The sequence below is a fragment of the Microcebus murinus genome, chromosome 20 (assembly GCF_040939455.1).
Source record: "Microcebus murinus isolate Inina chromosome 20, M.murinus_Inina_mat1.0, whole genome shotgun sequence".
Classification (NCBI taxonomy): Eukaryota; Metazoa; Chordata; class Mammalia; order Primates; family Cheirogaleidae; genus Microcebus; species Microcebus murinus.
In genome coordinates this window covers 40,715,442-40,837,337 of record NC_134123.1, presented here as the reverse complement: position 1 = coordinate 40,837,337, position 121,896 = coordinate 40,715,442, and the positions used below count along the sequence as shown (strand labels likewise).

Here is a 121,896-nt window from a genome sequence, read left to right as displayed (position 1 = left end):
AGGACACAGAGCAGGGTCCGGCCCCCACGGTAGCGGTGCCCGCAGTTCTCCAAGGGCTTGGGGGTTTTCCAGAGGGAGGAGACAGAGGGGATTGATTTCTTCAGAGCCCCCCAAACCACCCCACCCCACCCCACCCCACCCCACCCCACCCCACCCATGGGACACATCCCGAGAGACGCCCCTACACTCGCTCCCCTCCCCCATGCGCTGTGCCCCAGCCCTGGCCCTGGGGAATAGGCGGCAGCCCACGCACAGGGCGGGGGGCACAGCTGAAAGGGTTTGTGGGGGAGGGCGGCCCCTGGCTGGGGGCAAAGGTCGAGCGCCCCGCGCGCGCGTGCGCAGTCAGCAGCGGCGGCGCGCTGGGGGTGGGGGGCGGGTAGGTGAAGGAGGCGAGGCGAGGAGAGGAGGGGGGCTGGAAGGTCTCCACCTTGGCGGGTCCACCCGTGGAGGCCCATCTCGCGCGCGCGCGCACGCGTGTGTGTGTGTGTGTGTGTGTGTGTGTGTGTGTGTGTGTGTGTACAGCCCCCCACGCCGCCCCGCCCCTCTCCCCAGTCCCGCGGAGCCCGCCGGACCCGGCCGGCGAGGGGAAGCGCAGAGAGGCTCGGCTTCTTGAGCGGGGCAGGGGCGCCCTCCACCGTCTCCGGCCAAGCCGGCCTGAACGCGCCCGGTCTCGTCTGATCTCCGAAGCTAAGCAGGGTCGGGCCTGGTTAGTACTTGGATGGGAGACCGCCCGGGAATACCGGGTGCCGTAGGCTTTTGTTTTTTTTGTTTTTTGCCTCTTGTTCTGTCCCCTTTCTGGGAGCGCGGCGGCGGTCCGGGGGATCACCCCCACCCTCAGCGCCCGTCGCGGTGCCTGGCGCCCCAGCCCGCACCGTGGGGCCTCCTCTTGTCCCGAGCCGTGACACCGCCGCCACGCGGCAGCATGCGTGGCATCTGGACTGTCAGGTGTCAGACCAAAGGTCTGGTCTGTGGGAACCGACACGCTGGAGGAAACCTTGAGAGGCTGAGAGGGGAGGGAGTTCCAGGAGAATTCCAGGACGTCATTTTGAGCGAGTATGTGACCAGAACTCGTCCCGTTGCTTTTGGGGTTCTACGGGCTACACGTAGGAATCTTTGGTGGTGGCACTGGATGTTGGGGGATCCGGAGTCACACGCAGACCTGCTCCACAGGCCTCATTTTACTTTTCTTTTCGGATTCATTTTCTGAAAAGGTGTCTCTTATCTCTATGATTACATTTCCTTTTCTCTCTCTCTCCGAGCAGATCATGGGAGTCCACGTATTGAGGTGACATGTATTGCCCGTGCCCCCCTCCCCCCCGTTTTCTGATTCATTTATTTCTCATTTTCTCCCAGCGTATGGTGGGGGTACCAATGTTAAGGTCAGCTGCATCGCCCTGTCCCCGCCTCCCCCCTCGGGTCAGAGCTTCAAGTGCGCCCATGCCCCGGTTGGTGCGCACCCACCCCATTCCTAATGGATGTGCACGCCCATCCCCTCCCCACGCCCGCCCGACACCCACCCGATGAAGGCGATTCCTCTGTGTCCACTTAGGTGTCCATCGGTTCCTACCAATCTGCCGGCGAGCGCGCGCACGTGGCGCTCTTGTGTCCGTTCTTGGGACACTTGGCTTACTGGAACGGGTTCCAGCTCTGGCCGGGAGAACACGAGAGGTGCCCTCTCACCGCTGTTCCTCATAGCTGAACGGCACTCCGTGGTGTCCACGCGCCACATTTCATTAATGCACCCGTGGATCGATGGGCACTCGGGGCGCTTCCACATCTTTGCGATTGTGAATGGCGCCCTAACTGTAACCCTGACCCCTACCCAGCCCAGTCTCCTCTGCCCCAGCCTGAGGCGCTCCTCCCCCGCCAGGCCCGTCACTGTCCTGGTCCCCTGCCTGACCGGCTCCTTCCCGCCCGGCCTGTCACCGTCCTCTGCCCCTGCGTGACACGCTCCTCCCCGCCCGGCCCATCACCTTGGCCCCTGCCTGACTCGCTCCTCCCCACCTCGGGCTCCTCCGTCGCCTGGGCCTTCCAAGGGCTTGGTGTGGACGCTGCTTCCAGGAAGCCCTCCAGGAACCCGGCAGCAGGGCGGCCGCAGCAGTCTCGCGCGGGGCACGTGCCCCCACTGTGCCGCGGGGGCCCAGCCTGGTGTCTTCTCTGAGGCCCTGCGGCTGCCGCTCCCCGCGAGGGGAGAGCCGTGGAGGTGGGGACCGCCTCCTGGTGGGGACGTACACCCAGCTCTCCGCCGCGTCGGATTCCGGGGCTCTCTGTCCTGCCTGCCCGGAGGCCCAGCTGGCCTGCGGGTCCTTAGAGTGGCAGAAACGTCCTCAAGCTGATATTGCCAGTCAGGTGGGTGTCTGCACTTTTGTGCCGGGCACCCCGGGGAGGCCCAGGGGCTGGCTGGACAACGCGGCCTGCTGGGGGTCGGGGGTGCGCTTTGGAGGAGCAACCGATGCCCTTTGGACTTTGCTAGCAGCGTCTGAGGTGTCTCTGAGCCCTGCTCCATGTCGGGGAGAGGAGGAGGAGCAGGAGGAGGAGGAGGAGGAGGAGGAGGTGGCAGGGGCCGTGACCTACAGTCGTGTTCCCGGGGTGGCACGGCATGTGGCTTCTTCCACAGGCTGCTTGGCCTGGGCTCCCTGCACCTGGGCCTTTGGAGGACTGGCCCTGTTCTTGCCGACACTTCCTGCAGGGACCCAGAGCTGGGAGGTTGCATCTCCCAGACCTGGGTCGGGCAGAGCCCCAGCGGGCCATGCCCACAACCTCTCTCAGCACGGGTCCCCCAGAAGGCTTCTTTGGGACCAGGATTCTCTTGCGGGTGACTGTTTAAGGTCTGGCCCCTGGGTGGAGGGGCACCAGGAGTAGAGGAGCAGGAAGGGGAAGGGGGTGGCCAGGCGAGGGGACACTTTGAGGCCAAGTCCAAGCTTCAGCCTGATCCTCCTGGGAACCCCGGGGTGTACATCACACCTCCTGGTTGTCCTGCTCTGAGACCGGGACCCGGGCTTCGCATTTTCACAGCAGCCAGTCGTGGGCTGAGGACACCTGGGGCGTTGGGAACTCCCTGGCTTCTCCTTGGTTTAACATCTGAGCTGCTTGTGAATCGTGCCGCCACACACGCCCGAGTGCAGGTGTCTTCTGCACAGACTGCGGGCCTCGCTCTTCTGAATGCCGCTAGCTCGCCACCCACCCACGGGTGAACCTGGTCAGGGTACTTTCTCTAAGGAGCAGACTCTGACCCCGGCGGGCTACCGGTGTTTTCATTTGCTCCTTTCTTTCTTCCATTTCGGGAAAGGCTTCCTTACTGGGTTTGGAAATCTCCTGTGCCTTTCCTCGCCTATTCTGTCAGCTTTAAATTTCTCTTTCAGTTGCCACCCTCACAGATGTATTAGGAAACTCTTTTCGGAGCATTCATTAGTGAAATGACCCAGATGAAGCTCGAATCCAATAGCTCATCGCCGATTTTTAGCAAGTCCACACCCCGGGGTGGTTGGGGTCCAATCCACCCCGGGCCAGGCCCAGGCCCCTTGGACCGGGCCAGAGAAGGACACAGAGCAGGGTCCGGCCCCCACGGTAGCGGTGCCCGCAGTTCTCCAAGGGCTTGGGGGTTTTCCAGAGGGAGGAGACAGAGGGGATTGATTTCTTCAGAGCCCCCCAAACCACCCCACCCCACCCCACCCCACCCCACCCCACCCCACCCATGGGACACATCCCGAGAGACGCCCCTACACTCGCTCCCCTCCCCCATGCGCTGTGCCCCAGCCCTGGCCCTGGGGAATAGGCGGCAGCCCACGCACAGGGCGGGGGGCACAGCTGAAAGGGTTTGTGGGGGAGGGCGGCCCCTGGCTGGGGGCAAAGGTCGAGCGCCCCGCGCGCGCGTGCGCAGTCAGCAGCGGCGGCGCGCTGGGGGTGGGGGGCGGGTAGGTGAAGGAGGCGAGGCGAGGAGAGGAGGGGGGCTGGAAGGTCTCCACCTTGGCGGGTCCACCCGTGGAGGCCCATCTCGCGCGCGCGCGCACGCGTGTGTGTGTGTGTGTGTGTGTGTGTGTGTGTGTGTGTGTGTGTACAGCCCCCCACGCCGCCCCGCCCCTCTCCCCAGTCCCGCGGAGCCCGCCGGACCCGGCCGGCGAGGGGAAGCGCAGAGAGGCTCGGCTTCTTGAGCGGGGCAGGGGCGCCCTCCACCGTCTCCGGCCAAGCCGGCCTGAACGCGCCCGGTCTCGTCTGATCTCCGAAGCTAAGCAGGGTCGGGCCTGGTTAGTACTTGGATGGGAGACCGCCCGGGAATACCGGGTGCCGTAGGCTTTTGTTTTTTTTGTTTTTTGCCTCTTGTTCTGTCCCCTTTCTGGGAGCGCGGCGGCGGTCCGGGGGATCACCCCCACCCTCAGCGCCCGTCGCGGTGCCTGGCGCCCCAGCCCGCACCGTGGGGCCTCCTCTTGTCCCGAGCCGTGACACCGCCGCCACGCGGCAGCATGCGTGGCATCTGGACTGTCAGGTGTCAGACCAAAGGTCTGGTCTGTGGGAACCGACACGCTGGAGGAAACCTTGAGAGGCTGAGAGGGGAGGGAGTTCCAGGAGAATTCCAGGACGTCATTTTGAGCGAGTATGTGACCAGAACTCGTCCCGTTGCTTTTGGGGTTCTACGGGCTACACGTAGGAATCTTTGGTGGTGGCACTGGATGTTGGGGGATCCGGAGTCACACGCAGACCTGCTCCACAGGCCTCATTTTACTTTTCTTTTCGGATTCATTTTCTGAAAAGGTGTCTCTTATCTCTATGATTACATTTCCTTTTCTCTCTCTCTCCGAGCAGATCATGGGAGTCCACGTATTGAGGTGACATGTATTGCCCGTGCCCCCCTCCCCCCCGTTTTCTGATTCATTTATTTCTCATTTTCTCCCAGCGTATGGTGGGGGTACCAATGTTAAGGTCAGCTGCATCGCCCTGTCCCCGCCTCCCCCCTCGGGTCAGAGCTTCAAGTGCGCCCATGCCCCGGTTGGTGCGCACCCACCCCATTCCTAATGGATGTGCACGCCCATCCCCTCCCCACGCCCGCCCGACACCCACCCGATGAAGGCGATTCCTCTGTGTCCACTTAGGTGTCCATCGGTTCCTACCAATCTGCCGGCGAGCGCGCGCACGTGGCGCTCTTGTGTCCGTTCTTGGGACACTTGGCTTACTGGAACGGGTTCCAGCTCTGGCCGGGAGAACACGAGAGGTGCCCTCTCACCGCTGTTCCTCATAGCTGAACGGCACTCCGTGGTGTCCACGCGCCACATTTCATTAATGCACCCGTGGATCGATGGGCACTCGGGGCGCTTCCACATCTTTGCGATTGTGAATGGCGCCCTAACTGTAACCCTGACCCCTACCCAGCCCAGTCTCCTCTGCCCCAGCCTGAGGCGCTCCTCCCCCGCCAGGCCCGTCACTGTCCTGGTCCCCTGCCTGACCGGCTCCTTCCCGCCCGGCCTGTCACCGTCCTCTGCCCCTGCGTGACACGCTCCTCCCCGCCCGGCCCATCACCTTGGCCCCTGCCTGACTCGCTCCTCCCCACCTCGGGCTCCTCCGTCGCCTGGGCCTTCCAAGGGCTTGGTGTGGACGCTGCTTCCAGGAAGCCCTCCAGGAACCCGGCAGCAGGGCGGCCGCAGCAGTCTCGCGCGGGGCACGTGCCCCCACTGTGCCGCGGGGGCCCAGCCTGGTGTCTTCTCTGAGGCCCTGCGGCTGCCGCTCCCCGCGAGGGGAGAGCCGTGGAGGTGGGGACCGCCTCCTGGTGGGGACGTACACCCAGCTCTCCGCCGCGTCGGATTCCGGGGCTCTCTGTCCTGCCTGCCCGGAGGCCCAGCTGGCCTGCGGGTCCTTAGAGTGGCAGAAACGTCCTCAAGCTGATATTGCCAGTCAGGTGGGTGTCTGCACTTTTGTGCCGGGCACCCCGGGGAGGCCCAGGGGCTGGCTGGACAACGCGGCCTGCTGGGGGTCGGGGGTGCGCTTTGGAGGAGCAACCGATGCCCTTTGGACTTTGCTAGCAGCGTCTGAGGTGTCTCTGAGCCCTGCTCCATGTCGGGGAGAGGAGGAGGAGCAGGAGGAGGAGGAGGAGGAGGAGGAGGTGGCAGGGGCCGTGACCTACAGTCGTGTTCCCGGGGTGGCACGGCATGTGGCTTCTTCCACAGGCTGCTTGGCCTGGGCTCCCTGCACCTGGGCCTTTGGAGGACTGGCCCTGTTCTTGCCGACACTTCCTGCAGGGACCCAGAGCTGGGAGGTTGCATCTCCCAGACCTGGGTCGGGCAGAGCCCCAGCGGGCCATGCCCACAACCTCTCTCAGCACGGGTCCCCCAGAAGGCTTCTTTGGGACCAGGATTCTCTTGCGGGTGACTGTTTAAGGTCTGGCCCCTGGGTGGAGGGGCACCAGGAGTAGAGGAGCAGGAAGGGGAAGGGGGTGGCCAGGCGAGGGGACACTTTGAGGCCAAGTCCAAGCTTCAGCCTGATCCTCCTGGGAACCCCGGGGTGTACATCACACCTCCTGGTTGTCCTGCTCTGAGACCGGGACCCGGGCTTCGCATTTTCACAGCAGCCAGTCGTGGGCTGAGGACACCTGGGGCGTTGGGAACTCCCTGGCTTCTCCTTGGTTTAACATCTGAGCTGCTTGTGAATCGTGCCGCCACACACGCCCGAGTGCAGGTGTCTTCTGCACAGACTGCGGGCCTCGCTCTTCTGAATGCCGCTAGCTCGCCACCCACCCACGGGTGAACCTGGTCAGGGTACTTTCTCTAAGGAGCAGACTCTGACCCCGGCGGGCTACCGGTGTTTTCATTTGCTCCTTTCTTTCTTCCATTTCGGGAAAGGCTTCCTTACTGGGTTTGGAAATCTCCTGTGCCTTTCCTCGCCTATTCTGTCAGCTTTAAATTTCTCTTTCAGTTGCCACCCTCACAGATGTATTAGGAAACTCTTTTCGGAGCATTCATTAGTGAAATGACCCAGATGAAGCTCGAATCCAATAGCTCATCGCCGATTTTTAGCAAGTCCACACCCCGGGGTGGTTGGGGTCCAATCCACCCCGGGCCAGGCCCAGGCCCCTTGGACCGGGCCAGAGAAGGACACAGAGCAGGGTCCGGCCCCCACGGTAGCGGTGCCCGCAGTTCTCCAAGGGCTTGGGGGTTTTCCAGAGGGAGGAGACAGAGGGGATTGATTTCTTCAGAGCCCCCCAAACCACCCCACCCCACCCCACCCCACCCCACCCCACCCCACCCATGGGACACATCCCGAGAGACGCCCCTACACTCGCTCCCCTCCCCCATGCGCTGTGCCCCAGCCCTGGCCCTGGGGAATAGGCGGCAGCCCACGCACAGGGCGGGGGGCACAGCTGAAAGGGTTTGTGGGGGAGGGCGGCCCCTGGCTGGGGGCAAAGGTCGAGCGCCCCGCGCGCGCGTGCGCAGTCAGCAGCGGCGGCGCGCTGGGGGTGGGGGGCGGGTAGGTGAAGGAGGCGAGGCGAGGAGAGGAGGGGGGCTGGAAGGTCTCCACCTTGGCGGGTCCACCCGTGGAGGCCCATCTCGCGCGCGCGCGCACGCGTGTGTGTGTGTGTGTGTGTGTGTGTGTGTGTGTGTGTGTGTGTGTACAGCCCCCCACGCCGCCCCGCCCCTCTCCCCAGTCCCGCGGAGCCCGCCGGACCCGGCCGGCGAGGGGAAGCGCAGAGAGGCTCGGCTTCTTGAGCGGGGCAGGGGCGCCCTCCACCGTCTCCGGCCAAGCCGGCCTGAACGCGCCCGGTCTCGTCTGATCTCCGAAGCTAAGCAGGGTCGGGCCTGGTTAGTACTTGGATGGGAGACCGCCCGGGAATACCGGGTGCCGTAGGCTTTTGTTTTTTTTGTTTTTTGCCTCTTGTTCTGTCCCCTTTCTGGGAGCGCGGCGGCGGTCCGGGGGATCACCCCCACCCTCAGCGCCCGTCGCGGTGCCTGGCGCCCCAGCCCGCACCGTGGGGCCTCCTCTTGTCCCGAGCCGTGACACCGCCGCCACGCGGCAGCATGCGTGGCATCTGGACTGTCAGGTGTCAGACCAAAGGTCTGGTCTGTGGGAACCGACACGCTGGAGGAAACCTTGAGAGGCTGAGAGGGGAGGGAGTTCCAGGAGAATTCCAGGACGTCATTTTGAGCGAGTATGTGACCAGAACTCGTCCCGTTGCTTTTGGGGTTCTACGGGCTACACGTAGGAATCTTTGGTGGTGGCACTGGATGTTGGGGGATCCGGAGTCACACGCAGACCTGCTCCACAGGCCTCATTTTACTTTTCTTTTCGGATTCATTTTCTGAAAAGGTGTCTCTTATCTCTATGATTACATTTCCTTTTCTCTCTCTCTCCGAGCAGATCATGGGAGTCCACGTATTGAGGTGACATGTATTGCCCGTGCCCCCCTCCCCCCCGTTTTCTGATTCATTTATTTCTCATTTTCTCCCAGCGTATGGTGGGGGTACCAATGTTAAGGTCAGCTGCATCGCCCTGTCCCCGCCTCCCCCCTCGGGTCAGAGCTTCAAGTGCGCCCATGCCCCGGTTGGTGCGCACCCACCCCATTCCTAATGGATGTGCACGCCCATCCCCTCCCCACGCCCGCCCGACACCCACCCGATGAAGGCGATTCCTCTGTGTCCACTTAGGTGTCCATCGGTTCCTACCAATCTGCCGGCGAGCGCGCGCACGTGGCGCTCTTGTGTCCGTTCTTGGGACACTTGGCTTACTGGAACGGGTTCCAGCTCTGGCCGGGAGAACACGAGAGGTGCCCTCTCACCGCTGTTCCTCATAGCTGAACGGCACTCCGTGGTGTCCACGCGCCACATTTCATTAATGCACCCGTGGATCGATGGGCACTCGGGGCGCTTCCACATCTTTGCGATTGTGAATGGCGCCCTAACTGTAACCCTGACCCCTACCCAGCCCAGTCTCCTCTGCCCCAGCCTGAGGCGCTCCTCCCCCGCCAGGCCCGTCACTGTCCTGGTCCCCTGCCTGACCGGCTCCTTCCCGCCCGGCCTGTCACCGTCCTCTGCCCCTGCGTGACACGCTCCTCCCCGCCCGGCCCATCACCTTGGCCCCTGCCTGACTCGCTCCTCCCCACCTCGGGCTCCTCCGTCGCCTGGGCCTTCCAAGGGCTTGGTGTGGACGCTGCTTCCAGGAAGCCCTCCAGGAACCCGGCAGCAGGGCGGCCGCAGCAGTCTCGCGCGGGGCACGTGCCCCCACTGTGCCGCGGGGGCCCAGCCTGGTGTCTTCTCTGAGGCCCTGCGGCTGCCGCTCCCCGCGAGGGGAGAGCCGTGGAGGTGGGGACCGCCTCCTGGTGGGGACGTACACCCAGCTCTCCGCCGCGTCGGATTCCGGGGCTCTCTGTCCTGCCTGCCCGGAGGCCCAGCTGGCCTGCGGGTCCTTAGAGTGGCAGAAACGTCCTCAAGCTGATATTGCCAGTCAGGTGGGTGTCTGCACTTTTGTGCCGGGCACCCCGGGGAGGCCCAGGGGCTGGCTGGACAACGCGGCCTGCTGGGGGTCGGGGGTGCGCTTTGGAGGAGCAACCGATGCCCTTTGGACTTTGCTAGCAGCGTCTGAGGTGTCTCTGAGCCCTGCTCCATGTCGGGGAGAGGAGGAGGAGCAGGAGGAGGAGGAGGAGGAGGAGGAGGTGGCAGGGGCCGTGACCTACAGTCGTGTTCCCGGGGTGGCACGGCATGTGGCTTCTTCCACAGGCTGCTTGGCCTGGGCTCCCTGCACCTGGGCCTTTGGAGGACTGGCCCTGTTCTTGCCGACACTTCCTGCAGGGACCCAGAGCTGGGAGGTTGCATCTCCCAGACCTGGGTCGGGCAGAGCCCCAGCGGGCCATGCCCACAACCTCTCTCAGCACGGGTCCCCCAGAAGGCTTCTTTGGGACCAGGATTCTCTTGCGGGTGACTGTTTAAGGTCTGGCCCCTGGGTGGAGGGGCACCAGGAGTAGAGGAGCAGGAAGGGGAAGGGGGTGGCCAGGCGAGGGGACACTTTGAGGCCAAGTCCAAGCTTCAGCCTGATCCTCCTGGGAACCCCGGGGTGTACATCACACCTCCTGGTTGTCCTGCTCTGAGACCGGGACCCGGGCTTCGCATTTTCACAGCAGCCAGTCGTGGGCTGAGGACACCTGGGGCGTTGGGAACTCCCTGGCTTCTCCTTGGTTTAACATCTGAGCTGCTTGTGAATCGTGCCGCCACACACGCCCGAGTGCAGGTGTCTTCTGCACAGACTGCGGGCCTCGCTCTTCTGAATGCCGCTAGCTCGCCACCCACCCACGGGTGAACCTGGTCAGGGTACTTTCTCTAAGGAGCAGACTCTGACCCCGGCGGGCTACCGGTGTTTTCATTTGCTCCTTTCTTTCTTCCATTTCGGGAAAGGCTTCCTTACTGGGTTTGGAAATCTCCTGTGCCTTTCCTCGCCTATTCTGTCAGCTTTAAATTTCTCTTTCAGTTGCCACCCTCACAGATGTATTAGGAAACTCTTTTCGGAGCATTCATTAGTGAAATGACCCAGATGAAGCTCGAATCCAATAGCTCATCGCCGATTTTTAGCAAGTCCACACCCCGGGGTGGTTGGGGTCCAATCCACCCCGGGCCAGGCCCAGGCCCCTTGGACCGGGCCAGAGAAGGACACAGAGCAGGGTCCGGCCCCCACGGTAGCGGTGCCCGCAGTTCTCCAAGGGCTTGGGGGTTTTCCAGAGGGAGGAGACAGAGGGGATTGATTTCTTCAGAGCCCCCCAAACCACCCCACCCCACCCCACCCCACCCCACCCCACCCCACCCATGGGACACATCCCGAGAGACGCCCCTACACTCGCTCCCCTCCCCCATGCGCTGTGCCCCAGCCCTGGCCCTGGGGAATAGGCGGCAGCCCACGCACAGGGCGGGGGGCACAGCTGAAAGGGTTTGTGGGGGAGGGCGGCCCCTGGCTGGGGGCAAAGGTCGAGCGCCCCGCGCGCGCGTGCGCAGTCAGCAGCGGCGGCGCGCTGGGGGTGGGGGGCGGGTAGGTGAAGGAGGCGAGGCGAGGAGAGGAGGGGGGCTGGAAGGTCTCCACCTTGGCGGGTCCACCCGTGGAGGCCCATCTCGCGCGCGCGCGCACGCGTGTGTGTGTGTGTGTGTGTGGACAGCCCCCCACGCCGCCCCGCCCCTCTCCCCAGTCCCGCGGAGCCCGCCGGACCCGGCCGGCGAGGGGAAGCGCAGAGAGGCTCGGCTTCTTGAGCGGGGCAGGGGCGCCCTCCACCGTCTCCGGCCAAGCCGGCCTGAACGCGCCCGGTCTCGTCTGATCTCCGAAGCTAAGCAGGGTCGGGCCTGGTTAGTACTTGGATGGGAGACCGCCCGGGAATACCGGGTGCCGTAGGCTTTTGTTTTTTTTGTTTTTTGCCTCTTGTTCTGTCCCCTTTCTGGGAGCGCGGCGGCGGTCCGGGGGATCACCCCCACCCTCAGCGCCCGTCGCGGTGCCTGGCGCCCCAGCCCGCACCGTGGGGCCTCCTCTTGTCCCGAGCCGTGACACCGCCGCCACGCGGCAGCATGCGTGGCATCTGGACTGTCAGGTGTCAGACCAAAGGTCTGGTCTGTGGGAACCGACACGCTGGAGGAAACCTTGAGAGGCTGAGAGGGGAGGGAGTTCCAGGAGAATTCCAGGACGTCATTTTGAGCGAGTATGTGACCAGAACTCGTCCCGTTGCTTTTGGGGTTCTACGGGCTACACGTAGGAATCTTTGGTGGTGGCACTGGATGTTGGGGGATCCGGAGTCACACGCAGACCTGCTCCACAGGCCTCATTTTACTTTTCTTTTCGGATTCATTTTCTGAAAAGGTGTCTCTTATCTCTATGATTACATTTCCTTTTCTCTCTCTCTCCGAGCAGATCATGGGAGTCCACGTATTGAGGTGACATGTATTGCCCGTGCCCCCCTCCCCCCCGTTTTCTGATTCATTTATTTCTCATTTTCTCCCAGCGTATGGTGGGGGTACCAATGTTAAGGTCAGCTGCATCGCCCTGTCCCCGCCTCCCCCCTCGGGTCAGAGCTTCAAGTGCGCCCATGCCCCGGTTGGTGCGCACCCACCCCATTCCTAATGGATGTGCACGCCCATCCCCTCCCCACGCCCGCCCGACACCCACCCGATGAAGGCGATTCCTCTGTGTCCACTTAGGTGTCCATCGGTTCCTACCAATCTGCCGGCGAGCGCGCGCACGTGGCGCTCTTGTGTCCGTTCTTGGGACACTTGGCTTACTGGAACGGGTTCCAGCTCTGGCCGGGAGAACACGAGAGGTGCCCTCTCACCGCTGTTCCTCATAGCTGAACGGCACTCCGTGGTGTCCACGCGCCACATTTCATTAATGCACCCGTGGATCGATGGGCACTCGGGGCGCTTCCACATCTTTGCGATTGTGAATGGCGCCCTAACTGTAACCCTGACCCCTACCCAGCCCAGTCTCCTCTGCCCCAGCCTGAGGCGCTCCTCCCCCGCCAGGCCCGTCACTGTCCTGGTCCCCTGCCTGACCGGCTCCTTCCCGCCCGGCCTGTCACCGTCCTCTGCCCCTGCGTGACACGCTCCTCCCCGCCCGGCCCATCACCTTGGCCCCTGCCTGACTCGCTCCTCCCCACCTCGGGCTCCTCCGTCGCCTGGGCCTTCCAAGGGCTTGGTGTGGACGCTGCTTCCAGGAAGCCCTCCAGGAACCCGGCAGCAGGGCGGCCGCAGCAGTCTCGCGCGGGGCACGTGCCCCCACTGTGCCGCGGGGGCCCAGCCTGGTGTCTTCTCTGAGGCCCTGCGGCTGCCGCTCCCCGCGAGGGGAGAGCCGTGGAGGTGGGGACCGCCTCCTGGTGGGGACGTACACCCAGCTCTCCGCCGCGTCGGATTCCGGGGCTCTCTGTCCTGCCTGCCCGGAGGCCCAGCTGGCCTGCGGGTCCTTAGAGTGGCAGAAACGTCCTCAAGCTGATATTGCCAGTCAGGTGGGTGTCTGCACTTTTGTGCCGGGCACCCCGGGGAGGCCCAGGGGCTGGCTGGACAACGCGGCCTGCTGGGGGTCGGGGGTGCGCTTTGGAGGAGCAACCGATGCCCTTTGGACTTTGCTAGCAGCGTCTGAGGTGTCTCTGAGCCCTGCTCCATGTCGGGGAGAGGAGGAGGAGCAGGAGGAGGAGGAGGAGGAGGAGGAGGTGGCAGGGGCCGTGACCTACAGTCGTGTTCCCGGGGTGGCACGGCATGTGGCTTCTTCCACAGGCTGCTTGGCCTGGGCTCCCTGCACCTGGGCCTTTGGAGGACTGGCCCTGTTCTTGCCGACACTTCCTGCAGGGACCCAGAGCTGGGAGGTTGCATCTCCCAGACCTGGGTCGGGCAGAGCCCCAGCGGGCCATGCCCACAACCTCTCTCAGCACGGGTCCCCCAGAAGGCTTCTTTGGGACCAGGATTCTCTTGCGGGTGACTGTTTAAGGTCTGGCCCCTGGGTGGAGGGGCACCAGGAGTAGAGGAGCAGGAAGGGGAAGGGGGTGGCCAGGCGAGGGGACACTTTGAGGCCAAGTCCAAGCTTCAGCCTGATCCTCCTGGGAACCCCGGGGTGTACATCACACCTCCTGGTTGTCCTGCTCTGAGACCGGGACCCGGGCTTCGCATTTTCACAGCAGCCAGTCGTGGGCTGAGGACACCTGGGGCGTTGGGAACTCCCTGGCTTCTCCTTGGTTTAACATCTGAGCTGCTTGTGAATCGAGCCGCCACACACGCCCGAGTGCAGGTGTCTTCTGCACAGACTGTGGGCCTCGCTCTTCTGAATGCCGCTAGCTCGCCACCCACCCACGGGTGAACCTGGTCAGGGTACTTTCTCTAATGAGCAGACTCTGACCCCGGCGGGCTACCGGTGTTTTCATTTGCTCCTTTCTTTCTTCCATTTCGGGAAAGGCTTCCTTACTGGGTTTGGAAATCTCCTGTGCCTTTCCTCGCCTATTCTGTCAGCTTTAAATTTCTCTTTCAGTTGCCACCCTCACAGATGTATTAGGAAACTCTTTTCGGTGCATTCATTAGTGAAATGACCCACATGAAGCTCGAATCCAATAGCTAATCGCCGATTTTTAGCAAGTCCACACCCCGGGGTGGTTGGGGTCCAATCCACCCCGGGCCAGGCCCAGGCCCCTTGGACCGGGCCAGAGAAGGACACAGAGCAGGGTCCGGCCCCCACGGTAGCGGTGCCCGCAGTTCTCCAAGGGCTTGGGGGTTTTCCAGAGGGAGGAGACAGAGGGGATTGATTTCTTCAGAGCCCCCCAAACCACCCCACCCCACCCCACCCCACCCCACCCCACCCATGGGACACATCCCGAGAGACGCCCCTACACTCGCTCCCCTCCCCCATGCGCTGTGCCCCAGCCCTGGCCCTGGGGAATAGGCGGCAGCCCACGCACAGGGCGGGGGGCACAGCTGAAAGGGTTTGTGGGGGAGGGCGGCCCCTGGCTGGGGGCAAAGGTCGAGCGCCCCGCGCGCGCGCGCGCGCGCGCGCGCGTGCGCAGTCAGCAGCGGCGGCGCGCTGGGGGTGGGGGGCGGGTAGGTGAAGGAGGCGAGGCGAGGAGAGGAGGGGGGCTGGAAGGTCTCCACCTTGGCGGGTCCACCCGTGGAGGCCCATCTCGCGCGCGCGCGCACGCGTGTGTGTGTGTGTGTGTGTGTGTGTGTGTGGACAGCCCCCCACGCCGCCCCGCCCCTCTCCCCAGTCCCGCGTTGCCCGCCGGACCCGGCCGGCGAGGGGAAGCGCAGAGAGGCTCGGCTTCTTGAGCGGGGCAGGGGCGCCCTCCACCGTCTCCGGCCAAGCCGGCCTGAACGCGCCCGGTCTCGTCTGATCTCCGAAGCTAAGCAGGGTCGGGCCTGGTTAGTACTTGGATGGGAGCCCGCCCGGGAATACCGGGTGCCGTAGGCTTTTGTTTTTTTTGTTTTTTGCCTCTTGTTCTGTCCCCTTTCTGGGAGCGCGGCGGCGGTCCGGGGGATCACCCCCACCCTCAGCGCCCGTCGCGGTGCCTGGCGCCCCAGCCCGCACCGTGGGGCCTCCTCTTGTCCCGAGCCGTGACACCGCCGCCACGCGGCAGCATGCGTGGCATCTGGACTGTCAGGTGTCAGACCAAAGGTCTGGTCTGTGGGAACCGACACGCTGGAGGAAACCTTGAGAGGCTGAGAGGGGAGGGAGTTCCAGGAGAATTCCAGGACGTCATTTTGAGCGAGTATGTGACCAGAACTCGTCCCGTTGCTTTTGGGGTTCTACGGGCTACACGTAGGAATCTTTGGTGGTGGCACTGGATGTTGGGGGATCCGGAGTCACACGCAGACCTGCTCCACAGGCCTCATTTTACTTTTCTTTTCGGATTCATTTTCTGAAAAGGTGTCTCTTATCTCTATGATTACATTTCCTTTTCTCTCTCTCTCCGAGCAGATCATGGGAGTCCACGTATTGAGGTGACATGTATTGCCCGTGCCCCCCTCCCCCCCGTTTTCTGATTCATTTATTTCTCATTTTCTCCCAGCGTATGGTGGGGGTACCAATGTTAAGGTCAGCTGCATCGCCCTGTCCCCGCCTCCCCCCTCGGGTCAGAGCTTCAAGTGCGCCCATGCCCCGGTTGGTGCGCACCCACCCCATTCCTAATGGATGTGCACGCCCATCCCCTCCCCACGCCCGCCCGACACCCACCCGATGAAGGCGATTCCTCTGTGTCCACTTAGGTGTCCATCGGTTCCTACCAATCTGCCGGCGAGCGCGCGCACGTGGCGCTCTTGTGTCCGTTCTTGGGACACTTGGCTTACTGGAACGGGTTCCAGCTCTGGCCGGGAGAACACGAGAGGTGCCCTCTCACCGCTGTTCCTCATAGCTGAACGGCACTCCGTGGTGTCCACGCGCCACATTTCATTAATGCACCCGTGGATCGATGGGCACTCGGGGCGCTTCCACATCTTTGCGATTGTGAATGGCGCCCTAACTGTAACCCTGACCCCTACCCAGCCCAGTCTCCTCTGCCCCAGCCTGAGGCGCTCCTCCCCCGCCAGGCCCGTCACTGTCCTGGTCCCCTGCCTGACCGGCTCCTTCCCGCCCGGCCTGTCACCGTCCTCTGCCCCTGCGTGACACGCTCCTCCCCGCCCGGCCCATCACCTTGGCCCCTGCCTGACTCGCTCCTCCCCACCTCGGGCTCCTCCGTCGCCTGGGCCTTCCAAGGGCTTGGTGTGGACGCTGCTTCCAGGAAGCCCTCCAGGAACCCGGCAGCAGGGCGGCCGCAGCAGTCTCGCGCGGGGCACGTGCCCCCACTGTGCCGCGGGGGCCCAGCCTGGTGTCTTCTCTGAGGCCCTGCGGCTGCCGCTCCCCGCGAGGGGAGAGCCGTGGAGGTGGGGACCGCCTCCTGGTGGGGACGTACACCCAGCTCTCCGCCGCGTCGGATTCCGGGGCTCTCTGTCCTGCCTGCCCGGAGGCCCAGCTGGCCTGCGGGTCCTTAGAGTGGCAGAAACGTCCTCAAGCTGATATTGCCAGTCAGGTGGGTGTCTGCACTTTTGTGCCGGGCACCCCGGGGAGGCCCAGGGGCTGGCTGGACAACGCGGCCTGCTGGGGGTCGGGGGTGCGCTTTGGAGGAGCAACCGATGCCCTTTGGACTTTGCTAGCAGCGTCTGAGGTGTCTCTGAGCCCTGCTCCATGTCGGGGAGAGGAGGAGGAGCAGGAGGAGGAGGAGGAGGAGGAGGAGGTGGCAGGGGCCGTGACCTACAGTCGTGTTCCCGGGGTGGCACGGCATGTGGCTTCTTCCACAGGCTGCTTGGCCTGGGCTCCCTGCACCTGGGCCTTTGGAGGACTGGCCCTGTTCTTGCCGACACTTCCTGCAGGGACCCAGAGCTGGGAGGTTGCATCTCCCAGACCTGGGTCGGGCAGAGCCCCAGCGGGCCATGCCCACAACCTCTCTCAGCACGGGTCCCCCAGAAGGCTTCTTTGGGACCAGGATTCTCTTGCGGGTGACTGTTTAAGGTCTGGCCCCTGGGTGGAGGGGCACCAGGAGTAGAGGAGCAGGAAGGGGAAGGGGGTGGCCAGGCGAGGGGACACTTTGAGGCCAAGTCCAAGCTTCAGCCTGATCCTCCTGGGAACCCCGGGGTGTACATCACACCTCCTGGTTGTCCTGCTCTGAGACCGGGACCCGGGCTTCGCATTTTCACAGCAGCCAGTCGTGGGCTGAGGACACCTGGGGCGTTGGGAACTCCCTGGCTTCTCCTTGGTTTAACATCTGAGCTGCTTGTGAATCGAGCCGCCACACACGCCCGAGTGCAGGTGTCTTCTGCACAGACTGTGGGCCTCGCTCTTCTGAATGCCGCTAGCTCGCCACCCACCCACGGGTGAACCTGGTCAGGGTACTTTCTCTAATGAGCAGACTCTGACCCCGGCGGGCTACCGGTGTTTTCATTTGCTCCTTTCTTTCTTCCATTTCGGGAAAGGCTTCCTTACTGGGTTTGGAAATCTCCTGTGCCTTTCCTCGCCTATTCTGTCAGCTTTAAATTTCTCTTTCAGTTGCCACCCTCACAGATGTATTAGGAAACTCTTTTCGGTGCATTCATTAGTGAAATGACCCAGATGAAGCTCGAATCCAATAGCTAATCGCCGATTTTTAGCAAGTCCACACCCCGGGGTGGTTGGGGTCCAATCCACCCCGGGCCAGGCCCAGGCCCCTTGGACCGGGCCAGAGAAGGACACAGAGCAGGGTCCGGCCCCCACGGTAGCGGTGCCCGCAGTTCTCCAAGGGCTTGGGGGTTTTCCAGAGGGAGGAGACAGAGGGGATTGATTTCTTCAGAGCCCCCCAAACCACCCCACCCCACCCCACCCCACCCCACCCCACCCCACCCATGGGACACATCCCGAGAGACGCCCCTACACTCGCTCCCCTCCCCCATGCGCTGTGCCCCAGCCCTGGCCCTGGGGAATAGGCGGCAGCCCACGCACAGGGCGGGGGGCACAGCTGAAAGGGTTTGTGGGGGAGGGCGGCCCCTGGCTGGGGGCAAAGGTCGAGCGCCCCGCGCGCGCGTGCGCAGTCAGCAGCGGCGGCGCGCTGGGGGTGGGGGGCGGGTAGGTGAAGGAGGCGAGGCGAGGAGAGGAGGGGGGCTGGAAGGTCTCCACCTTGGCGGGTCCACCCGTGGAGGCCCATCTCGCGCGCGCGCGCACGCGTGTGTGTGTGTGTGTGTGTGGACAGCCCCCCACGCCGCCCCGCCCCTCTCCCCAGTCCCGCGGAGCCCGCCGGACCCGGCCGGCGAGGGGAAGCGCAGAGAGGCTCGGCTTCTTGAGCGGGGCAGGGGCGCCCTCCACCGTCTCCGGCCAAGCCGGCCTGAACGCGCCCGGTCTCGTCTGATCTCCGAAGCTAAGCAGGGTCGGGCCTGGTTAGTACTTGGATGGGAGACCGCCCGGGAATACCGGGTGCCGTAGGCTTTTGTTTTTTTTGTTTTTTGCCTCTTGTTCTGTCCCCTTTCTGGGAGCGCGGCGGCGGTCCGGGGGATCACCCCCACCCTCAGCGCCCGTCGCGGTGCCTGGCGCCCCAGCCCGCACCGTGGGGCCTCCTCTTGTCCCGAGCCGTGACACCGCCGCCACGCGGCAGCATGCGTGGCATCTGGACTGTCAGGTGTCAGACCAAAGGTCTGGTCTGTGGGAACCGACACGCTGGAGGAAACCTTGAGAGGCTGAGAGGGGAGGGAGTTCCAGGAGAATTCCAGGACGTCATTTTGAGCGAGTATGTGACCAGAACTCGTCCCGTTGCTTTTGGGGTTCTACGGGCTACACGTAGGAATCTTTGGTGGTGGCACTGGATGTTGGGGGATCCGGAGTCACACGCAGACCTGCTCCACAGGCCTCATTTTACTTTTCTTTTCGGATTCATTTTCTGAAAAGGTGTCTCTTATCTCTATGATTACATTTCCTTTTCTCTCTCTCTCCGAGCAGATCATGGGAGTCCACGTATTGAGGTGACATGTATTGCCCGTGCCCCCCTCCCCCCCGTTTTCTGATTCATTTATTTCTCATTTTCTCCCAGCGTATGGTGGGGGTACCAATGTTAAGGTCAGCTGCATCGCCCTGTCCCCGCCTCCCCCCTCGGGTCAGAGCTTCAAGTGCGCCCATGCCCCGGTTGGTGCGCACCCACCCCATTCCTAATGGATGTGCACGCCCATCCCCTCCCCACGCCCGCCCGACACCCACCCGATGAAGGCGATTCCTCTGTGTCCACTTAGGTGTCCATCGGTTCCTACCAATCTGCCGGCGAGCGCGCGCACGTGGCGCTCTTGTGTCCGTTCTTGGGACACTTGGCTTACTGGAACGGGTTCCAGCTCTGGCCGGGAGAACACGAGAGGTGCCCTCTCACCGCTGTTCCTCATAGCTGAACGGCACTCCGTGGTGTCCACGCGCCACATTTCATTAATGCACCCGTGGATCGATGGGCACTCGGGGCGCTTCCACATCTTTGCGATTGTGAATGGCGCCCTAACTGTAACCCTGACCCCTACCCAGCCCAGTCTCCTCTGCCCCAGCCTGAGGCGCTCCTCCCCCGCCAGGCCCGTCACTGTCCTGGTCCCCTGCCTGACCGGCTCCTTCCCGCCCGGCCTGTCACCGTCCTCTGCCCCTGCGTGACACGCTCCTCCCCGCCCGGCCCATCACCTTGGCCCCTGCCTGACTCGCTCCTCCCCACCTCGGGCTCCTCCGTCGCCTGGGCCTTCCAAGGGCTTGGTGTGGACGCTGCTTCCAGGAAGCCCTCCAGGAACCCGGCAGCAGGGCGGCCGCAGCAGTCTCGCGCGGGGCACGTGCCCCCACTGTGCCGCGGGGGCCCAGCCTGGTGTCTTCTCTGAGGCCCTGCGGCTGCCGCTCCCCGCGAGGGGAGAGCCGTGGAGGTGGGGACCGCCTCCTGGTGGGGACGTACACCCAGCTCTCCGCCGCGTCGGATTCCGGGGCTCTCTGTCCTGCCTGCCCGGAGGCCCAGCTGGCCTGCGGGTCCTTAGAGTGGCAGAAACGTCCTCAAGCTGATATTGCCAGTCAGGTGGGTGTCTGCACTTTTGTGCCGGGCACCCCGGGGAGGCCCAGGGGCTGGCTGGACAACGCGGCCTGCTGGGGGTCGGGGGTGCGCTTTGGAGGAGCAACCGATGCCCTTTGGACTTTGCTAGCAGCGTCTGAGGTGTCTCTGAGCCCTGCTCCATGTCGGGGAGAGGAGGAGGAGCAGGAGGAGGAGGAGGAGGAGGAGGAGGTGGCAGGGGCCGTGACCTACAGTCGTGTTCCCGGGGTGGCACGGCATGTGGCTTCTTCCACAGGCTGCTTGGCCTGGGCTCCCTGCACCTGGGCCTTTGGAGGACTGGCCCTGTTCTTGCCGACACTTCCTGCAGGGACCCAGAGCTGGGAGGTTGCATCTCCCAGACCTGGGTCGGGCAGAGCCCCAGCGGGCCATGCCCACAACCTCTCTCAGCACGGGTCCCCCAGAAGGCTTCTTTGGGACCAGGATTCTCTTGCGGGTGACTGTTTAAGGTCTGGCCCCTGGGTGGAGGGGCACCAGGAGTAGAGGAGCAGGAAGGGGAAGGGGGTGGCCAGGCGAGGGGACACTTTGAGGCCAAGTCCAAGCTTCAGCCTGATCCTCCTGGGAACCCCGGGGTGTACATCACACCTCCTGGTTGTCCTGCTCTGAGACCGGGACCCGGGCTTCGCATTTTCACAGCAGCCAGTCGTGGGCTGAGGACACCTGGGGCGTTGGGAACTCCCTGGCTTCTCCTTGGTTTAACATCTGAGCTGCTTGTGAATCGAGCCGCCACACACGCCCGAGTGCAGGTGTCTTCTGCACAGACTGTGGGCCTCGCTCTTCTGAATGCCGCTAGCTCGCCACCCACCCACGGGTGAACCTGGTCAGGGTACTTTCTCTAATGAGCAGACTCTGACCCCGGCGGGCTACCGGTGTTTTCATTTGCTCCTTTCTTTCTTCCATTTCGGGAAAGGCTTCCTTACTGGGTTTGGAAATCTCCTGTGCCTTTCCTCGCCTATTCTGTCAGCTTTAAATTTCTCTTTCAGTTGCCACCCTCACAGATGTATTAGGAAACTCTTTTCGGTGCATTCATTAGTGAAATGACCCACATGAAGCTCGAATCCAATAGCTAATCGCCGATTTTTAGCAAGTCCACACCCCGGGGTGGTTGGGGTCCAATCCACCCCGGGCCAGGCCCAGGCCCCTTGGACCGGGCCAGAGAAGGACACAGAGCAGGGTCCGGCCCCCACGGTAGCGGTGCCCGCAGTTCTCCAAGGGCTTGGGGGTTTTCCAGAGGGAGGAGACAGAGGGGATTGATTTCTTCAGAGCCCCCCAAACCACCCCACCCCACCCCACCCCACCCCACCCCACCCATGGGACACATCCCGAGAGACGCCCCTACACTCGCTCCCCTCCCCCATGCGCTGTGCCCCAGCCCTGGCCCTGGGGAATAGGCGGCAGCCCACGCACAGGGCGGGGGGCACAGCTGAAAGGGTTTGTGGGGGAGGGCGGCCCCTGGCTGGGGGCAAAGGTCGAGCGCCCCGCGCGCGCGCGCGCGCGCGCGCGCGTGCGCAGTCAGCAGCGGCGGCGCGCTGGGGGTGGGGGGCGGGTAGGTGAAGGAGGCGAGGCGAGGAGAGGAGGGGGGCTGGAAGGTCTCCACCTTGGCGGGTCCACCCGTGGAGGCCCATCTCGCGCGCGCGCGCACGCGTGTGTGTGTGTGTGTGTGTGTGTGTGTGTGGACAGCCCCCCACGCCGCCCCGCCCCTCTCCCCAGTCCCGCGTTGCCCGCCGGACCCGGCCGGCGAGGGGAAGCGCAGAGAGGCTCGGCTTCTTGAGCGGGGCAGGGGCGCCCTCCACCGTCTCCGGCCAAGCCGGCCTGAACGCGCCCGGTCTCGTCTGATCTCCGAAGCTAAGCAGGGTCGGGCCTGGTTAGTACTTGGATGGGAGCCCGCCCGGGAATACCGGGTGCCGTAGGCTTTTGTTTTTTTTGTTTTTTGCCTCTTGTTCTGTCCCCTTTCTGGGAGCGCGGCGGCGGTCCGGGGGATCACCCCCACCCTCAGCGCCCGTCGCGGTGCCTGGCGCCCCAGCCCGCACCGTGGGGCCTCCTCTTGTCCCGAGCCGTGACACCGCCGCCACGCGGCAGCATGCGTGGCATCTGGACTGTCAGGTGTCAGACCAAAGGTCTGGTCTGTGGGAACCGACACGCTGGAGGAAACCTTGAGAGGCTGAGAGGGGAGGGAGTTCCAGGAGAATTCCAGGACGTCATTTTGAGCGAGTATGTGACCAGAACTCGTCCCGTTGCTTTTGGGGTTCTACGGGCTACACGTAGGAATCTTTGGTGGTGGCACTGGATGTTGGGGGATCCGGAGTCACACGCAGACCTGCTCCACAGGCCTCATTTTACTTTTCTTTTCGGATTCATTTTCTGAAAAGGTGTCTCTTATCTCTATGATTACATTTCCTTTTCTCTCTCTCTCCGAGCAGATCATGGGAGTCCACGTATTGAGGTGACATGTATTGCCCGTGCCCCCCTCCCCCCCGTTTTCTGATTCATTTATTTCTCATTTTCTCCCAGCGTATGGTGGGGGTACCAATGTTAAGGTCAGCTGCATCGCCCTGTCCCCGCCTCCCCCCTCGGGTCAGAGCTTCAAGTGCGCCCATGCCCCGGTTGGTGCGCACCCACCCCATTCCTAATGGATGTGCACGCCCATCCCCTCCCCACGCCCGCCCGACACCCACCCGATGAAGGCGATTCCTCTGTGTCCACTTAGGTGTCCATCGGTTCCTACCAATCTGCCGGCGAGCGCGCGCACGTGGCGCTCTTGTGTCCGTTCTTGGGACACTTGGCTTACTGGAACGGGTTCCAGCTCTGGCCGGGAGAACACGAGAGGTGCCCTCTCACCGCTGTTCCTCATAGCTGAACGGCACTCCGTGGTGTCCACGCGCCACATTTCATTAATGCACCCGTGGATCGATGGGCACTCGGGGCGCTTCCACATCTTTGCGATTGTGAATGGCGCCCTAACTGTAACCCTGACCCCTACCCAGCCCAGTCTCCTCTGCCCCAGCCTGAGGCGCTCCTCCCCCGCCAGGCCCGTCACTGTCCTGGTCCCCTGCCTGACCGGCTCCTTCCCGCCCGGCCTGTCACCGTCCTCTGCCCCTGCGTGACACGCTCCTCCCCGCCCGGCCCATCACCTTGGCCCCTGCCTGACTCGCTCCTCCCCACCTCGGGCTCCTCCGTCGCCTGGGCCTTCCAAGGGCTTGGTGTGGACGCTGCTTCCAGGAAGCCCTCCAGGAACCCGGCAGCAGGGCGGCCGCAGCAGTCTCGCGCGGGGCACGTGCCCCCACTGTGCCGCGGGGGCCCAGCCTGGTGTCTTCTCTGAGGCCCTGCGGCTGCCGCTCCCCGCGAGGGGAGAGCCGTGGAGGTGGGGACCGCCTCCTGGTGGGGACGTACACCCAGCTCTCCGCCGCGTCGGATTCCGGGGCTCTCTGTCCTGCCTGCCCGGAGGCCCAGCTGGCCTGCGGGTCCTTAGAGTGGCAGAAACGTCCTCAAGCTGATATTGCCAGTCAGGTGGGTGTCTGCACTTTTGTGCCGGGCACCCCGGGGAGGCCCAGGGGCTGGCTGGACAACGCGGCCTGCTGGGGGTCGGGGGTGCGCTTTGGAGGAGCAACCGATGCCCTTTGGACTTTGCTAGCAGCGTCTGAGGTGTCTCTGAGCCCTGCTCCATGTCGGGGAGAGGAGGAGGAGCAGGAGGAGGAGGAGGAGGAGGAGGAGGTGGCAGGGGCCGTGACCTACAGTCGTGTTCCCGGGGTGGCACGGCATGTGGCTTCTTCCACAGGCTGCTTGGCCTGGGCTCCCTGCACCTGGGCCTTTGGAGGACTGGCCCTGTTCTTGCCGACACTTCCTGCAGGGACCCAGAGCTGGGAGGTTGCATCTCCCAGACCTGGGTCGGGCAGAGCCCCAGCGGGCCATGCCCACAACCTCTCTCAGCACGGGTCCCCCAGAAGGCTTCTTTGGGACCAGGATTCTCTTGCGGGTGACTGTTTAAGGTCTGGCCCCTGGGTGGAGGGGCACCAGGAGTAGAGGAGCAGGAAGGGGAAGGGGGTGGCCAGGCGAGGGGACACTTTGAGGCCAAGTCCAAGCTTCAGCCTGATCCTCCTGGGAACCCCGGGGTGTACATCACACCTCCTGGTTGTCCTGCTCTGAGACCGGGACCCGGGCTTCGCATTTTCACAGCAGCCAGTCGTGGGCTGAGGACACCTGGGGCGTTGGGAACTCCCTGGCTTCTCCTTGGTTTAACATCTGAGCTGCTTGTGAATCGAGCCGCCACACACGCCCGAGTGCAGGTGTCTTCTGCACAGACTGTGGGCCTCGCTCTTCTGAATGCCGCTAGCTCGCCACCCACCCACGGGTGAACCTGGTCAGGGTACTTTCTCTAATGAGCAGACTCTGACCCCGGCGGGCTACCGGTGTTTTCATTTGCTCCTTTCTTTCTTCCATTTCGGGAAAGGCTTCCTTACTGGGTTTGGAAATCTCCTGTGCCTTTCCTCGCCTATTCTGTCAGCTTTAAATTTCTCTTTCAGTTGCCACCCTCACAGATGTATTAGGAAACTCTTTTCGGTGCATTCATTAGTGAAATGACCCAGATGAAGCTCGAATCCAATAGCTAATCGCCGATTTTTAGCAAGTCCACACCCCGGGGTGGTTGGGGTCCAATCCACCCCGGGCCAGGCCCAGGCCCCTTGGACCGGGCCAGAGAAGGACACAGAGCAGGGTCCGGCCCCCACGGTAGCGGTGCCCGCAGTTCTCCAAGGGCTTGGGGGTTTTCCAGAGGGAGGAGACAGAGGGGATTGATTTCTTCAGAGCCCCCCAAACCACCCCACCCCACCCCACCCCACCCCACCCCACCCCACCCATGGGACACATCCCGAGAGACGCCCCTACACTCGCTCCCCTCCCCCATGCGCTGTGCCCCAGCCCTGGCCCTGGGGAATAGGCGGCAGCCCACGCACAGGGCGGGGGGCACAGCTGAAAGGGTTTGTGGGGGAGGGCGGCCCCTGGCTGGGGGCAAAGGTCGAGCGCCCCGCGCGCGCGCGCGTGCGCAGTCAGCAGCGGCGGCGCGCTGGGGGTGGGGGGCGGGTAGGTGAAGGAGGCGAGGCGAGGAGAGGAGGGGGGCTGGAAGGTCTCCACCTTGGCGGGTCCACCCGTGGAGGCCCATCTCGCGCGCGCGCGCACGCGTGTGTGTGTGTGTGTGTGTGGACAGCCCCCCACGCCGCCCCGCCCCTCTCCCCAGTCCCGCGGAGCCCGCCGGACCCGGCCGGCGAGGGGAAGCGCAGAGAGGCTCGGCTTCTTGAGCGGGGCAGGGGCGCCCTCCACCGTCTCCGGCCAAGCCGGCCTGAACGCGCCCGGTCTCGTCTGATCTCCGAAGCTAAGCAGGGTCGGGCCTGGTTAGTACTTGGATGGGAGACCGCCCGGGAATACCGGGTGCCGTAGGCTTTTGTTTTTTTTGTTTTTTGCCTCTTGTTCTGTCCCCTTTCTGGGAGCGCGGCGGCGGCGGTCCGGGGGATCACCCCCACCCTCAGCGCCCGTCGCGGTGCCTGGCGCCCCAGCCCGCACCGTGGGGCCTCCTCTTGTCCCGAGCCGTGACACCGCCGCCACGCGGCAGCATGCGTGGCATCTGGACTGTCAGGTGTCAGACCAAAGGTCTGGTCTGTGGGAACCGACACGCTGGAGGAAACCTTGAGAGGCTGAGAGGGGAGGGAGTTCCAGGAGAATTCCAGGACGTCATTTTGAGCGAGTATGTGACCAGAACTCGTCCCGTTGCTTTTGGGGTTCTACGGGCTACACGTAGGAATCTTTGGTGGTGGCACTGGATGTTGGGGGATCCGGAGTCACACGCAGACCTGCTCCACAGGCCTCATTTTACTTTTCTTTTCGGATTCATTTTCTGAAAAGGTGTCTCTTATCTCTATGATTACATTTCCTTTTCTCTCTCTCTCCGAGCAGATCATGGGAGTCCACGTATTGAGGTGACATGTATTGCCCGTGCCCCCCTCCCCCCCGTTTTCTGATTCATTTATTTCTCATTTTCTCCCAGCGTATGGTGGGGGTACCAATGTTAAGGTCAGCTGCATCGCCCTGTCCCCGCCTCCCCCCTCGGGTCAGAGCTTCAAGTGCGCCCATGCCCCGGTTGGTGCGCACCCACCCCATTCCTAATGGATGTGCACGCCCATCCCCTCCCCACGCCCGCCCGACACCCACCCGATGAAGGCGATTCCTCTGTGTCCACTTAGGTGTCCATCGGTTCCTACCAATCTGCCGGCGAGCGCGCGCACGTGGCGCTCTTGTGTCCGTTCTTGGGACACTTGGCTTACTGGAACGGGTTCCAGCTCTGGCCGGGAGAACACGAGAGGTGCCCTCTCACCGCTGTTCCTCATAGCTGAACGGCACTCCGTGGTGTCCACGCGCCACATTTCATTAATGCACCCGTGGATCGATGGGCACTCGGGGCGCTTCCACATCTTTGCGATTGTGAATGGCGCCCTAACTGTAACCCTGACCCCTACCCAGCCCAGTCTCCTCTGCCCCAGCCTGAGGCGCTCCTCCCCCGCCAGGCCCGTCACTGTCCTGGTCCCCTGCCTGACCGGCTCCTTCCCGCCCGGCCTGTCACCGTCCTCTGCCCCTGCGTGACACGCTCCTCCCCGCCCGGCCCATCACCTTGGCCCCTGCCTGACTCGCTCCTCCCCACCTCGGGCTCCTCCGTCGCCTGGGCCTTCCAAGGGCTTGGTGTGGACGCTGCTTCCAGGAAGCCCTCCAGGAACCCGGCAGCAGGGCGGCCGCAGCAGTCTCGCGCGGGGCACGTGCCCCCACTGTGCCGCGGGGGCCCAGCCTGGTGTCTTCTCTGAGGCCCTGCGGCTGCCGCTCCCCGCGAGGGGAGAGCCGTGGAGGTGGGGACCGCCTCCTGGTGGGGACGTACACCCAGCTCTCCGCCGCGTCGGATTCCGGGGCTCTCTGTCCTGCCTGCCCGGAGGCCCAGCTGGCCTGCGGGTCCTTAGAGTGGCAGAAACGTCCTCAAGCTGATATTGCCAGTCAGGTGGGTGTCTGCACTTTTGTGCCGGGCACCCCGGGGAGGCCCAGGGGCTGGCTGGACAACGCGGCCTGCTGGGGGTCGGGGGTGCGCTTTGGAGGAGCAACCGATGCCCTTTGGACTTTGCTAGCAGCGTCTGAGGTGTCTCTGAGCCCTGCTCCATGTCGGGGAGAGGAGGAGGAGCAGGAGGAGGAGGAGGAGGAGGAGGAGGTGGCAGGGGCCGTGACCTACAGTCGTGTTCCCGGGGTGGCACGGCATGTGGCTTCTTCCACAGGCTGCTTGGCCTGGGCTCCCTGCACCTGGGCCTTTGGAGGACTGGCCCTGTTCTTGCCGACACTTCCTGCAGGGACCCAGAGCTGGGAGGTTGCATCTCCCAGACCTGGGTCGGGCAGAGCCCCAGCGGGCCATGCCCACAACCTCTCTCAGCACGGGTCCCCCAGAAGGCTTCTTTGGGACCAGGATTCTCTTGCGGGTGACTGTTTAAGGTCTGGCCCCTGGGTGGAGGGGCACCAGGAGTAGAGGAGCAGGAAGGGGAAGGGGGTGGCCAGGCGAGGGGACACTTTGAGGCCAAGTCCAAGCTTCAGCCTGATCCTCCTGGGAACCCCGGGGTGTACATCACACCTCCTGGTTGTCCTGCTCTGAGACCGGGACCCGGGCTTCGCATTTTCACAGCAGCCAGTCGTGGGCTGAGGACACCTGGGGCGTTGGGAACTCCCTGGCTTCTCCTTGGTTTAACATCTGAGCTGCTTGTGAATCGAGCCGCCACACACGCCCGAGTGCAGGTGTCTTCTGCACAGACTGTGGGCCTCGCTCTTCTGAATGCCGCTAGCTCGCCACCCACCCACGGGTGAACCTGGTCAGGGTACTTTCTCTAATGAGCAGACTCTGACCCCGGCGGGCTACCGGTGTTTTCATTTGCTCCTTTCTTTCTTCCATTTCGGGAAAGGCTTCCTTACTGGGTTTGGAAATCTCCTGTGCCTTTCCTCGCCTATTCTGTCAGCTTTAAATTTCTCTTTCAGTTGCCACCCTCACAGATGTATTAGGAAACTCTTTTCGGTGCATTCATTAGTGAAATGACCCAGATGAAGCTCGAATCCAATAGCTAATCGCCGATTTTTAGCAAGTCCACACCCCGGGGTGGTTGGGGTCCAATCCACCCCGGGCCAGGCCCAGGCCCCTTGGACCGGGCCAGAGAAGGACACAGAGCAGGGTCCGGCCCCCACGGTAGCGGTGCCCGCAGTTCTCCAAGGGCTTGGGGGTTTTCCAGAGGGAGGAGACAGAGGGGATTGATTTCTTCAGAGCCCCCCAAACCACCCCACCCCACCCCACCCCACCCCACCCCACCCCACCCATGGGACACATCCCGAGAGACGCCCCTACACTCGCTCCCCTCCCCCATGCGCTGTGCCCCAGCCCTGGCCCTGGGGAATAGGCGGCAGCCCACGCACAGGGCGGGGGGCACAGCTGAAAGGGTTTGTGGGGGAGGGCGGCCCCTGGCTGGGGGCAAAGGTCGAGCGCCCCGCGCGCGCGCGCGTGCGCAGTCAGCAGCGGCGGCGCGCTGGGGGTGGGGGGCGGGTAGGTGAAGGAGGCGAGGCGAGGAGAGGAGGGGGGCTGGAAGGTCTCCACCTTGGCGGGTCCACCCGTGGAGGCCCATCTCGCGCGCGCGCGCACGCGTGTGTGTGTGTGTGTGTGTGGACAGCCCCCCACGCCGCCCCGCCCCTCTCCCCAGTCCCGCGGAGCCCGCCGGACCCGGCCGGCGAGGGGAAGCGCAGAGAGGCTCGGCTTCTTGAGCGGGGCAGGGGCGCCCTCCACCGTCTCCGGCCAAGCCGGCCTGAACGCGCCCGGTCTCGTCTGATCTCCGAAGCTAAGCAGGGTCGGGCCTGGTTAGTACTTGGATGGGAGACCGCCCGGGAATACCGGGTGCCGTAGGCTTTTGTTTTTTTTGTTTTTTGCCTCTTGTTCTGTCCCCTTTCTGGGAGCGCGGCGGCGGCGGTCCGGGGGATCACCCCCACCCTCAGCGCCCGTCGCGGTGCCTGGCGCCCCAGCCCGCACCGTGGGGCCTCCTCTTGTCCCGAGCCGTGACACCGCCGCCACGCGGCAGCATGCGTGGCATCTGGACTGTCAGGTGTCAGACCAAAGGTCTGGTCTGTGGGAACCGACACGCTGGAGGAAACCTTGAGAGGCTGAGAGGGGAGGGAGTTCCAGGAGAATTCCAGGACGTCATTTTGAGCGAGTATGTGACCAGAACTCGTCCCGTTGCTTTTGGGGTTCTACGGGCTACACGTAGGAATCTTTGGTGGTGGCACTGGATGTTGGGGGATCCGGAGTCACACGCAGACCTGCTCCACAGGCCTCATTTTACTTTTCTTTTCGGATTCATTTTCTGAAAAGGTGTCTCTTATCTCTATGATTACATTTCCTTTTCTCTCTCTCTCCGAGCAGATCATGGGAGTCCACGTATTGAGGTGACATGTATTGCCCGTGCCCCCCTCCCCCCCGTTTTCTGATTCATTTATTTCTCATTTTCTCCCAGCGTATGGTGGGGGTACCAATGTTAAGGTCAGCTGCATCGCCCTGTCCCCGCCTCCCCCCTCGGGTCAGAGCTTCAAGTGCGCCCATGCCCCGGTTGGTGCGCACCCACCCCATTCCTAATGGATGTGCACGCCCATCCCCTCCCCACGCCCGCCCGACACCCACCCGATGAAGGCGATTCCTCTGTGTCCACTTAGGTGTCCATCGGTTCCTACCAATCTGCCGGCGAGCGCGCGCACGTGGCGCTCTTGTGTCCGTTCTTGGGACACTTGGCTTACTGGAACGGGTTCCAGCTCTGGCCGGGAGAACACGAGAGGTGCCCTCTCACCGCTGTTCCTCATAGCTGAACGGCACTCCGTGGTGTCCACGCGCCACATTTCATTAATGCACCCGTGGATCGATGGGCACTCGGGGCGCTTCCACATCTTTGCGATTGTGAATGGCGCCCTAACTGTAACCCTGACCCCTACCCAGCCCAGTCTCCTCTGCCCCAGCCTGAGGCGCTCCTCCCCCGCCAGGCCCGTCACTGTCCTGGTCCCCTGCCTGACCGGCTCCTTCCCGCCCGGCCTGTCACCGTCCTCTGCCCCTGCGTGACACGCTCCTCCCCGCCCGGCCCATCACCTTGGCCCCTGCCTGACTCGCTCCTCCCCACCTCGGGCTCCTCCGTCGCCTGGGCCTTCCAAGGGCTTGGTGTGGACGCTGCTTCCAGGAAGCCCTCCAGGAACCCGGCAGCAGGGCGGCCGCAGCAGTCTCGCGCGGGGCACGTGCCCCCACTGTGCCGCGGGGGCCCAGCCTGGTGTCTTCTCTGAGGCCCTGCGGCTGCCGCTCCCCGCGAGGGGAGAGCCGTGGAGGTGGGGACCGCCTCCTGGTGGGGACGTACACCCAGCTCTCCGCCGCGTCGGATTCCGGGGCTCTCTGTCCTGCCTGCCCGGAGGCCCAGCTGGCCTGCGGGTCCTTAGAGTGGCAGAAACGTCCTCAAGCTGATATTGCCAGTCAGGTGGGTGTCTGCACTTTTGTGCCGGGCACCCCGGGGAGGCCCAGGGGCTGGCTGGACAACGCGGCCTGCTGGGGGTCGGGGGTGCGCTTTGGAGGAGCAACCGATGCCCTTTGGACTTTGCTAGCAGCGTCTGAGGTGTCTCTGAGCCCTGCTCCATGTCGGGGAGAGGAGGAGGAGCAGGAGGAGGAGGAGGAGGAGGAGGAGGTGGCAGGGGCCGTGACCTACAGTCGTGTTCCCGGGGTGGCACGGCATGTGGCTTCTTCCACAGGCTGCTTGGCCTGGGCTCCCTGCACCTGGGCCTTTGGAGGACTGGCCCTGTTCTTGCCGACACTTCCTGCAGGGACCCAGAGCTGGGAGGTTGCATCTCCCAGACCTGGGTCGGGCAGAGCCCCAGCGGGCCATGCCCACAACCTCTCTCAGCACGGGTCCCCCAGAAGGCTTCTTTGGGACCAGGATTCTCTTGCGGGTGACTGTTTAAGGTCTGGCCCCTGGGTGGAGGGGCACCAGGAGTAGAGGAGCAGGAAGGGGAAGGGGGTGGCCAGGCGAGGGGACACTTTGAGGCCAAGTCCAAGCTTCAGCCTGATCCTCCTGGGAACCCCGGGGTGTACATCACACCTCCTGGTTGTCCTGCTCTGAGACCGGGACCCGGGCTTCGCATTTTCACAGCAGCCAGTCGTGGGCTGAGGACACCTGGGGCGTTGGGAACTCCCTGGCTTCTCCTTGGTTTAACATCTGAGCTGCTTGTGAATCGAGCCGCCACACACGCCCGAGTGCAGGTGTCTTCTGCACAGACTGTGGGCCTCGCTCTTCTGAATGCCGCTAGCTCGCCACCCACCCACGGGTGAACCTGGTCAGGGTACTTTCTCTAATGAGCAGACTCTGACCCCGGCGGGCTACCGGTGTTTTCATTTGCTCCTTTCTTTCTTCCATTTCGGGAAAGGCTTCCTTACTGGGTTTGGAAATCTCCTGTGCCTTTCCTCGCCTATTCTGTCAGCTTTAAATTTCTCTTTCAGTTGCCACCCTCACAGATGTATTAGGAAACTCTTTTCGGTGCATTCATTAGTGAAATGACCCAGATGAAGCTCGAATCCAATAGCTAATCGCCGATTTTTAGCAAGTCCACACCCCGGGGTGGTTGGGGTCCAATCCACCCCGGGCCAGGCCCAGGCCCCTTGGACCGGGCCAGAGAAGGACACAGAGCAGGGTCCGGCCCCCACGGTAGCGGTGCCCGCAGTTCTCCAAGGGCTTGGGGGTTTTCCAGAGGGAGGAGACAGAGGGGATTGATTTCTTCAGAGCCCCCCAAACCACCCCACCCCACCCCACCCCACCCCACCCCACCCCACCCATGGGACACATCCCGAGAGACGCCCCTACACTCGCTCCCCTCCCCCATGCGCTGTGCCCCAGCCCTGGCCCTGGGGAATAGGCGGCAGCCCACGCACAGGGCGGGGGGCACAGCTGAAAGGGTTTGTGGGGGAGGGCGGCCCCTGGCTGGGGGCAAAGGTCGAGCGCCCCGCGCGCGCGTGCGCAGTCAGCAGCGGCGGCGCGCTGGGGGTGGGGGGCGGGTAGGTGAAGGAGGCGAGGCGAGGAGAGGAGGGGGGCTGGAAGGTCTCCACCTTGGCGGGTCCACCCGTGGAGGCCCATCTCGCGCGCGCGCGCACGCGTGTGTGTGTGTGTGTGTGTGGACAGCCCCCCACGCCGCCCCGCCCCTCTCCCCAGTCCCGCGGAGCCCGCCGGACCCGGCCGGCGAGGGGAAGCGCAGAGAGGCTCGGCTTCTTGAGCGGGGCAGGGGCGCCCTCCACCGTCTCCGGCCAAGCCGGCCTGAACGCGCCCGGTCTCGTCTGATCTCCGAAGCTAAGCAGGGTCGGGCCTGGTTAGTACTTGGATGGGAGACCGCCCGGGAATACCGGGTGCCGTAGGCTTTTGTTTTTTTTGTTTTTTGCCTCTTGTTCTGTCCCCTTTCTGGGAGCGCGGCGGCGGCGGTCCGGGGGATCACCCCCACCCTCAGCGCCCGTCGCGGTGCCTGGCGCCCCAGCCCGCACCGTGGGGCCTCCTCTTGTCCCGAGCCGTGACACCGCCGCCACGCGGCAGCATGCGTGGCATCTGGACTGTCAGGTGTCAGACCAAAGGTCTGGTCTGTGGGAACCGACACGCTGGAGGAAACCTTGAGAGGCTGAGAGGGGAGGGAGTTCCAGGAGAATTCCAGGACGTCATTTTGAGCGAGTATGTGACCAGAACTCGTCCCGTTGCTTTTGGGGTTCTACGGGCTACACGTAGGAATCTTTGGTGGTGGCACTGGATGTTGGGGGATCCGGAGTCACACGCAGACCTGCTCCACAGGCCTCATTTTACTTTTCTTTTCGGATTCATTTTCTGAAAAGGTGTCTCTTATCTCTATGATTACATTTCCTTTTCTCTCTCTCTCCGAGCAGATCATGGGAGTCCACGTATTGAGGTGACATGTATTGCCCGTGCCCCCCTCCCCCCCGTTTTCTGATTCATTTATTTCTCATTTTCTCCCAGCGTATGGTGGGGGTACCAATGTTAAGGTCAGCTGCATCGCCCTGTCCCCGCCTCCCCCCTCGGGTCAGAGCTTCAAGTGCGCCCATGCCCCGGTTGGTGCGCACCCACCCCATTCCTAATGGATGTGCACGCCCATCCCCTCCCCACGCCCGCCCGACACCCACCCGATGAAGGCGATTCCTCTGTGTCCACTTAGGTGTCCATCGGTTCCTACCAATCTGCCGGCGAGCGCGCGCACGTGGCGCTCTTGTGTCCGTTCTTGGGACACTTGGCTTACTGGAACGGGTTCCAGCTCTGGCCGGGAGAACACGAGAGGTGCCCTCTCACCGCTGTTCCTCATAGCTGAACGGCACTCCGTGGTGTCCACGCGCCACATTTCATTAATGCACCCGTGGATCGATGGGCACTCGGGGCGCTTCCACATCTTTGCGATTGTGAATGGCGCCCTAACTGTAACCCTGACCCCTACCCAGCCCAGTCTCCTCTGCCCCAGCCTGAGGCGCTCCTCCCCCGCCAGGCCCGTCACTGTCCTGGTCCCCTGCCTGACCGGCTCCTTCCCGCCCGGCCTGTCACCGTCCTCTGCCCCTGCGTGACACGCTCCTCCCCGCCCGGCCCATCACCTTGGCCCCTGCCTGACTCGCTCCTCCCCACCTCGGGCTCCTCCGTCGCCTGGGCCTTCCAAGGGCTTGGTGTGGACGCTGCTTCCAGGAAGCCCTCCAGGAACCCGGCAGCAGGGCGGCCGCAGCAGTCTCGCGCGGGGCACGTGCCCCCACTGTGCCGCGGGGGCCCAGCCTGGTGTCTTCTCTGAGGCCCTGCGGCTGCCGCTCCCCGCGAGGGGAGAGCCGTGGAGGTGGGGACCGCCTCCTGGTGGGGACGTACACCCAGCTCTCCGCCGCGTCGGATTCCGGGGCTCTCTGTCCTGCCTGCCCGGAGGCCCAGCTGGCCTGCGGGTCCTTAGAGTGGCAGAAACGTCCTCAAGCTGATATTGCCAGTCAGGTGGGTGTCTGCACTTTTGTGCCGGGCACCCCGGGGAGGCCCAGGGGCTGGCTGGACAACGCGGCCTGCTGGGGGTCGGGGGTGCGCTTTGGAGGAGCAACCGATGCCCTTTGGACTTTGCTAGCAGCGTCTGAGGTGTCTCTGAGCCCTGCTCCATGTCGGGGAGAGGAGGAGGAGCAGGAGGAGGAGGAGGAGGAGGAGGAGGTGGCAGGGGCCGTGACCTACAGTCGTGTTCCCGGGGTGGCACGGCATGTGGCTTCTTCCACAGGCTGCTTGGCCTGGGCTCCCTGCACCTGGGCCTTTGGAGGACTGGCCCTGTTCTTGCCGACACTTCCTGCAGGGACCCAGAGCTGGGAGGTTGCATCTCCCAGACCTGGGTCGGGCAGAGCCCCAGCGGGCCATGCCCACAACCTCTCTCAGCACGGGTCCCCCAGAAGGCTTCTTTGGGACCAGGATTCTCTTGCGGGTGACTGTTTAAGGTCTGGCCCCTGGGTGGAGGGGCACCAGGAGTAGAGGAGCAGGAAGGGGAAGGGGGTGGCCAGGCGAGGGGACACTTTGAGGCCAAGTCCAAGCTTCAGCCTGATCCTCCTGGGAACCCCGGGGTGTACATCACACCTCCTGGTTGTCCTGCTCTGAGACCGGGACCCGGGCTTCGCATTTTCACAGCAGCCAGTCGTGGGCTGAGGACACCTGGGGCGTTGGGAACTCCCTGGCTTCTCCTTGGTTTAACATCTGAGCTGCTTGTGAATCGAGCCGCCACACACGCCCGAGTGCAGGTGTCTTCTGCACAGACTGTGGGCCTCGCTCTTCTGAATGCCGCTAGCTCGCCACCCACCCACGGGTGAACCTGGTCAGGGTACTTTCTCTAATGAGCAGACTCTGACCCCGGCGGGCTACCGGTGTTTTCATTTGCTCCTTTCTTTCTTCCATTTCGGGAAAGGCTTCCTTACTGGGTTTGGAAATCTCCTGTGCCTTTCCTCGCCTATTCTGTCAGCTTTAAATTTCTCTTTCAGTTGCCACCCTCACAGATGTATTAGGAAACTCTTTTCGGTGCATTCATTAGTGAAATGACCCAGATGAAGCTCGAATCCAATAGCTAATCGCCGATTTTTAGCAAGTCCACACCCCGGGGTGGTTGGGGTCCAATCCACCCCGGGCCAGGCCCAGGCCCCTTGGACCGGGCCAGAGAAGGACACAGAGCAGGGTCCGGCCCCCACGGTAGCGGTGCCCGCAGTTCTCCAAGGGCTTGGGGGTTTTCCAGAGGGAGGAGACAGAGGGGATTGATTTCTTCAGAGCCCCCCAAACCACCCCACCCCACCCCACCCCACCCCACCCCACCCATGGGACACATCCCGAGAGACGCCCCTACACTCGCTCCCCTCCCCCATGCGCTGTGCCCCAGCCCTGGCCCTGGGGAATAGGCGGCAGCCCACGCACAGGGCGGGGGGCACAGCTGAAAGGGTTTGTGGGGGAGGGCGGCCCCTGGCTGGGGGCAAAGGTCGAGCGCCCCGCGCGCGCGCGCGTGCGCAGTCAGCAGCGGCGGCGCGCTGGGGGTGGGGGGCGGGTAGGTGAAGGAGGCGAGGCGAGGAGAGGAGGGGGGCTGGAAGGTCTCCACCTTGGCGGGTCCACCCGTGGAGGCCCATCTCGCGCGCGCGCGCACGCGTGTGTGTGTGTGTGTGTGTGGACAGCCCCCCACGCCGCCCCGCCCCTCTCCCCAGTCCCGCGGAGCCCGCCGGACCCGGCCGGCGAGGGGAAGCGCAGAGAGGCTCGGCTTCTTGAGCGGGGCAGGGGCGCCCTCCACCGTCTCCGGCCAAGCCGGCCTGAACGCGCCCGGTCTCGTCTGATCTCCGAAGCTAAGCAGGGTCGGGCCTGGTTAGTACTTGGATGGGAGACCGCCCGGGAATACCGGGTGCCGTAGGCTTTTGTTTTTTTTGTTTTTTGCCTCTTGTTCTGTCCCCTTTCTGGGAGCGCGGCGGCGGTCCGGGGGATCACCCCCACCCTCAGCGCCCGTCGCGGTGCCTGGCGCCCCAGCCCGCACCGTGGGGCCTCCTCTTGTCCCGAGCCGTGACACCGCCGCCACGCGGCAGCATGCGTGGCATCTGGACTGTCAGGTGTCAGACCAAAGGTCTGGTCTGTGGGAACCGACACGCTGGAGGAAACCTTGAGAGGCTGAGAGGGGAGGGAGTTCCAGGAGAATTCCAGGACGTCATTTTGAGCGAGTATGTGACCAGAACTCGTCCCGTTGCTTTTGGGGTTCTACGGGCTACACGTAGGAATCTTTGGTGGTGGCACTGGATGTTGGGGGATCCGGAGTCACACGCAGACCTGCTCCACAGGCCTCATTTTACTTTTCTTTTCGGATTCATTTTCTGAAAAGGTGTCTCTTATCTCTATGATTACATTTCCTTTTCTCTCTCTCTCCGAGCAGATCATGGGAGTCCACGTATTGAGGTGACATGTATTGCCCGTGCCCCCCTCCCCCCCGTTTTCTGATTCATTTATTTCTCATTTTCTCCCAGCGTATGGTGGGGGTACCAATGTTAAGGTCAGCTGCATCGCCCTGTCCCCGCCTCCCCCCTCGGGTCAGAGCTTCAAGTGCGCCCATGCCCCGGTTGGTGCGCACCCACCCCATTCCTAATGGATGTGCACGCCCATCCCCTCCCCACGCCCGCCCGACACCCACCCGATGAAGGCGATTCCTCTGTGTCCACTTAGGTGTCCATCGGTTCCTACCAATCTGCCGGCGAGCGCGCGCACGTGGCGCTCTTGTGTCCGTTCTTGGGACACTTGGCTTACTGGAACGGGTTCCAGCTCTGGCCGGGAGAACACGAGAGGTGCCCTCTCACCGCTGTTCCTCATAGCTGAACGGCACTCCGTGGTGTCCACGCGCCACATTTCATTAATGCACCCGTGGATCGATGGGCACTCGGGGCGCTTCCACATCTTTGCGATTGTGAATGGCGCCCTAACTGTAACCCTGACCCCTACCCAGCCCAGTCTCCTCTGCCCCAGCCTGAGGCGCTCCTCCCCCGCCAGGCCCGTCACTGTCCTGGTCCCCTGCCTGACCGGCTCCTTCCCGCCCGGCCTGTCACCGTCCTCTGCCCCTGCGTGACACGCTCCTCCCCGCCCGGCCCATCACCTTGGCCCCTGCCTGACTCGCTCCTCCCCACCTCGGGCTCCTCCGTCGCCTGGGCCTTCCAAGGGCTTGGTGTGGACGCTGCTTCCAGGAAGCCCTCCAGGAACCCGGCAGCAGGGCGGCCGCAGCAGTCTCGCGCGGGGCACGTGCCCCCACTGTGCCGCGGGGGCCCAGCCTGGTGTCTTCTCTGAGGCCCTGCGGCTGCCGCTCCCCGCGAGGGGAGAGCCGTGGAGGTGGGGACCGCCTCCTGGTGGGGACGTACACCCAGCTCTCCGCCGCGTCGGATTCCGGGGCTCTCTGTCCTGCCTGCCCGGAGGCCCAGCTGGCCTGCGGGTCCTTAGAGTGGCAGAAACGTCCTCAAGCTGATATTGCCAGTCAGGTGGGTGTCTGCACTTTTGTGCCGGGCACCCCGGGGAGGCCCAGGGGCTGGCTGGACAACGCGGCCTGCTGGGGGTCGGGGGTGCGCTTTGGAGGAGCAACCGATGCCCTTTGGACTTTGCTAGCAGCGTCTGAGGTGTCTCTGAGCCCTGCTCCATGTCGGGGAGAGGAGGAGGAGCAGGAGGAGGAGGAGGAGGAGGAGGAGGTGGCAGGGGCCGTGACCTACAGTCGTGTTCCCGGGGTGGCACGGCATGTGGCTTCTTCCACAGGCTGCTTGGCCTGGGCTCCCTGCACCTGGGCCTTTGGAGGACTGGCCCTGTTCTTGCCGACACTTCCTGCAGGGACCCAGAGCTGGGAGGTTGCATCTCCCAGACCTGCGTCGGGCAGAGCCCCAGCGGGCCATGCCCACAACCTCTCTCAGCACGGGTCCCCCAGAAGGCTTCTTTGGGACCAGGATTCTCTTGCGGGTGACTGTTTAAGGTCTGGCCCCTGGGTGGAGGGGCACCAGGAGTAGAGGAGCAGGAAGGGGAAGGGGGTGGCCAGGCGAGGGGACACTTTGAGGCCAAGTCCAAGCTTCAGCCTGATCCTCCTGGGAACCCCGGGGTGTACATCACACCTCCTGGTTGTCCTGCTCTGAGACCGGGACCCGGGCTTCGCATTTTCACAGCAGCCAGTCGTGGGCTGAGGACACCTGGGGCGTTGGGAACTCCCTGGCTTCTCCTTGGTTTAACATCTGAGCTGCTTGTGAATCGAGCCGCCACACACGCCCGAGTGCAGGTGTCTTCTGCACAGACTGTGGGCCTCGCTCTTCTGAATGCCGCTAGCTCGCCACCCACCCACGGGTGAACCTGGTCAGGGTACTTTCTCTAATGAGCAGACTCTGACCCCGGCGGGCTACCGGTGTTTTCATTTGCTCCTTTCTTTCTTCCATTTCGGGAAAGGCTTCCTTACTGGGTTTGGAAATCTCCTGTGCCTTTCCTCGCCTATTCTGTCAGCTTTAAATTTCTCTTTCAGTTGCCACCCTCACAGATGTATTAGGAAACTCTTTTCGGTGCATTCATTAGTGAAATGACCCAGATGAAGCTCGAATCCAATAGCTAATCGCCGATTTTTAGCAAGTCCACACCCCGGGGTGGTTGGGGTCCAATCCACCCCGGGCCAGGCCCAGGCCCCTTGGACCGGGCCAGAGAAGGACACAGAGCAGGGTCCGGCCCCCACGGTAGCGGTGCCCGCAGTTCTCCAAGGGCTTGGGGGTTTTCCAGAGGGAGGAGACAGAGGGGATTGATTTCTTCAGAGCCCCCCAAACCACCCCACCCCACCCCACCCCACCCCACCCCACCCCACCCATGGGACACATCCCGAGAGACGCCCCTACACTCGCTCCCCTCCCCCATGCGCTGTGCCCCAGCCCTGGCCCTGGGGAATAGGCGGCAGCCCACGCACAGGGCGGGGGGCACAGCTGAAAGGGTTTGTGGGGGAGGGCGGCCCCTGGCTGGGGGCAAAGGTCGAGCGCCCCGCGCGCGCGCGCGCGCGCGCGCGTGCGCAGTCAGCAGCGGCGGCGCGCTGGGGGTGGGGGGCGGGTAGGTGAAGGAGGCGAGGCGAGGAGAGGAGGGGGGCTGGAAGGTCTCCACCTTGGCGGGTCCACCCGTGGAGGCCCATCTCGCGCGCGCGCGCACGCGTGTGTGTGTGTGTGTGTGTGGACAGCCCCCCACGCCGCCCCGCCCCTCTCCCCAGTCCCGCGGAGCCCGCCGGACCCGGCCGGCGAGGGGAAGCGCAGAGAGGCTCGGCTTCTTGAGCGGGGCAGGGGCGCCCTCCACCGTCTCCGGCCAAGCCGGCCTGAACGCGCCCGGTCTCGTCTGATCTCCGAAGCTAAGCAGGGTCGGGCCTGGTTAGTACTTGGATGGGAGACCGCCCGGGAATACCGGGTGCCGTAGGCTTTTGTTTTTTTTGTTTTTTGCCTCTTGTTCTGTCCCCTTTCTGGGAGCGCGGCGGCGGTCCGGGGGATCACCCCCACCCTCAGCGCCCGTCGCGGTGCCTGGCGCCCCAGCCCGCACCGTGGGGCCTCCTCTTGTCCCGAGCCGTGACACCGCCGCCACGCGGCAGCATGCGTGGCATCTGGACTGTCAGGTGTCAGACCAAAGGTCTGGTCTGTGGGAACCGACACGCTGGAGGAAACCTTGAGAGGCTGAGAGGGGAGGGAGTTCCAGGAGAATTCCAGGACGTCATTTTGAGCGAGTATGTGACCAGAACTCGTCCCGTTGCTTTTGGGGTTCTACGGGCTACACGTAGGAATCTTTGGTGGTGGCACTGGATGTTGGGGGATCCGGAGTCACACGCAGACCTGCTCCACAGGCCTCATTTTACTTTTCTTTTCGGATTCATTTTCTGAAAAGGTGTCTCTTATCTCTATGATTACATTTCCTTTTCTCTCTCTCTCCGAGCAGATCATGGGAGTCCACGTATTGAGGTGACATGTATTGCCCGTGCCCCCCTCCCCCCCGTTTTCTGATTCATTTATTTCTCATTTTCTCCCAGCGTATGGTGGGGGTACCAATGTTAAGGTCAGCTGCATCGCCCTGTCCCCGCCTCCCCCCTCGGGTCAGAGCTTCAAGTGCGCCCATGCCCCGGTTGGTGCGCACCCACCCCATTCCTAATGGATGTGCACGCCCATCCCCTCCCCACGCCCGCCCGACACCCACCCGATGAAGGCGATTCCTCTGTGTCCACTTAGGTGTCCATCGGTTCCTACCAATCTGCCGGCGAGCGCGCGCACGTGGCGCTCTTGTGTCCGTTCTTGGGACACTTGGCTTACTGGAACGGGTTCCAGCTCTGGCCGGGAGAACACGAGAGGTGCCCTCTCACCGCTGTTCCTCATAGCTGAACGGCACTCCGTGGTGTCCACGCGCCACATTTCATTAATGCACCCGTGGATCGATGGGCACTCGGGGCGCTTCCACATCTTTGCGATTGTGAATGGCGCCCTAACTGTAACCCTGACCCCTACCCAGCCCAGTCTCCTCTGCCCCAGCCTGAGGCGCTCCTCCCCCGCCAGGCCCGTCACTGTCCTGGTCCCCTGCCTGACCGGCTCCTTCCCGCCCGGCCTGTCACCGTCCTCTGCCCCTGCGTGACACGCTCCTCCCCGCCCGGCCCATCACCTTGGCCCCTGCCTGACTCGCTCCTCCCCACCTCGGGCTCCTCCGTCGCCTGGGCCTTCCAAGGGCTTGGTGTGGACGCTGCTTCCAGGAAGCCCTCCAGGAACCCGGCAGCAGGGCGGCCGCAGCAGTCTCGCGCGGGGCACGTGCCCCCACTGTGCCGCGGGGGCCCAGCCTGGTGTCTTCTCTGAGGCCCTGCGGCTGCCGCTCCCCGCGAGGGGAGAGCCGTGGAGGTGGGGACCGCCTCCTGGTGGGGACGTACACCCAGCTCTCCGCCGCGTCGGATTCCGGGGCTCTCTGTCCTGCCTGCCCGGAGGCCCAGCTGGCCTGCGGGTCCTTAGAGTGGCAGAAACGTCCTCAAGCTGATATTGCCAGTCAGGTGGGTGTCTGCACTTTTGTGCCGGGCACCCCGGGGAGGCCCAGGGGCTGGCTGGACAACGCGGCCTGCTGGGGGTCGGGGGTGCGCTTTGGAGGAGCAACCGATGCCCTTTGGACTTTGCTAGCAGCGTCTGAGGTGTCTCTGAGCCCTGCTCCATGTCGGGGAGAGGAGGAGGAGCAGGAGGAGGAGGAGGAGGAGGAGGAGGTGGCAGGGGCCGTGACCTACAGTCGTGTTCCCGGGGTGGCACGGCATGTGGCTTCTTCCACAGGCTGCTTGGCCTGGGCTCCCTGCACCTGGGCCTTTGGAGGACTGGCCCTGTTCTTGCCGACACTTCCTGCAGGGACCCAGAGCTGGGAGGTTGCATCTCCCAGACCTGGGTCGGGCAGAGCCCCAGCGGGCCATGCCCACAACCTCTCTCAGCACGGGTCCCCCAGAAGGCTTCTTTGGGACCAGGATTCTCTTGCGGGTGACTGTTTAAGGTCTGGCCCCTGGGTGGAGGGGCACCAGGAGTAGAGGAGCAGGAAGGGGAAGGGGGTGGCCAGGCGAGGGGACACTTTGAGGCCAAGTCCAAGCTTCAGCCTGATCCTCCTGGGAACCCCGGGGTGTACATCACACCTCCTGGTTGTCCTGCTCTGAGACCGGGACCCGGGCTTCGCATTTTCACAGCAGCCAGTCGTGGGCTGAGGACACCTGGGGCGTTGGGAACTCCCTGGCTTCTCCTTGGTTTAACATCTGAGCTGCTTGTGAATCGAGCCGCCACACACGCCCGAGTGCAGGTGTCTTCTGCACAGACTGTGGGCCTCGCTCTTCTGAATGCCGCTAGCTCGCCACCCACCCACGGGTGAACCTGGTCAGGGTACTTTCTCTAATGAGCAGACTCTGACCCCGGCGGGCTACCGGTGTTTTCATTTGCTCCTTTCTTTCTTCCATTTCGGGAAAGGCTTCCTTACTGGGTTTGGAAATCTCCTGTGCCTTTCCTCGCCTATTCTGTCAGCTTTAAATTTCTCTTTCAGTTGCCACCCTCACAGATGTATTAGGAAACTCTTTTCGGTGCATTCATTAGTGAAATGACCCAGATGAAGCTCGAATCCAATAGCTAATCGCCGATTTTTAGCAAGTCCACACCCCGGGGTGGTTGGGGTCCAATCCACCCCGGGCCAGGCCCAGGCCCCTTGGACCGGGCCAGAGAAGGACACAGAGCAGGGTCCGGCCCCCACGGTAGCGGTGCCCGCAGTTCTCCAAGGGCTTGGGGGTTTTCCAGAGGGAGGAGACAGAGGGGATTGATTTCTTCAGAGCCCCCCAAACCACCCCACCCCACCCCACCCCACCCCACCCCACCCATGGGACACATCCCGAGAGACGCCCCTACACTCGCTCCCCTCCCCCATGCGCTGTGCCCCAGCCCTGGCCCTGGGGAATAGGCGGCAGCCCACGCACAGGGCGGGGGGCACAGCTGAAAGGGTTTGTGGGGGAGGGCGGCCCCTGGCTGGGGGCAAAGGTCGAGCGCCCCGCGCGCGCGCGCGTGCGCAGTCAGCAGCGGCGGCGCGCTGGGGGTGGGGGGCGGGTAGGTGAAGGAGGCGAGGCGAGGAGAGGAGGGGGGCTGGAAGGTCTCCACCTTGGCGGGTCCACCCGTGGAGGCCCATCTCGCGCGCGCGCGCACGCGTGTGTGTGTGTGTGTGTGTGGACAGCCCCCCACGCCGCCCCGCCCCTCTCCCCAGTCCCGCGGAGCCCGCCGGACCCGGCCGGCGAGGGGAAGCGCAGAGAGGCTCGGCTTCTTGAGCGGGGCAGGGGCGCCCTCCACCGTCTCCGGCCAAGCCGGCCTGAACGCGCCCGGTCTCGTCTGATCTCCGAAGCTAAGCAGGGTCGGGCCTGGTTAGTACTTGGATGGGAGACCGCCCGGGAATACCGGGTGCCGTAGGCTTTTGTTTTTTTTGTTTTTTGCCTCTTGTTCTGTCCCCTTTCTGGGAGCGCGGCGGCGGTCCGGGGGATCACCCCCACCCTCAGCGCCCGTCGCGGTGCCTGGCGCCCCAGCCCGCACCGTGGGGCCTCCTCTTGTCCCGAGCCGTGACACCGCCGCCACGCGGCAGCATGCGTGGCATCTGGACTGTCAGGTGTCAGACCAAAGGTCTGGTCTGTGGGAACCGACACGCTGGAGGAAACCTTGAGAGGCTGAGAGGGGAGGGAGTTCCAGGAGAATTCCAGGACGTCATTTTGAGCGAGTATGTGACCAGAACTCGTCCCGTTGCTTTTGGGGTTCTACGGGCTACACGTAGGAATCTTTGGTGGTGGCACTGGATGTTGGGGGATCCGGAGTCACACGCAGACCTGCTCCACAGGCCTCATTTTACTTTTCTTTTCGGATTCATTTTCTGAAAAGGTGTCTCTTATCTCTATGATTACATTTCCTTTTCTCTCTCTCTCCGAGCAGATCATGGGAGTCCACGTATTGAGGTGACATGTATTGCCCGTGCCCCCCTCCCCCCCGTTTTCTGATTCATTTATTTCTCATTTTCTCCCAGCGTATGGTGGGGGTACCAATGTTAAGGTCAGCTGCATCGCCCTGTCCCCGCCTCCCCCCTCGGGTCAGAGCTTCAAGTGCGCCCATGCCCCGGTTGGTGCGCACCCACCCCATTCCTAATGGATGTGCACGCCCATCCCCTCCCCACGCCCGCCCGACACCCACCCGATGAAGGCGATTCCTCTGTGTCCACTTAGGTGTCCATCGGTTCCTACCAATCTGCCGGCGAGCGCGCGCACGTGGCGCTCTTGTGTCCGTTCTTGGGACACTTGGCTTACTGGAACGGGTTCCAGCTCTGGCCGGGAGAACACGAGAGGTGCCCTCTCACCGCTGTTCCTCATAGCTGAACGGCACTCCGTGGTGTCCACGCGCCACATTTCATTAATGCACCCGTGGATCGATGGGCACTCGGGGCGCTTCCACATCTTTGCGATTGTGAATGGCGCCCTAACTGTAACCCTGACCCCTACCCAGCCCAGTCTCCTCTGCCCCAGCCTGAGGCGCTCCTCCCCCGCCAGGCCCGTCACTGTCCTGGTCCCCTGCCTGACCGGCTCCTTCCCGCCCGGCCTGTCACCGTCCTCTGCCCCTGCGTGACACGCTCCTCCCCGCCCGGCCCATCACCTTGGCCCCTGCCTGACTCGCTCCTCCCCACCTCGGGCTCCTCCGTCGCCTGGGCCTTCCAAGGGCTTGGTGTGGACGCTGCTTCCAGGAAGCCCTCCAGGAACCCGGCAGCAGGGCGGCCGCAGCAGTCTCGCGCGGGGCACGTGCCCCCACTGTGCCGCGGGGGCCCAGCCTGGTGTCTTCTCTGAGGCCCTGCGGCTGCCGCTCCCCGCGAGGGGAGAGCCGTGGAGGTGGGGACCGCCTCCTGGTGGGGACGTACACCCAGCTCTCCGCCGCGTCGGATTCCGGGGCTCTCTGTCCTGCCTGCCCGGAGGCCCAGCTGGCCTGCGGGTCCTTAGAGTGGCAGAAACGTCCTCAAGCTGATATTGCCAGTCAGGTGGGTGTCTGCACTTTTGTGCCGGGCACCCCGGGGAGGCCCAGGGGCTGGCTGGACAACGCGGCCTGCTGGGGGTCGGGGGTGCGCTTTGGAGGAGCAACCGATGCCCTTTGGACTTTGCTAGCAGCGTCTGAGGTGTCTCTGAGCCCTGCTCCATGTCGGGGAGAGGAGGAGGAGCAGGAGGAGGAGGAGGAGGAGGAGGAGGTGGCAGGGGCCGTGACCTACAGTCGTGTTCCCGGGGTGGCACGGCATGTGGCTTCTTCCACAGGCTGCTTGGCCTGGGCTCCCTGCACCTGGGCCTTTGGAGGACTGGCCCTGTTCTTGCCGACACTTCCTGCAGGGACCCAGAGCTGGGAGGTTGCATCTCCCAGACCTGGGTCGGGCAGAGCCCCAGCGGGCCATGCCCACAACCTCTCTCAGCACGGGTCCCCCAGAAGGCTTCTTTGGGACCAGGATTCTCTTGCGGGTGACTGTTTAAGGTCTGGCCCCTGGGTGGAGGGGCACCAGGAGTAGAGGAGCAGGAAGGGGAAGGGGGTGGCCAGGCGAGGGGACACTTTGAGGCCAAGTCCAAGCTTCAGCCTGATCCTCCTGGGAACCCCGGGGTGTACATCACACCTCCTGGTTGTCCTGCTCTGAGACCGGGACCCGGGCTTCGCATTTTCACAGCAGCCAGTCGTGGGCTGAGGACACCTGGGGCGTTGGGAACTCCCTGGCTTCTCCTTGGTTTAACATCTGAGCTGCTTGTGAATCGAGCCGCCACACACGCCCGAGTGCAGGTGTCTTCTGCACAGACTGTGGGCCTCGCTCTTCTGAATGCCGCTAGCTCGCCACCCACCCACGGGTGAACCTGGTCAGGGTACTTTCTCTAATGAGCAGACTCTGACCCCGGCGGGCTACCGGTGTTTTCATTTGCTCCTTTCTTTCTTCCATTTCGGGAAAGGCTTCCTTACTGGGTTTGGAAATCTCCTGTGCCTTTCCTCGCCTATTCTGTCAGCTTTAAATTTCTCTTTCAGTTGCCACCCTCACAGATGTATTAGGAAACTCTTTTCGGTGCATTCATTAGTGAAATGACCCAGATGAAGCTCGAATCCAATAGCTAATCGCCGATTTTTAGCAAGTCCACACCCCGGGGTGGTTGGGGTCCAATCCACCCCGGGCCAGGCCCAGGCCCCTTGGACCGGGCCAGAGAAGGACACAGAGCAGGGTCCGGCCCCCACGGTAGCGGTGCCCGCAGTTCTCCAAGGGCTTGGGGGTTTTCCAGAGGGAGGAGACAGAGGGGATTGATTTCTTCAGAGCCCCCCAAACCACCCCACCCCACCCCACCCCACCCCACCCCACCCCACCCATGGGACACATCCCGAGAGACGCCCCTACACTCGCTCCCCTCCCCCATGCGCTGTGCCCCAGCCCTGGCCCTGGGGAATAGGCGGCAGCCCACGCACAGGGCGGGGGGCACAGCTGAAAGGGTTTGTGGGGGAGGGCGGCCCCTGGCTGGGGGCAAAGGTCGAGCGCCCCGCGCGCGCGTGCGCAGTCAGCAGCGGCGGCGCGCTGGGGGTGGGGGGCGGGTAGGTGAAGGAGGCGAGGCGAGGAGAGGAGGGGGGCTGGAAGGTCTCCACCTTGGCGGGTCCACCCGTGGAGGCCCATCTCGCGCGCGCGCGCACGCGTGTGTGTGTGTGTGTGTGTGGACAGCCCCCCACGCCGCCCCGCCCCTCTCCCCAGTCCCGCGGAGCCCGCCGGACCCGGCCGGCGAGGGGAAGCGCAGAGAGGCTCGGCTTCTTGAGCGGGGCAGGGGCGCCCTCCACCGTCTCCGGCCAAGCCGGCCTGAACGCGCCCGGTCTCGTCTGATCTCCGAAGCTAAGCAGGGTCGGGCCTGGTTAGTACTTGGATGGGAGACCGCCCGGGAATACCGGGTGCCGTAGGCTTTTGTTTTTTTTGTTTTTTGCCTCTTGTTCTGTCCCCTTTCTGGGAGCGCGGCGGCGGTCCGGGGGATCACCCCCACCCTCAGCGCCCGTCGCGGTGCCTGGCGCCCCAGCCCGCACCGTGGGGCCTCCTCTTGTCCCGAGCCGTGACACCGCCGCCACGCGGCAGCATGCGTGGCATCTGGACTGTCAGGTGTCAGACCAAAGGTCTGGTCTGTGGGAACCGACACGCTGGAGGAAACCTTGAGAGGCTGAGAGGGGAGGGAGTTCCAGGAGAATTCCAGGACGTCATTTTGAGCGAGTATGTGACCAGAACTCGTCCCGTTGCTTTTGGGGTTCTACGGGCTACACGTAGGAATCTTTGGTGGTGGCACTGGATGTTGGGGGATCCGGAGTCACACGCAGACCTGCTCCACAGGCCTCATTTTACTTTTCTTTTCGGATTCATTTTCTGAAAAGGTGTCTCTTATCTCTATGATTACATTTCCTTTTCTCTCTCTCTCCGAGCAGATCATGGGAGTCCACGTATTGAGGTGACATGTATTGCCCGTGCCCCCCTCCCCCCCGTTTTCTGATTCATTTATTTCTCATTTTCTCCCAGCGTATGGTGGGGGTACCAATGTTAAGGTCAGCTGCATCGCCCTGTCCCCGCCTCCCCCCTCGGGTCAGAGCTTCAAGTGCGCCCATGCCCCGGTTGGTGCGCACCCACCCCATTCCTAATGGATGTGCACGCCCATCCCCTCCCCACGCCCGCCCGACACCCACCCGATGAAGGCGATTCCTCTGTGTCCACTTAGGTGTCCATCGGTTCCTACCAATCTGCCGGCGAGCGCGCGCACGTGGCGCTCTTGTGTCCGTTCTTGGGACACTTGGCTTACTGGAACGGGTTCCAGCTCTGGCCGGGAGAACACGAGAGGTGCCCTCTCACCGCTGTTCCTCATAGCTGAACGGCACTCCGTGGTGTCCACGCGCCACATTTCATTAATGCACCCGTGGATCGATGGGCACTCGGGGCGCTTCCACATCTTTGCGATTGTGAATGGCGCCCTAACTGTAACCCTGACCCCTACCCAGCCCAGTCTCCTCTGCCCCAGCCTGAGGCGCTCCTCCCCCGCCAGGCCCGTCACTGTCCTGGTCCCCTGCCTGACCGGCTCCTTCCCGCCCGGCCTGTCACCGTCCTCTGCCCCTGCGTGACACGCTCCTCCCCGCCCGGCCCATCACCTTGGCCCCTGCCTGACTCGCTCCTCCCCACCTCGGGCTCCTCCGTCGCCTGGGCCTTCCAAGGGCTTGGTGTGGACGCTGCTTCCAGGAAGCCCTCCAGGAACCCGGCAGCAGGGCGGCCGCAGCAGTCTCGCGCGGGGCACGTGCCCCCACTGTGCCGCGGGGGCCCAGCCTGGTGTCTTCTCTGAGGCCCTGCGGCTGCCGCTCCCCGCGAGGGGAGAGCCATGGAGGTGGGGACCGCCTCCTGGTGGGGACGTACACCCAGCTCTCCGCCGCGTCGGATTCCGGGGCTCTCTGTCCTGCCTGCCCGGAGGCCCAGCTGGCCTGCGGGTCCTTAGAGTGGCAGAAACGTCCTCAAGCTGATATTGCCAGTCAGGTGGGTGTCTGCACTTTTGTGCCGGGCACCCCGGGGAGGCCCAGGGGCTGGCTGGACAACGCGGCCTGCTGGGGGTCGGGGGTGCGCTTTGGAGGAGCAACCGATGCCCTTTGGACTTTGCTAGCAGCGTCTGAGGTGTCTCTGAGCCCTGCTCCATGTCGGGGAGAGGAGGAGGAGCAGGAGGAGGAGGAGGAGGAGGAGGAGGTGGCAGGGGCCGTGACCTACAGTCGTGTTCCCGGGGTGGCACGGCATGTGGCTTCTTCCACAGGCTGCTTGGCCTGGGCTCCCTGCACCTGGGCCTTTGGAGGACTGGCCCTGTTCTTGCCGACACTTCCTGCAGGGACCCAGAGCTGGGAGGTTGCATCTCCCAGACCTGGGTCGGGCAGAGCCCCAGCGGGCCATGCCCACAACCTCTCTCAGCACGGGTCCCCCAGAAGGCTTCTTTGGGACCAGGATTCTCTTGCGGGTGACTGTTTAAGGTCTGGCCCCTGGGTGGAGGGGCACCAGGAGTAGAGGAGCAGGAAGGGGAAGGGGGTGGCCAGGCGAGGGGACACTTTGAGGCCAAGTCCAAGCTTCAGCCTGATCCTCCTGGGAACCCCGGGGTGTACATCACACCTCCTGGTTGTCCTGCTCTGAGACCGGGACCCGGGCTTCGCATTTTCACAGCAGCCAGTCGTGGGCTGAGGACACCTGGGGCGTTGGGAACTCCCTGGCTTCTCCTTGGTTTAACATCTGAGCTGCTTGTGAATCGAGCCGCCACACACGCCCGAGTGCAGGTGTCTTCTGCACAGACTGTGGGCCTCGCTCTTCTGAATGCCGCTAGCTCGCCACCCACCCACGGGTGAACCTGGTCAGGGTACTTTCTCTAATGAGCAGACTCTGACCCCGGCGGGCTACCGGTGTTTTCATTTGCTCCTTTCTTTCTTCCATTTCGGGAAAGGCTTCCTTACTGGGTTTGGAAATCTCCTGTGCCTTTCCTCGCCTATTCTGTCAGCTTTAAATTTCTCTTTCAGTTGCCACCCTCACAGATGTATTAGGAAACTCTTTTCGGTGCATTCATTAGTGAAATGACCCAGATGAAGCTCGAATCCAATAGCTAATCGCCGATTTTTAGCAAGTCCACACCCCGGGGTGGTTGGGGTCCAATCCACCCCGGGCCAGGCCCAGGCCCCTTGGACCGGGCCAGAGAAGGACACAGAGCAGGGTCCGGCCCCCACGGTAGCGGTGCCCGCAGTTCTCCAAGGGCTTGGGGGTTTTCCAGAGGGAGGAGACAGAGGGGATTGATTTCTTCAGAGCCCCCCAAACCACCCCACCCCACCCCACCCCACCCCACCCCACCCCACCCATGGGACACATCCCGAGAGACGCCCCTACACTCGCTCCCCTCCCCCATGCGCTGTGCCCCAGCCCTGGCCCTGGGGAATAGGCGGCAGCCCACGCACAGGGCGGGGGGCACAGCTGAAAGGGTTTGTGGGGGAGGGCGGCCCCTGGCTGGGGGCAAAGGTCGAGCGCCCCGCGCGCGCGTGCGCAGTCAGCAGCGGCGGCGCGCTGGGGGTGGGGGGCGGGTAGGTGAAGGAGGCGAGGCGAGGAGAGGAGGGGGGCTGGAAGGTCTCCACCTTGGCGGGTCCACCCGTGGAGGCCCATCTCGCGCGCGCGCGCACGCGTGTGTGTGTGTGTGTGTGTGGACAGCCCCCCACGCCGCCCCGCCCCTCTCCCCAGTCCCGCGGAGCCCGCCGGACCCGGCCGGCGAGGGGAAGCGCAGAGAGGCTCGGCTTCTTGAGCGGGGCAGGGGCGCCCTCCACCGTCTCCGGCCAAGCCGGCCTGAACGCGCCCGGTCTCGTCTGATCTCCGAAGCTAAGCAGGGTCGGGCCTGGTTAGTACTTGGATGGGAGACCGCCCGGGAATACCGGGTGCCGTAGGCTTTTGTTTTTTTTGTTTTTTGCCTCTTGTTCTGTCCCCTTTCTGGGAGCGCGGCGGCGGCGGTCCGGGGGATCACCCCCACCCTCAGCGCCCGTCGCGGTGCCTGGCGCCCCAGCCCGCACCGTGGGGCCTCCTCTTGTCCCGAGCCGTGACACCGCCGCCACGCGGCAGCATGCGTGGCATCTGGACTGTCAGGTGTCAGACCAAAGGTCTGGTCTGTGGGAACCGACACGCTGGAGGAAACCTTGAGAGGCTGAGAGGGGAGGGAGTTCCAGGAGAATTCCAGGACGTCATTTTGAGCGAGTATGTGACCAGAACTCGTCCCGTTGCTTTTGGGGTTCTACGGGCTACACGTAGGAATCTTTGGTGGTGGCACTGGATGTTGGGGGATCCGGAGTCACACGCAGACCTGCTCCACAGGCCTCATTTTACTTTTCTTTTCGGATTCATTTTCTGAAAAGGTGTCTCTTATCTCTATGATTACATTTCCTTTTCTCTCTCTCTCCGAGCAGATCATGGGAGTCCACGTATTGAGGTGACATGTATTGCCCGTGCCCCCCTCCCCCCCGTTTTCTGATTCATTTATTTCTCATTTTCTCCCAGCGTATGGTGGGGGTACCAATGTTAAGGTCAGCTGCATCGCCCTGTCCCCGCCTCCCCCCTCGGGTCAGAGCTTCAAGTGCGCCCATGCCCCGGTTGGTGCGCACCCACCCCATTCCTAATGGATGTGCACGCCCATCCCCTCCCCACGCCCGCCCGACACCCACCCGATGAAGGCGATTCCTCTGTGTCCACTTAGGTGTCCATCGGTTCCTACCAATCTGCCGGCGAGCGCGCGCACGTGGCGCTCTTGTGTCCGTTCTTGGGACACTTGGCTTACTGGAACGGGTTCCAGCTCTGGCCGGGAGAACACGAGAGGTGCCCTCTCACCGCTGTTCCTCATAGCTGAACGGCACTCCGTGGTGTCCACGCGCCACATTTCATTAATGCACCCGTGGATCGATGGGCACTCGGGGCGCTTCCACATCTTTGCGATTGTGAATGGCGCCCTAACTGTAACCCTGACCCCTACCCAGCCCAGTCTCCTCTGCCCCAGCCTGAGGCGCTCCTCCCCCGCCAGGCCCGTCACTGTCCTGGTCCCCTGCCTGACCGGCTCCTTCCCGCCCGGCCTGTCACCGTCCTCTGCCCCTGCGTGACACGCTCCTCCCCGCCCGGCCCATCACCTTGGCCCCTGCCTGACTCGCTCCTCCCCACCTCGGGCTCCTCCGTCGCCTGGGCCTTCCAAGGGCTTGGTGTGGACGCTGCTTCCAGGAAGCCCTCCAGGAACCCGGCAGCAGGGCGGCCGCAGCAGTCTCGCGCGGGGCACGTGCCCCCACTGTGCCGCGGGGGCCCAGCCTGGTGTCTTCTCTGAGGCCCTGCGGCTGCCGCTCCCCGCGAGGGGAGAGCCGTGGAGGTGGGGACCGCCTCCTGGTGGGGACGTACACCCAGCTCTCCGCCGCGTCGGATTCCGGGGCTCTCTGTCCTGCCTGCCCGGAGGCCCAGCTGGCCTGCGGGTCCTTAGAGTGGCAGAAACGTCCTCAAGCTGATATTGCCAGTCAGGTGGGTGTCTGCACTTTTGTGCCGGGCACCCCGGGGAGGCCCAGGGGCTGGCTGGACAACGCGGCCTGCTGGGGGTCGGGGGTGCGCTTTGGAGGAGCAACCGATGCCCTTTGGACTTTGCTAGCAGCGTCTGAGGTGTCTCTGAGCCCTGCTCCATGTCGGGGAGAGGAGGAGGAGCAGGAGGAGGAGGAGGAGGAGGAGGAGGTGGCAGGGGCCGTGACCTACAGTCGTGTTCCCGGGGTGGCACGGCATGTGGCTTCTTCCACAGGCTGCTTGGCCTGGGCTCCCTGCACCTGGGCCTTTGGAGGACTGGCCCTGTTCTTGCCGACACTTCCTGCAGGGACCCAGAGCTGGGAGGTTGCATCTCCCAGACCTGGGTCGGGCAGAGCCCCAGCGGGCCATGCCCACAACCTCTCTCAGCACGGGTCCCCCAGAAGGCTTCTTTGGGACCAGGATTCTCTTGCGGGTGACTGTTTAAGGTCTGGCCCCTGGGTGGAGGGGCACCAGGAGTAGAGGAGCAGGAAGGGGAAGGGGGTGGCCAGGCGAGGGGACACTTTGAGGCCAAGTCCAAGCTTCAGCCTGATCCTCCTGGGAACCCCGGGGTGTACATCACACCTCCTGGTTGTCCTGCTCTGAGACCGGGACCCGGGCTTCGCATTTTCACAGCAGCCAGTCGTGGGCTGAGGACACCTGGGGCGTTGGGAACTCCCTGGCTTCTCCTTGGTTTAACATCTGAGCTGCTTGTGAATCGAGCCGCCACACACGCCCGAGTGCAGGTGTCTTCTGCACAGACTGTGGGCCTCGCTCTTCTGAATGCCGCTAGCTCGCCACCCACCCACGGGTGAACCTGGTCAGGGTACTTTCTCTAATGAGCAGACTCTGACCCCGGCGGGCTACCGGTGTTTTCATTTGCTCCTTTCTTTCTTCCATTTCGGGAAAGGCTTCCTTACTGGGTTTGGAAATCTCCTGTGCCTTTCCTCGCCTATTCTGTCAGCTTTAAATTTCTCTTTCAGTTGCCACCCTCACAGATGTATTAGGAAACTCTTTTCGGTGCATTCATTAGTGAAATGACCCAGATGAAGCTCGAATCCAATAGCTAATCGCCGATTTTTAGCAAGTCCACACCCCGGGGTGGTTGGGGTCCAATCCACCCCGGGCCAGGCCCAGGCCCCTTGGACCGGGCCAGAGAAGGACACAGAGCAGGGTCCGGCCCCCACGGTAGCGGTGCCCGCAGTTCTCCAAGGGCTTGGGGGTTTTCCAGAGGGAGGAGACAGAGGGGATTGATTTCTTCAGAGCCCCCCAAACCACCCCACCCCACCCCACCCCACCCCACCCCACCCCACCCATGGGACACATCCCGAGAGACGCCCCTACACTCGCTCCCCTCCCCCATGCGCTGTGCCCCAGCCCTGGCCCTGGGGAATAGGCGGCAGCCCACGCACAGGGCGGGGGGCACAGCTGAAAGGGTTTGTGGGGGAGGGCGGCCCCTGGCTGGGGGCAAAGGTCGAGCGCCCCGCGCGCGCGTGCGCAGTCAGCAGCGGCGGCGCGCTGGGGGTGGGGGGCGGGTAGGTGAAGGAGGCGAGGCGAGGAGAGGAGGGGGGCTGGAAGGTCTCCACCTTGGCGGGTCCACCCGTGGAGGCCCATCTCGCGCGCGCGCGCACGCGTGTGTGTGTGTGTGTGTGTGGACAGCCCCCCACGCCGCCCCGCCCCTCTCCCCAGTCCCGCGGAGCCCGCCGGACCCGGCCGGCGAGGGGAAGCGCAGAGAGGCTCGGCTTCTTGAGCGGGGCAGGGGCGCCCTCCACCGTCTCCGGCCAAGCCGGCCTGAACGCGCCCGGTCTCGTCTGATCTCCGAAGCTAAGCAGGGTGGGGCCTGGTTAGTACTTGGATGGGAGCCCGCCCGGGAATACCGGGTGCCGTAGGCTTTTGTTTTTTTTGTTTTTTGCCTCTTGTTCTGTCCCCTTTCTGGGAGCGCGGCGGCGGTCCGGGGGATCACCCCCACCCTCAGCGCCCGTCGCGGTGCCTGGCGCCCCAGCCCGCACCGTGGGGCCTCCTCTTGTCCCGAGCCGTGACACCGCCGCCACGCGGCAGCATGCGTGGCATCTGGACTGTCAGGTGTCAGACCAAAGGTCTGGTCTGTGGGAACCGACACGCTGGAGGAAACCTTGAGAGGCTGAGAGGGGAGGGAGTTCCAGGAGAATTCCAGGACGTCATTTTGAGCGAGTATGTGACCAGAACTCGTCCCGTTGCTTTTGGGGTTCTACGGGCTACACGTAGGAATCTTTGGTGGTGGCACTGGATGTTGGGGGATCCGGAGTCACACGCAGACCTGCTCCACAGGCCTCATTTTACTTTTCTTTTCGGATTCATTTTCTGAAAAGGTGTCTCTTATCTCTATGATTACATTTCCTTTTCTCTCTCTCTCCGAGCAGATCATGGGAGTCCACGTATTGAGGTGACATGTATTGCCCGTGCCCCCCTCCCCCCCGTTTTCTGATTCATTTATTTCTCATTTTCTCCCAGCGTATGGTGGGGGTACCAATGTTAAGGTCAGCTGCATCGCCCTGTCCCCGCCTCCCCCCTCGGGTCAGAGCTTCAAGTGCGCCCATGCCCCGGTTGGTGCGCACCCACCCCATTCCTAATGGATGTGCACGCCCATCCCCTCCCCACGCCCGCCCGACACCCACCCGATGAAGGCGATTCCTCTGTGTCCACTTAGGTGTCCATCGGTTCCTACCAATCTGCCGGCGAGCGCGCGCACGTGGCGCTCTTGTGTCCGTTCTTGGGACACTTGGCTTACTGGAACGGGTTCCAGCTCTGGCCGGGAGAACACGAGAGGTGCCCTCTCACCGCTGTTCCTCATAGCTGAACGGCACTCCGTGGTGTCCACGCGCCACATTTCATTAATGCACCCGTGGATCGATGGGCACTCGGGGCGCTTCCACATCTTTGCGATTGTGAATGGCGCCCTAACTGTAACCCTGACCCCTACCCAGCCCAGTCTCCTCTGCCCCAGCCTGAGGCGCTCCTCCCCCGCCAGGCCCGTCACTGTCCTGGTCCCCTGCCTGACCGGCTCCTTCCCGCCCGGCCTGTCACCGTCCTCTGCCCCTGCGTGACACGCTCCTCCCCGCCCGGCCCATCACCTTGGCCCCTGCCTGACTCGCTCCTCCCCACCTCGGGCTCCTCCGTCGCCTGGGCCTTCCAAGGGCTTGGTGTGGACGCTGCTTCCAGGAAGCCCTCCAGGAACCCGGCAGCAGGGCGGCCGCAGCAGTCTCGCGCGGGGCACGTGCCCCCACTGTGCCGCGGGGGCCCAGCCTGGTGTCTTCTCTGAGGCCCTGCGGCTGCCGCTCCCCGCGAGGGGAGAGCCGTGGAGGTGGGGACCGCCTCCTGGTGGGGACGTACACCCAGCTCTCCGCCGCGTCGGATTCCGGGGCTCTCTGTCCTGCCTGCCCGGAGGCCCAGCTGGCCTGCGGGTCCTTAGAGTGGCAGAAACGTCCTCAAGCTGATATTGCCAGTCAGGTGGGTGTCTGCACTTTTGTGCCGGGCACCCCGGGGAGGCCCAGGGGCTGGCTGGACAACGCGGCCTGCTGGGGGTCGGGGGTGCGCTTTGGAGGAGCAACCGATGCCCTTTGGACTTTGCTAGCAGCGTCTGAGGTGTCTCTGAGCCCTGCTCCATGTCGGGGAGAGGAGGAGGAGCAGGAGGAGGAGGAGGAGGAGGAGGAGGTGGCAGGGGCCGTGACCTACAGTCGTGTTCCCGGGGTGGCACGGCATGTGGCTTCTTCCACAGGCTGCTTGGCCTGGGCTCCCTGCACCTGGGCCTTTGGAGGACTGGCCCTGTTCTTGCCGACACTTCCTGCAGGGACCCAGAGCTGGGAGGTTGCATCTCCCAGACCTGCGTCGGGCAGAGCCCCAGCGGGCCATGCCCACAACCTCTCTCAGCACGGGTCCCCCAGAAGGCTTCTTTGGGACCAGGATTCTCTTGCGGGTGACTGTTTAAGGTCTGGCCCCTGGGTGGAGGGGCACCAGGAGTAGAGGAGCAGGAAGGGGAAGGGGGTGGCCAGGCGAGGGGACACTTTGAGGCCAAGTCCAAGCTTCAGCCTGATCCTCCTGGGAACCCCGGGGTGTACATCACACCTCCTGGTTGTCCTGCTCTGAGACCGGGACCCGGGCTTCGCATTTTCACAGCAGCCAGTCGTGGGCTGAGGACACCTGGGGCGTTGGGAACTCCCTGGCTTCTCCTTGGTTTAACATCTGAGCTGCTTGTGAATCGAGCCGCCACACACGCCCGAGTGCAGGTGTCTTCTGCACAGACTGTGGGCCTCGCTCTTCTGAATGCCGCTAGCTCGCCACCCACCCACGGGTGAACCTGGTCAGGGTACTTTCTCTAATGAGCAGACTCTGACCCCGGCGGGCTACCGGTGTTTTCATTTGCTCCTTTCTTTCTTCCATTTCGGGAAAGGCTTCCTTACTGGGTTTGGAAATCTCCTGTGCCTTTCCTCGCCTATTCTGTCAGCTTTAAATTTCTCTTTCAGTTGCCACCCTCACAGATGTATTAGGAAACTCTTTTCGGTGCATTCATTAGTGAAATGACCCAGATGAAGCTCGAATCCAATAGCTAATCGCCGATTTTTAGCAAGTCCACACCCCGGGGTGGTTGGGGTCCAATCCACCCCGGGCCAGGCCCAGGCCCCTTGGACCGGGCCAGAGAAGGACACAGAGCAGGGTCCGGCCCCCACGGTAGCGGTGCCCGCAGTTCTCCAAGGGCTTGGGGGTTTTCCAGAGGGAGGAGACAGAGGGGATTGATTTCTTCAGAGCCCCCCAAACCACCCCACCCCACCCCACCCCACCCCACCCCACCCATGGGACACATCCCGAGAGACGCCCCTACACTCGCTCCCCTCCCCCATGCGCTGTGCCCCAGCCCTGGCCCTGGGGAATAGGCGGCAGCCCACGCACAGGGCGGGGGGCACAGCTGAAAGGGTTTGTGGGGGAGGGCGGCCCCTGGCTGGGGGCAAAGGTCGAGCGCCCCGCGCGCGCGTGCGCAGTCAGCAGCGGCGGCGCGCTGGGGGTGGGGGGCGGGTAGGTGAAGGAGGCGAGGCGAGGAGAGGAGGGGGGCTGGAAGGTCTCCACCTTGGCGGGTCCACCCGTGGAGGCCCATCTCGCGCGCGCGCGCACGCGTGTGTGTGTGTGTGTGTGTGGACAGCCCCCCACGCCGCCCCGCCCCTCTCCCCAGTCCCGCGGAGCCCGCCGGACCCGGCCGGCGAGGGGAAGCGCAGAGAGGCTCGGCTTCTTGAGCGGGGCAGGGGCGCCCTCCACCGTCTCCGGCCAAGCCGGCCTGAACGCGCCCGGTCTCGTCTGATCTCCGAAGCTAAGCAGGGTCGGGCCTGGTTAGTACTTGGATGGGAGACCGCCCGGGAATACCGGGTGCCGTAGGCTTTTGTTTTTTTTGTTTTTTGCCTCTTGTTCTGTCCCCTTTCTGGGAGCGCGGCGGCGGTCCGGGGGATCACCCCCACCCTCAGCGCCCGTCGCGGTGCCTGGCGCCCCAGCCCGCACCGTGGGGCCTCCTCTTGTCCCGAGCCGTGACACCGCCGCCACGCGGCAGCATGCGTGGCATCTGGACTGTCAGGTGTCAGACCAAAGGTCTGGTCTGTGGGAACCGACACGCTGGAGGAAACCTTGAGAGGCTGAGAGGGGAGGGAGTTCCAGGAGAATTCCAGGACGTCATTTTGAGCGAGTATGTGACCAGAACTCGTCCCGTTGCTTTTGGGGTTCTACGGGCTACACGTAGGAATCTTTGGTGGTGGCACTGGATGTTGGGGGATCCGGAGTCACACGCAGACCTGCTCCACAGGCCTCATTTTACTTTTCTTTTCGGATTCATTTTCTGAAAAGGTGTCTCTTATCTCTATGATTACATTTCCTTTTCTCTCTCTCTCCGAGCAGATCATGGGAGTCCACGTATTGAGGTGACATGTATTGCCCGTGCCCCCCTCCCCCCCGTTTTCTGATTCATTTATTTCTCATTTTCTCCCAGCGTATGGTGGGGGTACCAATGTTAAGGTCAGCTGCATCGCCCTGTCCCCGCCTCCCCCCTCGGGTCAGAGCTTCAAGTGCGCCCATGCCCCGGTTGGTGCGCACCCACCCCATTCCTAATGGATGTGCACGCCCATCCCCTCCCCACGCCCGCCCGACACCCACCCGATGAAGGCGATTCCTCTGTGTCCACTTAGGTGTCCATCGGTTCCTACCAATCTGCCGGCGAGCGCGCGCACGTGGCGCTCTTGTGTCCGTTCTTGGGACACTTGGCTTACTGGAACGGGTTCCAGCTCTGGCCGGGAGAACACGAGAGGTGCCCTCTCACCGCTGTTCCTCATAGCTGAACGGCACTCCGTGGTGTCCACGCGCCACATTTCATTAATGCACCCGTGGATCGATGGGCACTCGGGGCGCTTCCACATCTTTGCGATTGTGAATGGCGCCCTAACTGTAACCCTGACCCCTACCCAGCCCAGTCTCCTCTGCCCCAGCCTGAGGCGCTCCTCCCCCGCCAGGCCCGTCACTGTCCTGGTCCCCTGCCTGACCGGCTCCTTCCCGCCCGGCCTGTCACCGTCCTCTGCCCCTGCGTGACACGCTCCTCCCCGCCCGGCCCATCACCTTGGCCCCTGCCTGACTCGCTCCTCCCCACCTCGGGCTCCTCCGTCGCCTGGGCCTTCCAAGGGCTTGGTGTGGACGCTGCTTCCAGGAAGCCCTCCAGGAACCCGGCAGCAGGGCGGCCGCAGCAGTCTCGCGCGGGGCACGTGCCCCCACTGTGCCGCGGGGGCCCAGCCTGGTGTCTTCTCTGAGGCCCTGCGGCTGCCGCTCCCCGCGAGGGGAGAGCCGTGGAGGTGGGGACCGCCTCCTGGTGGGGACGTACACCCAGCTCTCCGCCGCGTCGGATTCCGGGGCTCTCTGTCCTGCCTGCCCGGAGGCCCAGCTGGCCTGCGGGTCCTTAGAGTGGCAGAAACGTCCTCAAGCTGATATTGCCAGTCAGGTGGGTGTCTGCACTTTTGTGCCGGGCACCCCGGGGAGGCCCAGGGGCTGGCTGGACAACGCGGCCTGCTGGGGGTCGGGGGTGCGCTTTGGAGGAGCAACCGATGCCCTTTGGACTTTGCTAGCAGCGTCTGAGGTGTCTCTGAGCCCTGCTCCATGTCGGGGAGAGGAGGAGGAGCAGGAGGAGGAGGAGGAGGAGGAGGAGGTGGCAGGGGCCGTGACCTACAGTCGTGTTCCCGGGGTGGCACGGCATGTGGCTTCTTCCACAGGCTGCTTGGCCTGGGCTCCCTGCACCTGGGCCTTTGGAGGACTGGCCCTGTTCTTGCCGACACTTCCTGCAGGGACCCAGAGCTGGGAGGTTGCATCTCCCAGACCTGGGTCGGGCAGAGCCCCAGCGGGCCATGCCCACAACCTCTCTCAGCACGGGTCCCCCAGAAGGCTTCTTTGGGACCAGGATTCTCTTGCGGGTGACTGTTTAAGGTCTGGCCCCTGGGTGGAGGGGCACCAGGAGTAGAGGAGCAGGAAGGGGAAGGGGGTGGCCAGGCGAGGGGACACTTTGAGGCCAAGTCCAAGCTTCAGCCTGATCCTCCTGGGAACCCCGGGGTGTACATCACACCTCCTGGTTGTCCTGCTCTGAGACCGGGACCCGGGCTTCGCATTTTCACAGCAGCCAGTCGTGGGCTGAGGACACCTGGGGCGTTGGGAACTCCCTGGCTTCTCCTTGGTTTAACATCTGAGCTGCTTGTGAATCGTGCCGCCACACACGCCCGAGTGCAGGTGTCTTCTGCACAGACTGCGGGCCTCGCTCTTCTGAATGCCGCTAGCTCGCCACCCACCCACGGGTGAACCTGGTCAGGGTACTTTCTCTAAGGAGCAGACTCTGACCCCGGCGGGCTACCGGTGTTTTCATTTGCTCCTTTCTTTCTTCCATTTCGGGAAAGGCTTCCTTACTGGGTTTGGAAATCTCCTGTGCCTTTCCTCGCCTATTCTGTCAGCTTTAAATTTCTCTTTCAGTTGCCACCCTCACAGATGTATTAGGAAACTCTTTTCGGAGCATTCATTAGTGAAATGACCCAGATGAAGCTCGAATCCAATAGCTCATCGCCGATTTTTAGCAAGTCCACACCCCGGGGTGGTTGGGGTCCAATCCACCCCGGGCCAGGCCCAGGCCCCTTGGACCGGGCCAGAGAAGGACACAGAGCAGGGTCCGGCCCCCACGGTAGCGGTGCCCGCAGTTCTCCAAGGGCTTGGGGGTTTTCCAGAGGGAGGAGACAGAGGGGATTGATTTCTTCAGAGCCCCCCAAACCACCCCACCCCACCCCACCCCACCCCACCCCACCCCACCCATGGGACACATCCCGAGAGACGCCCCTACACTCGCTCCCCTCCCCCATGCGCTGTGCCCCAGCCCTGGCCCTGGGGAATAGGCGGCAGCCCACGCACAGGGCGGGGGGCACAGCTGAAAGGGTTTGTGGGGGAGGGCGGCCCCTGGCTGGGGGCAAAGGTCGAGCGCCCCGCGCGCGCGTGCGCAGTCAGCAGCGGCGGCGCGCTGGGGGTGGGGGGCGGGTAGGTGAAGGAGGCGAGGCGAGGAGAGGAGGGGGGCTGGAAGGTCTCCACCTTGGCGGGTCCACCCGTGGAGGCCCATCTCGCGCGCGCGCGCACGCGTGTGTGTGTGTGTGTGTGTGGACAGCCCCCCACGCCGCCCCGCCCCTCTCCCCAGTCCCGCGGAGCCCGCCGGACCCGGCCGGCGAGGGGAAGCGCAGAGAGGCTCGGCTTCTTGAGCGGGGCAGGGGCGCCCTCCACCGTCTCCGGCCAAGCCGGCCTGAACGCGCCCGGTCTCGTCTGATCTCCGAAGCTAAGCAGGGTGGGGCCTGGTTAGTACTTGGATGGGAGCCCGCCCGGGAATACCGGGTGCCGTAGGCTTTTGTTTTTTTTGTTTTTTGCCTCTTGTTCTGTCCCCTTTCTGGGAGCGCGGCGGCGGTCCGGGGGATCACCCCCACCCTCAGCGCCCGTCGCGGTGCCTGGCGCCCCAGCCCGCACCGTGGGGCCTCCTCTTGTCCCGAGCCGTGACACCGCCGCCACGCGGCAGCATGCGTGGCATCTGGACTGTCAGGTGTCAGACCAAAGGTCTGGTCTGTGGGAACCGACACGCTGGAGGAAACCTTGAGAGGCTGAGAGGGGAGGGAGTTCCAGGAGAATTCCAGGACGTCATTTTGAGCGAGTATGTGACCAGAACTCGTCCCGTTGCTTTTGGGGTTCTACGGGCTACACGTAGGAATCTTTGGTGGTGGCACTGGATGTTGGGGGATCCGGAGTCACACGCAGACCTGCTCCACAGGCCTCATTTTACTTTTCTTTTCGGATTCATTTTCTGAAAAGGTGTCTCTTATCTCTATGATTACATTTCCTTTTCTCTCTCTCTCCGAGCAGATCATGGGAGTCCACGTATTGAGGTGACATGTATTGCCCGTGCCCCCCTCCCCCCCGTTTTCTGATTCATTTATTTCTCATTTTCTCCCAGCGTATGGTGGGGGTACCAATGTTAAGGTCAGCTGCATCGCCCTGTCCCCGCCTCCCCCCTCGGGTCAGAGCTTCAAGTGCGCCCATGCCCCGGTTGGTGCGCACCCACCCCATTCCTAATGGATGTGCACGCCCATCCCCTCCCCACGCCCGCCCGACACCCACCCGATGAAGGCGATTCCTCTGTGTCCACTTAGGTGTCCATCGGTTCCTACCAATCTGCCGGCGAGCGCGCGCACGTGGCGCTCTTGTGTCCGTTCTTGGGACACTTGGCTTACTGGAACGGGTTCCAGCTCTGGCCGGGAGAACACGAGAGGTGCCCTCTCACCGCTGTTCCTCATAGCTGAACGGCACTCCGTGGTGTCCACGCGCCACATTTCATTAATGCACCCGTGGATCGATGGGCACTCGGGGCGCTTCCACATCTTTGCGATTGTGAATGGCGCCCTAACTGTAACCCTGACCCCTACCCAGCCCAGTCTCCTCTGCCCCAGCCTGAGGCGCTCCTCCCCCGCCAGGCCCGTCACTGTCCTGGTCCCCTGCCTGACCGGCTCCTTCCCGCCCGGCCTGTCACCGTCCTCTGCCCCTGCGTGACACGCTCCTCCCCGCCCGGCCCATCACCTTGGCCCCTGCCTGACTCGCTCCTCCCCACCTCGGGCTCCTCCGTCGCCTGGGCCTTCCAAGGGCTTGGTGTGGACGCTGCTTCCAGGAAGCCCTCCAGGAACCCGGCAGCAGGGCGGCCGCAGCAGTCTCGCGCGGGGCACGTGCCCCCACTGTGCCGCGGGGGCCCAGCCTGGTGTCTTCTCTGAGGCCCTGCGGCTGCCGCTCCCCGCGAGGGGAGAGCCGTGGAGGTGGGGACCGCCTCCTGGTGGGGACGTACACCCAGCTCTCCGCCGCGTCGGATTCCGGGGCTCTCTGTCCTGCCTGCCCGGAGGCCCAGCTGGCCTGCGGGTCCTTAGAGTGGCAGAAACGTCCTCAAGCTGATATTGCCAGTCAGGTGGGTGTCTGCACTTTTGTGCCGGGCACCCCGGGGAGGCCCAGGGGCTGGCTGGACAACGCGGCCTGCTGGGGGTCGGGGGTGCGCTTTGGAGGAGCAACCGATGCCCTTTGGACTTTGCTAGCAGCGTCTGAGGTGTCTCTGAGCCCTGCTCCATGTCGGGGAGAGGAGGAGGAGCAGGAGGAGGAGGAGGAGGAGGAGGAGGTGGCAGGGGCCGTGACCTACAGTCGTGTTCCCGGGGTGGCACGGCATGTGGCTTCTTCCACAGGCTGCTTGGCCTGGGCTCCCTGCACCTGGGCCTTTGGAGGACTGGCCCTGTTCTTGCCGACACTTCCTGCAGGGACCCAGAGCTGGGAGGTTGCATCTCCCAGACCTGGGTCGGGCAGAGCCCCAGCGGGCCATGCCCACAACCTCTCTCAGCACGGGTCCCCCAGAAGGCTTCTTTGGGACCAGGATTCTCTTGCGGGTGACTGTTTAAGGTCTGGCCCCTGGGTGGAGGGGCACCAGGAGTAGAGGAGCAGGAAGGGGAAGGGGGTGGCCAGGCGAGGGGACACTTTGAGGCCAAGTCCAAGCTTCAGCCTGATCCTCCTGGGAACCCCGGGGTGTACATCACACCTCCTGGTTGTCCTGCTCTGAGACCGGGACCCGGGCTTCGCATTTTCACAGCAGCCAGTCGTGGGCTGAGGACACCTGGGGCGTTGGGAACTCCCTGGCTTCTCCTTGGTTTAACATCTGAGCTGCTTGTGAATCGTGCCGCCACACACGCCCGAGTGCAGGTGTCTTCTGCACAGACTGCGGGCCTCGCTCTTCTGAATGCCGCTAGCTCGCCACCCACCCACGGGTGAACCTGGTCAGGGTACTTTCTCTAAGGAGCAGACTCTGACCCCGGCGGGCTACCGGTGTTTTCATTTGCTCCTTTCTTTCTTCCATTTCGGGAAAGGCTTCCTTACTGGGTTTGGAAATCTCCTGTGCCTTTCCTCGCCTATTCTGTCAGCTTTAAATTTCTCTTTCAGTTGCCACCCTCACAGATGTATTAGGAAACTCTTTTCGGAGCATTCATTAGTGAAATGACCCAGATGAAGCTCGAATCCAATAGCTCATCGCCGATTTTTAGCAAGTCCACACCCCGGGGTGGTTGGGGTCCAATCCACCCCGGGCCAGGCCCAGGCCCCTTGGACCGGGCCAGAGAAGGACACAGAGCAGGGTCCGGCCCCCACGGTAGCGGTGCCCGCAGTTCTCCAAGGGCTTGGGGGTTTTCCAGAGGGAGGAGACAGAGGGGATTGATTTCTTCAGAGCCCCCCAAACCACCCCACCCCACCCCACCCCACCCCACCCCACCCCACCCATGGGACACATCCCGAGAGACGCCCCTACACTCGCTCCCCTCCCCCATGCGCTGTGCCCCAGCCCTGGCCCTGGGGAATAGGCGGCAGCCCACGCACAGGGCGGGGGGCACAGCTGAAAGGGTTTGTGGGGGAGGGCGGCCCCTGGCTGGGGGCAAAGGTCGAGCGCCCCGCGCGCGCGTGCGCAGTCAGCAGCGGCGGCGCGCTGGGGGTGGGGGGCGGGTAGGTGAAGGAGGCGAGGCGAGGAGAGGAGGGGGGCTGGAAGGTCTCCACCTTGGCGGGTCCACCCGTGGAGGCCCATCTCGCGCGCGCGCGCACGCGTGTGTGTGTGTGTGTGTGTGGACAGCCCCCCACGCCGCCCCGCCCCTCTCCCCAGTCCCGCGGAGCCCGCCGGACCCGGCCGGCGAGGGGAAGCGCAGAGAGGCTCGGCTTCTTGAGCGGGGCAGGGGCGCCCTCCACCGTCTCCGGCCAAGCCGGCCTGAACGCGCCCGGTCTCGTCTGATCTCCGAAGCTAAGCAGGGTCGGGCCTGGTTAGTACTTGGATGGGAGACCGCCCGGGAATACCGGGTGCCGTAGGCTTTTGTTTTTTTTGTTTTTTGCCTCTTGTTCTGTCCCCTTTCTGGGAGCGCGGCGGCGGTCCGGGGGATCACCCCCACCCTCAGCGCCCGTCGCGGTGCCTGGCGCCCCAGCCCGCACCGTGGGGCCTCCTCTTGTCCCGAGCCGTGACACCGCCGCCACGCGGCAGCATGCGTGGCATCTGGACTGTCAGGTGTCAGACCAAAGGTCTGGTCTGTGGGAACCGACACGCTGGAGGAAACCTTGAGAGGCTGAGAGGGGAGGGAGTTCCAGGAGAATTCCAGGACGTCATTTTGAGCGAGTATGTGACCAGAACTCGTCCCGTTGCTTTTGGGGTTCTACGGGCTACACGTAGGAATCTTTGGTGGTGGCACTGGATGTTGGGGGATCCGGAGTCACACGCAGACCTGCTCCACAGGCCTCATTTTACTTTTCTTTTCGGATTCATTTTCTGAAAAGGTGTCTCTTATCTCTATGATTACATTTCCTTTTCTCTCTCTCTCCGAGCAGATCATGGGAGTCCACGTATTGAGGTGACATGTATTGCCCGTGCCCCCCTCCCCCCCGTTTTCTGATTCATTTATTTCTCATTTTCTCCCAGCGTATGGTGGGGGTACCAATGTTAAGGTCAGCTGCATCGCCCTGTCCCCGCCTCCCCCCTCGGGTCAGAGCTTCAAGTGCGCCCATGCCCCGGTTGGTGCGCACCCACCCCATTCCTAATGGATGTGCACGCCCATCCCCTCCCCACGCCCGCCCGACACCCACCCGATGAAGGCGATTCCTCTGTGTCCACTTAGGTGTCCATCGGTTCCTACCAATCTGCCGGCGAGCGCGCGCACGTGGCGCTCTTGTGTCCGTTCTTGGGACACTTGGCTTACTGGAACGGGTTCCAGCTCTGGCCGGGAGAACACGAGAGGTGCCCTCTCACCGCTGTTCCTCATAGCTGAACGGCACTCCGTGGTGTCCACGCGCCACATTTCATTAATGCACCCGTGGATCGATGGGCACTCGGGGCGCTTCCACATCTTTGCGATTGTGAATGGCGCCCTAACTGTAACCCTGACCCCTACCCAGCCCAGTCTCCTCTGCCCCAGCCTGAGGCGCTCCTCCCCCGCCAGGCCCGTCACTGTCCTGGTCCCCTGCCTGACCGGCTCCTTCCCGCCCGGCCTGTCACCGTCCTCTGCCCCTGCGTGACACGCTCCTCCCCGCCCGGCCCATCACCTTGGCCCCTGCCTGACTCGCTCCTCCCCACCTCGGGCTCCTCCGTCGCCTGGGCCTTCCAAGGGCTTGGTGTGGACGCTGCTTCCAGGAAGCCCTCCAGGAACCCGGCAGCAGGGCGGCCGCAGCAGTCTCGCGCGGGGCACGTGCCCCCACTGTGCCGCGGGGGCCCAGCCTGGTGTCTTCTCTGAGGCCCTGCGGCTGCCGCTCCCCGCGAGGGGAGAGCCGTGGAGGTGGGGACCGCCTCCTGGTGGGGACGTACACCCAGCTCTCCGCCGCGTCGGATTCCGGGGCTCTCTGTCCTGCCTGCCCGGAGGCCCAGCTGGCCTGCGGGTCCTTAGAGTGGCAGAAACGTCCTCAAGCTGATATTGCCAGTCAGGTGGGTGTCTGCACTTTTGTGCCGGGCACCCCGGGGAGGCCCAGGGGCTGGCTGGACAACGCGGCCTGCTGGGGGTCGGGGGTGCGCTTTGGAGGAGCAACCGATGCCCTTTGGACTTTGCTAGCAGCGTCTGAGGTGTCTCTGAGCCCTGCTCCATGTCGGGGAGAGGAGGAGGAGCAGGAGGAGGAGGAGGAGGAGGAGGAGGTGGCAGGGGCCGTGACCTACAGTCGTGTTCCCGGGGTGGCACGGCATGTGGCTTCTTCCACAGGCTGCTTGGCCTGGGCTCCCTGCACCTGGGCCTTTGGAGGACTGGCCCTGTTCTTGCCGACACTTCCTGCAGGGACCCAGAGCTGGGAGGTTGCATCTCCCAGACCTGGGTCGGGCAGAGCCCCAGCGGGCCATGCCCACAACCTCTCTCAGCACGGGTCCCCCAGAAGGCTTCTTTGGGACCAGGATTCTCTTGCGGGTGACTGTTTAAGGTCTGGCCCCTGGGTGGAGGGGCACCAGGAGTAGAGGAGCAGGAAGGGGAAGGGGGTGGCCAGGCGAGGGGACACTTTGAGGCCAAGTCCAAGCTTCAGCCTGATCCTCCTGGGAACCCCGGGGTGTACATCACACCTCCTGGTTGTCCTGCTCTGAGACCGGGACCCGGGCTTCGCATTTTCACAGCAGCCAGTCGTGGGCTGAGGACACCTGGGGCGTTGGGAACTCCCTGGCTTCTCCTTGGTTTAACATCTGAGCTGCTTGTGAATCGTGCCGCCACACACGCCCGAGTGCAGGTGTCTTCTGCACAGACTGCGGGCCTCGCTCTTCTGAATGCCGCTAGCTCGCCACCCACCCACGGGTGAACCTGGTCAGGGTACTTTCTCTAAGGAGCAGACTCTGACCCCGGCGGGCTACCGGTGTTTTCATTTGCTCCTTTCTTTCTTCCATTTCGGGAAAGGCTTCCTTACTGGGTTTGGAAATCTCCTGTGCCTTTCCTCGCCTATTCTGTCAGCTTTAAATTTCTCTTTCAGTTGCCACCCTCACAGATGTATTAGGAAACTCTTTTCGGAGCATTCATTAGTGAAATGACCCAGATGAAGCTCGAATCCAATAGCTCATCGCCGATTTTTAGCAAGTCCACACCCCGGGGTGGTTGGGGTCCAATCCACCCCGGGCCAGGCCCAGGCCCCTTGGACCGGGCCAGAGAAGGACACAGAGCAGGGTCCGGCCCCCACGGTAGCGGTGCCCGCAGTTCTCCAAGGGCTTGGGGGTTTTCCAGAGGGAGGAGACAGAGGGGATTGATTTCTTCAGAGCCCCCCAAACCACCCCACCCCACCCCACCCCACCCCACCCCACCCCACCCATGGGACACATCCCGAGAGACGCCCCTACACTCGCTCCCCTCCCCCATGCGCTGTGCCCCAGCCCTGGCCCTGGGGAATAGGCGGCAGCCCACGCACAGGGCGGGGGGCACAGCTGAAAGGGTTTGTGGGGGAGGGCGGCCCCTGGCTGGGGGCAAAGGTCGAGCGCCCCGCGCGCGCGTGCGCAGTCAGCAGCGGCGGCGCGCTGGGGGTGGGGGGCGGGTAGGTGAAGGAGGCGAGGCGAGGAGAGGAGGGGGGCTGGAAGGTCTCCACCTTGGCGGGTCCACCCGTGGAGGCCCATCTCGCGCGCGCGCGCACGCGTGTGTGTGTGTGTGTGTGTGTGTGTGTGTGTGTGTGTGTGTGTGTACAGCCCCCCACGCCGCCCCGCCCCTCTCCCCAGTCCCGCGGAGCCCGCCGGACCCGGCCGGCGAGGGGAAGCGCAGAGAGGCTCGGCTTCTTGAGCGGGGCAGGGGCGCCCTCCACCGTCTCCGGCCAAGCCGGCCTGAACGCGCCCGGTCTCGTCTGATCTCCGAAGCTAAGCAGGGTCGGGCCTGGTTAGTACTTGGATGGGAGACCGCCCGGGAATACCGGGTGCCGTAGGCTTTTGTTTTTTTTGTTTTTTGCCTCTTGTTCTGTCCCCTTTCTGGGAGCGCGGCGGCGGTCCGGGGGATCACCCCCACCCTCAGCGCCCGTCGCGGTGCCTGGCGCCCCAGCCCGCACCGTGGGGCCTCCTCTTGTCCCGAGCCGTGACACCGCCGCCACGCGGCAGCATGCGTGGCATCTGGACTGTCAGGTGTCAGACCAAAGGTCTGGTCTGTGGGAACCGACACGCTGGAGGAAACCTTGAGAGGCTGAGAGGGGAGGGAGTTCCAGGAGAATTCCAGGACGTCATTTTGAGCGAGTATGTGACCAGAACTCGTCCCGTTGCTTTTGGGGTTCTACGGGCTACACGTAGGAATCTTTGGTGGTGGCACTGGATGTTGGGGGATCCGGAGTCACACGCAGACCTGCTCCACAGGCCTCATTTTACTTTTCTTTTCGGATTCATTTTCTGAAAAGGTGTCTCTTATCTCTATGATTACATTTCCTTTTCTCTCTCTCTCCGAGCAGATCATGGGAGTCCACGTATTGAGGTGACATGTATTGCCCGTGCCCCCCTCCCCCCCGTTTTCTGATTCATTTATTTCTCATTTTCTCCCAGCGTATGGTGGGGGTACCAATGTTAAGGTCAGCTGCATCGCCCTGTCCCCGCCTCCCCCCTCGGGTCAGAGCTTCAAGTGCGCCCATGCCCCGGTTGGTGCGCACCCACCCCATTCCTAATGGATGTGCACGCCCATCCCCTCCCCACGCCCGCCCGACACCCACCCGATGAAGGCGATTCCTCTGTGTCCACTTAGGTGTCCATCGGTTCCTACCAATCTGCCGGCGAGCGCGCGCACGTGGCGCTCTTGTGTCCGTTCTTGGGACACTTGGCTTACTGGAACGGGTTCCAGCTCTGGCCGGGAGAACACGAGAGGTGCCCTCTCACCGCTGTTCCTCATAGCTGAACGGCACTCCGTGGTGTCCACGCGCCACATTTCATTAATGCACCCGTGGATCGATGGGCACTCGGGGCGCTTCCACATCTTTGCGATTGTGAATGGCGCCCTAACTGTAACCCTGACCCCTACCCAGCCCAGTCTCCTCTGCCCCAGCCTGAGGCGCTCCTCCCCCGCCAGGCCCGTCACTGTCCTGGTCCCCTGCCTGACCGGCTCCTTCCCGCCCGGCCTGTCACCGTCCTCTGCCCCTGCGTGACACGCTCCTCCCCGCCCGGCCCATCACCTTGGCCCCTGCCTGACTCGCTCCTCCCCACCTCGGGCTCCTCCGTCGCCTGGGCCTTCCAAGGGCTTGGTGTGGACGCTGCTTCCAGGAAGCCCTCCAGGAACCCGGCAGCAGGGCGGCCGCAGCAGTCTCGCGCGGGGCACGTGCCCCCACTGTGCCGCGGGGGCCCAGCCTGGTGTCTTCTCTGAGGCCCTGCGGCTGCCGCTCCCCGCGAGGGGAGAGCCGTGGAGGTGGGGACCGCCTCCTGGTGGGGACGTACACCCAGCTCTCCGCCGCGTCGGATTCCGGGGCTCTCTGTCCTGCCTGCCCGGAGGCCCAGCTGGCCTGCGGGTCCTTAGAGTGGCAGAAACGTCCTCAAGCTGATATTGCCAGTCAGGTGGGTGTCTGCACTTTTGTGCCGGGCACCCCGGGGAGGCCCAGGGGCTGGCTGGACAACGCGGCCTGCTGGGGGTCGGGGGTGCGCTTTGGAGGAGCAACCGATGCCCTTTGGACTTTGCTAGCAGCGTCTGAGGTGTCTCTGAGCCCTGCTCCATGTCGGGGAGAGGAGGAGGAGCAGGAGGAGGAGGAGGAGGAGGAGGAGGTGGCAGGGGCCGTGACCTACAGTCGTGTTCCCGGGGTGGCACGGCATGTGGCTTCTTCCACAGGCTGCTTGGCCTGGGCTCCCTGCACCTGGGCCTTTGGAGGACTGGCCCTGTTCTTGCCGACACTTCCTGCAGGGACCCAGAGCTGGGAGGTTGCATCTCCCAGACCTGGGTCGGGCAGAGCCCCAGCGGGCCATGCCCACAACCTCTCTCAGCACGGGTCCCCCAGAAGGCTTCTTTGGGACCAGGATTCTCTTGCGGGTGACTGTTTAAGGTCTGGCCCCTGGGTGGAGGGGCACCAGGAGTAGAGGAGCAGGAAGGGGAAGGGGGTGGCCAGGCGAGGGGACACTTTGAGGCCAAGTCCAAGCTTCAGCCTGATCCTCCTGGGAACCCCGGGGTGTACATCACACCTCCTGGTTGTCCTGCTCTGAGACCGGGACCCGGGCTTCGCATTTTCACAGCAGCCAGTCGTGGGCTGAGGACACCTGGGGCGTTGGGAACTCCCTGGCTTCTCCTTGGTTTAACATCTGAGCTGCTTGTGAATCGTGCCGCCACACACGCCCGAGTGCAGGTGTCTTCTGCACAGACTGCGGGCCTCGCTCTTCTGAATGCCGCTAGCTCGCCACCCACCCACGGGTGAACCTGGTCAGGGTACTTTCTCTAAGGAGCAGACTCTGACCCCGGCGGGCTACCGGTGTTTTCATTTGCTCCTTTCTTTCTTCCATTTCGGGAAAGGCTTCCTTACTGGGTTTGGAAATCTCCTGTGCCTTTCCTCGCCTATTCTGTCAGCTTTAAATTTCTCTTTCAGTTGCCACCCTCACAGATGTATTAGGAAACTCTTTTCGGAGCATTCATTAGTGAAATGACCCAGATGAAGCTCGAATCCAATAGCTCATCGCCGATTTTTAGCAAGTCCACACCCCGGGGTGGTTGGGGTCCAATCCACCCCGGGCCAGGCCCAGGCCCCTTGGACCGGGCCAGAGAAGGACACAGAGCAGGGTCCGGCCCCCACGGTAGCGGTGCCCGCAGTTCTCCAAGGGCTTGGGGGTTTTCCAGAGGGAGGAGACAGAGGGGATTGATTTCTTCAGAGCCCCCCAAACCACCCCACCCCACCCCACCCCACCCCACCCCACCCCACCCATGGGACACATCCCGAGAGACGCCCCTACACTCGCTCCCCTCCCCCATGCGCTGTGCCCCAGCCCTGGCCCTGGGGAATAGGCGGCAGCCCACGCACAGGGCGGGGGGCACAGCTGAAAGGGTTTGTGGGGGAGGGCGGCCCCTGGCTGGGGGCAAAGGTCGAGCGCCCCGCGCGCGCGTGCGCAGTCAGCAGCGGCGGCGCGCTGGGGGTGGGGGGCGGGTAGGTGAAGGAGGCGAGGCGAGGAGAGGAGGGGGGCTGGAAGGTCTCCACCTTGGCGGGTCCACCCGTGGAGGCCCATCTCGCGCGCGCGCGCACGCGTGTGTGTGTGTGTGTGTGTGTGTGTGTGTGTGTGTGTACAGCCCCCCACGCCGCCCCGCCCCTCTCCCCAGTCCCGCGGAGCCCGCCGGACCCGGCCGGCGAGGGGAAGCGCAGAGAGGCTCGGCTTCTTGAGCGGGGCAGGGGCGCCCTCCACCGTCTCCGGCCAAGCCGGCCTGAACGCGCCCGGTCTCGTCTGATCTCCGAAGCTAAGCAGGGTGGGGCCTGGTTAGTACTTGGATGGGAGCCCGCCCGGGAATACCGGGTGCCGTAGGCTTTTGTTTTTTTTGTTTTTTGCCTCTTGTTCTGTCCCCTTTCTGGGAGCGCGGCGGCGGTCCGGGGGATCACCCCCACCCTCAGCGCCCGTCGCGGTGCCTGGCGCCCCAGCCCGCACCGTGGGGCCTCCTCTTGTCCCGAGCCGTGACACCGCCGCCACGCGGCAGCATGCGTGGCATCTGGACTGTCAGGTGTCAGACCAAAGGTCTGGTCTGTGGGAACCGACACGCTGGAGGAAACCTTGAGAGGCTGAGAGGGGAGGGAGTTCCAGGAGAATTCCAGGACGTCATTTTGAGCGAGTATGTGACCAGAACTCGTCCCGTTGCTTTTGGGGTTCTACGGGCTACACGTAGGAATCTTTGGTGGTGGCACTGGATGTTGGGGGATCCGGAGTCACACGCAGACCTGCTCCACAGGCCTCATTTTACTTTTCTTTTCGGATTCATTTTCTGAAAAGGTGTCTCTTATCTCTATGATTACATTTCCTTTTCTCTCTCTCTCCGAGCAGATCATGGGAGTCCACGTATTGAGGTGACATGTATTGCCCGTGCCCCCCTCCCCCCCGTTTTCTGATTCATTTATTTCTCATTTTCTCCCAGCGTATGGTGGGGGTACCAATGTTAAGGTCAGCTGCATCGCCCTGTCCCCGCCTCCCCCCTCGGGTCAGAGCTTCAAGTGCGCCCATGCCCCGGTTGGTGCGCACCCACCCCATTCCTAATGGATGTGCACGCCCATCCCCTCCCCACGCCCGCCCGACACCCACCCGATGAAGGCGATTCCTCTGTGTCCACTTAGGTGTCCATCGGTTCCTACCAATCTGCCGGCGAGCGCGCGCACGTGGCGCTCTTGTGTCCGTTCTTGGGACACTTGGCTTACTGGAACGGGTTCCAGCTCTGGCCGGGAGAACACGAGAGGTGCCCTCTCACCGCTGTTCCTCATAGCTGAACGGCACTCCGTGGTGTCCACGCGCCACATTTCATTAATGCACCCGTGGATCGATGGGCACTCGGGGCGCTTCCACATCTTTGCGATTGTGAATGGCGCCCTAACTGTAACCCTGACCCCTACCCAGCCCAGTCTCCTCTGCCCCAGCCTGAGGCGCTCCTCCCCCGCCAGGCCCGTCACTGTCCTGGTCCCCTGCCTGACCGGCTCCTTCCCGCCCGGCCTGTCACCGTCCTCTGCCCCTGCGTGACACGCTCCTCCCCGCCCGGCCCATCACCTTGGCCCCTGCCTGACTCGCTCCTCCCCACCTCGGGCTCCTCCGTCGCCTGGGCCTTCCAAGGGCTTGGTGTGGACGCTGCTTCCAGGAAGCCCTCCAGGAACCCGGCAGCAGGGCGGCCGCAGCAGTCTCGCGCGGGGCACGTGCCCCCACTGTGCCGCGGGGGCCCAGCCTGGTGTCTTCTCTGAGGCCCTGCGGCTGCCGCTCCCCGCGAGGGGAGAGCCGTGGAGGTGGGGACCGCCTCCTGGTGGGGACGTACACCCAGCTCTCCGCCGCGTCGGATTCCGGGGCTCTCTGTCCTGCCTGCCCGGAGGCCCAGCTGGCCTGCGGGTCCTTAGAGTGGCAGAAACGTCCTCAAGCTGATATTGCCAGTCAGGTGGGTGTCTGCACTTTTGTGCCGGGCACCCCGGGGAGGCCCAGGGGCTGGCTGGACAACGCGGCCTGCTGGGGGTCGGGGGTGCGCTTTGGAGGAGCAACCGATGCCCTTTGGACTTTGCTAGCAGCGTCTGAGGTGTCTCTGAGCCCTGCTCCATGTCGGGGAGAGGAGGAGGAGCAGGAGGAGGAGGAGGAGGAGGAGGAGGTGGCAGGGGCCGTGACCTACAGTCGTGTTCCCGGGGTGGCACGGCATGTGGCTTCTTCCACAGGCTGCTTGGCCTGGGCTCCCTGCACCTGGGCCTTTGGAGGACTGGCCCTGTTCTTGCCGACACTTCCTGCAGGGACCCAGAGCTGGGAGGTTGCATCTCCCAGACCTGGGTCGGGCAGAGCCCCAGCGGGCCATGCCCACAACCTCTCTCAGCACGGGTCCCCCAGAAGGCTTCTTTGGGACCAGGATTCTCTTGCGGGTGACTGTTTAAGGTCTGGCCCCTGGGTGGAGGGGCACCAGGAGTAGAGGAGCAGGAAGGGGAAGGGGGTGGCCAGGCGAGGGGACACTTTGAGGCCAAGTCCAAGCTTCAGCCTGATCCTCCTGGGAACCCCGGGGTGTACATCACACCTCCTGGTTGTCCTGCTCTGAGACCGGGACCCGGGCTTCGCATTTTCACAGCAGCCAGTCGTGGGCTGAGGACACCTGGGGCGTTGGGAACTCCCTGGCTTCTCCTTGGTTTAACATCTGAGCTGCTTGTGAATCGTGCTGCCACACACGCCCGAGTGCAGGTGTCTTCTGCACAGACTGCGGGCCTCGCTCTTCTGAATGCCGCTAGCTCGCCACCCACCCACGGGTGAACCTGGTCAGGGTACTTTCTCTAAGGAGCAGACTCTGACCCTGGCGGGCTACCGGTGTTTTCATTTGCTCCTTTCTTTCTTCCATTTCGGGAAAGGCTTCCTTACTGGGTTTGGAAATCTCCTGTGCCTTTCCTCGCCTATTCTGTCAGCTTTAAATTTCTCTTTCAGTTGCCACCCTCACAGATGTATTAGGAAACTCTTTTCGGAGCATTCATTAGTGAAATGACCCAGATGAAGCTCGAATCCAATAGCTCATCGCCGATTTTTAGCAAGTCCACACCCCGGGGTGGTTGGGGTCCAATCCACCCCGGGCCAGGCCCAGGCCCCTTGGACCGGGCCAGAGAAGGACACAGAGCAGGGTCCGGCCCCCACGGTAGCGGTGCCCGCAGTTCTCCAAGGGCTTGGGGGTTTTCCAGAGGGAGGAGACAGAGGGGATTGATTTCTTCAGAGCCCCCCAAACCACCCCACCCCACCCCACCCCACCCCACCCCACCCCACCCATGGGACACATCCCGAGAGACGCCCCTACACTCGCTCCCCTCCCCCATGCGCTGTGCCCCAGCCCTGGCCCTGGGGAATAGGCGGCAGCCCACGCACAGGGCGGGGGGCACAGCTGAAAGGGTTTGTGGGGGAGGGCGGCCCCTGGCTGGGGGCAAAGGTCGAGCGCCCCGCGCGCGCGTGCGCAGTCAGCAGCGGCGGCGCGCTGGGGGTGGGGGGCGGGTAGGTGAAGGAGGCGAGGCGAGGAGAGGAGGGGGGCTGGAAGGTCTCCACCTTGGCGGGTCCACCCGTGGAGGCCCATCTCGCGCGCGCGCGCACGCGTGTGTGTGTGTGTGTGTGTGGACAGCCCCCCACGCCGCCCCGCCCCTCTCCCCAGTCCCGCGGAGCCCGCCGGACCCGGCCGGCGAGGGGAAGCGCAGAGAGGCTCGGCTTCTTGAGCGGGGCAGGGGCGCCCTCCACCGTCTCCGGCCAAGCCGGCCTGAACGCGCCCGGTCTCGTCTGATCTCCGAAGCTAAGCAGGGTCGGGCCTGGTTAGTACTTGGATGGGAGACCGCCCGGGAATACCGGGTGCCGTAGGCTTTTGTTTTTTTTGTTTTTTGCCTCTTGTTCTGTCCCCTTTCTGGGAGCGCGGCGGCGGTCCGGGGGATCACCCCCACCCTCAGCGCCCGTCGCGGTGCCTGGCGCCCCAGCCCGCACCGTGGGGCCTCCTCTTGTCCCGAGCCGTGACACCGCCGCCACGCGGCAGCATGCGTGGCATCTGGACTGTCAGGTGTCAGACCAAAGGTCTGGTCTGTGGGAACCGACACGCTGGAGGAAACCTTGAGAGGCTGAGAGGGGAGGGAGTTCCAGGAGAATTCCAGGACGTCATTTTGAGCGAGTATGTGACCAGAACTCGTCCCGTTGCTTTTGGGGTTCTACGGGCTACACGTAGGAATCTTTGGTGGTGGCACTGGATGTTGGGGGATCCGGAGTCACACGCAGACCTGCTCCACAGGCCTCATTTTACTTTTCTTTTCGGATTCATTTTCTGAAAAGGTGTCTCTTATCTCTATGATTACATTTCCTTTTCTCTCTCTCTCCGAGCAGATCATGGGAGTCCACGTATTGAGGTGACATGTATTGCCCGTGCCCCCCTCCCCCCCGTTTTCTGATTCATTTATTTCTCATTTTCTCCCAGCGTATGGTGGGGGTACCAATGTTAAGGTCAGCTGCATCGCCCTGTCCCCGCCTCCCCCCTCGGGTCAGAGCTTCAAGTGCGCCCATGCCCCGGTTGGTGCGCACCCACCCCATTCCTAATGGATGTGCACGCCCATCCCCTCCCCACGCCCGCCCGACACCCACCCGATGAAGGCGATTCCTCTGTGTCCACTTAGGTGTCCATCGGTTCCTACCAATCTGCCGGCGAGCGCGCGCACGTGGCGCTCTTGTGTCCGTTCTTGGGACACTTGGCTTACTGGAACGGGTTCCAGCTCTGGCCGGGAGAACACGAGAGGTGCCCTCTCACCGCTGTTCCTCATAGCTGAACGGCACTCCGTGGTGTCCACGCGCCACATTTCATTAATGCACCCGTGGATCGATGGGCACTCGGGGCGCTTCCACATCTTTGCGATTGTGAATGGCGCCCTAACTGTAACCCTGACCCCTACCCAGCCCAGTCTCCTCTGCCCCAGCCTGAGGCGCTCCTCCCCCGCCAGGCCCGTCACTGTCCTGGTCCCCTGCCTGACCGGCTCCTTCCCGCCCGGCCTGTCACCGTCCTCTGCCCCTGCGTGACACGCTCCTCCCCGCCCGGCCCATCACCTTGGCCCCTGCCTGACTCGCTCCTCCCCACCTCGGGCTCCTCCGTCGCCTGGGCCTTCCAAGGGCTTGGTGTGGACGCTGCTTCCAGGAAGCCCTCCAGGAACCCGGCAGCAGGGCGGCCGCAGCAGTCTCGCGCGGGGCACGTGCCCCCACTGTGCCGCGGGGGCCCAGCCTGGTGTCTTCTCTGAGGCCCTGCGGCTGCCGCTCCCCGCGAGGGGAGAGCCGTGGAGGTGGGGACCGCCTCCTGGTGGGGACGTACACCCAGCTCTCCGCCGCGTCGGATTCCGGGGCTCTCTGTCCTGCCTGCCCGGAGGCCCAGCTGGCCTGCGGGTCCTTAGAGTGGCAGAAACGTCCTCAAGCTGATATTGCCAGTCAGGTGGGTGTCTGCACTTTTGTGCCGGGCACCCCGGGGAGGCCCAGGGGCTGGCTGGACAACGCGGCCTGCTGGGGGTCGGGGGTGCGCTTTGGAGGAGCAACCGATGCCCTTTGGACTTTGCTAGCAGCGTCTGAGGTGTCTCTGAGCCCTGCTCCATGTCGGGGAGAGGAGGAGGAGCAGGAGGAGGAGGAGGAGGAGGAGGAGGTGGCAGGGGCCGTGACCTACAGTCGTGTTCCCGGGGTGGCACGGCATGTGGCTTCTTCCACAGGCTGCTTGGCCTGGGCTCCCTGCACCTGGGCCTTTGGAGGACTGGCCCTGTTCTTGCCGACACTTCCTGCAGGGACCCAGAGCTGGGAGGTTGCATCTCCCAGACCTGGGTCGGGCAGAGCCCCAGCGGGCCATGCCCACAACCTCTCTCAGCACGGGTCCCCCAGAAGGCTTCTTTGGGACCAGGATTCTCTTGCGGGTGACTGTTTAAGGTCTGGCCCCTGGGTGGAGGGGCACCAGGAGTAGAGGAGCAGGAAGGGGAAGGGGGTGGCCAGGCGAGGGGACACTTTGAGGCCAAGTCCAAGCTTCAGCCTGATCCTCCTGGGAACCCCGGGGTGTACATCACACCTCCTGGTTGTCCTGCTCTGAGACCGGGACCCGGGCTTCGCATTTTCACAGCAGCCAGTCGTGGGCTGAGGACACCTGGGGCGTTGGGAACTCCCTGGCTTCTCCTTGGTTTAACATCTGAGCTGCTTGTGAATCGAGCCGCCACACACGCCCGAGTGCAGGTGTCTTCTGCACAGACTGTGGGCCTCGCTCTTCTGAATGCCGCTAGCTCGCCACCCACCCACGGGTGAACCTGGTCAGGGTACTTTCTCTAATGAGCAGACTCTGACCCCGGCGGGCTACCGGTGTTTTCATTTGCTCCTTTCTTTCTTCCATTTCGGGAAAGGCTTCCTTACTGGGTTTGGAAATCTCCTGTGCCTTTCCTCGCCTATTCTGTCAGCTTTAAATTTCTCTTTCAGTTGCCACCCTCACAGATGTATTAGGAAACTCTTTTCGGTGCATTCATTAGTGAAATGACCCAGATGAAGCTCGAATCCAATAGCTAATCGCCGATTTTTAGCAAGTCCACACCCCGGGGTGGTTGGGGTCCAATCCACCCCGGGCCAGGCCCAGGCCCCTTGGACCGGGCCAGAGAAGGACACAGAGCAGGGTCCGGCCCCCACGGTAGCGGTGCCCGCAGTTCTCCAAGGGCTTGGGGGTTTTCCAGAGGGAGGAGACAGAGGGGATTGATTTCTTCAGAGCCCCCCAAACCACCCCACCCCACCCCACCCCACCCCACCCCACCCCACCCATGGGACACATCCCGAGAGACGCCCCTACACTCGCTCCCCTCCCCCATGCGCTGTGCCCCAGCCCTGGCCCTGGGGAATAGGCGGCAGCCCACGCACAGGGCGGGGGGCACAGCTGAAAGGGTTTGTGGGGGAGGGCGGCCCCTGGCTGGGGGCAAAGGTCGAGCGCCCCGCGCGCGCGTGCGCAGTCAGCAGCGGCGGCGCGCTGGGGGTGGGGGGCGGGTAGGTGAAGGAGGCGAGGCGAGGAGAGGAGGGGGGCTGGAAGGTCTCCACCTTGGCGGGTCCACCCGTGGAGGCCCATCTCGCGCGCGCGCGCACGCGTGTGTGTGTGTGTGTGTGTGTGTGTGTGTGGACAGCCCCCCACGCCGCCCCGCCCCTCTCCCCAGTCCCGCGTTGCCCGCCGGACCCGGCCGGCGAGGGGAAGCGCAGAGAGGCTCGGCTTCTTGAGCGGGGCAGGGGCGCCCTCCACCGTCTCCGGCCAAGCCGGCCTGAACGCGCCCGGTCTCGTCTGATCTCCGAAGCTAAGCAGGGTCGGGCCTGGTTAGTACTTGGATGGGAGCCCGCCCGGGAATACCGGGTGCCGTAGGCTTTTGTTTTTTTTGTTTTTTGCCTCTTGTTCTGTCCCCTTTCTGGGAGCGCGGCGGCGGTCCGGGGGATCACCCCCACCCTCAGCGCCCGTCGCGGTGCCTGGCGCCCCAGCCCGCACCGTGGGGCCTCCTCTTGTCCCGAGCCGTGACACCGCCGCCACGCGGCAGCATGCGTGGCATCTGGACTGTCAGGTGTCAGACCAAAGGTCTGGTCTGTGGGAACCGACACGCTGGAGGAAACCTTGAGAGGCTGAGAGGGGAGGGAGTTCCAGGAGAATTCCAGGACGTCATTTTGAGCGAGTATGTGACCAGAACTCGTCCCGTTGCTTTTGGGGTTCTACGGGCTACACGTAGGAATCTTTGGTGGTGGCACTGGATGTTGGGGGATCCGGAGTCACACGCAGACCTGCTCCACAGGCCTCATTTTACTTTTCTTTTCGGATTCATTTTCTGAAAAGGTGTCTCTTATCTCTATGATTACATTTCCTTTTCTCTCTCTCTCCGAGCAGATCATGGGAGTCCACGTATTGAGGTGACATGTATTGCCCGTGCCCCCCTCCCCCCCGTTTTCTGATTCATTTATTTCTCATTTTCTCCCAGCGTATGGTGGGGGTACCAATGTTAAGGTCAGCTGCATCGCCCTGTCCCCGCCTCCCCCCTCGGGTCAGAGCTTCAAGTGCGCCCATGCCCCGGTTGGTGCGCACCCACCCCATTCCTAATGGATGTGCACGCCCATCCCCTCCCCACGCCCGCCCGACACCCACCCGATGAAGGCGATTCCTCTGTGTCCACTTAGGTGTCCATCGGTTCCTACCAATCTGCCGGCGAGCGCGCGCACGTGGCGCTCTTGTGTCCGTTCTTGGGACACTTGGCTTACTGGAACGGGTTCCAGCTCTGGCCGGGAGAACACGAGAGGTGCCCTCTCACCGCTGTTCCTCATAGCTGAACGGCACTCCGTGGTGTCCACGCGCCACATTTCATTAATGCACCCGTGGATCGATGGGCACTCGGGGCGCTTCCACATCTTTGCGATTGTGAATGGCGCCCTAACTGTAACCCTGACCCCTACCCAGCCCAGTCTCCTCTGCCCCAGCCTGAGGCGCTCCTCCCCCGCCAGGCCCGTCACTGTCCTGGTCCCCTGCCTGACCGGCTCCTTCCCGCCCGGCCTGTCACCGTCCTCTGCCCCTGCGTGACACGCTCCTCCCCGCCCGGCCCATCACCTTGGCCCCTGCCTGACTCGCTCCTCCCCACCTCGGGCTCCTCCGTCGCCTGGGCCTTCCAAGGGCTTGGTGTGGACGCTGCTTCCAGGAAGCCCTCCAGGAACCCGGCAGCAGGGCGGCCGCAGCAGTCTCGCGCGGGGCACGTGCCCCCACTGTGCCGCGGGGGCCCAGCCTGGTGTCTTCTCTGAGGCCCTGCGGCTGCCGCTCCCCGCGAGGGGAGAGCCGTGGAGGTGGGGACCGCCTCCTGGTGGGGACGTACACCCAGCTCTCCGCCGCGTCGGATTCCGGGGCTCTCTGTCCTGCCTGCCCGGAGGCCCAGCTGGCCTGCGGGTCCTTAGAGTGGCAGAAACGTCCTCAAGCTGATATTGCCAGTCAGGTGGGTGTCTGCACTTTTGTGCCGGGCACCCCGGGGAGGCCCAGGGGCTGGCTGGACAACGCGGCCTGCTGGGGGTCGGGGGTGCGCTTTGGAGGAGCAACCGATGCCCTTTGGACTTTGCTAGCAGCGTCTGAGGTGTCTCTGAGCCCTGCTCCATGTCGGGGAGAGGAGGAGGAGCAGGAGGAGGAGGAGGAGGAGGAGGAGGTGGCAGGGGCCGTGACCTACAGTCGTGTTCCCGGGGTGGCACGGCATGTGGCTTCTTCCACAGGCTGCTTGGCCTGGGCTCCCTGCACCTGGGCCTTTGGAGGACTGGCCCTGTTCTTGCCGACACTTCCTGCAGGGACCCAGAGCTGGGAGGTTGCATCTCCCAGACCTGGGTCGGGCAGAGCCCCAGCGGGCCATGCCCACAACCTCTCTCAGCACGGGTCCCCCAGAAGGCTTCTTTGGGACCAGGATTCTCTTGCGGGTGACTGTTTAAGGTCTGGCCCCTGGGTGGAGGGGCACCAGGAGTAGAGGAGCAGGAAGGGGAAGGGGGTGGCCAGGCGAGGGGACACTTTGAGGCCAAGTCCAAGCTTCAGCCTGATCCTCCTGGGAACCCCGGGGTGTACATCACACCTCCTGGTTGTCCTGCTCTGAGACCGGGACCCGGGCTTCGCATTTTCACAGCAGCCAGTCGTGGGCTGAGGACACCTGGGGCGTTGGGAACTCCCTGGCTTCTCCTTGGTTTAACATCTGAGCTGCTTGTGAATCGTGCTGCCACACACGCCCGAGTGCAGGTGTCTTCTGCACAGACTGCGGGCCTCGCTCTTCTGAATGCCGCTAGCTCGCCACCCACCCACGGGTGAACCTGGTCAGGGTACTTTCTCTAAGGAGCAGACTCTGACCCCGGCGGGCTACCGGTGTTTTCATTTGCTCCTTTCTTTCTTCCATTTCGGGAAAGGCTTCCTTACTGGGTTTGGAAATCTCCTGTGCCTTTCCTCGCCTATTCTGTCAGCTTTAAATTTCTCTTTCAGTTGCCACCCTCACAGATGTATTAGGAAACTCTTTTCGGAGCATTCATTAGTGAAATGACCCAGATGAAGCTCGAATCCAATAGCTCATCGCCGATTTTTAGCAAGTCCACACCCCGGGGTGGTTGGGGTCCAATCCACCCCGGGCCAGGCCCAGGCCCCTTGGACCGGGCCAGAGAAGGACACAGAGCAGGGTCCGGCCCCCACGGTAGCGGTGCCCGCAGTTCTCCAAGGGCTTGGGGGTTTTCCAGAGGGAGGAGACAGAGGGGATTGATTTCTTCAGAGCCCCCCAAACCACCCCACCCCACCCCACCCCACCCCACCCCACCCCACCCATGGGACACATCCCGAGAGACGCCCCTACACTCGCTCCCCTCCCCCATGCGCTGTGCCCCAGCCCTGGCCCTGGGGAATAGGCGGCAGCCCACGCACAGGGCGGGGGGCACAGCTGAAAGGGTTTGTGGGGGAGGGCGGCCCCTGGCTGGGGGCAAAGGTCGAGCGCCCCGCGCGCGCGTGCGCAGTCAGCAGCGGCGGCGCGCTGGGGGTGGGGGGCGGGTAGGTGAAGGAGGCGAGGCGAGGAGAGGAGGGGGGCTGGAAGGTCTCCACCTTGGCGGGTCCACCCGTGGAGGCCCATCTCGCGCGCGCGCGCACGCGTGTGTGTGTGTGTGTGTGTGGACAGCCCCCCACGCCGCCCCGCCCCTCTCCCCAGTCCCGCGGAGCCCGCCGGACCCGGCCGGCGAGGGGAAGCGCAGAGAGGCTCGGCTTCTTGAGCGGGGCAGGGGCGCCCTCCACCGTCTCCGGCCAAGCCGGCCTGAACGCGCCCGGTCTCGTCTGATCTCCGAAGCTAAGCAGGGTCGGGCCTGGTTAGTACTTGGATGGGAGACCGCCCGGGAATACCGGGTGCCGTAGGCTTTTGTTTTTTTTGTTTTTTGCCTCTTGTTCTGTCCCCTTTCTGGGAGCGCGGCGGCGGTCCGGGGGATCACCCCCACCCTCAGCGCCCGTCGCGGTGCCTGGCGCCCCAGCCCGCACCGTGGGGCCTCCTCTTGTCCCGAGCCGTGACACCGCCGCCACGCGGCAGCATGCGTGGCATCTGGACTGTCAGGTGTCAGACCAAAGGTCTGGTCTGTGGGAACCGACACGCTGGAGGAAACCTTGAGAGGCTGAGAGGGGAGGGAGTTCCAGGAGAATTCCAGGACGTCATTTTGAGCGAGTATGTGACCAGAACTCGTCCCGTTGCTTTTGGGGTTCTACGGGCTACACGTAGGAATCTTTGGTGGTGGCACTGGATGTTGGGGGATCCGGAGTCACACGCAGACCTGCTCCACAGGCCTCATTTTACTTTTCTTTTCGGATTCATTTTCTGAAAAGGTGTCTCTTATCTCTATGATTACATTTCCTTTTCTCTCTCTCTCCGAGCAGATCATGGGAGTCCACGTATTGAGGTGACATGTATTGCCCGTGCCCCCCTCCCCCCCGTTTTCTGATTCATTTATTTCTCATTTTCTCCCAGCGTATGGTGGGGGTACCAATGTTAAGGTCAGCTGCATCGCCCTGTCCCCGCCTCCCCCCTCGGGTCAGAGCTTCAAGTGCGCCCATGCCCCGGTTGGTGCGCACCCACCCCATTCCTAATGGATGTGCACGCCCATCCCCTCCCCACGCCCGCCCGACACCCACCCGATGAAGGCGATTCCTCTGTGTCCACTTAGGTGTCCATCGGTTCCTACCAATCTGCCGGCGAGCGCGCGCACGTGGCGCTCTTGTGTCCGTTCTTGGGACACTTGGCTTACTGGAACGGGTTCCAGCTCTGGCCGGGAGAACACGAGAGGTGCCCTCTCACCGCTGTTCCTCATAGCTGAACGGCACTCCGTGGTGTCCACGCGCCACATTTCATTAATGCACCCGTGGATCGATGGGCACTCGGGGCGCTTCCACATCTTTGCGATTGTGAATGGCGCCCTAACTGTAACCCTGACCCCTACCCAGCCCAGTCTCCTCTGCCCCAGCCTGAGGCGCTCCTCCCCCGCCAGGCCCGTCACTGTCCTGGTCCCCTGCCTGACCGGCTCCTTCCCGCCCGGCCTGTCACCGTCCTCTGCCCCTGCGTGACACGCTCCTCCCCGCCCGGCCCATCACCTTGGCCCCTGCCTGACTCGCTCCTCCCCACCTCGGGCTCCTCCGTCGCCTGGGCCTTCCAAGGGCTTGGTGTGGACGCTGCTTCCAGGAAGCCCTCCAGGAACCCGGCAGCAGGGCGGCCGCAGCAGTCTCGCGCGGGGCACGTGCCCCCACTGTGCCGCGGGGGCCCAGCCTGGTGTCTTCTCTGAGGCCCTGCGGCTGCCGCTCCCCGCGAGGGGAGAGCCGTGGAGGTGGGGACCGCCTCCTGGTGGGGACGTACACCCAGCTCTCCGCCGCGTCGGATTCCGGGGCTCTCTGTCCTGCCTGCCCGGAGGCCCAGCTGGCCTGCGGGTCCTTAGAGTGGCAGAAACGTCCTCAAGCTGATATTGCCAGTCAGGTGGGTGTCTGCACTTTTGTGCCGGGCACCCCGGGGAGGCCCAGGGGCTGGCTGGACAACGCGGCCTGCTGGGGGTCGGGGGTGCGCTTTGGAGGAGCAACCGATGCCCTTTGGACTTTGCTAGCAGCGTCTGAGGTGTCTCTGAGCCCTGCTCCATGTCGGGGAGAGGAGGAGGAGCAGGAGGAGGAGGAGGAGGAGGAGGAGGTGGCAGGGGCCGTGACCTACAGTCGTGTTCCCGGGGTGGCACGGCATGTGGCTTCTTCCACAGGCTGCTTGGCCTGGGCTCCCTGCACCTGGGCCTTTGGAGGACTGGCCCTGTTCTTGCCGACACTTCCTGCAGGGACCCAGAGCTGGGAGGTTGCATCTCCCAGACCTGGGTCGGGCAGAGCCCCAGCGGGCCATGCCCACAACCTCTCTCAGCACGGGTCCCCCAGAAGGCTTCTTTGGGACCAGGATTCTCTTGCGGGTGACTGTTTAAGGTCTGGCCCCTGGGTGGAGGGGCACCAGGAGTAGAGGAGCAGGAAGGGGAAGGGGGTGGCCAGGCGAGGGGACACTTTGAGGCCAAGTCCAAGCTTCAGCCTGATCCTCCTGGGAACCCCGGGGTGTACATCACACCTCCTGGTTGTCCTGCTCTGAGACCGGGACCCGGGCTTCGCATTTTCACAGCAGCCAGTCGTGGGCTGAGGACACCTGGGGCGTTGGGAACTCCCTGGCTTCTCCTTGGTTTAACATCTGAGCTGCTTGTGAATCGTGCCGCCACACACGCCCGAGTGCAGGTGTCTTCTGCACAGACTGCGGGCCTCGCTCTTCTGAATGCCGCTAGCTCGCCACCCACCCACGGGTGAACCTGGTCAGGGTACTTTCTCTAAGGAGCAGACTCTGACCCCGGCGGGCTACCGGTGTTTTCATTTGCTCCTTTCTTTCTTCCATTTCGGGAAAGGCTTCCTTACTGGGTTTGGAAATCTCCTGTGCCTTTCCTCGCCTATTCTGTCAGCTTTAAATTTCTCTTTCAGTTGCCACCCTCACAGATGTATTAGGAAACTCTTTTCGGAGCATTCATTAGTGAAATGACCCAGATGAAGCTCGAATCCAATAGCTCATCGCCGATTTTTAGCAAGTCCACACCCCGGGGTGGTTGGGGTCCAATCCACCCCGGGCCAGGCCCAGGCCCCTTGGACCGGGCCAGAGAAGGACACAGAGCAGGGTCCGGCCCCCACGGTAGCGGTGCCCGCAGTTCTCCAAGGGCTTGGGGGTTTTCCAGAGGGAGGAGACAGAGGGGATTGATTTCTTCAGAGCCCCCCAAACCACCCCACCCCACCCCACCCCACCCCACCCCACCCCACCCATGGGACACATCCCGAGAGACGCCCCTACACTCGCTCCCCTCCCCCATGCGCTGTGCCCCAGCCCTGGCCCTGGGGAATAGGCGGCAGCCCACGCACAGGGCGGGGGGCACAGCTGAAAGGGTTTGTGGGGGAGGGCGGCCCCTGGCTGGGGGCAAAGGTCGAGCGCCCCGCGCGCGCGTGCGCAGTCAGCAGCGGCGGCGCGCTGGGGGTGGGGGGCGGGTAGGTGAAGGAGGCGAGGCGAGGAGAGGAGGGGGGCTGGAAGGTCTCCACCTTGGCGGGTCCACCCGTGGAGGCCCATCTCGCGCGCGCGCGCACGCGTGTGTGTGTGTGTGTGTGTGGACAGCCCCCCACGCCGCCCCGCCCCTCTCCCCAGTCCCGCGGAGCCCGCCGGACCCGGCCGGCGAGGGGAAGCGCAGAGAGGCTCGGCTTCTTGAGCGGGGCAGGGGCGCCCTCCACCGTCTCCGGCCAAGCCGGCCTGAACGCGCCCGGTCTCGTCTGATCTCCGAAGCTAAGCAGGGTGGGGCCTGGTTAGTACTTGGATGGGAGCCCGCCCGGGAATACCGGGTGCCGTAGGCTTTTGTTTTTTTTGTTTTTTGCCTCTTGTTCTGTCCCCTTTCTGGGAGCGCGGCGGCGGTCCGGGGGATCACCCCCACCCTCAGCGCCCGTCGCGGTGCCTGGCGCCCCAGCCCGCACCGTGGGGCCTCCTCTTGTCCCGAGCCGTGACACCGCCGCCACGCGGCAGCATGCGTGGCATCTGGACTGTCAGGTGTCAGACCAAAGGTCTGGTCTGTGGGAACCGACACGCTGGAGGAAACCTTGAGAGGCTGAGAGGGGAGGGAGTTCCAGGAGAATTCCAGGACGTCATTTTGAGCGAGTATGTGACCAGAACTCGTCCCGTTGCTTTTGGGGTTCTACGGGCTACACGTAGGAATCTTTGGTGGTGGCACTGGATGTTGGGGGATCCGGAGTCACACGCAGACCTGCTCCACAGGCCTCATTTTACTTTTCTTTTCGGATTCATTTTCTGAAAAGGTGTCTCTTATCTCTATGATTACATTTCCTTTTCTCTCTCTCTCCGAGCAGATCATGGGAGTCCACGTATTGAGGTGACATGTATTGCCCGTGCCCCCCTCCCCCCCGTTTTCTGATTCATTTATTTCTCATTTTCTCCCAGCGTATGGTGGGGGTACCAATGTTAAGGTCAGCTGCATCGCCCTGTCCCCGCCTCCCCCCTCGGGTCAGAGCTTCAAGTGCGCCCATGCCCCGGTTGGTGCGCACCCACCCCATTCCTAATGGATGTGCACGCCCATCCCCTCCCCACGCCCGCCCGACACCCACCCGATGAAGGCGATTCCTCTGTGTCCACTTAGGTGTCCATCGGTTCCTACCAATCTGCCGGCGAGCGCGCGCACGTGGCGCTCTTGTGTCCGTTCTTGGGACACTTGGCTTACTGGAACGGGTTCCAGCTCTGGCCGGGAGAACACGAGAGGTGCCCTCTCACCGCTGTTCCTCATAGCTGAACGGCACTCCGTGGTGTCCACGCGCCACATTTCATTAATGCACCCGTGGATCGATGGGCACTCGGGGCGCTTCCACATCTTTGCGATTGTGAATGGCGCCCTAACTGTAACCCTGACCCCTACCCAGCCCAGTCTCCTCTGCCCCAGCCTGAGGCGCTCCTCCCCCGCCAGGCCCGTCACTGTCCTGGTCCCCTGCCTGACCGGCTCCTTCCCGCCCGGCCTGTCACCGTCCTCTGCCCCTGCGTGACACGCTCCTCCCCGCCCGGCCCATCACCTTGGCCCCTGCCTGACTCGCTCCTCCCCACCTCGGGCTCCTCCGTCGCCTGGGCCTTCCAAGGGCTTGGTGTGGACGCTGCTTCCAGGAAGCCCTCCAGGAACCCGGCAGCAGGGCGGCCGCAGCAGTCTCGCGCGGGGCACGTGCCCCCACTGTGCCGCGGGGGCCCAGCCTGGTGTCTTCTCTGAGGCCCTGCGGCTGCCGCTCCCCGCGAGGGGAGAGCCGTGGAGGTGGGGACCGCCTCCTGGTGGGGACGTACACCCAGCTCTCCGCCGCGTCGGATTCCGGGGCTCTCTGTCCTGCCTGCCCGGAGGCCCAGCTGGCCTGCGGGTCCTTAGAGTGGCAGAAACGTCCTCAAGCTGATATTGCCAGTCAGGTGGGTGTCTGCACTTTTGTGCCGGGCACCCCGGGGAGGCCCAGGGGCTGGCTGGACAACGCGGCCTGCTGGGGGTCGGGGGTGCGCTTTGGAGGAGCAACCGATGCCCTTTGGACATTGCTAGCAGCGTCTGAGGTGTCTCTGAGCCCTGCTCCATGTCGGGGAGAGGAGGAGGAGCAGGAGGAGGAGGAGGAGGAGGAGGAGGTGGCAGGGGCCGTGACCTACAGTCGTGTTCCCGGGGTGGCACGGCATGTGGCTTCTTCCACAGGCTGCTTGGCCTGGGCTCCCTGCACCTGGGCCTTTGGAGGACTGGCCCTGTTCTTGCCGACACTTCCTGCAGGGACCCAGAGCTGGGAGGTTGCATCTCCCAGACCTGGGTCGGGCAGAGCCCCAGCGGGCCATGCCCACAACCTCTCTCAGCACGGGTCCCCCAGAAGGCTTCTTTGGGACCAGGATTCTCTTGCGGGTGACTGTTTAAGGTCTGGCCCCTGGGTGGAGGGGCACCAGGAGTAGAGGAGCAGGAAGGGGAAGGGGGTGGCCAGGCGAGGGGACACTTTGAGGCCAAGTCCAAGCTTCAGCCTGATCCTCCTGGGAACCCCGGGGTGTACATCACACCTCCTGGTTGTCCTGCTCTGAGACCGGGACCCGGGCTTCGCATTTTCACAGCAGCCAGTCGTGGGCTGAGGACACCTGGGGCGTTGGGAACTCCCTGGCTTCTCCTTGGTTTAACATCTGAGCTGCTTGTGAATCGTGCCGCCACACACGCCCGAGTGCAGGTGTCTTCTGCACAGACTGCGGGCCTCGCTCTTCTGAATGCCGCTAGCTCGCCACCCACCCACGGGTGAACCTGGTCAGGGTACTTTCTCTAAGGAGCAGACTCTGACCCCGGCGGGCTACCGGTGTTTTCATTTGCTCCTTTCTTTCTTCCATTTCGGGAAAGGCTTCCTTACTGGGTTTGGAAATCTCCTGTGCCTTTCCTCGCCTATTCTGTCAGCTTTAAATTTCTCTTTCAGTTGCCACCCTCACAGATGTATTAGGAAACTCTTTTCGGAGCATTCATTAGTGAAATGACCCAGATGAAGCTCGAATCCAATAGCTCATCGCCGATTTTTAGCAAGTCCACACCCCGGGGTGGTTGGGGTCCAATCCACCCCGGGCCAGGCCCAGGCCCCTTGGACCGGGCCAGAGAAGGACACAGAGCAGGGTCCGGCCCCCACGGTAGCGGTGCCCGCAGTTCTCCAAGGGCTTGGGGGTTTTCCAGAGGGAGGAGACAGAGGGGATTGATTTCTTCAGAGCCCCCCAAACCACCCCACCCCACCCCACCCCACCCCACCCCACCCCACCCATGGGACACATCCCGAGAGACGCCCCTACACTCGCTCCCCTCCCCCATGCGCTGTGCCCCAGCCCTGGCCCTGGGGAATAGGCGGCAGCCCACGCACAGGGCGGGGGGCACAGCTGAAAGGGTTTGTGGGGGAGGGCGGCCCCTGGCTGGGGGCAAAGGTCGAGCGCCCCGCGCGCGCGTGCGCAGTCAGCAGCGGCGGCGCGCTGGGGGTGGGGGGCGGGTAGGTGAAGGAGGCGAGGCGAGGAGAGGAGGGGGGCTGGAAGGTCTCCACCTTGGCGGGTCCACCCGTGGAGGCCCATCTCGCGCGCGCGCGCACGCGTGTGTGTGTGTGTGTGTGTGTGTGTGTGTGTGTGTGTGTGTACAGCCCCCCACGCCGCCCCGCCCCTCTCCCCAGTCCCGCGGAGCCCGCCGGACCCGGCCGGCGAGGGGAAGCGCAGAGAGGCTCGGCTTCTTGAGCGGGGCAGGGGCGCCCTCCACCGTCTCCGGCCAAGCCGGCCTGAACGCGCCCGGTCTCGTCTGATCTCCGAAGCTAAGCAGGGTCGGGCCTGGTTAGTACTTGGATGGGAGACCGCCCGGGAATACCGGGTGCCGTAGGCTTTTGTTTTTTTTGTTTTTTGCCTCTTGTTCTGTCCCCTTTCTGGGAGCGCGGCGGCGGTCCGGGGGATCACCCCCACCCTCAGCGCCCGTCGCGGTGCCTGGCGCCCCAGCCCGCACCGTGGGGCCTCCTCTTGTCCCGAGCCGTGACACCGCCGCCACGCGGCAGCATGCGTGGCATCTGGACTGTCAGGTGTCAGACCAAAGGTCTGGTCTGTGGGAACCGACACGCTGGAGGAAACCTTGAGAGGCTGAGAGGGGAGGGAGTTCCAGGAGAATTCCAGGACGTCATTTTGAGCGAGTATGTGACCAGAACTCGTCCCGTTGCTTTTGGGGTTCTACGGGCTACACGTAGGAATCTTTGGTGGTGGCACTGGATGTTGGGGGATCCGGAGTCACACGCAGACCTGCTCCACAGGCCTCATTTTACTTTTCTTTTCGGATTCATTTTCTGAAAAGGTGTCTCTTATCTCTATGATTACATTTCCTTTTCTCTCTCTCTCCGAGCAGATCATGGGAGTCCACGTATTGAGGTGACATGTATTGCCCGTGCCCCCCTCCCCCCCGTTTTCTGATTCATTTATTTCTCATTTTCTCCCAGCGTATGGTGGGGGTACCAATGTTAAGGTCAGCTGCATCGCCCTGTCCCCGCCTCCCCCCTCGGGTCAGAGCTTCAAGTGCGCCCATGCCCCGGTTGGTGCGCACCCACCCCATTCCTAATGGATGTGCACGCCCATCCCCTCCCCACGCCCGCCCGACACCCACCCGATGAAGGCGATTCCTCTGTGTCCACTTAGGTGTCCATCGGTTCCTACCAATCTGCCGGCGAGCGCGCGCACGTGGCGCTCTTGTGTCCGTTCTTGGGACACTTGGCTTACTGGAACGGGTTCCAGCTCTGGCCGGGAGAACACGAGAGGTGCCCTCTCACCGCTGTTCCTCATAGCTGAACGGCACTCCGTGGTGTCCACGCGCCACATTTCATTAATGCACCCGTGGATCGATGGGCACTCGGGGCGCTTCCACATCTTTGCGATTGTGAATGGCGCCCTAACTGTAACCCTGACCCCTACCCAGCCCAGTCTCCTCTGCCCCAGCCTGAGGCGCTCCTCCCCCGCCAGGCCCGTCACTGTCCTGGTCCCCTGCCTGACCGGCTCCTTCCCGCCCGGCCTGTCACCGTCCTCTGCCCCTGCGTGACACGCTCCTCCCCGCCCGGCCCATCACCTTGGCCCCTGCCTGACTCGCTCCTCCCCACCTCGGGCTCCTCCGTCGCCTGGGCCTTCCAAGGGCTTGGTGTGGACGCTGCTTCCAGGAAGCCCTCCAGGAACCCGGCAGCAGGGCGGCCGCAGCAGTCTCGCGCGGGGCACGTGCCCCCACTGTGCCGCGGGGGCCCAGCCTGGTGTCTTCTCTGAGGCCCTGCGGCTGCCGCTCCCCGCGAGGGGAGAGCCGTGGAGGTGGGGACCGCCTCCTGGTGGGGACGTACACCCAGCTCTCCGCCGCGTCGGATTCCGGGGCTCTCTGTCCTGCCTGCCCGGAGGCCCAGCTGGCCTGCGGGTCCTTAGAGTGGCAGAAACGTCCTCAAGCTGATATTGCCAGTCAGGTGGGTGTCTGCACTTTTGTGCCGGGCACCCCGGGGAGGCCCAGGGGCTGGCTGGACAACGCGGCCTGCTGGGGGTCGGGGGTGCGCTTTGGAGGAGCAACCGATGCCCTTTGGACTTTGCTAGCAGCGTCTGAGGTGTCTCTGAGCCCTGCTCCATGTCGGGGAGAGGAGGAGGAGCAGGAGGAGGAGGAGGAGGAGGAGGAGGTGGCAGGGGCCGTGACCTACAGTCGTGTTCCCGGGGTGGCACGGCATGTGGCTTCTTCCACAGGCTGCTTGGCCTGGGCTCCCTGCACCTGGGCCTTTGGAGGACTGGCCCTGTTCTTGCCGACACTTCCTGCAGGGACCCAGAGCTGGGAGGTTGCATCTCCCAGACCTGGGTCGGGCAGAGCCCCAGCGGGCCATGCCCACAACCTCTCTCAGCACGGGTCCCCCAGAAGGCTTCTTTGGGACCAGGATTCTCTTGCGGGTGACTGTTTAAGGTCTGGCCCCTGGGTGGAGGGGCACCAGGAGTAGAGGAGCAGGAAGGGGAAGGGGGTGGCCAGGCGAGGGGACACTTTGAGGCCAAGTCCAAGCTTCAGCCTGATCCTCCTGGGAACCCCGGGGTGTACATCACACCTCCTGGTTGTCCTGCTCTGAGACCGGGACCCGGGCTTCGCATTTTCACAGCAGCCAGTCGTGGGCTGAGGACACCTGGGGCGTTGGGAACTCCCTGGCTTCTCCTTGGTTTAACATCTGAGCTGCTTGTGAATCGTGCCGCCACACACGCCCGAGTGCAGGTGTCTTCTGCACAGACTGCGGGCCTCGCTCTTCTGAATGCCGCTAGCTCGCCACCCACCCACGGGTGAACCTGGTCAGGGTACTTTCTCTAAGGAGCAGACTCTGACCCCGGCGGGCTACCGGTGTTTTCATTTGCTCCTTTCTTTCTTCCATTTCGGGAAAGGCTTCCTTACTGGGTTTGGAAATCTCCTGTGCCTTTCCTCGCCTATTCTGTCAGCTTTAAATTTCTCTTTCAGTTGCCACCCTCACAGATGTATTAGGAAACTCTTTTCGGAGCATTCATTAGTGAAATGACCCAGATGAAGCTCGAATCCAATAGCTCATCGCCGATTTTTAGCAAGTCCACACCCCGGGGTGGTTGGGGTCCAATCCACCCCGGGCCAGGCCCAGGCCCCTTGGACCGGGCCAGAGAAGGACACAGAGCAGGGTCCGGCCCCCACGGTAGCGGTGCCCGCAGTTCTCCAAGGGCTTGGGGGTTTTCCAGAGGGAGGAGACAGAGGGGATTGATTTCTTCAGAGCCCCCCAAACCACCCCACCCCACCCCACCCCACCCCACCCCACCCCACCCATGGGACACATCCCGAGAGACGCCCCTACACTCGCTCCCCTCCCCCATGCGCTGTGCCCCAGCCCTGGCCCTGGGGAATAGGCGGCAGCCCACGCACAGGGCGGGGGGCACAGCTGAAAGGGTTTGTGGGGGAGGGCGGCCCCTGGCTGGGGGCAAAGGTCGAGCGCCCCGCGCGCGCGTGCGCAGTCAGCAGCGGCGGCGCGCTGGGGGTGGGGGGCGGGTAGGTGAAGGAGGCGAGGCGAGGAGAGGAGGGGGGCTGGAAGGTCTCCACCTTGGCGGGTCCACCCGTGGAGGCCCATCTCGCGCGCGCGCGCACGCGTGTGTGTGTGTGTGTGTGTGTGTGTGTGTGTGTGTGTGTGTGTACAGCCCCCCACGCCGCCCCGCCCCTCTCCCCAGTCCCGCGGAGCCCGCCGGACCCGGCCGGCGAGGGGAAGCGCAGAGAGGCTCGGCTTCTTGAGCGGGGCAGGGGCGCCCTCCACCGTCTCCGGCCAAGCCGGCCTGAACGCGCCCGGTCTCGTCTGATCTCCGAAGCTAAGCAGGGTCGGGCCTGGTTAGTACTTGGATGGGAGACCGCCCGGGAATACCGGGTGCCGTAGGCTTTTGTTTTTTTTGTTTTTTGCCTCTTGTTCTGTCCCCTTTCTGGGAGCGCGGCGGCGGTCCGGGGGATCACCCCCACCCTCAGCGCCCGTCGCGGTGCCTGGCGCCCCAGCCCGCACCGTGGGGCCTCCTCTTGTCCCGAGCCGTGACACCGCCGCCACGCGGCAGCATGCGTGGCATCTGGACTGTCAGGTGTCAGACCAAAGGTCTGGTCTGTGGGAACCGACACGCTGGAGGAAACCTTGAGAGGCTGAGAGGGGAGGGAGTTCCAGGAGAATTCCAGGACGTCATTTTGAGCGAGTATGTGACCAGAACTCGTCCCGTTGCTTTTGGGGTTCTACGGGCTACACGTAGGAATCTTTGGTGGTGGCACTGGATGTTGGGGGATCCGGAGTCACACGCAGACCTGCTCCACAGGCCTCATTTTACTTTTCTTTTCGGATTCATTTTCTGAAAAGGTGTCTCTTATCTCTATGATTACATTTCCTTTTCTCTCTCTCTCCGAGCAGATCATGGGAGTCCACGTATTGAGGTGACATGTATTGCCCGTGCCCCCCTCCCCCCCGTTTTCTGATTCATTTATTTCTCATTTTCTCCCAGCGTATGGTGGGGGTACCAATGTTAAGGTCAGCTGCATCGCCCTGTCCCCGCCTCCCCCCTCGGGTCAGAGCTTCAAGTGCGCCCATGCCCCGGTTGGTGCGCACCCACCCCATTCCTAATGGATGTGCACGCCCATCCCCTCCCCACGCCCGCCCGACACCCACCCGATGAAGGCGATTCCTCTGTGTCCACTTAGGTGTCCATCGGTTCCTACCAATCTGCCGGCGAGCGCGCGCACGTGGCGCTCTTGTGTCCGTTCTTGGGACACTTGGCTTACTGGAACGGGTTCCAGCTCTGGCCGGGAGAACACGAGAGGTGCCCTCTCACCGCTGTTCCTCATAGCTGAACGGCACTCCGTGGTGTCCACGCGCCACATTTCATTAATGCACCCGTGGATCGATGGGCACTCGGGGCGCTTCCACATCTTTGCGATTGTGAATGGCGCCCTAACTGTAACCCTGACCCCTACCCAGCCCAGTCTCCTCTGCCCCAGCCTGAGGCGCTCCTCCCCCGCCAGGCCCGTCACTGTCCTGGTCCCCTGCCTGACCGGCTCCTTCCCGCCCGGCCTGTCACCGTCCTCTGCCCCTGCGTGACACGCTCCTCCCCGCCCGGCCCATCACCTTGGCCCCTGCCTGACTCGCTCCTCCCCACCTCGGGCTCCTCCGTCGCCTGGGCCTTCCAAGGGCTTGGTGTGGACGCTGCTTCCAGGAAGCCCTCCAGGAACCCGGCAGCAGGGCGGCCGCAGCAGTCTCGCGCGGGGCACGTGCCCCCACTGTGCCGCGGGGGCCCAGCCTGGTGTCTTCTCTGAGGCCCTGCGGCTGCCGCTCCCCGCGAGGGGAGAGCCGTGGAGGTGGGGACCGCCTCCTGGTGGGGACGTACACCCAGCTCTCCGCCGCGTCGGATTCCGGGGCTCTCTGTCCTGCCTGCCCGGAGGCCCAGCTGGCCTGCGGGTCCTTAGAGTGGCAGAAACGTCCTCAAGCTGATATTGCCAGTCAGGTGGGTGTCTGCACTTTTGTGCCGGGCACCCCGGGGAGGCCCAGGGGCTGGCTGGACAACGCGGCCTGCTGGGGGTCGGGGGTGCGCTTTGGAGGAGCAACCGATGCCCTTTGGACTTTGCTAGCAGCGTCTGAGGTGTCTCTGAGCCCTGCTCCATGTCGGGGAGAGGAGGAGGAGCAGGAGGAGGAGGAGGAGGAGGAGGAGGTGGCAGGGGCCGTGACCTACAGTCGTGTTCCCGGGGTGGCACGGCATGTGGCTTCTTCCACAGGCTGCTTGGCCTGGGCTCCCTGCACCTGGGCCTTTGGAGGACTGGCCCTGTTCTTGCCGACACTTCCTGCAGGGACCCAGAGCTGGGAGGTTGCATCTCCCAGACCTGGGTCGGGCAGAGCCCCAGCGGGCCATGCCCACAACCTCTCTCAGCACGGGTCCCCCAGAAGGCTTCTTTGGGACCAGGATTCTCTTGCGGGTGACTGTTTAAGGTCTGGCCCCTGGGTGGAGGGGCACCAGGAGTAGAGGAGCAGGAAGGGGAAGGGGGTGGCCAGGCGAGGGGACACTTTGAGGCCAAGTCCAAGCTTCAGCCTGATCCTCCTGGGAACCCCGGGGTGTACATCACACCTCCTGGTTGTCCTGCTCTGAGACCGGGACCCGGGCTTCGCATTTTCACAGCAGCCAGTCGTGGGCTGAGGACACCTGGGGCGTTGGGAACTCCCTGGCTTCTCCTTGGTTTAACATCTGAGCTGCTTGTGAATCGTGCCGCCACACACGCCCGAGTGCAGGTGTCTTCTGCACAGACTGCGGGCCTCGCTCTTCTGAATGCCGCTAGCTCGCCACCCACCCACGGGTGAACCTGGTCAGGGTACTTTCTCTAAGGAGCAGACTCTGACCCCGGCGGGCTACCGGTGTTTTCATTTGCTCCTTTCTTTCTTCCATTTCGGGAAAGGCTTCCTTACTGGGTTTGGAAATCTCCTGTGCCTTTCCTCGCCTATTCTGTCAGCTTTAAATTTCTCTTTCAGTTGCCACCCTCACAGATGTATTAGGAAACTCTTTTCGGAGCATTCATTAGTGAAATGACCCAGATGAAGCTCGAATCCAATAGCTCATCGCCGATTTTTAGCAAGTCCACACCCCGGGGTGGTTGGGGTCCAATCCACCCCGGGCCAGGCCCAGGCCCCTTGGACCGGGCCAGAGAAGGACACAGAGCAGGGTCCGGCCCCCACGGTAGCGGTGCCCGCAGTTCTCCAAGGGCTTGGGGGTTTTCCAGAGGGAGGAGACAGAGGGGATTGATTTCTTCAGAGCCCCCCAAACCACCCCACCCCACCCCACCCCACCCCACCCCACCCCACCCATGGGACACATCCCGAGAGACGCCCCTACACTCGCTCCCCTCCCCCATGCGCTGTGCCCCAGCCCTGGCCCTGGGGAATAGGCGGCAGCCCACGCACAGGGCGGGGGGCACAGCTGAAAGGGTTTGTGGGGGAGGGCGGCCCCTGGCTGGGGGCAAAGGTCGAGCGCCCCGCGCGCGCGTGCGCAGTCAGCAGCGGCGGCGCGCTGGGGGTGGGGGGCGGGTAGGTGAAGGAGGCGAGGCGAGGAGAGGAGGGGGGCTGGAAGGTCTCCACCTTGGCGGGTCCACCCGTGGAGGCCCATCTCGCGCGCGCGCGCACGCGTGTGTGTGTGTGTGTGTGTGTGTGTGTGTGTGTGTGTGTGTGTGTACAGCCCCCCACGCCGCCCCGCCCCTCTCCCCAGTCCCGCGGAGCCCGCCGGACCCGGCCGGCGAGGGGAAGCGCAGAGAGGCTCGGCTTCTTGAGCGGGGCAGGGGCGCCCTCCACCGTCTCCGGCCAAGCCGGCCTGAACGCGCCCGGTCTCGTCTGATCTCCGAAGCTAAGCAGGGTCGGGCCTGGTTAGTACTTGGATGGGAGACCGCCCGGGAATACCGGGTGCCGTAGGCTTTTGTTTTTTTTGTTTTTTGCCTCTTGTTCTGTCCCCTTTCTGGGAGCGCGGCGGCGGTCCGGGGGATCACCCCCACCCTCAGCGCCCGTCGCGGTGCCTGGCGCCCCAGCCCGCACCGTGGGGCCTCCTCTTGTCCCGAGCCGTGACACCGCCGCCACGCGGCAGCATGCGTGGCATCTGGACTGTCAGGTGTCAGACCAAAGGTCTGGTCTGTGGGAACCGACACGCTGGAGGAAACCTTGAGAGGCTGAGAGGGGAGGGAGTTCCAGGAGAATTCCAGGACGTCATTTTGAGCGAGTATGTGACCAGAACTCGTCCCGTTGCTTTTGGGGTTCTACGGGCTACACGTAGGAATCTTTGGTGGTGGCACTGGATGTTGGGGGATCCGGAGTCACACGCAGACCTGCTCCACAGGCCTCATTTTACTTTTCTTTTCGGATTCATTTTCTGAAAAGGTGTCTCTTATCTCTATGATTACATTTCCTTTTCTCTCTCTCTCCGAGCAGATCATGGGAGTCCACGTATTGAGGTGACATGTATTGCCCGTGCCCCCCTCCCCCCCGTTTTCTGATTCATTTATTTCTCATTTTCTCCCAGCGTATGGTGGGGGTACCAATGTTAAGGTCAGCTGCATCGCCCTGTCCCCGCCTCCCCCCTCGGGTCAGAGCTTCAAGTGCGCCCATGCCCCGGTTGGTGCGCACCCACCCCATTCCTAATGGATGTGCACGCCCATCCCCTCCCCACGCCCGCCCGACACCCACCCGATGAAGGCGATTCCTCTGTGTCCACTTAGGTGTCCATCGGTTCCTACCAATCTGCCGGCGAGCGCGCGCACGTGGCGCTCTTGTGTCCGTTCTTGGGACACTTGGCTTACTGGAACGGGTTCCAGCTCTGGCCGGGAGAACACGAGAGGTGCCCTCTCACCGCTGTTCCTCATAGCTGAACGGCACTCCGTGGTGTCCACGCGCCACATTTCATTAATGCACCCGTGGATCGATGGGCACTCGGGGCGCTTCCACATCTTTGCGATTGTGAATGGCGCCCTAACTGTAACCCTGACCCCTACCCAGCCCAGTCTCCTCTGCCCCAGCCTGAGGCGCTCCTCCCCCGCCAGGCCCGTCACTGTCCTGGTCCCCTGCCTGACCGGCTCCTTCCCGCCCGGCCTGTCACCGTCCTCTGCCCCTGCGTGACACGCTCCTCCCCGCCCGGCCCATCACCTTGGCCCCTGCCTGACTCGCTCCTCCCCACCTCGGGCTCCTCCGTCGCCTGGGCCTTCCAAGGGCTTGGTGTGGACGCTGCTTCCAGGAAGCCCTCCAGGAACCCGGCAGCAGGGCGGCCGCAGCAGTCTCGCGCGGGGCACGTGCCCCCACTGTGCCGCGGGGGCCCAGCCTGGTGTCTTCTCTGAGGCCCTGCGGCTGCCGCTCCCCGCGAGGGGAGAGCCGTGGAGGTGGGGACCGCCTCCTGGTGGGGACGTACACCCAGCTCTCCGCCGCGTCGGATTCCGGGGCTCTCTGTCCTGCCTGCCCGGAGGCCCAGCTGGCCTGCGGGTCCTTAGAGTGGCAGAAACGTCCTCAAGCTGATATTGCCAGTCAGGTGGGTGTCTGCACTTTTGTGCCGGGCACCCCGGGGAGGCCCAGGGGCTGGCTGGACAACGCGGCCTGCTGGGGGTCGGGGGTGCGCTTTGGAGGAGCAACCGATGCCCTTTGGACTTTGCTAGCAGCGTCTGAGGTGTCTCTGAGCCCTGCTCCATGTCGGGGAGAGGAGGAGGAGCAGGAGGAGGAGGAGGAGGAGGAGGAGGTGGCAGGGGCCGTGACCTACAGTCGTGTTCCCGGGGTGGCACGGCATGTGGCTTCTTCCACAGGCTGCTTGGCCTGGGCTCCCTGCACCTGGGCCTTTGGAGGACTGGCCCTGTTCTTGCCGACACTTCCTGCAGGGACCCAGAGCTGGGAGGTTGCATCTCCCAGACCTGGGTCGGGCAGAGCCCCAGCGGGCCATGCCCACAACCTCTCTCAGCACGGGTCCCCCAGAAGGCTTCTTTGGGACCAGGATTCTCTTGCGGGTGACTGTTTAAGGTCTGGCCCCTGGGTGGAGGGGCACCAGGAGTAGAGGAGCAGGAAGGGGAAGGGGGTGGCCAGGCGAGGGGACACTTTGAGGCCAAGTCCAAGCTTCAGCCTGATCCTCCTGGGAACCCCGGGGTGTACATCACACCTCCTGGTTGTCCTGCTCTGAGACCGGGACCCGGGCTTCGCATTTTCACAGCAGCCAGTCGTGGGCTGAGGACACCTGGGGCGTTGGGAACTCCCTGGCTTCTCCTTGGTTTAACATCTGAGCTGCTTGTGAATCGTGCCGCCACACACGCCCGAGTGCAGGTGTCTTCTGCACAGACTGCGGGCCTCGCTCTTCTGAATGCCGCTAGCTCGCCACCCACCCACGGGTGAACCTGGTCAGGGTACTTTCTCTAAGGAGCAGACTCTGACCCCGGCGGGCTACCGGTGTTTTCATTTGCTCCTTTCTTTCTTCCATTTCGGGAAAGGCTTCCTTACTGGGTTTGGAAATCTCCTGTGCCTTTCCTCGCCTATTCTGTCAGCTTTAAATTTCTCTTTCAGTTGCCACCCTCACAGATGTATTAGGAAACTCTTTTCGGAGCATTCATTAGTGAAATGACCCAGATGAAGCTCGAATCCAATAGCTCATCGCCGATTTTTAGCAAGTCCACACCCCGGGGTGGTTGGGGTCCAATCCACCCCGGGCCAGGCCCAGGCCCCTTGGACCGGGCCAGAGAAGGACACAGAGCAGGGTCCGGCCCCCACGGTAGCGGTGCCCGCAGTTCTCCAAGGGCTTGGGGGTTTTCCAGAGGGAGGAGACAGAGGGGATTGATTTCTTCAGAGCCCCCCAAACCACCCCACCCCACCCCACCCCACCCCACCCCACCCCACCCATGGGACACATCCCGAGAGACGCCCCTACACTCGCTCCCCTCCCCCATGCGCTGTGCCCCAGCCCTGGCCCTGGGGAATAGGCGGCAGCCCACGCACAGGGCGGGGGGCACAGCTGAAAGGGTTTGTGGGGGAGGGCGGCCCCTGGCTGGGGGCAAAGGTCGAGCGCCCCGCGCGCGCGTGCGCAGTCAGCAGCGGCGGCGCGCTGGGGGTGGGGGGCGGGTAGGTGAAGGAGGCGAGGCGAGGAGAGGAGGGGGGCTGGAAGGTCTCCACCTTGGCGGGTCCACCCGTGGAGGCCCATCTCGCGCGCGCGCGCACGCGTGTGTGTGTGTGTGTGTGTGGACAGCCCCCCACGCCGCCCCGCCCCTCTCCCCAGTCCCGCGGAGCCCGCCGGACCCGGCCGGCGAGGGGAAGCGCAGAGAGGCTCGGCTTCTTGAGCGGGGCAGGGGCGCCCTCCACCGTCTCCGGCCAAGCCGGCCTGAACGCGCCCGGTCTCGTCTGATCTCCGAAGCTAAGCAGGGTCGGGCCTGGTTAGTACTTGGATGGGAGACCGCCCGGGAATACCGGGTGCCGTAGGCTTTTGTTTTTTTTGTTTTTTGCCTCTTGTTCTGTCCCCTTTCTGGGAGCGCGGCGGCGGTCCGGGGGATCACCCCCACCCTCAGCGCCCGTCGCGGTGCCTGGCGCCCCAGCCCGCACCGTGGGGCCTCCTCTTGTCCCGAGCCGTGACACCGCCGCCACGCGGCAGCATGCGTGGCATCTGGACTGTCAGGTGTCAGACCAAAGGTCTGGTCTGTGGGAACCGACACGCTGGAGGAAACCTTGAGAGGCTGAGAGGGGAGGGAGTTCCAGGAGAATTCCAGGACGTCATTTTGAGCGAGTATGTGACCAGAACTCGTCCCGTTGCTTTTGGGGTTCTACGGGCTACACGTAGGAATCTTTGGTGGTGGCACTGGATGTTGGGGGATCCGGAGTCACACGCAGACCTGCTCCACAGGCCTCATTTTACTTTTCTTTTCGGATTCATTTTCTGAAAAGGTGTCTCTTATCTCTATGATTACATTTCCTTTTCTCTCTCTCTCCGAGCAGATCATGGGAGTCCACGTATTGAGGTGACATGTATTGCCCGTGCCCCCCTCCCCCCCGTTTTCTGATTCATTTATTTCTCATTTTCTCCCAGCGTATGGTGGGGGTACCAATGTTAAGGTCAGCTGCATCGCCCTGTCCCCGCCTCCCCCCTCGGGTCAGAGCTTCAAGTGCGCCCATGCCCCGGTTGGTGCGCACCCACCCCATTCCTAATGGATGTGCACGCCCATCCCCTCCCCACGCCCGCCCGACACCCACCCGATGAAGGCGATTCCTCTGTGTCCACTTAGGTGTCCATCGGTTCCTACCAATCTGCCGGCGAGCGCGCGCACGTGGCGCTCTTGTGTCCGTTCTTGGGACACTTGGCTTACTGGAACGGGTTCCAGCTCTGGCCGGGAGAACACGAGAGGTGCCCTCTCACCGCTGTTCCTCATAGCTGAACGGCACTCCGTGGTGTCCACGCGCCACATTTCATTAATGCACCCGTGGATCGATGGGCACTCGGGGCGCTTCCACATCTTTGCGATTGTGAATGGCGCCCTAACTGTAACCCTGACCCCTACCCAGCCCAGTCTCCTCTGCCCCAGCCTGAGGCGCTCCTCCCCCGCCAGGCCCGTCACTGTCCTGGTCCCCTGCCTGACCGGCTCCTTCCCGCCCGGCCTGTCACCGTCCTCTGCCCCTGCGTGACACGCTCCTCCCCGCCCGGCCCATCACCTTGGCCCCTGCCTGACTCGCTCCTCCCCACCTCGGGCTCCTCCGTCGCCTGGGCCTTCCAAGGGCTTGGTGTGGACGCTGCTTCCAGGAAGCCCTCCAGGAACCCGGCAGCAGGGCGGCCGCAGCAGTCTCGCGCGGGGCACGTGCCCCCACTGTGCCGCGGGGGCCCAGCCTGGTGTCTTCTCTGAGGCCCTGCGGCTGCCGCTCCCCGCGAGGGGAGAGCCGTGGAGGTGGGGACCGCCTCCTGGTGGGGACGTACACCCAGCTCTCCGCCGCGTCGGATTCCGGGGCTCTCTGTCCTGCCTGCCCGGAGGCCCAGCTGGCCTGCGGGTCCTTAGAGTGGCAGAAACGTCCTCAAGCTGATATTGCCAGTCAGGTGGGTGTCTGCACTTTTGTGCCGGGCACCCCGGGGAGGCCCAGGGGCTGGCTGGACAACGCGGCCTGCTGGGGGTCGGGGGTGCGCTTTGGAGGAGCAACCGATGCCCTTTGGACTTTGCTAGCAGCGTCTGAGGTGTCTCTGAGCCCTGCTCCATGTCGGGGAGAGGAGGAGGAGCAGGAGGAGGAGGAGGAGGAGGAGGAGGTGGCAGGGGCCGTGACCTACAGTCGTGTTCCCGGGGTGGCACGGCATGTGGCTTCTTCCACAGGCTGCTTGGCCTGGGCTCCCTGCACCTGGGCCTTTGGAGGACTGGCCCTGTTCTTGCCGACACTTCCTGCAGGGACCCAGAGCTGGGAGGTTGCATCTCCCAGACCTGGGTCGGGCAGAGCCCCAGCGGGCCATGCCCACAACCTCTCTCAGCACGGGTCCCCCAGAAGGCTTCTTTGGGACCAGGATTCTCTTGCGGGTGACTGTTTAAGGTCTGGCCCCTGGGTGGAGGGGCACCAGGAGTAGAGGAGCAGGAAGGGGAAGGGGGTGGCCAGGCGAGGGGACACTTTGAGGCCAAGTCCAAGCTTCAGCCTGATCCTCCTGGGAACCCCGGGGTGTACATCACACCTCCTGGTTGTCCTGCTCTGAGACCGGGACCCGGGCTTCGCATTTTCACAGCAGCCAGTCGTGGGCTGAGGACACCTGGGGCGTTGGGAACTCCCTGGCTTCTCCTTGGTTTAACATCTGAGCTGCTTGTGAATCGAGCCGCCACACACGCCCGAGTGCAGGTGTCTTCTGCACAGACTGTGGGCCTCGCTCTTCTGAATGCCGCTAGCTCGCCACCCACCCACGGGTGAACCTGGTCAGGGTACTTTCTCTAATGAGCAGACTCTGACCCCGGCGGGCTACCGGTGTTTTCATTTGCTCCTTTCTTTCTTCCATTTCGGGAAAGGCTTCCTTACTGGGTTTGGAAATCTCCTGTGCCTTTCCTCGCCTATTCTGTCAGCTTTAAATTTCTCTTTCAGTTGCCACCCTCACAGATGTATTAGGAAACTCTTTTCGGTGCATTCATTAGTGAAATGACCCACATGAAGCTCGAATCCAATAGCTAATCGCCGATTTTTAGCAAGTCCACACCCCGGGGTGGTTGGGGTCCAATCCACCCCGGGCCAGGCCCAGGCCCCTTGGACCGGGCCAGAGAAGGACACAGAGCAGGGTCCGGCCCCCACGGTAGCGGTGCCCGCAGTTCTCCAAGGGCTTGGGGGTTTTCCAGAGGGAGGAGACAGAGGGGATTGATTTCTTCAGAGCCCCCCAAACCACCCCACCCCACCCCACCCCACCCCACCCCACCCATGGGACACATCCCGAGAGACGCCCCTACACTCGCTCCCCTCCCCCATGCGCTGTGCCCCAGCCCTGGCCCTGGGGAATAGGCGGCAGCCCACGCACAGGGCGGGGGGCACAGCTGAAAGGGTTTGTGGGGGAGGGCGGCCCCTGGCTGGGGGCAAAGGTCGAGCGCCCCGCGCGCGCGCGCGCGCGCGCGCGCGCGTGCGCAGTCAGCAGCGGCGGCGCGCTGGGGGTGGGGGGCGGGTAGGTGAAGGAGGCGAGGCGAGGAGAGGAGGGGGGCTGGAAGGTCTCCACCTTGGCGGGTCCACCCGTGGAGGCCCATCTCGCGCGCGCGCGCACGCGTGTGTGTGTGTGTGTGTGTGTGTGTGTGTGGACAGCCCCCCACGCCGCCCCGCCCCTCTCCCCAGTCCCGCGTTGCCCGCCGGACCCGGCCGGCGAGGGGAAGCGCAGAGAGGCTCGGCTTCTTGAGCGGGGCAGGGGCGCCCTCCACCGTCTCCGGCCAAGCCGGCCTGAACGCGCCCGGTCTCGTCTGATCTCCGAAGCTAAGCAGGGTCGGGCCTGGTTAGTACTTGGATGGGAGCCCGCCCGGGAATACCGGGTGCCGTAGGCTTTTGTTTTTTTTGTTTTTTGCCTCTTGTTCTGTCCCCTTTCTGGGAGCGCGGCGGCGGTCCGGGGGATCACCCCCACCCTCAGCGCCCGTCGCGGTGCCTGGCGCCCCAGCCCGCACCGTGGGGCCTCCTCTTGTCCCGAGCCGTGACACCGCCGCCACGCGGCAGCATGCGTGGCATCTGGACTGTCAGGTGTCAGACCAAAGGTCTGGTCTGTGGGAACCGACACGCTGGAGGAAACCTTGAGAGGCTGAGAGGGGAGGGAGTTCCAGGAGAATTCCAGGACGTCATTTTGAGCGAGTATGTGACCAGAACTCGTCCCGTTGCTTTTGGGGTTCTACGGGCTACACGTAGGAATCTTTGGTGGTGGCACTGGATGTTGGGGGATCCGGAGTCACACGCAGACCTGCTCCACAGGCCTCATTTTACTTTTCTTTTCGGATTCATTTTCTGAAAAGGTGTCTCTTATCTCTATGATTACATTTCCTTTTCTCTCTCTCTCCGAGCAGATCATGGGAGTCCACGTATTGAGGTGACATGTATTGCCCGTGCCCCCCTCCCCCCCGTTTTCTGATTCATTTATTTCTCATTTTCTCCCAGCGTATGGTGGGGGTACCAATGTTAAGGTCAGCTGCATCGCCCTGTCCCCGCCTCCCCCCTCGGGTCAGAGCTTCAAGTGCGCCCATGCCCCGGTTGGTGCGCACCCACCCCATTCCTAATGGATGTGCACGCCCATCCCCTCCCCACGCCCGCCCGACACCCACCCGATGAAGGCGATTCCTCTGTGTCCACTTAGGTGTCCATCGGTTCCTACCAATCTGCCGGCGAGCGCGCGCACGTGGCGCTCTTGTGTCCGTTCTTGGGACACTTGGCTTACTGGAACGGGTTCCAGCTCTGGCCGGGAGAACACGAGAGGTGCCCTCTCACCGCTGTTCCTCATAGCTGAACGGCACTCCGTGGTGTCCACGCGCCACATTTCATTAATGCACCCGTGGATCGATGGGCACTCGGGGCGCTTCCACATCTTTGCGATTGTGAATGGCGCCCTAACTGTAACCCTGACCCCTACCCAGCCCAGTCTCCTCTGCCCCAGCCTGAGGCGCTCCTCCCCCGCCAGGCCCGTCACTGTCCTGGTCCCCTGCCTGACCGGCTCCTTCCCGCCCGGCCTGTCACCGTCCTCTGCCCCTGCGTGACACGCTCCTCCCCGCCCGGCCCATCACCTTGGCCCCTGCCTGACTCGCTCCTCCCCACCTCGGGCTCCTCCGTCGCCTGGGCCTTCCAAGGGCTTGGTGTGGACGCTGCTTCCAGGAAGCCCTCCAGGAACCCGGCAGCAGGGCGGCCGCAGCAGTCTCGCGCGGGGCACGTGCCCCCACTGTGCCGCGGGGGCCCAGCCTGGTGTCTTCTCTGAGGCCCTGCGGCTGCCGCTCCCCGCGAGGGGAGAGCCGTGGAGGTGGGGACCGCCTCCTGGTGGGGACGTACACCCAGCTCTCCGCCGCGTCGGATTCCGGGGCTCTCTGTCCTGCCTGCCCGGAGGCCCAGCTGGCCTGCGGGTCCTTAGAGTGGCAGAAACGTCCTCAAGCTGATATTGCCAGTCAGGTGGGTGTCTGCACTTTTGTGCCGGGCACCCCGGGGAGGCCCAGGGGCTGGCTGGACAACGCGGCCTGCTGGGGGTCGGGGGTGCGCTTTGGAGGAGCAACCGATGCCCTTTGGACTTTGCTAGCAGCGTCTGAGGTGTCTCTGAGCCCTGCTCCATGTCGGGGAGAGGAGGAGGAGCAGGAGGAGGAGGAGGAGGAGGAGGAGGTGGCAGGGGCCGTGACCTACAGTCGTGTTCCCGGGGTGGCACGGCATGTGGCTTCTTCCACAGGCTGCTTGGCCTGGGCTCCCTGCACCTGGGCCTTTGGAGGACTGGCCCTGTTCTTGCCGACACTTCCTGCAGGGACCCAGAGCTGGGAGGTTGCATCTCCCAGACCTGGGTCGGGCAGAGCCCCAGCGGGCCATGCCCACAACCTCTCTCAGCACGGGTCCCCCAGAAGGCTTCTTTGGGACCAGGATTCTCTTGCGGGTGACTGTTTAAGGTCTGGCCCCTGGGTGGAGGGGCACCAGGAGTAGAGGAGCAGGAAGGGGAAGGGGGTGGCCAGGCGAGGGGACACTTTGAGGCCAAGTCCAAGCTTCAGCCTGATCCTCCTGGGAACCCCGGGGTGTACATCACACCTCCTGGTTGTCCTGCTCTGAGACCGGGACCCGGGCTTCGCATTTTCACAGCAGCCAGTCGTGGGCTGAGGACACCTGGGGCGTTGGGAACTCCCTGGCTTCTCCTTGGTTTAACATCTGAGCTGCTTGTGAATCGAGCCGCCACACACGCCCGAGTGCAGGTGTCTTCTGCACAGACTGTGGGCCTCGCTCTTCTGAATGCCGCTAGCTCGCCACCCACCCACGGGTGAACCTGGTCAGGGTACTTTCTCTAATGAGCAGACTCTGACCCCGGCGGGCTACCGGTGTTTTCATTTGCTCCTTTCTTTCTTCCATTTCGGGAAAGGCTTCCTTACTGGGTTTGGAAATCTCCTGTGCCTTTCCTCGCCTATTCTGTCAGCTTTAAATTTCTCTTTCAGTTGCCACCCTCACAGATGTATTAGGAAACTCTTTTCGGTGCATTCATTAGTGAAATGACCCAGATGAAGCTCGAATCCAATAGCTAATCGCCGATTTTTAGCAAGTCCACACCCCGGGGTGGTTGGGGTCCAATCCACCCCGGGCCAGGCCCAGGCCCCTTGGACCGGGCCAGAGAAGGACACAGAGCAGGGTCCGGCCCCCACGGTAGCGGTGCCCGCAGTTCTCCAAGGGCTTGGGGGTTTTCCAGAGGGAGGAGACAGAGGGGATTGATTTCTTCAGAGCCCCCCAAACCACCCCACCCCACCCCACCCCACCCCACCCCACCCATGGGACACATCCCGAGAGACGCCCCTACACTCGCTCCCCTCCCCCATGCGCTGTGCCCCAGCCCTGGCCCTGGGGAATAGGCGGCAGCCCACGCACAGGGCGGGGGGCACAGCTGAAAGGGTTTGTGGGGGAGGGCGGCCCCTGGCTGGGGGCAAAGGTCGAGCGCCCCGCGCGCGCGTGCGCAGTCAGCAGCGGCGGCGCGCTGGGGGTGGGGGGCGGGTAGGTGAAGGAGGCGAGGCGAGGAGAGGAGGGGGGCTGGAAGGTCTCCACCTTGGCGGGTCCACCCGTGGAGGCCCATCTCGCGCGCGCGCGCACGCGTGTGTGTGTGTGTGTGTGTGGACAGCCCCCCACGCCGCCCCGCCCCTCTCCCCAGTCCCGCGGAGCCCGCCGGACCCGGCCGGCGAGGGGAAGCGCAGAGAGGCTCGGCTTCTTGAGCGGGGCAGGGGCGCCCTCCACCGTCTCCGGCCAAGCCGGCCTGAACGCGCCCGGTCTCGTCTGATCTCCGAAGCTAAGCAGGGTGGGGCCTGGTTAGTACTTGGATGGGAGCCCGCCCGGGAATACCGGGTGCCGTAGGCTTTTGTTTTTTTTGTTTTTTGCCTCTTGTTCTGTCCCCTTTCTGGGAGCGCGGCGGCGGTCCGGGGGATCACCCCCACCCTCAGCGCCCGTCGCGGTGCCTGGCGCCCCAGCCCGCACCGTGGGGCCTCCTCTTGTCCCGAGCCGTGACACCGCCGCCACGCGGCAGCATGCGTGGCATCTGGACTGTCAGGTGTCAGACCAAAGGTCTGGTCTGTGGGAACCGACACGCTGGAGGAAACCTTGAGAGGCTGAGAGGGGAGGGAGTTCCAGGAGAATTCCAGGACGTCATTTTGAGCGAGTATGTGACCAGAACTCGTCCCGTTGCTTTTGGGGTTCTACGGGCTACACGTAGGAATCTTTGGTGGTGGCACTGGATGTTGGGGGATCCGGAGTCACACGCAGACCTGCTCCACAGGCCTCATTTTACTTTTCTTTTCGGATTCATTTTCTGAAAAGGTGTCTCTTATCTCTATGATTACATTTCCTTTTCTCTCTCTCTCCGAGCAGATCATGGGAGTCCACGTATTGAGGTGACATGTATTGCCCGTGCCCCCCTCCCCCCCGTTTTCTGATTCATTTATTTCTCATTTTCTCCCAGCGTATGGTGGGGGTACCAATGTTAAGGTCAGCTGCATCGCCCTGTCCCCGCCTCCCCCCTCGGGTCAGAGCTTCAAGTGCGCCCATGCCCCGGTTGGTGCGCACCCACCCCATTCCTAATGGATGTGCACGCCCATCCCCTCCCCACGCCCGCCCGACACCCACCCGATGAAGGCGATTCCTCTGTGTCCACTTAGGTGTCCATCGGTTCCTACCAATCTGCCGGCGAGCGCGCGCACGTGGCGCTCTTGTGTCCGTTCTTGGGACACTTGGCTTACTGGAACGGGTTCCAGCTCTGGCCGGGAGAACACGAGAGGTGCCCTCTCACCGCTGTTCCTCATAGCTGAACGGCACTCCGTGGTGTCCACGCGCCACATTTCATTAATGCACCCGTGGATCGATGGGCACTCGGGGCGCTTCCACATCTTTGCGATTGTGAATGGCGCCCTAACTGTAACCCTGACCCCTACCCAGCCCAGTCTCCTCTGCCCCAGCCTGAGGCGCTCCTCCCCCGCCAGGCCCGTCACTGTCCTGGTCCCCTGCCTGACCGGCTCCTTCCCGCCCGGCCTGTCACCGTCCTCTGCCCCTGCGTGACACGCTCCTCCCCGCCCGGCCCATCACCTTGGCCCCTGCCTGACTCGCTCCTCCCCACCTCGGGCTCCTCCGTCGCCTGGGCCTTCCAAGGGCTTGGTGTGGACGCTGCTTCCAGGAAGCCCTCCAGGAACCCGGCAGCAGGGCGGCCGCAGCAGTCTCGCGCGGGGCACGTGCCCCCACTGTGCCGCGGGGGCCCAGCCTGGTGTCTTCTCTGAGGCCCTGCGGCTGCCGCTCCCCGCGAGGGGAGAGCCGTGGAGGTGGGGACCGCCTCCTGGTGGGGACGTACACCCAGCTCTCCGCCGCGTCGGATTCCGGGGCTCTCTGTCCTGCCTGCCCGGAGGCCCAGCTGGCCTGCGGGTCCTTAGAGTGGCAGAAACGTCCTCAAGCTGATATTGCCAGTCAGGTGGGTGTCTGCACTTTTGTGCCGGGCACCCCGGGGAGGCCCAGGGGCTGGCTGGACAACGCGGCCTGCTGGGGGTCGGGGGTGCGCTTTGGAGGAGCAACCGATGCCCTTTGGACTTTGCTAGCAGCGTCTGAGGTGTCTCTGAGCCCTGCTCCATGTCGGGGAGAGGAGGAGGAGCAGGAGGAGGAGGAGGAGGAGGAGGAGGTGGCAGGGGCCGTGACCTACAGTCGTGTTCCCGGGGTGGCACGGCATGTGGCTTCTTCCACAGGCTGCTTGGCCTGGGCTCCCTGCACCTGGGCCTTTGGAGGACTGGCCCTGTTCTTGCCGACACTTCCTGCAGGGACCCAGAGCTGGGAGGTTGCATCTCCCAGACCTGGGTCGGGCAGAGCCCCAGCGGGCCATGCCCACAACCTCTCTCAGCACGGGTCCCCCAGAAGGCTTCTTTGGGACCAGGATTCTCTTGCGGGTGACTGTTTAAGGTCTGGCCCCTGGGTGGAGGGGCACCAGGAGTAGAGGAGCAGGAAGGGGAAGGGGGTGGCCAGGCGAGGGGACACTTTGAGGCCAAGTCCAAGCTTCAGCCTGATCCTCCTGGGAACCCCGGGGTGTACATCACACCTCCTGGTTGTCCTGCTCTGAGACCGGGACCCGGGCTTCGCATTTTCACAGCAGCCAGTCGTGGGCTGAGGACACCTGGGGCGTTGGGAACTCCCTGGCTTCTCCTTGGTTTAACATCTGAGCTGCTTGTGAATCGAGCCGCCACACACGCCCGAGTGCAGGTGTCTTCTGCACAGACTGTGGGCCTCGCTCTTCTGAATGCCGCTAGCTCGCCACCCACCCACGGGTGAACCTGGTCAGGGTACTTTCTCTAATGAGCAGACTCTGACCCCGGCGGGCTACCGGTGTTTTCATTTGCTCCTTTCTTTCTTCCATTTCGGGAAAGGCTTCCTTACTGGGTTTGGAAATCTCCTGTGCCTTTCCTCGCCTATTCTGTCAGCTTTAAATTTCTCTTTCAGTTGCCACCCTCACAGATGTATTAGGAAACTCTTTTCGGTGCATTCATTAGTGAAATGACCCAGATGAAGCTCGAATCCAATAGCTAATCGCCGATTTTTAGCAAGTCCACACCCCGGGGTGGTTGGGGTCCAATCCACCCCGGGCCAGGCCCAGGCCCCTTGGACCGGGCCAGAGAAGGACACAGAGCAGGGTCCGGCCCCCACGGTAGCGGTGCCCGCAGTTCTCCAAGGGCTTGGGGGTTTTCCAGAGGGAGGAGACAGAGGGGATTGATTTCTTCAGAGCCCCCCAAACCACCCCACCCCACCCCACCCCACCCCACCCCACCCCACCCATGGGACACATCCCGAGAGACGCCCCTACACTCGCTCCCCTCCCCCATGCGCTGTGCCCCAGCCCTGGCCCTGGGGAATAGGCGGCAGCCCACGCACAGGGCGGGGGGCACAGCTGAAAGGGTTTGTGGGGGAGGGCGGCCCCTGGCTGGGGGCAAAGGTCGAGCGCCCCGCGCGCGCGTGCGCAGTCAGCAGCGGCGGCGCGCTGGGGGTGGGGGGCGGGTAGGTGAAGGAGGCGAGGCGAGGAGAGGAGGGGGGCTGGAAGGTCTCCACCTTGGCGGGTCCACCCGTGGAGGCCCATCTCGCGCGCGCGCGCACGCGTGTGTGTGTGTGTGTGTGTGGACAGCCCCCCACGCCGCCCCGCCCCTCTCCCCAGTCCCGCGGAGCCCGCCGGACCCGGCCGGCGAGGGGAAGCGCAGAGAGGCTCGGCTTCTTGAGCGGGGCAGGGGCGCCCTCCACCGTCTCCGGCCAAGCCGGCCTGAACGCGCCCGGTCTCGTCTGATCTCCGAAGCTAAGCAGGGTCGGGCCTGGTTAGTACTTGGATGGGAGACCGCCCGGGAATACCGGGTGCCGTAGGCTTTTGTTTTTTTTGTTTTTTGCCTCTTGTTCTGTCCCCTTTCTGGGAGCGCGGCGGCGGTCCGGGGGATCACCCCCACCCTCAGCGCCCGTCGCGGTGCCTGGCGCCCCAGCCCGCACCGTGGGGCCTCCTCTTGTCCCGAGCCGTGACACCGCCGCCACGCGGCAGCATGCGTGGCATCTGGACTGTCAGGTGTCAGACCAAAGGTCTGGTCTGTGGGAACCGACACGCTGGAGGAAACCTTGAGAGGCTGAGAGGGGAGGGAGTTCCAGGAGAATTCCAGGACGTCATTTTGAGCGAGTATGTGACCAGAACTCGTCCCGTTGCTTTTGGGGTTCTACGGGCTACACGTAGGAATCTTTGGTGGTGGCACTGGATGTTGGGGGATCCGGAGTCACACGCAGACCTGCTCCACAGGCCTCATTTTACTTTTCTTTTCGGATTCATTTTCTGAAAAGGTGTCTCTTATCTCTATGATTACATTTCCTTTTCTCTCTCTCTCCGAGCAGATCATGGGAGTCCACGTATTGAGGTGACATGTATTGCCCGTGCCCCCCTCCCCCCCGTTTTCTGATTCATTTATTTCTCATTTTCTCCCAGCGTATGGTGGGGGTACCAATGTTAAGGTCAGCTGCATCGCCCTGTCCCCGCCTCCCCCCTCGGGTCAGAGCTTCAAGTGCGCCCATGCCCCGGTTGGTGCGCACCCACCCCATTCCTAATGGATGTGCACGCCCATCCCCTCCCCACGCCCGCCCGACACCCACCCGATGAAGGCGATTCCTCTGTGTCCACTTAGGTGTCCATCGGTTCCTACCAATCTGCCGGCGAGCGCGCGCACGTGGCGCTCTTGTGTCCGTTCTTGGGACACTTGGCTTACTGGAACGGGTTCCAGCTCTGGCCGGGAGAACACGAGAGGTGCCCTCTCACCGCTGTTCCTCATAGCTGAACGGCACTCCGTGGTGTCCACGCGCCACATTTCATTAATGCACCCGTGGATCGATGGGCACTCGGGGCGCTTCCACATCTTTGCGATTGTGAATGGCGCCCTAACTGTAACCCTGACCCCTACCCAGCCCAGTCTCCTCTGCCCCAGCCTGAGGCGCTCCTCCCCCGCCAGGCCCGTCACTGTCCTGGTCCCCTGCCTGACCGGCTCCTTCCCGCCCGGCCTGTCACCGTCCTCTGCCCCTGCGTGACACGCTCCTCCCCGCCCGGCCCATCACCTTGGCCCCTGCCTGACTCGCTCCTCCCCACCTCGGGCTCCTCCGTCGCCTGGGCCTTCCAAGGGCTTGGTGTGGACGCTGCTTCCAGGAAGCCCTCCAGGAACCCGGCAGCAGGGCGGCCGCAGCAGTCTCGCGCGGGGCACGTGCCCCCACTGTGCCGCGGGGGCCCAGCCTGGTGTCTTCTCTGAGGCCCTGCGGCTGCCGCTCCCCGCGAGGGGAGAGCCGTGGAGGTGGGGACCGCCTCCTGGTGGGGACGTACACCCAGCTCTCCGCCGCGTCGGATTCCGGGGCTCTCTGTCCTGCCTGCCCGGAGGCCCAGCTGGCCTGCGGGTCCTTAGAGTGGCAGAAACGTCCTCAAGCTGATATTGCCAGTCAGGTGGGTGTCTGCACTTTTGTGCCGGGCACCCCGGGGAGGCCCAGGGGCTGGCTGGACAACGCGGCCTGCTGGGGGTCGGGGGTGCGCTTTGGAGGAGCAACCGATGCCCTTTGGACTTTGCTAGCAGCGTCTGAGGTGTCTCTGAGCCCTGCTCCATGTCGGGGAGAGGAGGAGGAGCAGGAGGAGGAGGAGGAGGAGGAGGAGGTGGCAGGGGCCGTGACCTACAGTCGTGTTCCCGGGGTGGCACGGCATGTGGCTTCTTCCACAGGCTGCTTGGCCTGGGCTCCCTGCACCTGGGCCTTTGGAGGACTGGCCCTGTTCTTGCCGACACTTCCTGCAGGGACCCAGAGCTGGGAGGTTGCATCTCCCAGACCTGGGTCGGGCAGAGCCCCAGCGGGCCATGCCCACAACCTCTCTCAGCACGGGTCCCCCAGAAGGCTTCTTTGGGACCAGGATTCTCTTGCGGGTGACTGTTTAAGGTCTGGCCCCTGGGTGGAGGGGCACCAGGAGTAGAGGAGCAGGAAGGGGAAGGGGGTGGCCAGGCGAGGGGACACTTTGAGGCCAAGTCCAAGCTTCAGCCTGATCCTCCTGGGAACCCCGGGGTGTACATCACACCTCCTGGTTGTCCTGCTCTGAGACCGGGACCCGGGCTTCGCATTTTCACAGCAGCCAGTCGTGGGCTGAGGACACCTGGGGCGTTGGGAACTCCCTGGCTTCTCCTTGGTTTAACATCTGAGCTGCTTGTGAATCGTGCCGCCACACACGCCCGAGTGCAGGTGTCTTCTGCACAGACTGCGGGCCTCGCTCTTCTGAATGCCGCTAGCTCGCCACCCACCCACGGGTGAACCTGGTCAGGGTACTTTCTCTAAGGAGCAGACTCTGACCCCGGCGGGCTACCGGTGTTTTCATTTGCTCCTTTCTTTCTTCCATTTCGGGAAAGGCTTCCTTACTGGGTTTGGAAATCTCCTGTGCCTTTCCTCGCCTATTCTGTCAGCTTTAAATTTCTCTTTCAGTTGCCACCCTCACAGATGTATTAGGAAACTCTTTTCGGAGCATTCATTAGTGAAATGACCCAGATGAAGCTCGAATCCAATAGCTCATCGCCGATTTTTAGCAAGTCCACACCCCGGGGTGGTTGGGGTCCAATCCACCCCGGGCCAGGCCCAGGCCCCTTGGACCGGGCCAGAGAAGGACACAGAGCAGGGTCCGGCCCCCACGGTAGCGGTGCCCGCAGTTCTCCAAGGGCTTGGGGGTTTTCCAGAGGGAGGAGACAGAGGGGATTGATTTCTTCAGAGCCCCCCAAACCACCCCACCCCACCCCACCCCACCCCACCCCACCCCACCCATGGGACACATCCCGAGAGACGCCCCTACACTCGCTCCCCTCCCCCATGCGCTGTGCCCCAGCCCTGGCCCTGGGGAATAGGCGGCAGCCCACGCACAGGGCGGGGGGCACAGCTGAAAGGGTTTGTGGGGGAGGGCGGCCCCTGGCTGGGGGCAAAGGTCGAGCGCCCCGCGCGCGCGTGCGCAGTCAGCAGCGGCGGCGCGCTGGGGGTGGGGGGCGGGTAGGTGAAGGAGGCGAGGCGAGGAGAGGAGGGGGGCTGGAAGGTCTCCACCTTGGCGGGTCCACCCGTGGAGGCCCATCTCGCGCGCGCGCGCACGCGTGTGTGTGTGTGTGTGTGTGGACAGCCCCCCACGCCGCCCCGCCCCTCTCCCCAGTCCCGCGGAGCCCGCCGGACCCGGCCGGCGAGGGGAAGCGCAGAGAGGCTCGGCTTCTTGAGCGGGGCAGGGGCGCCCTCCACCGTCTCCGGCCAAGCCGGCCTGAACGCGCCCGGTCTCGTCTGATCTCCGAAGCTAAGCAGGGTGGGGCCTGGTTAGTACTTGGATGGGAGCCCGCCCGGGAATACCGGGTGCCGTAGGCTTTTGTTTTTTTTGTTTTTTGCCTCTTGTTCTGTCCCCTTTCTGGGAGCGCGGCGGCGGTCCGGGGGATCACCCCCACCCTCAGCGCCCGTCGCGGTGCCTGGCGCCCCAGCCCGCACCGTGGGGCCTCCTCTTGTCCCGAGCCGTGACACCGCCGCCACGCGGCAGCATGCGTGGCATCTGGACTGTCAGGTGTCAGACCAAAGGTCTGGTCTGTGGGAACCGACACGCTGGAGGAAACCTTGAGAGGCTGAGAGGGGAGGGAGTTCCAGGAGAATTCCAGGACGTCATTTTGAGCGAGTATGTGACCAGAACTCGTCCCGTTGCTTTTGGGGTTCTACGGGCTACACGTAGGAATCTTTGGTGGTGGCACTGGATGTTGGGGGATCCGGAGTCACACGCAGACCTGCTCCACAGGCCTCATTTTACTTTTCTTTTCGGATTCATTTTCTGAAAAGGTGTCTCTTATCTCTATGATTACATTTCCTTTTCTCTCTCTCTCCGAGCAGATCATGGGAGTCCACGTATTGAGGTGACATGTATTGCCCGTGCCCCCCTCCCCCCCGTTTTCTGATTCATTTATTTCTCATTTTCTCCCAGCGTATGGTGGGGGTACCAATGTTAAGGTCAGCTGCATCGCCCTGTCCCCGCCTCCCCCCTCGGGTCAGAGCTTCAAGTGCGCCCATGCCCCGGTTGGTGCGCACCCACCCCATTCCTAATGGATGTGCACGCCCATCCCCTCCCCACGCCCGCCCGACACCCACCCGATGAAGGCGATTCCTCTGTGTCCACTTAGGTGTCCATCGGTTCCTACCAATCTGCCGGCGAGCGCGCGCACGTGGCGCTCTTGTGTCCGTTCTTGGGACACTTGGCTTACTGGAACGGGTTCCAGCTCTGGCCGGGAGAACACGAGAGGTGCCCTCTCACCGCTGTTCCTCATAGCTGAACGGCACTCCGTGGTGTCCACGCGCCACATTTCATTAATGCACCCGTGGATCGATGGGCACTCGGGGCGCTTCCACATCTTTGCGATTGTGAATGGCGCCCTAACTGTAACCCTGACCCCTACCCAGCCCAGTCTCCTCTGCCCCAGCCTGAGGCGCTCCTCCCCCGCCAGGCCCGTCACTGTCCTGGTCCCCTGCCTGACCGGCTCCTTCCCGCCCGGCCTGTCACCGTCCTCTGCCCCTGCGTGACACGCTCCTCCCCGCCCGGCCCATCACCTTGGCCCCTGCCTGACTCGCTCCTCCCCACCTCGGGCTCCTCCGTCGCCTGGGCCTTCCAAGGGCTTGGTGTGGACGCTGCTTCCAGGAAGCCCTCCAGGAACCCGGCAGCAGGGCGGCCGCAGCAGTCTCGCGCGGGGCACGTGCCCCCACTGTGCCGCGGGGGCCCAGCCTGGTGTCTTCTCTGAGGCCCTGCGGCTGCCGCTCCCCGCGAGGGGAGAGCCGTGGAGGTGGGGACCGCCTCCTGGTGGGGACGTACACCCAGCTCTCCGCCGCGTCGGATTCCGGGGCTCTCTGTCCTGCCTGCCCGGAGGCCCAGCTGGCCTGCGGGTCCTTAGAGTGGCAGAAACGTCCTCAAGCTGATATTGCCAGTCAGGTGGGTGTCTGCACTTTTGTGCCGGGCACCCCGGGGAGGCCCAGGGGCTGGCTGGACAACGCGGCCTGCTGGGGGTCGGGGGTGCGCTTTGGAGGAGCAACCGATGCCCTTTGGACTTTGCTAGCAGCGTCTGAGGTGTCTCTGAGCCCTGCTCCATGTCGGGGAGAGGAGGAGGAGCAGGAGGAGGAGGAGGAGGAGGAGGAGGTGGCAGGGGCCGTGACCTACAGTCGTGTTCCCGGGGTGGCACGGCATGTGGCTTCTTCCACAGGCTGCTTGGCCTGGGCTCCCTGCACCTGGGCCTTTGGAGGACTGGCCCTGTTCTTGCCGACACTTCCTGCAGGGACCCAGAGCTGGGAGGTTGCATCTCCCAGACCTGGGTCGGGCAGAGCCCCAGCGGGCCATGCCCACAACCTCTCTCAGCACGGGTCCCCCAGAAGGCTTCTTTGGGACCAGGATTCTCTTGCGGGTGACTGTTTAAGGTCTGGCCCCTGGGTGGAGGGGCACCAGGAGTAGAGGAGCAGGAAGGGGAAGGGGGTGGCCAGGCGAGGGGACACTTTGAGGCCAAGTCCAAGCTTCAGCCTGATCCTCCTGGGAACCCCGGGGTGTACATCACACCTCCTGGTTGTCCTGCTCTGAGACCGGGACCCGGGCTTCGCATTTTCACAGCAGCCAGTCGTGGGCTGAGGACACCTGGGGCGTTGGGAACTCCCTGGCTTCTCCTTGGTTTAACATCTGAGCTGCTTGTGAATCGTGCCGCCACACACGCCCGAGTGCAGGTGTCTTCTGCACAGACTGCGGGCCTCGCTCTTCTGAATGCCGCTAGCTCGCCACCCACCCACGGGTGAACCTGGTCAGGGTACTTTCTCTAAGGAGCAGACTCTGACCCCGGCGGGCTACCGGTGTTTTCATTTGCTCCTTTCTTTCTTCCATTTCGGGAAAGGCTTCCTTACTGGGTTTGGAAATCTCCTGTGCCTTTCCTCGCCTATTCTGTCAGCTTTAAATTTCTCTTTCAGTTGCCACCCTCACAGATGTATTAGGAAACTCTTTTCGGAGCATTCATTAGTGAAATGACCCAGATGAAGCTCGAATCCAATAGCTCATCGCCGATTTTTAGCAAGTCCACACCCCGGGGTGGTTGGGGTCCAATCCACCCCGGGCCAGGCCCAGGCCCCTTGGACCGGGCCAGAGAAGGACACAGAGCAGGGTCCGGCCCCCACGGTAGCGGTGCCCGCAGTTCTCCAAGGGCTTGGGGGTTTTCCAGAGGGAGGAGACAGAGGGGATTGATTTCTTCAGAGCCCCCCAAACCACCCCACCCCACCCCACCCCACCCCACCCCACCCCACCCATGGGACACATCCCGAGAGACGCCCCTACACTCGCTCCCCTCCCCCATGCGCTGTGCCCCAGCCCTGGCCCTGGGGAATAGGCGGCAGCCCACGCACAGGGCGGGGGGCACAGCTGAAAGGGTTTGTGGGGGAGGGCGGCCCCTGGCTGGGGGCAAAGGTCGAGCGCCCCGCGCGCGCGTGCGCAGTCAGCAGCGGCGGCGCGCTGGGGGTGGGGGGCGGGTAGGTGAAGGAGGCGAGGCGAGGAGAGGAGGGGGGCTGGAAGGTCTCCACCTTGGCGGGTCCACCCGTGGAGGCCCATCTCGCGCGCGCGCGCACGCGTGTGTGTGTGTGTGTGTGTGGACAGCCCCCCACGCCGCCCCGCCCCTCTCCCCAGTCCCGCGGAGCCCGCCGGACCCGGCCGGCGAGGGGAAGCGCAGAGAGGCTCGGCTTCTTGAGCGGGGCAGGGGCGCCCTCCACCGTCTCCGGCCAAGCCGGCCTGAACGCGCCCGGTCTCGTCTGATCTCCGAAGCTAAGCAGGGTGGGGCCTGGTTAGTACTTGGATGGGAGCCCGCCCGGGAATACCGGGTGCCGTAGGCTTTTGTTTTTTTTGTTTTTTGCCTCTTGTTCTGTCCCCTTTCTGGGAGCGCGGCGGCGGTCCGGGGGATCACCCCCACCCTCAGCGCCCGTCGCGGTGCCTGGCGCCCCAGCCCGCACCGTGGGGCCTCCTCTTGTCCCGAGCCGTGACACCGCCGCCACGCGGCAGCATGCGTGGCATCTGGACTGTCAGGTGTCAGACCAAAGGTCTGGTCTGTGGGAACCGACACGCTGGAGGAAACCTTGAGAGGCTGAGAGGGGAGGGAGTTCCAGGAGAATTCCAGGACGTCATTTTGAGCGAGTATGTGACCAGAACTCGTCCCGTTGCTTTTGGGGTTCTACGGGCTACACGTAGGAATCTTTGGTGGTGGCACTGGATGTTGGGGGATCCGGAGTCACACGCAGACCTGCTCCACAGGCCTCATTTTACTTTTCTTTTCGGATTCATTTTCTGAAAAGGTGTCTCTTATCTCTATGATTACATTTCCTTTTCTCTCTCTCTCCGAGCAGATCATGGGAGTCCACGTATTGAGGTGACATGTATTGCCCGTGCCCCCCTCCCCCCCGTTTTCTGATTCATTTATTTCTCATTTTCTCCCAGCGTATGGTGGGGGTACCAATGTTAAGGTCAGCTGCATCGCCCTGTCCCCGCCTCCCCCCTCGGGTCAGAGCTTCAAGTGCGCCCATGCCCCGGTTGGTGCGCACCCACCCCATTCCTAATGGATGTGCACGCCCATCCCCTCCCCACGCCCGCCCGACACCCACCCGATGAAGGCGATTCCTCTGTGTCCACTTAGGTGTCCATCGGTTCCTACCAATCTGCCGGCGAGCGCGCGCACGTGGCGCTCTTGTGTCCGTTCTTGGGACACTTGGCTTACTGGAACGGGTTCCAGCTCTGGCCGGGAGAACACGAGAGGTGCCCTCTCACCGCTGTTCCTCATAGCTGAACGGCACTCCGTGGTGTCCACGCGCCACATTTCATTAATGCACCCGTGGATCGATGGGCACTCGGGGCGCTTCCACATCTTTGCGATTGTGAATGGCGCCCTAACTGTAACCCTGACCCCTACCCAGCCCAGTCTCCTCTGCCCCAGCCTGAGGCGCTCCTCCCCCGCCAGGCCCGTCACTGTCCTGGTCCCCTGCCTGACCGGCTCCTTCCCGCCCGGCCTGTCACCGTCCTCTGCCCCTGCGTGACACGCTCCTCCCCGCCCGGCCCATCACCTTGGCCCCTGCCTGACTCGCTCCTCCCCACCTCGGGCTCCTCCGTCGCCTGGGCCTTCCAAGGGCTTGGTGTGGACGCTGCTTCCAGGAAGCCCTCCAGGAACCCGGCAGCAGGGCGGCCGCAGCAGTCTCGCGCGGGGCACGTGCCCCCACTGTGCCGCGGGGGCCCAGCCTGGTGTCTTCTCTGAGGCCCTGCGGCTGCCGCTCCCCGCGAGGGGAGAGCCGTGGAGGTGGGGACCGCCTCCTGGTGGGGACGTACACCCAGCTCTCCGCCGCGTCGGATTCCGGGGCTCTCTGTCCTGCCTGCCCGGAGGCCCAGCTGGCCTGCGGGTCCTTAGAGTGGCAGAAACGTCCTCAAGCTGATATTGCCAGTCAGGTGGGTGTCTGCACTTTTGTGCCGGGCACCCCGGGGAGGCCCAGGGGCTGGCTGGACAACGCGGCCTGCTGGGGGTCGGGGGTGCGCTTTGGAGGAGCAACCGATGCCCTTTGGACTTTGCTAGCAGCGTCTGAGGTGTCTCTGAGCCCTGCTCCATGTCGGGGAGAGGAGGAGGAGCAGGAGGAGGAGGAGGAGGAGGAGGAGGTGGCAGGGGCCGTGACCTACAGTCGTGTTCCCGGGGTGGCACGGCATGTGGCTTCTTCCACAGGCTGCTTGGCCTGGGCTCCCTGCACCTGGGCCTTTGGAGGACTGGCCCTGTTCTTGCCGACACTTCCTGCAGGGACCCAGAGCTGGGAGGTTGCATCTCCCAGACCTGGGTCGGGCAGAGCCCCAGCGGGCCATGCCCACAACCTCTCTCAGCACGGGTCCCCCAGAAGGCTTCTTTGGGACCAGGATTCTCTTGCGGGTGACTGTTTAAGGTCTGGCCCCTGGGTGGAGGGGCACCAGGAGTAGAGGAGCAGGAAGGGGAAGGGGGTGGCCAGGCGAGGGGACACTTTGAGGCCAAGTCCAAGCTTCAGCCTGATCCTCCTGGGAACCCCGGGGTGTACATCACACCTCCTGGTTGTCCTGCTCTGAGACCGGGACCCGGGCTTCGCATTTTCACAGCAGCCAGTCGTGGGCTGAGGACACCTGGGGCGTTGGGAACTCCCTGGCTTCTCCTTGGTTTAACATCTGAGCTGCTTGTGAATCGTGCCGCCACACACGCCCGAGTGCAGGTGTCTTCTGCACAGACTGCGGGCCTCGCTCTTCTGAATGCCGCTAGCTCGCCACCCACCCACGGGTGAACCTGGTCAGGGTACTTTCTCTAAGGAGCAGACTCTGACCCCGGCGGGCTACCGGTGTTTTCATTTGCTCCTTTCTTTCTTCCATTTCGGGAAAGGCTTCCTTACTGGGTTTGGAAATCTCCTGTGCCTTTCCTCGCCTATTCTGTCAGCTTTAAATTTCTCTTTCAGTTGCCACCCTCACAGATGTATTAGGAAACTCTTTTCGGAGCATTCATTAGTGAAATGACCCAGATGAAGCTCGAATCCAATAGCTCATCGCCGATTTTTAGCAAGTCCACACCCCGGGGTGGTTGGGGTCCAATCCACCCCGGGCCAGGCCCAGGCCCCTTGGACCGGGCCAGAGAAGGACACAGAGCAGGGTCCGGCCCCCACGGTAGCGGTGCCCGCAGTTCTCCAAGGGCTTGGGGGTTTTCCAGAGGGAGGAGACAGAGGGGATTGATTTCTTCAGAGCCCCCCAAACCACCCCACCCCACCCCACCCCACCCCACCCCACCCCACCCATGGGACACATCCCGAGAGACGCCCCTACACTCGCTCCCCTCCCCCATGCGCTGTGCCCCAGCCCTGGCCCTGGGGAATAGGCGGCAGCCCACGCACAGGGCGGGGGGCACAGCTGAAAGGGTTTGTGGGGGAGGGCGGCCCCTGGCTGGGGGCAAAGGTCGAGCGCCCCGCGCGCGCGTGCGCAGTCAGCAGCGGCGGCGCGCTGGGGGTGGGGGGCGGGTAGGTGAAGGAGGCGAGGCGAGGAGAGGAGGGGGGCTGGAAGGTCTCCACCTTGGCGGGTCCACCCGTGGAGGCCCATCTCGCGCGCGCGCGCACGCGTGTGTGTGTGTGTGTGTGTGGACAGCCCCCCACGCCGCCCCGCCCCTCTCCCCAGTCCCGCGGAGCCCGCCGGACCCGGCCGGCGAGGGGAAGCGCAGAGAGGCTCGGCTTCTTGAGCGGGGCAGGGGCGCCCTCCACCGTCTCCGGCCAAGCCGGCCTGAACGCGCCCGGTCTCGTCTGATCTCCGAAGCTAAGCAGGGTGGGGCCTGGTTAGTACTTGGATGGGAGCCCGCCCGGGAATACCGGGTGCCGTAGGCTTTTGTTTTTTTTGTTTTTTGCCTCTTGTTCTGTCCCCTTTCTGGGAGCGCGGCGGCGGTCCGGGGGATCACCCCCACCCTCAGCGCCCGTCGCGGTGCCTGGCGCCCCAGCCCGCACCGTGGGGCCTCCTCTTGTCCCGAGCCGTGACACCGCCGCCACGCGGCAGCATGCGTGGCATCTGGACTGTCAGGTGTCAGACCAAAGGTCTGGTCTGTGGGAACCGACACGCTGGAGGAAACCTTGAGAGGCTGAGAGGGGAGGGAGTTCCAGGAGAATTCCAGGACGTCATTTTGAGCGAGTATGTGACCAGAACTCGTCCCGTTGCTTTTGGGGTTCTACGGGCTACACGTAGGAATCTTTGGTGGTGGCACTGGATGTTGGGGGATCCGGAGTCACACGCAGACCTGCTCCACAGGCCTCATTTTACTTTTCTTTTCGGATTCATTTTCTGAAAAGGTGTCTCTTATCTCTATGATTACATTTCCTTTTCTCTCTCTCTCCGAGCAGATCATGGGAGTCCACGTATTGAGGTGACATGTATTGCCCGTGCCCCCCTCCCCCCCGTTTTCTGATTCATTTATTTCTCATTTTCTCCCAGCGTATGGTGGGGGTACCAATGTTAAGGTCAGCTGCATCGCCCTGTCCCCGCCTCCCCCCTCGGGTCAGAGCTTCAAGTGCGCCCATGCCCCGGTTGGTGCGCACCCACCCCATTCCTAATGGATGTGCACGCCCATCCCCTCCCCACGCCCGCCCGACACCCACCCGATGAAGGCGATTCCTCTGTGTCCACTTAGGTGTCCATCGGTTCCTACCAATCTGCCGGCGAGCGCGCGCACGTGGCGCTCTTGTGTCCGTTCTTGGGACACTTGGCTTACTGGAACGGGTTCCAGCTCTGGCCGGGAGAACACGAGAGGTGCCCTCTCACCGCTGTTCCTCATAGCTGAACGGCACTCCGTGGTGTCCACGCGCCACATTTCATTAATGCACCCGTGGATCGATGGGCACTCGGGGCGCTTCCACATCTTTGCGATTGTGAATGGCGCCCTAACTGTAACCCTGACCCCTACCCAGCCCAGTCTCCTCTGCCCCAGCCTGAGGCGCTCCTCCCCCGCCAGGCCCGTCACTGTCCTGGTCCCCTGCCTGACCGGCTCCTTCCCGCCCGGCCTGTCACCGTCCTCTGCCCCTGCGTGACACGCTCCTCCCCGCCCGGCCCATCACCTTGGCCCCTGCCTGACTCGCTCCTCCCCACCTCGGGCTCCTCCGTCGCCTGGGCCTTCCAAGGGCTTGGTGTGGACGCTGCTTCCAGGAAGCCCTCCAGGAACCCGGCAGCAGGGCGGCCGCAGCAGTC

The 121,896-nt window shown here is 63.8% G+C and overlaps 35 pseudogenes; all 35 read left to right on the top strand.

Annotated features, from left to right (window-relative positions):
- The first annotated feature begins 636 nt into the window (after positions 1 to 636).
- LOC142862799 (uncharacterized) lies at positions 637 to 755 on the top strand (annotated as a pseudogene).
- A 3,419-nt stretch (positions 756 to 4,174) lies between these two features.
- On the top strand, positions 4,175 to 4,293 carry LOC142862798 (uncharacterized; annotated as a pseudogene).
- A 3,421-nt stretch (positions 4,294 to 7,714) lies between these two features.
- Positions 7,715 to 7,833, top strand: LOC142862797 (uncharacterized; annotated as a pseudogene).
- Positions 7,834 to 11,230: 3,397 nt separating this feature from the next.
- LOC142862796 (uncharacterized) lies at positions 11,231 to 11,349 on the top strand (annotated as a pseudogene).
- A 3,418-nt stretch (positions 11,350 to 14,767) lies between these two features.
- LOC142862868 (uncharacterized) lies at positions 14,768 to 14,886 on the top strand (annotated as a pseudogene).
- Positions 14,887 to 18,283: 3,397 nt separating this feature from the next.
- LOC142862794 (uncharacterized) lies at positions 18,284 to 18,402 on the top strand (annotated as a pseudogene).
- Positions 18,403 to 21,820: 3,418 nt separating this feature from the next.
- LOC142862866 (uncharacterized) lies at positions 21,821 to 21,939 on the top strand (annotated as a pseudogene).
- Positions 21,940 to 25,340: 3,401 nt separating this feature from the next.
- Positions 25,341 to 25,459, top strand: LOC142862793 (uncharacterized; annotated as a pseudogene).
- Positions 25,460 to 28,863: 3,404 nt separating this feature from the next.
- Positions 28,864 to 28,982, top strand: LOC142862792 (uncharacterized; annotated as a pseudogene).
- Positions 28,983 to 32,382: 3,400 nt separating this feature from the next.
- On the top strand, positions 32,383 to 32,501 carry LOC142862791 (uncharacterized; annotated as a pseudogene).
- Positions 32,502 to 35,900: 3,399 nt separating this feature from the next.
- LOC142862790 (uncharacterized) lies at positions 35,901 to 36,019 on the top strand (annotated as a pseudogene).
- Positions 36,020 to 39,430: 3,411 nt separating this feature from the next.
- On the top strand, positions 39,431 to 39,549 carry LOC142862789 (uncharacterized; annotated as a pseudogene).
- A 3,396-nt stretch (positions 39,550 to 42,945) lies between these two features.
- Positions 42,946 to 43,064, top strand: LOC142862788 (uncharacterized; annotated as a pseudogene).
- A 3,397-nt stretch (positions 43,065 to 46,461) lies between these two features.
- LOC142862787 (uncharacterized) lies at positions 46,462 to 46,580 on the top strand (annotated as a pseudogene).
- A 3,397-nt stretch (positions 46,581 to 49,977) lies between these two features.
- LOC142862786 (uncharacterized) lies at positions 49,978 to 50,096 on the top strand (annotated as a pseudogene).
- A 3,400-nt stretch (positions 50,097 to 53,496) lies between these two features.
- LOC142862903 (uncharacterized) lies at positions 53,497 to 53,615 on the top strand (annotated as a pseudogene).
- A 3,392-nt stretch (positions 53,616 to 57,007) lies between these two features.
- LOC142862785 (uncharacterized) lies at positions 57,008 to 57,126 on the top strand (annotated as a pseudogene).
- A 3,397-nt stretch (positions 57,127 to 60,523) lies between these two features.
- LOC142862902 (uncharacterized) lies at positions 60,524 to 60,642 on the top strand (annotated as a pseudogene).
- Positions 60,643 to 64,039: 3,397 nt separating this feature from the next.
- On the top strand, positions 64,040 to 64,158 carry LOC142862783 (uncharacterized; annotated as a pseudogene).
- A 3,421-nt stretch (positions 64,159 to 67,579) lies between these two features.
- On the top strand, positions 67,580 to 67,698 carry LOC142862782 (uncharacterized; annotated as a pseudogene).
- A 3,413-nt stretch (positions 67,699 to 71,111) lies between these two features.
- Positions 71,112 to 71,230, top strand: LOC142862901 (uncharacterized; annotated as a pseudogene).
- A 3,397-nt stretch (positions 71,231 to 74,627) lies between these two features.
- LOC142862781 (uncharacterized) lies at positions 74,628 to 74,746 on the top strand (annotated as a pseudogene).
- Positions 74,747 to 78,153: 3,407 nt separating this feature from the next.
- On the top strand, positions 78,154 to 78,272 carry LOC142862865 (uncharacterized; annotated as a pseudogene).
- A 3,397-nt stretch (positions 78,273 to 81,669) lies between these two features.
- LOC142862780 (uncharacterized) lies at positions 81,670 to 81,788 on the top strand (annotated as a pseudogene).
- Positions 81,789 to 85,185: 3,397 nt separating this feature from the next.
- LOC142862900 (uncharacterized) lies at positions 85,186 to 85,304 on the top strand (annotated as a pseudogene).
- Positions 85,305 to 88,721: 3,417 nt separating this feature from the next.
- Positions 88,722 to 88,840, top strand: LOC142862779 (uncharacterized; annotated as a pseudogene).
- Positions 88,841 to 92,259: 3,419 nt separating this feature from the next.
- Positions 92,260 to 92,378, top strand: LOC142862778 (uncharacterized; annotated as a pseudogene).
- A 3,421-nt stretch (positions 92,379 to 95,799) lies between these two features.
- Positions 95,800 to 95,918, top strand: LOC142862777 (uncharacterized; annotated as a pseudogene).
- A 3,397-nt stretch (positions 95,919 to 99,315) lies between these two features.
- On the top strand, positions 99,316 to 99,434 carry LOC142862776 (uncharacterized; annotated as a pseudogene).
- A 3,420-nt stretch (positions 99,435 to 102,854) lies between these two features.
- Positions 102,855 to 102,973, top strand: LOC142862864 (uncharacterized; annotated as a pseudogene).
- A 3,392-nt stretch (positions 102,974 to 106,365) lies between these two features.
- On the top strand, positions 106,366 to 106,484 carry LOC142862899 (uncharacterized; annotated as a pseudogene).
- A 3,397-nt stretch (positions 106,485 to 109,881) lies between these two features.
- LOC142862775 (uncharacterized) lies at positions 109,882 to 110,000 on the top strand (annotated as a pseudogene).
- Positions 110,001 to 113,397: 3,397 nt separating this feature from the next.
- On the top strand, positions 113,398 to 113,516 carry LOC142862898 (uncharacterized; annotated as a pseudogene).
- Positions 113,517 to 116,913: 3,397 nt separating this feature from the next.
- LOC142862897 (uncharacterized) lies at positions 116,914 to 117,032 on the top strand (annotated as a pseudogene).
- Positions 117,033 to 120,429: 3,397 nt separating this feature from the next.
- On the top strand, positions 120,430 to 120,548 carry LOC142862896 (uncharacterized; annotated as a pseudogene).
- The last annotated feature ends 1,348 nt before the right edge of the window (positions 120,549 to 121,896 follow it).